We start from the raw sequence: 121896 nt of genomic DNA on the forward strand, positions 1-121896 counted from the left end.
CTGTGGGTATGGAGGGCTATGGTCCAGGAGTGGGGCAATGGGACTAAGACAGTTCAGCACAGACTAGATGGGCCACAGGGCCTGTTTCAGTGCTCTATTATTCTATCTGTGAAGCAGGACACACCTATTCGGAGGAACTGAGGAAAAGTCAAAGCATTAAGATGTACATTTAGAGATACGATGCTTGCAATTTGCCTGTAGAGTACACAACAAGGTTGGGGGGAGGGAGATTCACCACTAGGTCTCAGAGAAAATTGTTAAGATTAAATACAGTGCCAAAAATTGTCTCACTCTCAGGTCAGAGGAGCATATTCATATTCCAACCTGACGGTGTGAAGGTTGATTTCTCTAACTTCCAGTAATTTCTCTCCCTTCCACCCTCTCCCTTCTTCCATTCCCCATTCTGGCTCCCCTGTCATCACCTCCCCTGGTGCCTCTCCTCCTTCCCTTTCTCCCATGGTCCAACTCTTCTCCTATCAGTTTCCTTCTTCTCGAGCCCTTTACCGTCTCAGGCTATCATCTGCTAGATTCTCACTTCATCCCTCCTCTCCCACACACCACCTTCTCCCTTACCTATCACCTGCCAGATTCTCACTTCATCCCTCCTCTCCACACACCACCTTCTCCCTCACCTATCACCTGCCAGCTTGTACAACTTCCCCTCCCCTCCTCTACCCCACCTTCTTATTCTGACTTTTTCCCCCTTCCTTTCCAAAGGACCAACTTTCAAGGACTCTGCAACTCATGTTCTTAATATTTATTGCTTATTTATAAATCTTTCTTTCTTTTTGTATTTACAGTTTGTTTTCTTTGGCACACTGGTTGAAGGTCCCATTTAGTGTGGTCTTTCATTGATTCTATTCTGGTTATTATTTACTGAGTATCCTCATATCATTATGTGCTGTGTTGTATGACGTGGGCAATCATGGTGACCATGATTGTTCTTGGCTAATTTTCCGACAGAAGTGGTTTGTCATTGCCACCTGCTGGGCAGTGTCTTTACAGGACGGGTAACCCCGGCCATTATCAATTCTCTGCATAGGTTGTCTGCCTGGCATCAGCGGTTGCACAAGCAGGACCTCTGATCTGCACCGGCTGCTGGTACGACCATCCACCACCTGCTCCCAGGGCTTCACGTGACCCAGATCGGGGAGAAGCAGCTGAGCAGGTGCCCAAGGGTGATCTGCAGGCTCGCGGAGAAAAGGAGCGCCTTACACCTCCTTTGGTAGAGACGTGTCTCCACCCCACCACCAAATTATTGAGTGTGCCCACAAAAAAATGAATACATATACCGTATGTACTTTGATAATAAATTTACTTTGAACTTTCAACCTTGAACTTTTATAGTCCTGAAGAGGTCTTGGCCTAAAATGTCAACTGTTGGTTCATGTCCATGGGTGCTGCCGCTGAGTTCCTCCAGCATTTTGTGTTTATAATTGGTATATACATTTTGTTTATGTCTTCTCTGTGATATTAATGAACTGTGGTGTCAGATGATTGAATTTACTCTTCTGCTCCAAGCTGATTTCTGGTTTCTACTATGGATGGCGGGGGGAGTAAAAACCCTTGCTCCCTACACCTGTCACATTCTGACCCAGAATTAAAGCTGCTGCCATGAAGAAATCTTGCAACAGCCACAGGACAGGCAGGCTAAGGCACCCTAGCTATATATACTGTCTATGTGCCTAAGACTTTTGCACAGTACTGTCTTTATCAATGTGGAACGGAAAGCGAGCTTGTAAATCTGGCTGGAGAAAAGGATGTTGGGAATGGTGGCGAGGGTGGAGTGTCACAGGGAGGGGTGTGGGACAGGTGGCAGAGGTGGTGTGTCGGGGCAAGAAGATGATGCAGGTGCAGACACACCCAGTCCTGAGACACCAGACAAGGTCATTTGATTCCAAACAATTGGTTTATTGATCATTACAGGAATGTCTCTCTCGTGCTACCCACTCCCTTTCCCTTTTCCCCAACCATGATTCCCCCTTCCCACTCTCAGTCCACAATGGAGACCCACATCAGGACCAAGTTTATCATCACTCACATATGTCAAGATTTTTTTCTCTGCTGCCGCTGCTGCAATACATAAAATTACTACAGTACCTCAGCTATATATATGCACCTAAGACTTCTGCTTAGTGTTGTAACCTCTGGATAATATGTGTGACTTCGCATCTTTGCTTGGAATGGGTCAGAATCGAGAGCCGTAGGGAGCAGGGTATTTTACCCCGCCCTCACCATCTGTGGTAGAAACAAGAAGGGTGGTGAGGGTCCTTACTGCTGGATCTGACCTGCCTTCTTCAGACACTGTCTCCTGAAGGTGTCCTCAATGGCGGGGTGGAGCAGACTGAGTTTACATCGGAGCCACCCTACCAGATGGTGATGCAACCGGTAAGAATGCTCTTCGCGGCGCACGTGAAGAAATTTGCTGGAGTCTTTGGTGATGTATCAAGTCTCCTCAATCTCCTATGAAATACAGCTGCTGGTGTGCCTTCCTCGTGGTTGCATCAGTGTGCTGGGTCCAGGACAGATCCTCTGAGATCAAATCAGCGTTGAAATGTGGGAGGAGAAGATGGCGACGCGCCTGCGCGTGCGCAGCCCTCCGGTGAAAAATGATATTGTATCTGTTAAATAGGGGCCGTGGACAATTCTGATTTGATGGAGAGTGGACGTGAAAGCACAGAGGAAAATCTGGAGAAATTTCTGAAATGCTCGTTCGCTGCTGTCGTTACTGCGTGGTCAGGAATCTTTCAGAGGGTAGGCCTCAAAATCCCTGGCTTTGCCTGCTGTTGGCGACCGAGGTTGAGGTCGAATCGTTCGGACAGAGATGGCGCTCAATACTCGGTGTCGGACAGCTGATCGGAGCTCGAAGTTTTCGGATGACTCAGAGTCGGACTGTGGTCAGCATGGCAGGGAGAGTTTTTCTTCCTTCTCCCGTCTGTGTGAGATGTGGGACATTTGAGAGACTTTGAACTTTTTACTGTGCTCATGGACTGTACTTCATCAGGTTATGGTATTGTTGTACTGTTGTAACCATATGTCATAATTATGTGGTTTCATTAGTTTTTTCAGTCTTGGTCTGTCCTATGTTTTGTGATATCGCACCGGAGGAAATATTGTATCATTTCTTAATGCATGCATTACTAAATGACAATAAAAGAGGACTGCGTGTCTTCATAATCTAAATCTAAAACTGAGGGTTCAAATGCACAGTTCATGGAAAACAGTGTCACAGGTAGATAGGATGCTGAAGAAGGCACCCTATCTATTCATGAGGCACCGCCTTTCAAATGGCCTCTAACAACCAAGCCCAGCTCCTGGCCTTCATTTTACTTTATTGTCGCCAAACAATTGATACTAGAGCGTACAATCATCTCAGCGATATTTGAATCTGCGCTTCGCACTCTCTGGAGTACAAATCGATAGTAAATATTAAAAATTTAAGTTATAAATCATAAATAGAAAATAGAAAAGGGAAAATAAGGTAGTGCAAAAAAAAACCGAGAGGCAGGTCCGGATATTTGGAGGGTACGGCCCAGATCCGGGTCAGGATCCATTCAGCAGTCACATCACAGTTGGAAAGAAGCTGTTCCCAAATCTGGCCGTACGAGTCTTCAAACTCCCGAGCCTTCTCCCAGAGGAAAGAGGGACGAAAAGTGTGTTGGCTGGGTGGGTCACGTCCTTGATTATCCTGGCAGCACTGCTCCGACAGCGTGCGGTGTAAAGTGAGTCCACGGACGGAAGATTGGTTTGTGTGATGTGCTGGGCTGTGTTCACGATCTTCTGCAGCTTCTTCCAGTCTTGGACAGGACAACTTCCATACCAGGTTGTGATGCACCCTAGAAGAATGCTTTCTACAGTGCATCTATAAAAATTAGTGAGGGTTTTAGGGGACAGGATAAATTTCTTAAGAAACTTAGTGTGACTTTAGCTGCTAAGCCCAGCAGGACCATTTCTACTGACAGGAGAGGGGGCAAAGGCAGGTAACTGGCACCTTCAAACCAGTTGCTTCGGGCGGATGGGGCTCATGAGCTGTGGTTGGCAGCTCATCCAGGAGCAGGAAAACTCAAACCTCCGCCGCCTTGCGGCTATACCCACACTTTGTGAAGGCTTCGGGAGTAAACCTGAGGGAAAGATCGGGAGCTGGAATCCCTAAGGCAGTCCTACGTTGAGTTCAACGCTGACCGGCAACTCCTGCGACCCCGCTGCTGTTTATGTCTCTGTCGTTCCTTTGGAATCATCGGATGCATGGAGAGGAGGGAGCTCGCTCCATATTGTACCACCCTGACTTGCATAGCTAGGCAGCTAGGACACAACATCCTTGGTTGACCCCGACCGATAGAGGCCTCAAACCTTACGATGGTGGGAAGGTAGTGCCCATGCTCGAGCTGTAACTCTCTACAGCTTCCTTCAATCCTGTGCATCGGAGCCTCTGTACTACACAGTGATGCAAACAGTCAGAGGGCTCTCCACTGCACCTCCGTAGAAATTTGCCAGAGTCTTTAGTGACAAACCAAATCTCCTCAAACTCCTAATGAAGTTTGAGAGAAGGAGATGGCGGCGCGACGCAGCTCACAGCGACCACTCCGGTGGTGATGTCTGTTATTTGTCAAGTAGGGTGCCGTGCACAATCCTGATTTGATGGAGACGGACGTGGGAGCACGAAGGAACATCTGGTGAAACTTCTGAAATGCCTGCTTCACTGTTGCTGCTACTGTGGTCCAGAATCTCCGAAGGGGAAGGCCCCGAGTCCTCGGCTTTGCTTGTTGCTCGGCGGCCGGGACAGGATCGAAGCGCTCGGCAGAGGACGGTGCTCGGGAGGCTGTGTCGGAGGGGATGGTCGGAGGCTCAAAGTTTTCGGACGGACTCAGAGTCCGCTGCGGTCGGGTGCTTCCAATGGTGCTGCATCGGCGAGTTGGTGGTGCTTGGAGGTTCATGGCGGGGAGAGTTCCTCCCTTCTGCCGCCTGCGTGAGATGATGAGTCTATCAGGGCTTTGAGACTTTTTTTTTTACCGTGCCGATGGTCTGCTCTTTATCAAATTATGGTATTGCTTTGCGCTGTTGTAACAATATGTTATAATTATGTGGTTTTGTCAGTTTTAGTCTTGGTTTGTCCTGTGTTTTCTTGTGATATCATCCTGTAGGAACGTTGTATCAATTTTTAATGCATGCATTTCTAAATGACAATAAACGAGGACTGAACTGAACTGAAGTAGAGCTGCTGGCGTTCCTGCTTCATGATTGCATCAACGTGTTGGGCTCGGGATAGATCTATTGAGATGTTAAGGCCCAGGAACTGGGAACTGAAGGGTAATAATTGTTCCAGAGCCTCAGGTTCCACACCACCACCTTCAGGAACTGTTATTAACCTGCATGAACCAGCGTGGATAACTTCACTCACCTCAACTCTGAACACAATCTGTGGGTTCACTTTCAAGGACTCTACAACTCACGTTCTCAGTATTATTTATTGATTATTATTATTTTGGGGTTTTTTTTGTATTTGCATAGTTGGTTTTCTTTTGCACATTGGTCGTTCCCGTTTCCGTCCGTATGGGAAAACGGGAGCCTCAGAACCTACACCACCAGGTTCAGAACAGTTATTACCCCTCAATCAGAGGGAATAACTTCACTTGTCCCATCACTGAAATGTTCCCACAACCAACAGACTCACTTTCAAGGACTCTTCATCTCATGCTCTTGATATTTATTGCTTATTATTTATTTACTTGTTTGTCAATCATTTATTTATTTTTCTATTTGCCCAGTTCCCTTTCTCCCATGAACCTTTCTTCTCTCCTATCAGATTACTTCTTCTTCAGTCCTTTACCTTTTCCACCTATCACCTCCCAGTTTCTTACCTCACCCCCCCCCCACTCCTCCCCCTCACCTGGTTTCACCTATCACCTTCTAGCTTGTATTCCTTACGCTCCCCAACCTTATTCTGGCTTTTCCCCCTTCTTTCTCATACCGAAATGTCAACTGCTTAATTCCCCTCCATAGATGCTGCCTGACCTGCTGAGTTCCTCTAGTATTTTGTGTGTGGTACTCTTGAAACAGTGGATCCAGAAGATCTGCTGGCCAGAAGTCATCGGCAACACTGATCTATGGCAGAGAACACACCTTCCACCAACGGAAGAAGAACTGAGATGGGGATGGATAGGATACACGCTGTGTTAACCAAGTACCAACATTACCAGGCAAGCGCAGATGTGGAATCCCCAGGGAAAGTGGATGGAAGAGAGGCCAGCCAAAGAACATCTGGTGACGTGACCTTGAAGCTGACACCAACAGCTGGTGGGCTATCATGCTGAAATGCCACCTTCCATTTATGCATCTGTCTCCACTACCAACCCTGACAGGGCATTCCAGGCACCCACCACTCAAAAAAATAATTACCCAGTTCTATCTCAGAGTTGTAAAGTCATCGAGCACTACAGCACAGAAGGGAGCCCTTCGGCCCATCTAGTCTGTGCTGAACGTACAGACTGTGAGAGGAATTGAACCCAGGCCGCTGCCACTGTAATAACGTTATGCTACCGTGCCTCCCTACTGAACCAAGGATCGCATGGTTGAGCAGTGTCTGGTTAACCATAGCCATCCCATATGTGGGGTCAAAGGGCACACAGAGGTTAGTAGTGACCGTCAATATCTGCCAGCTCTGACAGGTTCATTGTACTGCTGCCACAAAACAACAATTTTCACAACATATGCCTGTGATATTAAACCTGATTCTGATCCTGAAACTCTCACGAGGCTCTTCAGCTGAGTGTGAGGGAATTTCCTTCACCAGGTACCCCAGCCTTTCCGGAGCCCAGGGTTGTGAGGAGAAAATGCTCTTCCACCCAGTACAGTGCTACAGTCCTGTGCAAAAGTCTAACTATATACTGTATATGTGCCTAAGACTTTTGCACGGTACTGTATATTTCTTATTGTAAATTACAGTAATTTTTATATATTGCACTGTATTGTTGTCACAAAACAACAGATTTCAGTATGTCGGTGATAATAAACCTGATTCTCATTCTCATTTGTAGAAACTTGAGAGGCTTTGATGACATGTTGAATCTCCTCAAACTTTGAAGAACATAGAGACCTGGTACGCCTTCTTCATTGTTCCAGGATAAACTCTCTGAGGTGTTAACATGCAGGAATGTGAAGCTTCGCACCTAAAAAATAGCTCTCTTCCACTCTGCCACACAGGGTGACGCGGAAAATCCTACAAAAAGTAGTGGATACAGCCAGTCCATCACGGGTGAAGTCATCCCGAAATGCTGTCTAGGCATGAAATGGTAGGCATTCCAAATCATAGTATAGCAGTGGTCGAGTGTGTTGGGGCCCCTGGTGCTGCAGGTTATATGTTGATGATAATTGGGCAGAGATTTCTTCAAACAAGCCAGATTGAAGTTCCCAACTAAGATTCGAAATGTGGCCTCTTTCTTGTAAGATGATGGCAGCACTGAATATTTCAAGTGCCTGATTAATGTCGGCTTTGGGCAGTATTTAAACTGTGGTCAGGACCATGAAGGTGAACTCTTCTGATAAGTAGAATAGTTGGCACTTAATCATTAGATGTTCCAGGCTGCCCAGGTTGGGGTAACAAAAGTGTGACAAGACCACTGCACACAGAGTTTATCATGAAACACAGATGCTCCACCAGTTGTCTTCTCATAATCAGCAACTTAGTCCATCCTGTGTATCAAAAAGCCTTCAGGTCTTACCCATGCATCTGGGATGTTCAGAGTGAGCCATGTCTCCGTGATACACAGAACACAGCAATTTCTCATTTCCCTCCCAGACAGCAAACTTGCTGTTAGGTCCTCAGTCTTTTTCTCCAGCAGATGTACATTTGCTAATGAGATGCTGGGTTGAAGTTCTCCCATCATTCCTCTCTTTCAGCCTTTATCCGCTTAAAGGTGCTGTAACTGCATGCTTGAGGGTTAAGTCCACTGAGTCCTTCAGAAGGGAATAACTAGTTCATTAAGTCGGTTCAAAAGTACATTTTTTTAAAGTGAAATTACAGGCAGAGAGAGTACATCAGAAGAAAATGTTTAGAAGTTTTGTAAGTAACCTAGTAAGCTGTGGAGAGGATGCAGTGGAGATTCACTAGGTAAATCTCTGCTTAGATTAGAGAGTATGTTTTATGAGGAGCTAATACGCTTCTCTTTGGAGCAAAGAGAGTAAGAGATTAATTGATAGAGGTGTATAAGATGATAAGAGCCATAGATCGAGTGGACTGCCAGCACATTTTCCCCAGAGCAGAAATGGCTAATACAAGAGGGCCTAATTTTAAAGTGATTGGTTGGGGTTGGGGGGGAGGGAATATCAGAGGTAGGGTTTTACACAGGCAGTAGTGGGTTTGTGGAATGTACTGCCAGGGTTGTTGGTAGAGGCAAGTTCATTAGGGGTATGTAAGAAACTCTTGAATAGGCATATGGATGAAAGAAAAATTGAGGACTACATGGATTGATCTTGGAGGAGGTTAAAAGGTCAGCACAGCATCATGGGCTGAAAACTGTTTTATGAATGATTTATTATTCTTCTACTTCTCCTTCCTACAGTCCACGATCAGTTCCTTGGTCTTGCTGAAATTGACTGCAATGTTGCTGTTGTGACACCACTCAAACCAGCTGGTCCATCTCACTTCTGTGCATCTCTTTGTCACCATCTGAGGTTCTGCCAACAACATTGGTGTCACCAGATCTTTTGATGAGTGTAGAGAGCGTAGAGCAGTGGCCGAAGCATATGTCTTTCAGAATGGTGTATTTGATCCTTGAGGTACATCCATTAAGCATATACCTTTCTTGAGCACTGTCGCTCCATCTGCACCAGGCAGTATTTCCCGGTGGCCAACCATTTAAATTCCACTCCTAATTCCCATCCCAATTTGTTAGCCCATGTCTTCCGCTACTGCCATGATGAGGTCCTTCTCAAGTTGGAGGAGCCTCCAACCTGGTGGCATGAACATCGATTTCTGCAACTTTCAGTAATTCCCCACCCCCCCCAACTTCTCTCTTTTTCCATTCCCTGTTTTTAGCTCTGCTCTTCTCACCTGCCCATTTCCTCCATTCCGTTCCCCTCCTCCCTTTGTGGTTCTGTGGAATGCTCTGCCTCAGAAGGCAGTGGAGGCCTGTTCTCTGGATTCTTTCAAAAAAAGAGTTAGATAGAGCTCTTAAAGATAGCGGAGTGAAGGGATATGGGGAGAAGGCAGGAAAAGGGTACTGATTGTGGATGATCAGCCATGATCACAGTGAAGGGTGGTGCTGGCTCGAAGGGCTGAATGGCCTACTCCTGCACCTATTGTCTATTGTCTCCCCTTTCCCCCATGGTCCACTCTCCTCTCCAATCAGAGTTCTTCTTCTTCAGCCCTTTACCTTTTCCACCTATCACCTCCCAGCTTTTTACTTCATTTCACTTACCTCCTCCTCAAACGGTTTCACCTATCACCTTGTACCAGCTTGTACTTCTCCCCCTCCCCCCACCTTTTTATTCTGGCTTCTGCGCTCTTCCTTTCCGGTCCCGATAAAGGGTGTTGGCCCGAATCATCGATGTTTATTCCTCTCCATAGCTGCTTCCTGATCGGCTGCATTTTGTGTGTGAGCTGCTTGAGGTATGATTATCAGCGAGGAGGGTATGTTATCATCGATCTGTGCTGACTGTGCCAATAATATTAATATTATTGATATTAATATTGATAATATTAACATTATTATTAATAATAATAATAAATAAATAAGCAATAAATATTGGGAATATGAGATGAAGAGACCTTGACAGTGATCCATAGGTTGTGGGAACATTTCAATGATGGGAAAGAAATCAGGAACTGTCTATGTTTTCCAGGGTCTTGTTGTGGGACATTAGATTAGCTTCATTTGTCACACGTACATCGAAACCTGCAGTGAAATGCGTCAGTTGTGTCAAATCAAACCAACGAGATTTGTCTTGGGAGTGACCCGCAAATGTCGCCACGTTTCGTGCGCTAACAAAGCAAGCCCACAACTCACTAACCCTAATCCATACGCCTTAGACTGTGGGAGGAAACCCTACGTGGTCACGGGGAGAACGTACAAACTCCTTACGGACAGCGGGGGAATTGAACCCTGATCTGTGGGCACTGCCTGGTGCCATAAAGTGACGTGCTAAGCACGACACTACCGTTTAAATTTCAAAGTAAACTTTATTGCTGAAGTACATATATGCCACTATATAAAAGACTGAGATTCATTTTCTTGTGGGCATACTCAATAAATCTATAGAGTAATAACCATAACAGAATCAATCAAAAACTGCACCAACTTGGGCGTTCAACCAGAGGGCAGGAGACCACAAACTGCAAATACAAAAAGAAAGAATAATAATAATAATAATAAATAAGCAATAATATTGAGAATATGAGATGAAGAGACCTTGACAGTGATCCATAGGTTGTAGGAACATTTCAATGACGGGGCAAGTGAAGTTGAGTGAACTTATCCCCTTTGGTTCAAGAGCCTGAAGGTTGAGGGGTAATAATTGTTCGTGAACCTGGTGGTGCGGGCCTTGAGGCTCCTGTTCCTTCTTCCTGATGGCAGCAACGAGAAGGGAGCATGTTACTGGGTGGTGGGAATCCCTGACGATGGTGGGGAGGGATTTACCCATGATGGACTGGGCCATATCCACTACTTTCTGTAGGATTTACCATGCCACCCTACGGGGCAGAGTGGAAGGGAATCTTATTTTTTAGGTATGAAGCTTTACATTCTTGAATGTTTAACATCTCGGAGGATTTATCCTGGGCCATAGATGGAACCATGAAGAAGCTGTACCAGGTCTCTATGTTCTTCAAAATTTGAGGAGATGCAACAGACTGACAAAATTCAACAAATAAGATTCAAAATCTGGTTTATTATCACTGACATACGTTGTGAAATTTGTTGTTCTGTGACAGCAGTACAGTGTAATACATAAAAATTACCATAAATTACAGTAAAAACTGTACAGTTCTGTGCAAAAGTCTTAGGTACGTATATATAGCTAGGGTGCCAAAGACTTTTGCACAATACTGCAGTAATTTTATGTATTGCACTGTACTGCTGACACAAAACAAAACAGATTTCATGACATATTACAAGATTAGATTATGAGGATATACAGTCCTCTTTTATTGTCATTTAGTAATGCATGCATTAAGAAATGATACAATAATCCTCCGGTGTGATATCACAAAACACAGGACAGACCAAGACTGAAAAAACTAACAAAACCACATAATTATAACATATAGTTACAACAATGCAAGCAATACCATAACTTGATGCAGAACAGGCCATGGCACAGTAAAAAAGTTCAGTCTCTCGAATGTCCCACATCTCACGCAGACGGGAGAAGGAAGAAAACTCTCCCTGCCATGCCTGACCACAGTCTGACTCCGAGTCATCCGAAAACTTCGAGCTCCGATCAGCCCTCCGACACCGAGTACCGAGCACCATCTCTATCTGAACGCTTCGACCTCAGCCTCGGTCGCCAGCAGCAGGCAAAGCCGGGGATTTTGGGGCCTTCCCTCCGGAAGATTCTCGATTGCACAGTAACAGCAGCAGCGAACTGGCATTTCAGAGATTTCTCCAGATGTTCCTCTGTGCTTTCACGTCTGTCTCCGTCAAATCAGAATTGTCCACGGCCCCTCTTTAACAGATACGATATCATTTCACCGGAGGGCTGCGCACGCTGCCATCTTCTCCTCCAGCCCAGATGTAAGTGATGATAAAGCTGATTCTGATATGGGTCTCTATTGTCTGAGAGTGGGAAGGGGGCAGGGAGAGGGGAATCGTGGTTGGGAAAAGGGGGAAGGGAGAGGGGAGGGAGTGGGAAGAACCAGAGAGACATTCTACAATTATCAATAAACCAATTGTTTGGAATCAACTGACCCCGGAACTCTTTCTCTGCCACCTGTCCTACACCCCTCACCCATGGCACTCCACCCTCACCATTCCTAACACCTATTGCTTCTGCCAGATTTACAAGTTCAGTCTCTGCTCCATGTTAACAAATGCAGCACTGTGTAAAAGTCTCAGGCGTCCTAGCTATATATATGCACCTAAGAGTTTTGCACAGTATAAAAATGAAATAAGCAGTGGAAAAAGAGAGCCAGCAGAACTCCCTTGCCACCACGGTTCCTTGGCTCGATACTACTTGATGGAAAAGCATTAACTCCTCTCCACCCTGGGCTCCCAGAAGGTCGAGGCAGCATCAGCTGCCCTTGGGTGAACGAAATCTCCTCATACCCAGCTGAAAGGTCTCCTTTGTGAGGTTTTCAGAATCAGAATTTAGTTTAATATCACCGGCATATGTCGTGAAGTTTGTTCCTTGCGGCAGCAATAGAGTGCAATAAAAACTATAAATTACAATAATTATGTGTGTATATTTATAAAAATTGTGCAAAAAGAGAGGAAAACAAAATACTGAGGAATCTTCAAAGATTCATTGTCCGTTCAGAAATCTTATGACAGAGGGGAAGAAGCTGTACCAAAAACTTTGAGTGCGTGTCTTCAGACTCCCGTATCAGATGAGAAAGCATGTCCTGGGTGATGGGGTTCCTTAATGATAGATGTTGCCTTTTTGAAGGTGACCTCGATGCAGGGAATCTTAGTGCCCACGACGGAGCTGGCTGAGCTTACAGCTTTCTGTAGCTTTTGCCTGATCCTGTGCAGTGGCCCCTCAATACCAGACAGTGACGGAACCAGTCCGAATGCTCTCCACTGTACGTTTGTAGAAATTTGCGAAAGTCCTTGGCGACATACCAAACCTCCTCAAACTCCTAAAGAAAGCTTTGTGACTGGTTGCATCCCAGACTGGTATTTGAACTCCAGTGCAAGAGGCCACATAGTGGTGGGACTCAGCCAATTCCATCATGGGTACAGCTCTTCCCTTTATCGAGGACACCTACAAGAGGAAGGTGGTCACACCCCCCCCACCCACCAGTTGGCGGGCCATGCCTTCTTCTCGATGCTCCCATCAGGCAGAATTCAGATTTCAGTTCTGAATTCACAGATGTGTACATTTGAAACATACAGTGAAAAGCGTTGCTTCCGTTAACCCAAAAATGTGCTGGTGGGAGGAGGTCAAAGCCAAATAGTGTCACCACATATTCTGGCATCAACAGAGGAGCCTGAAGACTCACACCTCTAAGTTCAAAAAACAACTTTTTCCCCAACGCCATCAACTGTCCTCAAAAACCCTGACACCACCTTGGATTGTACTTTACAGTCCCTGAACTTTACGCTCAGTGTAAAGTTAGCCATTCACTTTTACATTCCCTGAATTTGTATTACTGACATTCTGCTTATTTTATAGTTATATATAATGGTATTGATGTTAATTTATGTTTACTGCAGGAAGTTAATTTCCATGCTAGTTACACCGTTACGCTATAACCATTTGCCTCAATGGGGCAGCAAATCTCTTATGTAGCAACTTCACCCGGTCCCTCAACACTACCTCTTCAGTCAAATAAGCACAGCCGTGTCTCCGCTTCCTGAGTAGATTGAGATCAGTGAGGCTCCCCCCATTTTAACCAGTTTTTACAGGAGTACCATCGAGAGTGTCTTGACAAGCTACATCACTGTCTGGAATTGCAAGGCATCTGACCACAAGTCCCCACAAAGGAATGCAAGGACTGCTTGCTGGGAAGTCTTTCTTCCACCCATTAGGGCAGGAGTCCCCAACCTTTTTTATGCCATGGACCTCTAGTATTAACCAAGGGGTTTGTGGACCTCAGTTTGGGAATCCCGGCATTTGAGATATTTATTGGGAGCGCTATGCACACAGGGCTCTTTGTATTGTCAGTGATCCCTCCCATCCGTGCACAATTTCTTTGGCCCTGATCTTTAGGCAGAGGGTACCACAGCACCAGGAGAAGCAGGGGAAACAGCTTCTTCCCTCATGCTGTAAGACTACTGACACCACCCTGGTCTCATGAAGTATGAAGCTCCAGTAGCATTATACTGTTTACTTTTTCACTTGTATCGTATATTATTTGTGAATTTATTTGTGGTAACATTACACATTGTGGTAATACGTGTTATGTCTGTAAGTCATACGTACAATGTTGTGCACCTTGGACCGGAGGAACGTTGCCTCATTTGGCGGTAAACCTACGTAAACGGTTTAATGTCAGTAAACTTGAATTTGAACTTGAACTTGGAGCTAATTGGAAAGAGGGAACTGGGAGGAAGTGGGCGTGGCTAACAAAAGGGGCGTGGTTTGCATCAATTAGAGATGTGAGGAAGAGGGCGGGGCTTATTTCAATCTCGGGGTGGTGTGTGCGTGGGGGGAGGGGTCAAAATCAGAGCGAGAAGCGGGACCGCCATTTCTCGCGATAAGTCATGCGGCTTGGGCGGGAGAGCGAAGGAACTCCCCCTCCCACGATCTAAACTCCCCCCCCTCGGAATCACGTGATACCCGGGCCCGCCGGCAGCCGTTGGTGGGGGAGGGAAGATTAAAAATAACTGAGCGGCCCCGCCCCCTCGCGGAGCAAGAGAGGGTGGGGAGGGGGGGAAAGGGGGGGTGAGAGAGGAAAAAAACCTCGCGAGAGTTGGGCGGTTTTGCCGGTGTGACGCGCTCGAAATAATTTGAAAATGGCCGCCGCGCCGAGCGCTGGAGAGAGGCTGTGAGTAATCCGGGGGGTTTGGTGGATGGTCGGTGAGGGAGACGCGGCCCCGAGGGAGGGCAGGGAGGAAGGGGCGTGAGCACCGGGGACGGCGGTCCGAGCTAAGCCGCTGGGGGAGGACGGAGGGAAGGCGGGCTGCAGGCTGAGGTGGGGAAAGGCCCGGCCTCTTTAAGGAGGGCGGAATTTACATCGGAGGGAAATAAAAAAAATAAACAAGCCGGCAAGGTACTTTTTAAAGTAAAAATTCATAAGAAATTTTTTTAGAGTGTGGTGAGGGGAGAATTTCCGCACTTATCGGCAGCCGGCGGTTGGTGTGAGCGGGAGGGGGGCGGGGAGAAGGATAACGGCCTCGCGGCTCCTTAGCAACCGGCCCCGGGCGCTGGGTACCCCGGTAACGTGTGGGGGCCCCTAGCCAATCAGGAGGTCGCGTCGCCCCCTGGGAACGGGGTCCCAGCCAATCAGAAGGTCGCCCTAGGGAATGGGGTTGGGGGGGAGCGGAATGCCCTCGCCAATCAGGACGTCGCATTCCTCTTCCTCTTCCTCTTCCCCTTCCTCCAGATATCTAGATGGAAATAGTTGCTGTCCTTTGGGAAGTAGCAATCTCCCATCTGGACCGTGCCAGTCATGAATGGACGTTGGCCCCCATCCGGCCGGCCCAATGCCAGTCATGGACGTTGGCCCCCATCCGGCCGGCCCAATGCCAGTCATGGACGTTGGCCCCCATCTGTCCGGCCCAATGCCAGTCGTGGACGTTGGCCCCATCCATCTGGCTCATGTGAGTCACGGACGTTGGTCCCCATCCGGCCGGCCCGTAAACGGTCGTGGATGTTGGCCCTTATCCTGCCGGCCCGTAAACGGTCGCGGATGTTGGCCCCCATCCAGCTGGCCCAGTGCCAGTCATGAATGTTGGCCCTCATCCGGCCAGCCCGTAAACGGTCACGGACGTTGGCCCCCATCCAGCTGGCCCAGTGCCAGTCATGAACATTGGCCCCCATCTGGCCGGCCGGTAAACGGTTGCGGATGTTGGCCCCCATCCGGCCGGCCCGTAAATGGTCGCGGATGTTGGCCCCCATCCTGCCGGCCCGTAAACGGTCGCGGATGTTGGCCCCCATCCTGCCGGCCTGTAAACGGTTGTGGATGTTGGCCCCCATCCAGCTGGCCCAGTGCCAGTCATGAATGTTGGCCCCCATCCGGCCGGCTGGTAAATGGTCGCGGATGTTGACCCCCATCCGGCCGGCCTGTAAACAGTCGCAGACGTTGGCCCCATCCGGCCAGCCCAGTGCCAGTCGCGGACGTTGGCCACCCCCCCATCCAGCCGACCCGTAAATGGCCGTGGATGTTGTTCGCATTGCAAAGCCCGTAAATGGCTGCGGACCTTGGCCCCCATCCGGCTGGCCCGTAAAGAGTCGCAGATGTTCTCCCCCCACCCCCATCCAGCCGGCTCATAAATGATCACGGATGTTGGCCCCCTCCCCCCATCCAGCCGGCCTGGTTGCAGATGTTGGCCACTTCCCCCATCCAGTTAGCCTGTAAACAATTGCGGACGTTGCCCCCCCCCGTCGGCCCGTAAACGGTCACAACTGGATGTTGCCTTCTTCCAACTGGCCCCATGCCAATCATGGCCAGATGTTGCCCCATCCTGTTGACCTGTGAAGGTCATGATATTAGCCCTGCCAATTAGGACAATGGTCACTACTATTCACAACCTCTACCCATTGGTCCATGCCAATCGTGATGTATTCTCTACCCAACTAACCCGTGCCAGTGGTCCCATTAATAGACCCCTTGCCTGCTGTGACGTTCCCCCTTCCAACTGGCCCCTGTCAATCGTGACGTTACCCTTCCAACTGATGCACGTCAATCAGGACAAACACTTCACCAGTTTGATGGATTGGCATGGCGACTCTTAGGCTTGTTTCTGTATTTGAGGGTGCTAGTTGGTTCCTTGCAATTGGAGTATACACTACAGCATGCAAAGAGCTTATAATACCCAGTCTTGCAACCAGCTTGTGTGTTAACCTTTGGCAATGCGACGTTCTTGTTTCTTCATTTTAAGTGCAGTAGGTGTTTTGGTGAACTTGTATTTAACATGCACAATAGAAATTTTCCCCATTTCCACTGGTGACCAGATGTTGCGTGTTTAACGTAATTATGAAGGGAACTGTGGGCCGAGGTGGTGGGTGCATTGAGAGACTTTCTTTTATGGCGTTGAGTTGTGATTTAGAACCACAAAATGCTTTCACTAATGACTTTCGAGCAGGAATCGGATAAACGTTTGATGAGAAATGTGTAGGGGAAAATGTACGCCATATCTGTAACTCTTTTGACATCTTCCTTTTGGTGCAGTTCATTTTGACTGTACACTCAGTCACTTTCTTAGGTGCACCTGTACTTCTCGTTAATGCAAATATCTCATCAGCCAATCATGTAGCAGCAACTCAATGTATTAAAGCATGCAGACATGGTCAAGAGGTTCAGCTGTTGTTAAGACCAAACATCAGAAATGTGATCAAAGTAGCTTTGACTGTGGAATGATTGTTGGTGCCAGGCAGGCTGGTTTGAGTATCTCAGAAACTGCTGATCGCCTGTGATTTTTGCACACAACAGTCTCGAGTTTACAGAGAATGACATGGGGGAAAAAATCCAGTGAGTGGCAATTCTGTGGGTGAAAATGTCTTGTTACTTAGAGAGGTCAGAGGAGAATGACAGGAAGGTGACAGTAACTGAAATAACCACACGTTACAACAGTGATGTGCAGAAGAGCATCTCTGAACGCACAACATGTCAAACCTTGAAGTGGATGGGCTACAGCAGCAGAAGAGTAAACTGGGTTCCACTCCTGGACCTAATAAAGTGGCCACTGAGTGTATTTAGAGTCGGGTTGTGACAAACTTTTACTAATAGTGTGATATTTTTGTCTGTCGTGTCAAAAGTTCTACATACACTGCTTCATTTTAGATTCTCTGAGGTTTGGTGGTTTTATTCATATTATTTGCTTACATTCATGTTTTAATATCATTTTGATGAAGAAATCCGAGTTTTTCCCAGTTTTCCCATGCATACTTCCCCCACATTTCTTATACTGGAATTATGATTAGAATGAAGATTTAAAGGTTCACTATATTTGTTACTTTTACATTGAAACACAATTAAATGTGTTGATTGCATTAATGAGCAACAGAGTCCTAGGATGTGCAGGGAGCATCCTGTAAGTATCACCTTGTTTCATAGCATGGCCACGGCTTACTAACCCTAACCCAACCGTCTTTAGATTGGGGGTGGGGGGGCTCCCGCACTGTCACAGTCACGGGGAAAATGTACAAACTCCTTCGAGACGATGGCTGAGTTGAACCCAGGTCACTGACACCGATACTAGCATTGTGCTACAGTGCCACCCATTTTAATAAAAGTTATTTACTGGAAGAAATTTCTCGTTGTTAATTTCTCTACCTTGTGCTGAAAGGTTGTGTTCAGACTGAATCAAAAAATGCTGGGAGCACTCAGCAAGTTACACAACTGCTCTGGGAAGAGAAACAGTTGATATTTCAGCTCAGAGACACTTCGCCTGGAGTTCCCAACCTTTTTTATGCCGTGGACCCCTACCATTAACCAAAGGGTCTATGGATCCCAGGTTAGGAACCCTTGCTTTAGACATAAGACATAGCAGCAGAATTAAGCAGTTCTGCTCTGCCATTCCATTATGTCTGATTTATTATCTCTCAACTCCACTCTCTTGCCTTCTCACTGTAACCTTTGACTCCCTCACTGATCAAGAACCCATCAATGTCTGCTTTAAGCATACCCAGAGACTTGGCCTCCACAGCCATCTGTGGCAATGAATTCCACAAATTCACCACTGTCTTTAGCTAAAGAAATTCCTCCTCATATTGGTTCTAAGGGGATGTCCCTCTATTCTGAAGCTGTGCCCTCGGTCCTAGATACACTCGCTATGTGAAACAGCAACTCCATGTCCACTCTAACTGGATCTTTCAATGCTCAATAGGTTTCAGTGAGATTCCCCTCCCCCCCCCAACACCACAGGTTCTCCTCACAGGTTAACATTTTCATGCCCGGGATCATTCTCATGAACTTCCTCTGGACCTTCTCCAATGCCAGCCCATCGTTTTATAGATAAAGGGACCCAAACCGCGCCCGATACTCCCAAGTGTCATCTACCAATGGCTCATAAAGCCTCAGCATCATGATTATAACTTTGTTTTTATAATGGCAAATAAAACAGTAACAAATAAATGTCACCATTGGGAGATCAGAATCTTTGCCAGATGGACTACTTATACTGCTGGAAATGTAACTTCAATCCCTTCTGAATGTGCTCGGTGTTAAGAATGACGAAGTTCTTTTCTATTCATGTTATGGTGTGTGCGCTGCTGGTGAGGGAGTATTTATTGCCTCTTGAGGAGGCGATGGTGAGCCTCCGCCTCTGCCCTTGTGGTGGAGGTACTTCCACAAGGCTATTGTGGTAGGCAGTTTCAGATTTAAAGTTCGTTGTAAATCTGTTATTGTCACCAGAGATTCATTTACTTTTTGGCCTTCACAGTAGGTACAAAGAAATGCAATAGAATCAACAAAAAACTACAGGGATTGGACTTTGACCCAGTATTAAGGAAGGACTGGTACCAGTGAGTGACTCAGAGGGTGAACTTGGAAGCGGTAGCTCTCCCCTGCTCCCTTGGAGGTTCGTAAAGGACCACAGGAGTACCCTTAGCAAACTAACACGTTAAGTTGCTGAACAGCGCCATAGAAGAAGAAGTGAATATTCAGGGTGAAAGAACATTCCTCCTCATCACTTTAGTGACGCACCCAACGTTACTTGGTCAGCACGAAGCTTTTGAATCGCGTCACTAATAGTATAGAACACGTGGCGAATTCCCTTAAACGGCCAAATTATAATAACTGTGGAGGCAGGTTACTGGTCAAAGCAGACAAGCGAGAGTATGTGAGACCTTGTATTAACCTCTCGTCTGATAGGCGGTGCGTAGTATCTTGTGGCGAAGTTTTTTGCAGTTTTACTTGAGCATATATGTTTGGATCACTGGTAGGAGAACCTACTGATTCGAAGGCAAAAAAAGGTTTAAAAATTATGTTTATTTGTCACGTGTATATCAAAAATAAGATTCAAGATTAAAGTTTATCTGTCACATTGAAACTAATATTGAAATGCGTCATATGCATTCACAACCAACACAGCAGTGTTTTGGGGGCAACCTGTAAGTGTCACCACACATTTTAGCAACAGTGCTGAACAGGACAACACACAACACAGGCACCAAAAGAACAGGGAAAACAAGCCCTGTTCCTCCTTCCCACCCTCATACACACAGCCCCCTAACCCTGGGACAGGGCCTCCAGCCACCAGCAGACATGGCCACACACCTGCAAACACTGGGCTTCAAACTCCATCAAGGTACACAGTGAAATACAACGTTTGCACCCATGACCAACACTGTCTGAGGATGTGCTGGGGGCAGCCCACAAGCGTTACTCTGCTTCCTGTGTCAATATAGCCAGCCCACAACTTGCTAACCCTAAAGTGCACAGCACTGTAGTAATTTTATATATTGCACTGTACTGCTGCTGCCAAAAAAAAAACAAATTTCATGATATATGTGAGTTATAAACATGATTCTGTATAAACATGATTCTGAAATGGGTTTCTTGTGGACTGAGAGTGGGAAGGGGGCAGAGAGAGGGGAATTGTGGTTGGGAAAAGGGGAGGGAGTGGGAAGCACCAGAGAGACATTCCTGTAATGATCAATAAACCAATTGTTTGGAATCAAATGACCTTGTCTGGTGTCTCAGGACTGGGTGTGTCTGCACCTGCATCATCTTCTTGCCCCGACACACCACCTCTGCCACCTGTCCCACACCCCTCCCTGTGACACTCCACCCTCGCCACCATTCCCAACATCCTTTTCTCCAGCCAGATTTACAAGCTCGCTTTCTGCTCCACGTTGAGTTTTTTATGTATGTATATGTGCCTGTGTGTGTGTGTGTGTGTGTATACGTGTACGTATGTGTATATGTATATATAGTGCTATTTTAAAATGCGTTAATAACACAAGCCACAAGCCTTGTGTTATTTTAAAATGTCTCGTTAGTGTGCTAGTACTGTAGCATGGGATGTGCTGTAAGGACATTTATGCTTGCAGTTTGCAATCCCTGTCAGCTCAGTTCTGGTCCCTGGTCCTCTGGTTGAAAGAATGTCTTCAGGAAGAGAGGAAGTTCAAGGACTTCCCTCACCAAGCCCACTTTAATGCTATTTAAGATTCCAGGCAGATTGTTGTCTCATTCTGCATGTTCTGAGTGTGATGGAAAGGCAAACAGATTAATTTCCTTTTTCTGTGCGTTACAAAACATTTCCCCTGACCACTTGTTAGGACCATAAGACATAGGAAGAGAGTTTTGCTCCATCTGCTCCACCATTTCATCATGGCAGATTTATTTTTCCCCTGCATCCCCATTCTCCTGCCTTCTCCCTGTAATATTCGACACCCTGACTAATCAAGAGCCGATCAACTTCTGCTTTAAATATACTCAATGACATGTCCTCCACAGCCACAGGTGGCAATGAATTCCACAGATTCACCACACTCTGGCTGGAGAAATTCCCATTCATCTCTGTTCTAAAGGGAGGTCCTTTCAATCTGATGCTGTACAATTACTAGAAAAATCCTCTCCATGTCCACTCTATCCAGGCCTTGCAATATTCAGTAGCAGTGCGCTTGGATGCAGCGGGTTCTCCGGGGCCAAACAAAGTTGTTTTTGTTTTTTTTTCAGGTCTTTTATTATGATATTAACATACTGTTGGACATTAAGAAATTCAAGTACTGCAGGTCTATCTGATCAGTGAGTTGCTTGATAGCAGAGTAGCTGGACCATGTTGTTGCCAACTATAGAAGCTTCAGAGTCGGTGCAGAAAGGTGGTGTGCAGTTATTGACAACAATGAGTTATTGTCTTGGACATTTTTCCTGTGATCACAAGACCCCGTTGGACACTGGTAACGTAAAATACTGCATCCGGTTCACTGGTTTATTGGGGAGACTGACAGTAGGGGAGCTGTGTGGCCTCGGTTGTAGCGAGGACTAGGCCTTGTGCCTCAGGCTTGCTGTTGCAGCGTTCCAGGGGAAGAGACGCCAGAGGCAGTGTACCATGTCGTCCATGATGGATTGGGGGTTGTTCCTCCAGTGTTCACTGGGTGGCAGACAAGCTGGATTGCGTGCATGTATACATCGGTAGACTACTGAAAACTGCTTGTTCTTGCTGACAACACACAGGCACCTTCAAGTTACAGGATATGTTGCTCAGGGACTTGGGTTATATATATTTTTATGTGACTCTATGTTTACTGCTATCGTATATGTACCTTGTGCTGTGTATGACTGTTGGTGCCATGTTTTGCATCCTGGCTCTGGAGGAACACCGTTTTGTTTGGCTGTATTCATGTATGGTTGAATTATAATTGAACTTCTAAACTCCAGTGAGTACAGACTCAGAGGCATTACCAAGTCCTTATACGTTAACCCTTTAAATCCTGGGATCATTCTCGTAAACCTTCTCTGGACCCTCTCCAATGCCAGCATGTCCTTTCTTGGTCATGGGACCCAAAACTCTCAAAAGCCTTCACATTCAATGCATTAACCTTTAATTAACCTCATTAACCTCAGCTCCAGGTGAATTCACTAATTTTAACTATTTTTAATATTTAATATTTGTAATCCAGGGAGCGGGAAGCGCAGAATCAAATATCGCTGTGATGATTGTACATTCTAGTACCAATTGTTTGGCGACAATAAAGTATAAGTCCTACGAAAGTTTTGACTTGCATTAAAGTAGCCCATCTCGACAATTGGATAGAATTGAGTACCACTGTGTACCCCTTGGTAGTCACATTGGTTACCGATCGAGTTCTTGGTTCAGATGCACTGGTGGCTGGATGAGGTGCAGGATGCCTGTTGATTTCTTGTGTATCTGTACTAAATCAGGAGGTTGCCACCTTGCAAGGGGATATGATTTTCCAAGGGTAATAAGCAAAATGCGATTGATAAATCTGGCTGAAGGGTCTTGGCCTGAAACGTCGAGTGTTTACTCCTTCCCATAGATGTTGCTTGGCCTGCTGAGTTCCTCCAGCATTTTGTGTGTGTTGCTTTGGATTTCCAGCATCTGCAGATTTTCCTTGTTAGCAAAATGCGATTGGTTTATTTGTAATGAATTTTCTGTTGTCAGTATGATTTTGTTTTGTTGGTGCGCTTGAGAAACTGATTTTACTTGGGTTGCTCTAGACAACGTGCAGAATTGATTGAAACATGAGTTCTAATTTGCCCGTTGAACATGAGCATTCAGAATGCAACTCTGCTAAATCTTGTCACAAACTTTTAAAGTGAAAAATATTAAAACTATTTAATAACACTGGAGGCTGAAGAATACAGACTGTCCTGGGGTTGGAGGACTGTGTATATGTGTGGGAGGGAGGAAAGGGGACTGAAACGTCAACTGTTTATTCCTCTTCATAGGCGTTGCCTAACCTGCTGAGTTGCTCCAGTGTTTTGCGTGTTTTAGATTTTCACCATTTCTAGAATGGTAATGCAGTAGTTAGCACAACACTTTACAGTACCAGCAGTCCAGGATCGATTCCTGTTGATGTCTGTAAGGAGTTTGTACGTTCTCCCTGTGACCAGGTGGGTTTCCTCTGGCGCTTCTGTTTCCTCCCACAGTCGAAAGGCGTACCGGTTAGTAGGTCAATTGGTCATTGTAAATTGTCTCATGATTAGGCTAAGATTAAATCAGGGGATTGCTGGGTGGCATGGCTTGAAGGGCCTATTCCACACGGTATCTGAATAACTAACTAATTAAATCAGCAGAATTTCTGGTGTTTTGGAATGGGGTTTGTAGTGCTGTTGTCTTGTTGCTTGACTTGTTCTGTGTGTCATGTTTGAAGTAGACTCAGTGGGCCAAATAGCCTAATTCTGCTCCTAATTTCTCGCATCTTATGGTCTTGTGTTGTGGACGTGTGACGTTGGCACTGCACACCCAGCACACCCCGATTGTGTTGGTTGTTAATGCAAACAGCACATTTCACTGTATGTTCGATGTAGACGTGACAAATAAACTTGAATTGTGAACTCTTCTCACTCTGTACATTCTGATCTGTGTTAGAGCATTAGACATTCGTGAAATACACGTGGCCTTTGGCTTTCTAGATCTCTTTCTTCTCGAAGTGTGTGTTAAAGCTGGTGGTTTCTTACACTGGATCATGTAGTCGTAGAGAAGTAGAGCATGGACCCAGGCCCAATGAGACACAATGCCCACACAGTGAGTCCCAATTTCCTGTGTTCAGCCTATATCCCTCCACACCACACACTCCTCCCCTCCATGTACCTATCCAATTGCTTCTAAAATGATACTACTCCATCTGCCTCAACCACTTCCTCTGGCAGCTCGTCCCACATACTCACCACTTACATGAAAATCTTGCCCCTCAGATCCGTTTAAAATCTTCCCCCTTGCCCTAAACCTTTGTTCCATTTCCTGTTACCATCCACCTAATTTTAAACTCAGAATTATAAACATTTCTATAAGTTCACCCCCTCATTCTCCTATGTGTCAATGAATGAAGAGTTAGGCTGAAATCCAGAACAGAGCTGTAACCATTTTGCAATCTTCTTTCTTTTGCCTCAACCCTCAGCAGCCAATTCCCTGAAGGTTAACTTGCAGGTTGAGTCGGTGGTGAGGAAGGAAAATGTAATGTTAACATTCATTTCAAGAGGACTAGGATATAGATAACAAGGATGTAGTGCTTTATGTTGCATTGGTCAGACCACACTTGGAGTAGTGTGAGTAGTTTTGAACCCTTTATCTAAGAAAGCCTGTGCTGGTATTAGAGAGGATTCAGAGGTGGTTTGTGTGAATGATCCTGGGAATGAAAGGGTTAATGTATGAGAAGTGTTCGATGGCTCTGGACCTGTGCTCACTGGAGTTCAGAAGAACAAGGGGGAGGGAATCTTATTGAGACATATTGAATGCCCTAGGTGGAAAGGATGTTTTCAAAGGTGGGGGAATCTAGGACCAGAAGGTACAGCCTAAGAATAGAAGGACAGCCCTTTAAAACAGAGATAAGGAGGGATTTCTTTAGCCAGAGGATAGTAAATCTGTTGAGTTCCTTGCCACTGATGGGCACAGCATTGATTGGCCTTTTTCTAGCGGAGATGAGACAGCCAGACACAGTGATGCCAAGATAACAACCTCTCCCTCGGTGTCCAATAAACAAAGTAGCTGCTGGTGGATTACAGGAGGAAGGGAGGCAGGCAGGCTTGCCTTGATCAACATCAATGGGACTTCAGTTAGAGCGTGAGTAGTTCCAAGCTCCTTGATATATACATCACTGAAGATCTCACCTGGACTGTATGCACCGGCTGTGTGGCAAAAAAGCACTACAGTGTCCCTTCCATCTCAGGCAACTGAAGAAGTTTGGCATGAGGCCCCAAATCCTTCAAGACTTTCTGCAGGGGCACTATTGAGAGCATACTGGCTGGCTGTATCACTGCCTGGGACGGGAACTGCACCAACCTTGATCACTGGGCATTGCAGAGAGTGGTATGGACAGCTCAGTGCATCTGTGGACGTGAACTTCCCTCCGTTGATGACATTTACAGCAACGGGTGTGTAAAGAGGGCCTGGAAGGTTATCAGGAACATCAGTCACCCCAACTATAAACTGTTTCAGCTGCTTCTGTCTGGCAAACGGTACCGCAGCATTAAAGCCAGGGTCAACAGGCTACGGGTCAGCCTCTTTCTACAAGCCATTAAACTTACAAATTCACACGTCTGTACATTGCGACGGAGTCATAACGCAAAGATTTTTACTCCCTCATGTTGGACGGATGTAAGATTTAAATAAATTCAAATTCATGTGGAAGCCAAGTCATTTGATATATTTAAAGTGAGGTTGATAGGTTCTTGATTAGTCAGGGTGTTAAAGGTTATGGGAACAAGGCAGGAGAATTGGGTTGAGAGGGAAAGTAGATCAGCCGTAATGGAATTTCAGAACAAACTCGACAGACCCAATGGCCTAATTTTGCTCCTGTGTCTTATCAGGTCTAATCCTGGCAACATCCTCGTAAATGTTTCCTGCGCTGTTTCCAGTGTAACCACAGCTTTCCCATAACAAACCTGAACACCCCATGGATCTTAAATCGTATCTTGGTTTTGATCTCTCATGTGGAGGAGAGGCATTGTGGGCTGGTCAGTCACAACAGTACATCTGAGTCAGACCTCCTGCAATGATTGTTTCTGCTACGGCTCTATTGATTGGAGCAGTCCAATGTATTTTGTCCTGTTTTCATCAAAAGTCAGGGCACTGAAGTTAGTGTTCATCAAAGTTCAAAGTGAATTTATTATCAAAGTAAGTATGTATCACATTTGCAGGCATTTACAGGAAAATAAAGGAATACAATCAAATTTATGAAAAACTGTACAGAAAGGCTGACAAACAATGTACAAAAGAAGATAAATTTGCAAATATGAAAATAAATAAATGATATAGAGAATGAGTTGTAGAGTTCTTCAAAGTGAGTCCATGGGTTGTGGAATCAATTCACTGTTGAGTTAGGGTGAAGTTATCCACACTGGTTTAAGGAGCCTGATGGTTGAACTGTTCCTAAACCTGGTAGTGTGGGACCTGAGGCTCCTGCACTTCCTTCCCAATGGTAGTACGTAGTGTGAAGACAACATGGCCTGGATGATACGGACCCTTAATGGTTGCTACTTTCTGGCAGCATACCTTGTAAATGGTCTCAATGATGGGGAGGGCTTTGCCTGTGATAGACTGGGCTGTTACACTACTTGTTGCAGATGTGGATCAAATGGAGTCATGTTCACCAGTGCCAGAGATTGGAAGCTCAGATCAGCGCAGAGAGCAATACAGCTGCACACTCCGCACAGCACAGATTTGTATAGAACCAGGCTCACTTTGGCTGTCCTGGCTGCTAACCTCTATCAGATCCGCACTAATGAACTTGTGCACGACAGATTCATACCATCACACAACAGAGTGTGTAATGATCCTGCAATCTCTGCCCTCCTGCCACCAAGCAGAAGGTACCGCAGCATCAGAACCAGAACTGCCAGGCTGGGTAAAAGCTTCTTCCCCCGGGCTGTTAGACTGGTACCACCCACATCTGCATCCTAACCGAATGGCCTGCTCCACTCTCCAACTGACAGACACTCCCTCATTTTGCATTGGTCACTTCTCATCGTCTACTGCTGCTGTTTCAAAAACGTTTACAACTGCTTGTTTTATTATAATAGTGCCTGTAATTTTATACTGCTTTTAAAATTAGTATGCGCCCTGCATTTTACTTCATCCTGTCAATGTTCAGGCCATACCGGTCTCAGACTTCTGCTAATATTATTTTGTGCTGGACAGTAACTCTGTGTTGTGTGTGACTATACATATGATGGCCCCAGAGGAGCAATATTTTATTTAGTTGTAGACAGTGAACTTGAACTTGGAGAGTAGGCAGCCATTTGATGTATTTGGTCATTGTTTTCTTTGTTGACGGTGGCACCCTGAGCACTTTTTTAAGAAAATCAGTTCTCGACTCTGTAACTTGGCTGGGCATTGCAGTTCTGGAGAACACTGTCTTTCTCCATCAATAGGCTGAATGTGGGAAACCTCCCGTCATCTGGAATTACAAAAAAGGATCTTTAACTGAGCTTGGTGACCTTGTGCCAGAGAAATTGAAGGATCAATCTTGGTTGCTGTCTTCTGGATGGTCGGTGTGAGAGGGGATGGGATGGACCATGTTGAGCCAGGACTTGGAGCTATCGCGTGGCTTGGCTACAGTTTAGTATTCAAACCTTGTCTGCTCTGGATTGGGTTTCCCCACAATTTCCCTGCATTTGAAAGGAGTGATGCAGCGTCCCTAGGGCGAGAGGCAGCAAGAGGGTTAAGTTCTCGGGATGTGTTTGAATTCGTGGAATTTTGCGGGCAACTAAATTGAAACCAGGGTCTGTAAGAATGTAAAGTTGTTTGCAGATCTATTATGTGGTTAAATCTATTATTTTTGCTTTATTTGCAGTGACTTAAAAAAAATTAAGCCTTAAGGTGCAATTGTATATACGGTATGATTATGATTTACAATGGATCTATGTGCCATAATATTCTGAAACAAGTATAACTCTATACTAAGGCTTAATAGGCTTCATGTTGCTGAGTTTCTTCATAACTGAGTTTATTTCCTGAACCATCATCAAAACCACTTAGTTTTCAAAATAGATTGTTGGTTTTTGTAACAGAGGCCCCATTACTGCTTTAAAAAAATTCCAATTGCACTGTACCTTGACACCACCTCCTCGCTGTTTGCCATTTTCTTTCTGAGGGGCAAGATCGCTCGTAAATTGCAATTTTCCAGCTGCCTCTGGAAGCGTCCAGGAGTTGTCTCCCTGCAGTGACAGGATTAAGATTAGAAATACAGAGCGGAGATTGTGGATGCTCATCTGAATCCTGATGTGGCTCGGCAGCCTCTGGCAGCCCGTGGTGTTGCGATGCATCTAATAAACAATGTCCTCTCTTCCAGTTATTTCTGACTCTCTGTGCATTAAGTGCTTTTTACTTGAAGTAATGGTTGATAGGTTTGGGTTGTCATATGCTGTTCTCTGGTTAAAAAGGTATGTTCATTGTAAATTGATGTTTATTGGTGTGTGAGGGTAATTCAGGGTGTCTCTGTAATAAAATCTGGTAGCTTAATTTAGATAGAGAATTTCTTGTTTGGTGTATTAAAGGGAAGGGTATGTGTGACATGCAGAGGTCTCTGTAACCTCATCTTCTAAAGTTACTGACTTCGTATATGAATGGCGGTTGTTTCCTGTCTACCCCTTGTGCACACATGCATGCTCCCTAGTTATCTTATTGTCATTCACCCTTACATGTATACAGCTAAATGAAAAAGCGTTCCTCTGGGACCAAGGTATAGAACACCTTACATAGATCATGTACAGCACATAAATAATATTAACTCAATAATGTTACTGATATTCAAAATATTTTGTGACATGCATTGAGGCCCTTTGTTGGTCAGGGTCGACCATGGCAATTGGCTGCCTACATGATACTTAAGCTGGGGCAGTACGACACGGAGGGCAAGTTGTTGTCCATGCAGCAGACTCCCCCTCTTCACGCAGCTGATGAATCCAAAGGAACGGCAGAGACCAATGCAGTTTGGCACCAATGGCATCACAGGAGTTGCCAGCAAGTGTTGAACTCAATGTCGGACTGCCTTAGGAACTCCAGCTCTGGATTTTTACCCCCAAAGCCTTTCCCATGAGTGGGTATAAGGCAGTGGAGATTTGAGATTAGAGTTTTCCTTCTCCTAGATCAAAGTGTATAGCTTTTTCCCAGGGCTGAAATGGCTAACACGAGAGGGCACGGTTTTAAGGCAGGGGTCCCCAACCTTTTTCGCACCATGGACCGGTTTAATATTGACAATATTCTTGCGGACCGGCTGACGGTGGGGGGAGGGGGGAGGGTTGCCGACTGACAAGAGTAGCAGTCTAATACGGACACTTGTGTTTACCCCGAGAAAGACTACCCATGACCATGAAGCCTTGCGCGGGCACCTGTGTGCGCATGCGTGACGTGCTATGTGTGTACGTGCTGATTTTTTTCTACAAATTGTTTTTGGCGATTCTGTTCAGTGAAACTACACTGTACATACATTATTTCTGCTTTATATAGGCTGTGTACTTATCATTCCTGCTTTTACTATATGTTAGTGTTATTTTAGGTTTTATGTGTTATTTGGTATGATTTGGTAGGTTATTTTTTGGGTCTGGGAATGCTCAAAAATTTTCCCATATAAATTAATGATAATTGCTTCTTCGCTTTACGCCATTTCGGCACGAAATATTTCATAAGAACGCTGTACCTTAGTGGGGGAAATACGGGACAAACCAATTTAGCCCAGTATACGGGATGTCCCGGCTAATATGGGACAGTTGGCAACCCTGAGAGGGGGCTGTTAATCACAACTGGAATATAGGTGATAAGTCAACTCTAAGTCACTTATAAGTGCCTAATACATTCAATTACATTTCTAAAAGGGTTTATTTAACGAATTTAATATTAAACACACAGTGCATATTTTCCTTGCATGAATATAGTGACAAGTCAATTGCATCATAACATTTTAAGTGACGTTTGGATATTAAACACACAGCACATATTTTCCTCGTATGAACGTATAAAATCATTGCAACACACCAATATTGCTGAATCAGTGGGAGCCCTGGGCTTGTTTCCCTGCAACAAGACAGTCCCATCGAGGGGTGATGGGAGACAGCGATACTCGAAGGGGGTTCCTTATGTCCAGTCTATTCCGCAATTTAGTTTTCGTTGCATTCATTGCAGAAAACTCCACTTCGCAGAGATATTTTGGAAATGGAAGAAGTGTTTTCAGTGCTTTCATGGCTATCTCGGGATACTTAGCCTTGACTTTGATCCAGAATCCCGGCAGAGATGTTATGTCAAACATACTTTTCAGCCCACCGTCATTCGCAAGCTCGAGGAGTTGATCTTCTTCTCGTGCTGACATGAATGACGCGTGCGTAATGTCCTCGCGTGCGTTCAAGTTCAACAGTGGGCATGACAGGGAATGAGGAAAGGTGCAGCTGACTCATATCACCAAATCATATCGTTTCCTCGTGGCCCGGTAGCGCATGCTTTGCGGCCTGGTACCGGTCCGCAGCCCGGTGGTTGGGGACCACTGTTTTAAGGTTCTTGGAAGTAGGTACAAAGGAGATGTCAGGGGTAAATTTTTACGCAGAGTGGCGAGTGTGTGGAATGGGCTGCTGGCAACCGTGGTGGAGGCAGATATGATAGGGTCTTTTAAGAGACTCCTGGATAGGTACATGGAGCTTAGAAAAATAGAGCCATGGGTATCCCTAGGTAATTTTTTTTTTGGCGTGTGTCTGTGTGCGTGCATGTGCGATGTTGGTGGAACAATGTCTTTTTCATGCCTTTACAAGGCGCAGAGCGAGAGAGAGAGAGAGACTGCGTGGAGTGCCACTCCTCACACAGAGATTTAGCAGTATTTTTCCCTTTAATTTACGAGGTCGAGTTGCGATCTCGACACTCAACCTGGCACAGATGGAAAGGATACTCGGGAGTGGACCCGATTGGGATTGAACCTGGGAACCTCCATTCCAGAGTCCAGCACTGATGTCATTGCACCACCAGCTGGCCCCCTAGGTAATTTCTATAGTAAGGACATGTTTGGCACAGCTTTGTGGGCCGAAGGGCCTGTATTGTGCTGTAGGCTTTCTATGTTTCTATATGTATTATAATCAAAGTATGTATAAATTATACAACCTTGAAATCCATGTGCTTATTGGCAGCCACAAAGTAGGAAACCCGAAAGAACCCAATTTTTATAAAAACAAAACCACACCTAATGTGCAGAGAAAAAGGGGGAAAAAACAAATCATGCAAACAGTAAAAGCAAGTAACAGCATTCTGAACCAAATTGAGTGCGTAGATCCCGCGGATTTTGAAGTTAGTTAACTCTTCTTCAATTTGTGCTAGCCATTCACTGATTCAATTTTAAATTGTACATCATTATCATTTGACGAAGGAGAGACTTTCTAAAATGGTTTCTAATGTTGATAGTTATTGTGATGTAAAACTGAGATAGCTACACTGACACATATGTTTTGGTCTTGTTCTATATCGGAACAGTTCTGGAAGTCAGTTTTTTCAACAATTTCTAAGCACTTAAAATTAATCTGCAACCTAATAAATTAACTGTGCTTTTTGGAATAATTCCTCAAAATATTCATGGTATTTCTGTGTCTGACCAACATGTTATTGCATTTGTTACATTGATAGCTAGGAGGGCCATTTTGTTGAAGTGGAAGGATACATCAGCTCCCACTTTCTCACAATGGTTCTGTCAAGTGATGCTTTGTCTTAGTTTGGAGAAAATTAAAAGTCGAACCTCTGAACCTTTATTTGGTTTTGAGAAATGATGGGGCTCATTTGCTCGTTATTATCATTTGAGCTAATTGATAGATTTTTTCCACGATCTAATTGTAAATTTTTTTGGTATATTTTCTTGCTGGTGGTTTGATGTTTATTTTTAGAAGCTTTTTGTATGACGCATGGCTCCGGGATTGTACCGCTAATGGGGTTTTTTTCCCCAATTTTTCTGCTCAGTAGGTTTTTTTCGTTATCACAAATTTTTTTTCAATCTTTAAGACAATGTCTTTTTTTGAGACATTGTAAGTATTGTTACTTCAATATACTCATGTTATTTCTTTTGTATAATATAACAATAAAAAGATTTGAAAAGAGTATGTCGATCCATAGCCCTGGAATAGGCCCAAAGTCCTGGTCTGAGTTCATCATATAGCAGGTCAAATCGTTGTGAAGCTGGCAGACATGAAGTGCGTTGTAGCCGGAACAGTCTCACAGCTTCAGTGCCAAGGAGAGCGGAGTAAACCGTCGCAGAGCAGAACCAGCTCCACCCTCACATCTGGTCGCGACACCCTGCTTTTTCATTCCATCTGGCCCAGCGTTTAAATTGTCCAAGCACTGGGTCGTCCCCTGGACTTGGACCGGATCACGCTGCAGTGATACGCTCTCGGCTGCATCCAGCCCATACCCGATCTTTCCAGATCGGCGTGGCACTTGGATGGATCAAACCTCGCTCCTGCTTAGGTAGATGGGCTCCAAAATGACTCCACCCTGCTCGATCCAACTTCTCCTGGAACATGTCCAGACCTCGCTTCAAGTCTGTCTCTCACCCGCATGCATCGACCCTCGGATCAGCCTTGCCTTCTCTTGCCTCTTCATTGTTTGTGGTGATTGTTTACTGCAATTTTCCATATAAAAAGATGAGCTGCCAACCACTGCCGACAAGCCCTATCAGCCCGAAGCAACTGGTGTTAAGGAGCCAATTGCCCCTCTGTCAGTAGAAACAGTTGCGACACGTGAAGGCCAGGAGCTGGACTTGGTTGTCAGAGGCTGCTTGAGGTGCACGTCACTGGGAGAATTATAGGTAGTGGAAGCTTGTCCCCAATACTACCCCCAAGGTTATAACTGAAGAACCTGTAGATGTGCAAGTTGACATAAAGTGCATAAATGACAGTTAAGTATGCTACTGGTGCTGTCTCCAATAATGTGTACTGGGTGTTCACAATTCTCATGGCCTGAGGGGTAAAAGCCTAACCATCCTCATTCTTACACTCTGGTACCTTTTGTGTATTTAACATTTCAGTAATATTGTAAGTATATTGTTTGATTAAGCATTCTTGTTCATTTAATAATTCATTATGGGTTATATGTAAAAATAAGTGAATTGCTAATGTCATGATGCCCCATGAGGTCTGCAAGCTTCGCTTAAAGTAAACACGAAGTTAGACTCTCATTTCAGACTCCCATCTTTTCCTTTCAATTAGTTTAATGTCTTGGAATTACATAATGTAAGTGCCGATGTATTTTAAAAACGAATCTGAGACAACCTGTTGAAGTGCAGTGAGTGGTTCAAGTTTAAAAAGAAATACACAGTAAGAAATGGTTGAGTTTTTTTTAAAGTGCAGCTCATTTTCTTTGCAAAAGGGAAGATGATCGAGTTAAAAAAAAGGCAGAAATGGAAGAATTCATGGGTACATAAATAGTACTGGGTGATAATAAAACACAGAAATGGCTGGCTATGAAAGGAAAGATTAGCACAATTGATTACATAACAGATAACTGGATTTTGTACATTGAGCAGAATTTTAAAGCAAATGAAATAGCTGATGAAAAGTGAGTACCAATTTTGCACAGTGCATTGGGTTTAAAAGCACATAGTTTGCTTAGGAGTTTGACTGCTCCAACCAGGGCAGCCAAAATGAGATTTGCTGATATTGTGGAAGTAATGCAGGAACATTTAAAACCGAAACCATTGTTGATCACAGAACGCTTTAGGTTTCATAAGCAGAATTAAAAGGAAAGGGAATCCATTTTGTCTTGCGTGGCTGAATTGAAGAGATTGTCTACGCATTGTCAGTTCGGTAATGGGCTTAATTGTGCACTGAGAGATTGTTCAGTTCGTGGAATTTTACAAGAAAGCATTCAAACATGGCTCCTAACTGAAACATAACCTACATTTAAAAGAGCTGTATCAATGGGAGCAGCAGACAGAGATGCAATTGAGTTGCATCAGGAATGAAAATGAGTGTGGAGAAAATTGCGGTGTCTAGGCGGAGGCCTGCTTAGCCGAACAAATTGTGTTACCATTTTGGCAGGAGCTCATACACCAATTTGATTCAGATTTAAAGGCAGAACTTTGCAGAAAATACAACAAAGTAGAACACATACAAAGAGCATGTCAGACAGACAAAAATAAATGGACTGCACAAGGAAGTTTTAAGCTGTGAGAGAATTCAGTGAGCTTCAGAAAGGTTGCAAGCATTCAGCTTTCGGAGTATAAAGAATCTACTCTGCGTGCATTAAGGTTATTGCACAAATTGCAATTGGGAGACAAGCTGCTTGTAAAAGAAGAAGCAAAGACCAAAGCCCAGCTGGATGAACAGAAGGCCAAAAAAAGGCGTCAATGGAGATATGAAAACAGGATTCAATCGATGATGTTGTGGATGAGGAAAGATCAGATTGTGGAGAGATCAGATGGTAAAGACCAATAGAGGGATTAATAAGAGAATACTCCAGTGAACTAAATGAAGCTTCCCAAGATCAAGATGTGCATCCTAGACAGAAGAAAAAGGAAAAGAAAGAGGAGGATGATATCAATACTATGGAAATGGAAGAGGGTAAGAAGAAGAAGAAGAAAGCCCTTAACTCCGAGTGGAGTCATTGGGATGCCATCATGACGGCGTTTTTTAGCAGGCTTTCTTAGTATTTTTACGAGGCCGAGTTGTTAGCTCGACACTCAACCCAACATGGATGGAAAGCGTACAAGGGAGCCGGCTGGATTCGAACTCGGGAGCCTTTGCTAGGAAGTCCGGTGCTGGTGCCACTATGCCACCAGCCGGCTAGGAAGAGGGTAAATGAGACCTAATTTCTTGAAATTAGCAAATTCAGAGATGCTCACGAGAAACTAGATGAAAAAGCTGAGAAAAGGAGAAGAAAGGTGTCCAGAACTGTCAGAACCACTTTCTGCACTCTCAGTCAGCTCCTGACAACCGCCATGGAGGATGCCCCAGAACTGGAGATTGTTTCACAGATGCACGTCTCGCAAAGAAGTTATCCCACAAGTGTAAGAAATCCTCTTCAGGCCTGAATGGGACCATTTAAAAAATTTACTATATTGCAGATGTCTATACAGGTTTCCCCTGCTATCTGAAGGTAGAGCATTCCTATGAAACGGTTCATAAGCCGGAATGTCGTAGTGAATAAGCAATTACTATTTATTAATATGGGAAAAAATTTTGAGCATTCCCAGACCCAAAAAATAACCTACAAAATCATGCCAAATAACACACAAAACCTAAAGTAACAGTAACATATAGTAAAAGCAGGAATGATATGATAAATATGCAGCCTATATAAAGTAGAAATACTTTCCTGCAACGCCGTCTAGCACAGCGAAAATCTCGCGGAAGTGCTCTCGGCAGGAACACGGCGCAGGCGCTCTCGGCAGGAACACGGCGCAGGCGCTCTCGGCAGGAACACGGCGCAGGCGCTCTCGGCAGAAACACTCTCTCCAGTAACCTTCAAGCCATGAAGCTGCCAAATCATACCGAATAATACATAAAAGTACACAGCCTATATCAAGTAGAAATAATGTATGTACAGTGTAGTTTCACTTACCGGAATTGAGAAGACTCCAATACATTGCAGTTTCGTCACAGTTAAACACTTATACAAATAACCACCTGACACAATCAGCAATTGCCTCTGATCTGGGCCGACATTTACATGCTGGGCACCTAATTAATTAGCTTGTTTATTTCTGCTTTTTTCTTAAAGATGTGCTGCGTGAGTTCTGACTACCGCTGCACCACTGCATTCTTCGCGGCAATGTGTCGGTCCACAGCCCGGAGGTTGGAGACCACTGCTTAAACTATGAAGCTGCCCTTGCCCCAGAAACCGATCAAACCACCCATTTTAAATTCCACTTTCGCAATGCTTTCATCACCATTGTCCAGTGCTTTCTGTTTCAGCTTATTTAAAAGACTGATTTCTCAAGTATAAGAAAACTTAACGGAACACCGCGCTTTGTACACCCATCAATCCAGTCAAGCAGTAGACTTTCCATTTTATCCATTATTGGATGCCGACTAAGAGAGACCACTTTGCTATGAGCAGAACCAACAGTAACATCGGCAGCTTTCAAAAATTCTTTCTCTCTGCGTATAAATAGTGTGAATGGTGAACGCAGGCAAGTCCAATGCGCGGACAGTGTCCTTACTTTGTTCACCACGATTGAAACGTTTAATTATGTCTAGTTTTACGCTAAGTGTAACACCCTTACGAGCTCTTTTAGGCTTTTCTGATGCCTTAGAACTCATCTTGCTAACGGATGCACAAAATAAATTGAAATAAAGCACGTGTTTAAGCAATGGCGGCTAGAATGCAGTTCCAGGGGAGGAGATTGGCTGTTCGGGCGCGCGCTGCCTTTTTTCGTAACAGTGAAAACACCTTCTTTTAGCGAAAACAAGTAACTAATGTAGGTCTTTCATAACAGCAAGGTGTCCTAAAGCGAACATTCAGAAAATGGGGGCCACCTGTATAGCAGTTGTATTATAAAGTATACTGTTTATAGTGTACGCATGTATGCACGTTGAGATGCATTCTGTATTGAGTTGTAGTTTATGGCTAGGTTGGAAGGAATGTTGTGTATTTAATATTTCTGTAATATTTGAATAATTAGATATGTGTTTGATTAAGCATTATCATTCATTTAAATAATTCATTATGGGTTATATGTAAAGATAAGTGAATTGCATACGTCATGACAGTACCATGTAATACATGTGCGCCTCATTTGAGGTAAGCACAAAATTAGACTCACATTTTGGGCTCTCGTCTTTTCCTTTCAATTAGTTTAATGCTTTAGAGTTACAAAACAGAACAGCTTCTGCCTTGACAGTAGGAGGTCAAAGGGATTGTGGAATAGATCTTGGAGCTTTGGCGGATTCTCCTCCCACTGTCGCTAGCCCTGTGACGCTGCTATTTTTGAGATTTCAGAAGAAACGTCTTAGTACGGATGGGGTGAATTTTATTTTAACCTTGGGAAAATGTTGGCTTGCTAAGATAACTCTGAGGACTCTTGTGACTGAAGTGGTTGTATTAGAATGGGCCTGTATTATATCTGAGGTGAGATTGCAGCTTTTAGAGTTAGTAATGAAATTTGGATTTCTAAATACCCAGTTATTCTTACGGTTTTCTTTACTGATGCCACATTTTAAAATGCACTACACTAAAACCAATCTTGCGATTTGTTAATACTGATTTGACTTGGGCTTTTCCAGATTAGGAATTTGGATGACTATTTTGGTAACTATGTCTATAAACCTGTAGTTTTGAAAGAGAAATGGTTGGCTGTGTTTGTTACACGCATGGGACCACACTGTGAAATGAGTCATTTGTGTCCATGACCAACACGGTTCGAGATGTGCTGGGGGCAGCCCAGATATGTCACAATGCTTCCGGTACACACAACTCACTAATCCTTACTGACGTGTGTGTCTTTGGAATGTGGGAGCATACCCACTTGGTCATGGGAAGAACGTACAAACTCTGTACAGTCAGCAGTGGGAATGGAACATGGGACACTGATGCTGTAAAGCATTATGCTAACCACTGGTTATATATCCTGAATATCTGATCGGCTTAATTCTGCATCATTTGGTGCCTTTATTTTCCTTCCTGACATGGTGGATTAAATTTCTGCTTACCACATTTCCTTCAGCCACTTGGTCTATCCACGGTATCCGTACAGATGATTAATCATTGGGAGGTAATGGGGCAGAGCTCAAACCACTTCAAGACCTCCAGGACATGCTGTCTTTATGCTGCTGCCATCGGGAAGGAGGTACAGGAGCCTCAGGTCCCACACCACCAGGTTCAGGAACGTTATTATGCTTAAACCATCAGACTCCCGAATCAGCGTGGATAAGTTCACTCACCCAAACAACAAACTGATTCCACAACCTACAGACTTTCTTTCAGGGACTCTTCAACTCAAGTTGTTTTTTTATTTTTTATTTTTTGCACAATTTATTGTGATACAGTGCGGATTAGGCCCTTCCGTTCCTTCAGGCTGCGCCACCCAACAACTCCTGATTTAATCCTAACTTAATTACGGGACAATTTACAATGACCATTTAACCAACTGGTATGACTGGACTGTGTGAGGAAACTGGAGCACCCAGTGGAAACCCACGCAGTCGTGGGGAGAACGTACAAACTCCTTACAAGCAACAGTGGGAATTGAACCTGGGTCGCCTGTACTGTAAAGCATTGTGCTAATCACTATACTACCTGCACGTTGGTTTTTAGTCTCTGTTTATATATAGTTTTCATAAATTCTATTGCATTTGTTTTCCTATAAATATCTGCAAGAACATAAATCTCAGGGTTGTATATGCTGACATATACATTCTTTGATAATAAATTTACTTTGAACATTGACCATGTTCACCTAATATCCTGTTACGGGCACTTGTTCACCAGAGCTTAAATCTGAGCTGCTTTTTACTCTTCCTTTTGTTCCAGGGCTAATTGTTGGACCCGTTACCAGCAAGATCTAAGCTGATGCCAAGTGGGTGGATCTAGTGGCATTCCTAGCACGATATTAATAAACCAGTAATCCCCCTGGCCTATTGCCAGGTAACAATAGGAAGAGAACATGCTAGCTCTAAACCCCCGTGCTGGCTTATTTGTTGTAGTGGGGAGGGGAAAGGAGCCTGCAATCTCCTGTCCAGACTATCTGAAAGCTCTCATAATCCACACAGTCACTTCTTGTCATTTGCTCACTTGGTCCATTTGGGGTGACTGAGTGAGAGATTCTCTGATAGCGGGGAAATGTGACGTGCATTGACGTTAGTGCTGGGTGTTCAGGGAAATTATCTGTGACTCAGTACTGCGAAATTGTACGTTTAGTCACCCAGCCCAGCGAGTGAGTTTTTGAACTTGCCCAACAGCACCAAACATACAAGGTTTTCACAATGTGCATCAGATAGACCAGTATCAAGTCTCAGTGTTTATCTTCTCTGCTTGTAGCAATTCCATAATGCCTTACAGCGCCAGCGATTGTGATCAGGGTTCAGTTCCCGCCACTGTCTGTAAGGAGTTTGTATGTTCTCCCCCCTTTGCATCTGCTTGGGTTTTCTCTAGGTGCTTCCACTTTCCAAAGACGTACAGGTTAGGGTTCGTGAGTTGTGAGCACACCATGTTGACACCGGAGACGTAGCTGTTAGGTTTTATAACTTCAAAACAGTAAGCTAATTCCAAGGAAGACGGGAGTTTGAAATACGGGTCTAACTTCGAGTTTACTTTCACGTGGCAGTGTGAATGTAATTCATGTATCTTGACATCTAACCCATAATGGAACAAAATTCTTAATCACTCAAAGTATGTACATGCAAGATTACTGAAATATTAAATACACTACAGTGGCAATGCTTGCAGGCTGCCCCGGCCCATCTTCAGAATGCATTAGTCGTTGATCCAAATGACGTATGTCACTGTACTTTTGACAAATAAAGCTAATCTTTGATCTTAATCCTTTTCGTTATCTTATGACCTTTGCTCAAGGTTGACAGTTCATAAACGAGTTGGCGATTGGTGTTGTCTCTTTTGAAACTTAGAAGCTTGTGACCCAAAGTATGGTTTTTACCACTTGCTGAGCTCTGCACCCATGGGAGAAGGTGTAAAGGGAAGGGAACTCCCTGGTCTAGTGCTCTCTTCTTGTCTTCAATTCTGTGTTAAGTTTTCATTTGCAGTTATTGCAGAGATTTGACTGATTGAGTTTCTCCTCGGGATTAGAGGCCTGTGGAAATTTATGGTAGAGAAAGAGGCCATTGTGTCCATTGCATGTACTAGCAAGTAGACATGGCTTCAGTGATGGGGGGGATCTCATTGAAACCTATTTAATGTTGAATAATCTCAACAGGGTAGATTTGGAGAGGATGATTCCTCTGGTGGGGGAAGTCTAAGACCAGAGGGGACAGCCTCAGAATAGAGGGATGTCCATTTAGATCAGAGATGAAAAATGTAGAGCCCAGTTCAGAAATTGAGGTTGATAGATTCTTGATTAGTCAGGGTGTGAAAAAAAATACAGGAAAAAGACAGGAGATTGAGGCTGAGAGGGAAATAGATTAGCCATGATGAACTGGTGGAGCAGACTTGTTGGGCCAAAATGGCCTAATTCTGCTCTGATATCTTATGGTCTCATAAGCACAGGGGATTTTGTGGACACTGGAATTCTTGGAGCAACACACACACAAAGCTGGAGGAACTCAGCAGGTCAGGCAGCCGTGAACAGTCGATGTTTCGGGTTGGGACCCTTCATTGAGACTGGAAAGGAAGGGGGCAGTAGCAGGTAGTGGTAGGTAGTGGTAATGGTTGAGTCCAGGTGAGGTGGAGGAACAGCACGTCATTACGCCTGGGTGGCCTCCAACCCGACAGCAAGAATGTGGGATTTCTCCAATGTCTGTTAACTTATTCCCCCTACCCCTTCTCTCTTTTTCCAATTTCTGGTTACCATTTCACGTCTTCTCCTCACCTGCTCTTCACTTCCCTCTCTAACCCCTCCTCCTTCCCGTTCTTGCATGATTTAGTTGTGTCCGATCAGGTTCCTTCTTCAGTCCTTTATCTCTTCCTTCTCACCTGGCCCCACCCACCCACCCACCTGCCTGGTTGTACTTCTCTCCCTCACCCCCTTCCTTTCTAGCCTTGATGAAGGGTCTTCAGCCCTAAACGTCGTCTGTTTATTCTTCTCCATAAGATGCTGCCTGACCAGCTGAGTTCCTCTAGCATTTTATCTGTGGTTCCTTAAGATCCCTGCTGTCACAGAGTCACAGAAACAGGCCCTTAGGCCTATCGAGTCCATGCTGAACCATTTGAACTGCCTACTTCCGTCTACCTGCATCAGGATCGTAGCTCCCCATGCCCCAACTATTGGTGTACCTATCCAAACTTGAAAACGTTGCAATTGAGCTCATATGCACTACTTGTGCTGGTGGCTTGTTCCATACTCTTGCGATTCTCTAAATGAAGAAGTTTCCCCACATGTTTCCGCTGAAGTTGATAGCAGTAGACAATTACAATGCTAAAAGAGAAGGGAAAAAGTACTGAGGGAAGTGTTCATGGGTTCATTATCCACTCAGAAATCTGATGGCAGAGGGGAAGAAGCTGTTCCTGAAGCGGTGAGTGTGTGTCTTCTGGTTACTTAATGGTAGCAATGAAAACAAGCATGTCCTGGATGATTTAGGGGAGTGGGGGAGGTCCTCAATGACAGATTCTACATTTTTGAGCCATCATCTTTTTTAGGTGTCCTGGATGCTGGGGAGGTTTGTGCTCTTGATGGAGCTGGCTGAGTTTAAAACTTCCTGTAGCTATCTCCTATTCTGTGCAGTAGCCCCTCCATACCAGACGGTTATACAGCCAGTTAGAATGCTCTCCATGGTACATCTGTAAAAAAAAAAAAAAATTGTAGTGACTTTGGTGACATACCAATTCTCCTCAAACTCCAAATGAAATATAGCTGCTGTCGAGCCTTCTTTGTAATTGCATCAATATTCTGGGCCCAAGATTGATCCATAAAGATGTTGACACCCTGAAACTTGAAATTGCTCACCCTTCTGATCCCTCAGTGAGGACTGACTGGTGTGTGTGCCCTCGACTTGCTCTTTGTGAAGTTCAGTTGGTCTTACGATGTTGAGTGCATGATTGTTGTTGTACCACCATTCAACCAGCTGATCTATTTTGCTCCCGTAGGCCTGTTTGTCACCATTTGAAATTTTGGCAAGATTACTTGCGTCATCAGCAAATTTATAGATGACGTTTGAGTCTAGCCTAGCCACATAGTCGTGGGTGTAGAGAGTAGAGAAGTGGGCTAAGTATGCATCCTTGTAGAATGCCAGTGTTGATCATCAATGAGGTGCAGATACTATTTCTTAGCCACACAGACTACAGTCCAGTCTTCTGATGAGGAAGTCAAGGATCTGTTTGCAGAGGGAAGTACAGAGGCCAGGTTTTGGAGCTTGTTGATTAGAACTGAGGGTATGATCGTGTTGAATGCTGAGCTGTATTCAATAAACAGCAGCCCAGCGTAAGCATTGCTATTCTCCAGGTGATCTAAGGCCAAAGGGAGAACCAGTGAGATCACATCTGCTGTAAACCTATTGTGGCAGTAGGCAAATTATAGTGGGTCCGGGTCCATGCTTAAGCAGGTTGAAAGGGGAAAAGGGGGGACCCAGACAAGTGATTGGCAGCTGAGGAGAAGAGAAGGAGTAAGAGAAGAACTGGAATGGGGAATGGAGAAAGAGAGAAAGGGGACAAATTTCAGAAAGTTAAAGGAATTGATGTTTGATCCATTGGGATTTGAGACTCATCATCATCATCATTATGTGCTGAGTCATGTGACGTAGGAGATCATGGTCGTATGACATGGGCGATCATGATCTCATGACCATGGATTTTGGTAAATTTTTCTAAAGAGTTGGTTTGCCATTGCCTTCTGGGCAGTGTCTTTACAAGATGGACGACCCCAACCATTCTCAATACTCTTCAGAGATTGTCTGCCTGGCGTCAGTGGTCGCATATCCTCCTTTGGTAGAGATGTGTCTCCACACCAACAACCCATGTCTTATGTGTTGATATTTCTGTTTTTTTTTTAAATTATAAAGTTATAGAAATAAGCTCTTTGGCCCATCTAGTCTGTGCCAAACCATTTAAACTGCCTACTCCGATCGATCTGCACCAAGACTGTAGCCCTCCATAGCCTTACCATTCATGTACCTATCCAAATTTCTCTTGAACATTGAAATTGAGCTCACTTTCACCACTTCCGCTGGTAGCTCATTCCACACTTCCAGAACCCTCTGAGTGAAGAAGTTTCCCCTCGTCTACGCCTTAAACATTTCACCTTTTTATCGTGTTCTTTATCTTACTGCGTTTTTTTTTGTTTTTGTGCTGCATAATATGTGGAGTAATAATTATTTCATTCTCTTTTACACTCGTGTACTGGAAATGGTATTAAGCAATCTTGAATCTCGAGATGTGAGGCATACCCTGGTGCTGTGAGACGAGACGTTTGGACACTTTGAATGCAGGCTGGCCATTGAGTTAGGAATTTCCTGCTCTGTATGACTCATTGACGATGCTACAGTGGGAGCCCCTAGCAAATGATTTCTAATGTGAAAATATTTCAGCTTTTCACAGATTAAATCTGTAGCTCCTTTGTTTACTATATTCCTCTCTGGTTGCTTTGGAAATCTGCCGGAGGTGTTCCTCCCCAGAGGCGGCTGCCTTCACAGAAGATATTTGAAGATTTAAAGGAATGCTTTCCAAGAACTGTTCCATAAATGTTGCAGGGAGCTGTGAACAGTGGTGGGAGGGGGAGGAGTGGAGAAGCTTCCTACAGGCACCATGCTGCCCATGTAGCATTAAAAACATAATTTGTACACTTCACCTCTTGCCATTGGGAAGGAGGTACAAAAGCCTTGGGTCCAAGAACACCAGGTTCTGAAACAGTCGTCAGGCTCCAGAAACAATGTGGATGCTGCTTGTAAGGAGTTTGTACATTCTCCCCATGGCCACGTGGGTTTTATCCGGATTCCCCGGTTTCCTCCCACAGTCCCAAGACGTACTGGTTAGTGGGTTAATTGATCATTACGGTATAAATTGTCCAGTGATTAGGCAAAGGGTTAAATTGGGGATTGCTGACTCAAAGGGCCGAAAGGACCTGCCTCTGCACTGTATCTCAATAAATCAGTAAATGAATAAACTTCACTCAAAAACGAACTGATTCCACAACCTACAGACTCACTTTCAATGTCCCTACAGCTCATAATCTCAATATTTAATATTCAAGTTTTTCATTTTGTATTTGCACAATCTGTTGTCTTCTGCATGTTGGTTATTTGTGTGTGTGTGTAGTTTTTATTGATCCTATTGTGCCTCCTTGTACTTACTGTGAATGCCTGCAAGAAAACGAATCTCAGGATAGTACATTTATTAGAGATTCGGCATGAACAGGTCCTTCTGGCCCAACGAGCCGCACCGCCCAGCCACCCACTTATTTAACCCTGTCCCAATCACAGGGCAATTTGCAGTGACCAGTTGACATACTAACTGGGCCTTGGGCCGTGGGAGGAAACCAGAGCACCAGGAAGAAACTCATGGTGACATAGATGTGCTTTGATAATAAACTTACTTTCAACTTTTGAACTGTGAATCGAGCTTCTGTCAGGCTGAAGCTGTTGGAGTCCCACAACATGCTGGATGAACTTAGCCGGTCAGGCAGCATTCATGGAGAGGAATAAAGAGAGTCAGAATCGGGTTTAATATCACAGCATATGTTGTGAAATTTGTTAACTTAGCGGCAGCAGTACAATGCAATACATGATAAACATAGAAATCAATCAATTACAGTAAGTATATGTATATTAAATAGTTAAATTAAAAATGCTGTGAAAACAGTGTGAGGTAGTGTTCATGGATTTAACATCCATTCAGAATTCAGATGGCAGAGGGGAAGAAGCTGCTCCTGAATTCCTGATTGTGTGGCTTCAGGCTTTCTTCCTGACGGGAACAATGACAAGAGGGTATGTCCTGGGTAATGGGGGGGGGAGGGGGTCCTTAATAATGGACGTCGCCTTTCTGAGGCACCGCTCCTTGGAGATGTCTAAAATACTGTGGAGGCTAGTACCCATGATGGAGCTGATAACTTCCTGTAACTTCTTACAATGCAGTGCAGTAGCCCTCCACCCCCTGCCAATACCAGACAGTAGTGCAGTCTGTCAGAGTGCTCTGCATGGTACATCTGTAGAAGTTTTCAAGTGTTTAGGTGACAAACCAAATCTCTTTACACTCTAATGAAATATAGCAGCTGGCTTGCCTTCTTTATAGCTGCATCGATATGTTGGGACCAGGTTCAATCCTCAGAGGTATTGACACCCAGGATCTTGAAATTGCTCACTCTCTCCACTTCTGATCCCTCTATGAGAATTGGTTCGTGTTCCCCCATGTTACCCTTCCTGAAGTCCATGATCAGCTCTTTGGTCTTACTGACATTTAGTGCAAGGTGCTGCAACGCCACTCAACCAGCTGGTATATCTCACTCCCATTCGCCCTCTTGCTTCATTGGAGATTCTGCCAATAATGGTTGTATCATCAGCAAATTTATAGATGCCATTTGAGCTGTGCCTAGCCACACAGTCATGGGTGTAGAGAGAGTAGAACAGTGGGCTAAGCATACATCCCTGTGTTGATCGTCAGTGAGGTGGAGATGTTTTTACCAGTCTGCACAGACTGTGGTCTTCCAATTAGGAAGTTGAGGATCCAATTGCAGAAGGAGGTACAGAGACCCAGATTCTGTAGCTGTAGCCAGAGTTGACATTTCGGGCCGAGGTCCTTCATTTCTTTTTCAGATTAGCTCTGCCTTTTGAGCTGAGGAATTGGAGAATGAGCTGTATAGTTAGTGCTGAGATGGGTATCTGTTCTTCCCCCCTGGAGAGGGGTGTCAATTCCTCTCTCTCTTCCCCCATCCCCTCTCTGGAGAGGGACGTCGGTTCTTTCCCCTTGGATCTGGGTCTGCGTCTGTGTGTCTATGCTCATGACTGTCCTGCAAAAAGGGGGTGGAAAATTCCTTTTAAATTTTCGCCTCCGCCCCCCCCCCAAATCTTTTCTATTCCCCACTGTGGCCTCTCATCTCTTCTCACCTGCCTATCATCTCGCCCTGGGTCCCCCCTCCTTCCCTTTCCCCTATGGTTCATTCTCCTCGCCTATCAGGGCTTCCTCTCCAGCCCTTACCTCTTCCACCCACCTGGCTTCACCTATCACCTTTTAGCTATCCTCTCTCTCCTCCCCCTACCTTTTTATTCTGGCGTCTTTCTCCTTCCTTTCCTGTCCTGAAGAAAGGTCTCGGCCCAAAACGTTTGCTGTTTATTAATTTCCATAGATGCTACCTGACCTGCTGAGTTGCTCCAGGATTTTGTGTGAGTTGCTGAGATGGAAAGGTTGCCTTTACACGCAATAAAAGGGCAATTATCCTGGGATCACTGGCGATGAAACTGTCAGAGTGTCATTAAAAACAGATTATGTTCACCTAATTCAGGGAACAGATGAAGAATCTGCTGTTCTTTCCCAGTCTGGTATGAACACACACCCACCAATAAAGGAGGTGATGTTCATCCTAGTGAGCATTAAAACGACAGTCTGTCATTAAAATAGGTCGTGTTAACCTAATTCAGGGTGCGGATAAAAAAAACTGCCCCAATGACCAGGGGTGGGGGGGAGGGAGGGTGGCGGTGGTGGTGGGAAATCTCATTGAAACCTATCGCATATGGAAAGGCCTAGATAGAGTGCTATGTGGAGATGATGTTTCCTGTGGTGAGGGAGTTTAGGGCACAGTCTTAGAATTGAAGGACGTCCCCTCAGAACAAAAATGATGGAGAATTTCTTTAGCTAGAGGCTGGTGAATCTGTGGAATTCATTGTCTCATCTGTGGGGACCAAATCATTGGGTATATTTAAAGTGGAGTTTGATAGGTTCTTGATTAGTCGGGTGTCAAATGTAACAGAGAAGGCAGGAAATTGGGGTTGAGAGAGACAATAAATCAGCCACGATGGAATGATGGAGCAGACTTGATGGGCTGAATGGCCTAGTTCTACTTGTATGTCTTCTGGTTTTATTCTTTCCCAGTCTCCTGTGACCACACACTCATCAATGAAGGTGTGACGTTTTTCCCAGTGCTCTGTCCATTAGGAGCCACTCGTGTTCACCTAATTCAGGTGGTGAGGGACGAATCTGCCATTCCCAATACTGTCTGATGTGACCACATGACTATGAACGTGCAGCATACTTCGTCAATGGAATGTCTGCTTAGGGTGGCAATTGGGGTGCTGATCAATCAGTCTGCTGTACACTGCATGGTACCAAGTATCTTGAGCATTGTTGGGGTTGCATTCTTCATTGCAGGTGATGTAAGACCCGAGTTTGAAGTGTGTATATGTCAGCATGTACAGACCGCTGGAGAACTTCAGTATTAGGTTTACTATCACTAATATATGTTGTGAAATTTGTTGATTTTCAGCAGTACAATGCAATACGTAAAATGCTATAAATTTTGTGTGTGTGTGTGTATATAGATATACATACGTATGCAGAGAGAGATGTATCTCTATGTATGTTATGTAGTAGCCAGTGGCCTGATAACCCAGGGAGTTAGGGACCTGTCTGTCCGAGCATGTGAAGACAGCTAAAGCTCTAACAGATGTGGATATTAAGAAGTGGAGGAGGTGAGAATAGGAATGAAGGAAAATGGAGAGTTGGGATCTGATGGGGGGGGGGTTAACCAGCATTTGCAGGAGTTTAAAACAATGGGAGGCTATATCTCTGAAACATGGAGCATCTGGCAAGGGATGTTGAGAGTCTGTTCTTTTCAGTTGGAGGATTAGAAATTTGAGTCTCAGTTTCAGGAGAAGGGATTGTCTAAGACTGTTACGGGGAGACTGTCAGACTATGGTCGTACTGGAAAGTGATAGATGTTTGAGCTCCCTCCACTAGCATTCAGGCTATCCTTTCTTCTTGCTGCTGCCATTGGGAAGGATGTACATGAGCCTTGGGTTCCACACCACCAAGTTCAGGAACAATTATTACTCTTCAACCATCAGGCTCCTGAACCAGTGTGGATAACTTCACTCAACTCAACATCAAACTAATTCCACAACCCCATAAACTCTCTTTCAAGGCTCTACAACTCATGTTCACGGTTTGTTTCTTTGTTTTTTTTGTACTTGCAGTTTGTCTTTTGCAAATTGGTTGTTTGTCAGTCTTTGTGTGTAGTTTTTCATTGATTCTATTGTGTGTGTTTCTTCTACTGTGAATACCTGCAAGAAAATGAATCCCAGGGTTGTATATGGTGACATTTTTGTACTTTGATAATAAACTTACTTTGAATTTTAATCTTCAAGAGGCAGTACCTCAAGAAGGTGACATCCATCATTAAGGGCTTTCACTATCCAGAACATGCTTTTCTCTTATTACTACCATTGGGATGGAGGTACAGGTCCTAAAGATGATTGAGACATGACCGTCAGATATCTGAAGTCCTGATGAAGAGTCTCGGCCTGAAATGTCAACTCCATTTTCCTCTGTAGAAGCTGTCTGACCTACGGAGTTCGTGCAGCATTCTGTGTGTTGCTTTAAGTTTCCAGCATCAGCAGTCACTCTTATGTCTCCTGAATCTCATAGTTCCTCTTTTATGGTACTATCTTTTTAATTTAGTAATTTTATATCTTTGCACAGTACTATCACCACACTACAAATTTCACATCATCTGAATCAATGATAACAAGTCTGTTTCTGGCAGGGAAAATTTAAGCTGAGATACAGGCTGAGATCAGCCTTCTCGCTGAAGGCCTGGTGAGGAAGGCAAATTCAATGTCAGTACTTACTTCGAGACGACTAGAATATAAAAGCAAGGAGGTAATGCTGAGGCTTTATGAGGCATTGGGCAGGCTGCACCTGGCTTATTCGTGAGAACCTTTGGGCTTCTTATCTAAGAAAGGATGTTCTGACATTGGAGAGGGCCCAGAAGAGGTTCACAAGAATGATCCCAGGAATTAAAGAGTTAACATCTGAGGAGTATTTGAATGCTCTTGACTTGCTGGAGTTTAGAAGAATGGGGAGGATCTCACTGAAACCTATCAAATATTGAAAGGCTTAGATAGAGTTGATGTGGCGAGGATGTTTCCAGTAGAGAGTCTAGGACCTGAAGGCACAACTTCAGAATACAATGACATCCCTTTAGGACAGAGATGAGAAAGATTTCTTTAGCCAGAGGGTGATGAATCTGTGGAATTTGTTCCCACAGACAGCTGTGGAGGGCAAGTCATTGGTTACATTAAAAGCAGAAGTTGATATGTTCTTGATTAGTCAGGGCGTCATAGGTTATGGGGAGAAAGCAAGAAAGTGGGATTGAGAGGGACAATGATTCATCCACGATGCAATGGCAGAGCAGACTTGATGGATCGAATGCCCTAATTCTGCTCCAGTATTATAGTTGCCCCCTATGGTTCACGCACACAGTGGCCACTTCGCAAGGCAATGCACACACAAGAATTTTGGTCGCTTGTTTCTTTGCTCTCTAGTCTGGCTGAGGTCCAAACTGTTTTATTCCAGACATTCCCTTTCCAACTTGTGGAAACCGGAGCCGAAACCTTGTTAAATTTCTGCGGATAACATTGGAACGGAAAGCTACAGCAAGCCCACAGCATGCATTACCATCGCCAGCTGAGAGGCCAGATGCTTTTCCCTTGAAGGCATGGAGTTGATACTGGCCATAGGCCTCCAGCTTAATTGACTGCCGTATGATGACTCAATTTCAGAGGAAAAGTGTACTTATAATCCTTTGCTATCATCTGAAAAATCCAATAAGGACTTATAACCTTTTCTAACAGACAGAAGGCCGTTAGCATGCGATAGTTCTGCCACATGCGGAGCATTTCAATTTGTCTTTTAAAATTCTGACGTGCAACGGAAGAGTATGGGCTTTGCCCAGTGTACTGTATGTAAATAGGCTTGAAATTAACCCCCCTCCCCCCCCCCCGCCGCCTGCTCGCCTGAAATGCATTTGTAGTTGCTCTGTGAAGCAGAGGGCGAACATGCTTGGTTCATGTGGGATAGGAATTAGAGATGTTGTTGAACTGGCACACAAAATGGAGAGGGCTGGAAAATCCTGGTATGTCAGCATCTGAAAATGGGAGATCAGTGATATTAGGCCAGGGGCTCCCAACCTGGGGTCCACAGACTCCTTGCTTAATGGTATTGGCCTGTGGCATTAGAAAAAAGGGTTAGGAACACCGTCCCATCACACACTCCAGTATCAGTCATTTGTGGCAATGAACTCCACAGATTTACTTCACTTCACTCCACTCACGGTAATGAAATTCTTCCTTATTTCTGTTCTAAAGTGATGTCTTTGTAACTGTAAGACCAGAAGACACAGGAGCAGAATTAGTCCATTCAACCCATCATTTCTGCTCTGTCATTCAATTGTGGCTGATTTATTATTCTTCTCAACCCCATTCCCCTGCCTTCTCCCCGTAACCTTTGAAATGTTTACTAATCAAGAACCTATTAGCCTCTGCTTTAAATATACCCAACGACTTGGCCTCCACAGTCATATGTGGCAATGAATTCCACAGATTCACCACCCTCTGGCTAAAGAAATAACTCCTCATCCATGTTCTAAAGGGACTTCCTTCTATTCTGAGGCTGTGCCCTCTGGTCCTAGGCTGCCCCACTATTGGAAACATCCACTCTGTCTTTCAATATTCAGTAGGTTTCAGTGAAATCCCCCCCTCATTTTTCTAAACTCCGGTGAGTACAGGCTGTGGTCCTGATTTGTTTCCATTGGAGCTCCAGCCAAGAAACCTTTTTTGTTCCCCTTTAAACTGCTGACTGAACTGGCTACTGATTATATAGGTTTTATTATGAATGTCATCTCTTGCTTGGAGTACTGTTTGGACTTCATCTGTCCATCACCAACATGTTCTTTCCTCCAGTTCCCCTCCTTCCCTTTGCGCTGTGTTTTACTGTCCTCTCCTTTCAGATTCCATCTTCTTCTGCTCTTTTCTCATTTGCACCAATTGCCTCCCAGCTCCTTGCATCCTCTCTCTCCCTCCCTCACATGACTGACCTCTCGCCTGGAGGGAGGCAGTGCTTCATTCACTGTGTCAGACAACAGGAGTGTGCGATGGGACGGCGTGGAGGGATCTTTACTTGGTGTCAAACCACAGGAGTGTGTGATGGGATAGTGTGGAGGGAGCTTCAATCTGTGTCTGACCCCAGGTGTGTGTGTGATGGAACAGTACAGAAGAAGCTTCACTCTGTCTGACCCTGGGAGTGTGCTATGGGACAGTGCAAAAGAGCTTCACCCTGTGTTTGACCCTGGGGTGTGTGATGGGACGGTGTGGAGGGAGCTTCACTCTGTTTGACCCTGGGAGTGTGTGATGGGATGGTATGGAGGGAGCCTCATTCTTGTATATGACTATTGGAGTGTGTGATGGCAGGGTGGGGTTGGAATTTCACTCTGTCTGATCCTGGAAGTGACATCCTTCCTGTGGTACAGTAGTACTCCAGGAGTGGTTAACCAGCATTTTGCAAGTTACAACATCATGCCCAACTTTTATGTCCTGTAGTCTGATCAATGAAATCAATCATGCCATATGCCTTTTTCATCACCCTAATCTATGTTCAGACAACAGTGGATTAGAATCCCTGGTCAAAATCAAGTGTATTGTCTTATGCACAAATTGCTGCCAGAGGTGATGGTAGAGGCTGGTACATCTAGGACTTTTGATCGAAAAATTGGAGGATTATGTGGGAGGGAAGCTTTAGATTGATCTTGGCATAGGTTTAAAGGTCGACACAACATCGTGGGTCAAAGGGCCTGTATACAGCTTTGTGTACATGTGCACACAGGTTTAATGAAGAACTTACTTTCAGGAACATATTGGCATGTTGCATCAACTGATTCCACAACCTGTGGACTCACTTTCAAAGTTTCTACAATGGTGTTCTCAGTGTTAGTTATTTTAGTTTTTTAAAAAAAAGTATTTTTCCATAATGTCCTCATTTGAATACTTGTCAGTCTTTATTCTGTATAATTTTTCTTAAACTTTATTGTATTTCGTTACTTTCCTGCGAATGCTTACAGGGAAATGAATCTCAGTAGTATATGGTGACATGTTTGTACTTTGTGATAAATTTACTTTGATCTTTAATAAGTGGTATTCACAAGAAAAACAAATGAAACATAAATTGGACACAACTCTTGCAAGAAAGAACACAAGTAGAACAAAAAAAACACAAGGTCTGTTGGAGTCCAAAGTGAATAAAGTCCTAGTTTTGCTAAACTATATTTATTCTGGTTATGCAGGTCGGTTTGGGAACCGAATGCTTGAAGGGAAGTCACCTTTCTTCAACCTTGTGGTGTGGGATTTTCACGCTTCAGTTCTTCTTTTCCAGTCATAACTGCAAGAAGATGATGTGGCCTGGATGATAGGGATATCATCTTCTTGAGCTGAATCCTCTGTTCATCAATGATCTTTAGCACCAGGGGTTCCCATGGACCCCTACTATTAACCAAGGGGTTGGGAACCTCTGCTCAGCACCCTTCCTTTTATTGTGTGTGTCCTACTCCACTGTCTGATTTCCCAGAATACATTACCAAGATCGAGTTCTATTTGCCAGCAATCTGCCCAACTTTCCACTTGACAGATAATTTGACTTGTTGTCCACTTCCTTCTGTGTTCACATCCCAGTTGTTAATGTTTCTCACTAAGTACAAGGGTCCTAGCATCTGTGTCTTCTCTCCAAGCCGGTTTTGGATCCATTGAGCCAGCTTGCCCTGGATCCCACGTGGACCAGCTTACTCTGCAGGACCTTGTCAAATGTCACACTAAAGTCCATATAGATTCAAGTTTGTTTCAATTTCTGTCCAAAGTGTAAAGGAAAACGAAATAAATTGTTATTCTGGATCCAATACAGCACAAAAAAAGACAATAAGGTAAAGAGCACAATAATAAAAAACCCACAATAAACAAAGACATGGATTATATGGATTGTATACATGGATTATATGTCCTTAAAATGATGCTAGGAGTGTCTGTACATAAGGTGACTGACAGGAAATGATAAAGTGGTGGGGATGGGATGGAGTGGGGTAGCAGGTGGAGGTGTTGATCAGCCTCACCACTTGGGGAAAGTAACTGTCTTTGAGTCTGGTGGTTCTGTTGTCGATACTATGTAGTCTCCTCCCTGATGGGAGTGGGACAGTCTATGAGCAGGCTGGGTGAGATCCTTCACAGTGTTGCTGGCCTTTTTCTGTCTTATTTCTGTACATATGTCCTTGATGGTGGTACTGGCGATGCGTTGGGTAATTTTGACTACCAGTTGTAGAGCCTTCTTGTCTTCCACAGTGCAGTTTCTGTACCATGCAGTGATACAGCATGTTAGGAAGTGCTCTGTTGCACATCTGTAAAAGGTCTTGAGTATGGAGGTGCATCGTCCAGCCTTCTTCAGCCTCCACAGAAACTAGGGGCGTTGGTGAGCTTTCTCGATTGTGTAGAATGTGTTCAAGGACCATGAGAGGTTGTGTGAGATGTGCACTCACAGGAATTTGAAACCGCTCACAGTTTCCATTGCTATTTTGCTGATGTAAAGAGTGGTGTGGGTTCCCCTGAAGTCGATAACCATCTCCTTTGTCTTATCGACAATGAGGAAGAGGTTAGTTGCTTGACACCAGGCCTCAACATCCTCTCTGTAGGCTGGCTTATTGTGATGAGCCCCACCACTGTCACGTCATTGGTGAAGTTGACAGTGTGATTGACTGTACAGTTATGTGTGAGCGGAGTGCAGAGCAGCAGTGGGCTCAGCACACAGCCCTGGGATGCACCCATGTTGGGGATGATGGGAAGGAGGAACGATTGTACATCCTGACTACCTGAGGTTTGGTGGTTAGGAAGACCAACACCCTGTTGCATGGTGTGTTTAGATTGAGGAGTAGGAAGTTGTTCACCAAGGTCTGTGTGATAGTAGTGTTGAATGCCAAACTGAAATCCAGAAACAGCATTTTGACACAAGTGCCCTTAGTTCCTAGATGTGTCAGGGCCAGTGCATGACAGATGCTATGGTATCTCTTGTGGAGTGGTTCTGTTGGTAAGAATATTGGAGAGTGTCCAATTTGCCAGGAATGGAGTTTGTGATGTGCACCATTATCAGCCGTTCAAAGACTTGACGATGATTAGTATCAGTGCCACTGGGCGGTAGTCGTTTGGCTCTGAAGGTGTAGAGTTCTTTGGTACAGGGATAATGCTGGCTGCTTTGAAGCATGGGGGACAGCAGCCTGGATGAGTGAAGTGTTGAAGATGTCATTGAGCTAGTGCACTTATTCCCTGAGTACTCGGCCTGATTATGTTGTCTGTCCTGGTAGCCTTGTAGGGGCAGTGGGGGGGGGGGAATGACATCTCTAAAGGTAGAGGACAACAAAGATGTGGTCATGGGACACCACCTCTACTTTCTTAGAAGTTTGCGTCAGTTTAGCTTGTCATCTTGGAGACCATCTTGCCTAGATACATCACGGCCTTGTATGAAAACACCAATGCCCATGAACAGAAGAGTCTACAAAAATGGTGGATACAGCCCGATCCATCATAGGAAAATCCCTGCCCGTCATTGAGCACAATTGCAAAGAGCACTGCACAAGAAAGCAGCATCCATCATCTAGCCTGTGCTCTCTTATCGCTGCTGCCATCGGGAAGGAAGTACAGGAGCCTCAGTTCCCACACCACCAGGTTCAGGAACAGTTACTACCCCTTAACCATCAGGCTCCTGAACCAGTGTGGATAACTTCACTCACCTCAATGCTGACTGATTCCACAATCTACAGACTTGCTTTCAAAGACTCTCGTGTTCTCAGTATGTATCTGGTTATTTATTTTTGAGCAGTTTGTCTTCTTTTGCACACTACATGTTTGTCAGCCTTTGTTATGTGTAGTTATAGAGAGAGAGAGAGAATGAGAGAGAGAGAATGAATCTTTTATCATGTAATAGTTGCTCACGACTGTCCTCAGCACATCCTGAGGTTGTGTTAGTTGAATCAGATGTCCGAAAGTCGAGTCCCATTTGCCGGAGACCCAGTGTTTGAGTCTGCTGGGGTAGTCAATGTCTGCATGTCCAAGTCTGAATCAGAGGCCAGAGACCGAAGAAGGCGGACTGCCTTGGGGTTAGAAGTCTGTGTATGTGCATGGGTGAAAGAGAGGGACAGGGTTCTTTCTTGTGTTCTGATGTTGTTCTGCCGAGCATTGTGGATTTGCTACTTTGGCGCCGGAATGTGTGGCGACACTTGTGGGCTGCCCCCAGCACATCCTTGGGTTGTGTTAGTTGTTTACACAAACAGCACATTTTCACTGAATGTTTCGACGTGCATGTGATAACTAAATGAATCCAAATTGGAATTCATTTTTGAAGAACAACCACTGAGGCAGAAATCTTGAGCAAATATTCTGATTGGGAGCAGGATTTGGCAATGGATTATTGAGGTCAAAACTGAGCTGAATACTAACTGTGTCTTTTAAAGAGAGATTACAATGCATTATGATTCACTGTGATAGTGTGTGTAAATATTGAAGTGGGATGTGCTAATAAACCGATTAGATTTTGGTTGCTTTCTTGTTGGGATTGTTATCAAGACTGAAGTTGCCACAGTGTTAATTAATATCAGTGACAATGTTTATTAATTCTGGAGTTTCCCGCCGTACTTGTGCTGTTTTAATCTGTCTGAGCGCTTCATTTAACACCTGCGCAGTTCTGCCAATATTTCTGGCACCATGCCTCAGCATAGTCAGTGCTCAGAAAATCAAGTGGCGTCGCTCTTCAGAATGAGTAGGATTAGACAAAGATTAACATTGAACATAGAACATTACAAGCCCTTCGGCCCACGATATTGTGCCAACCATTTAACCTACTCCAGATCAATTTAACCTTTCCCTCCTCCATTTGTCTATCATCCATGTGCTATCTAAGACTCAAATGCCCCTAATGCAGGGGTTCCCAACCTGGGGTCCATGGACGCCTTGCTTAATGGTGTTGGTTCATGACATAAAAAAAGTTGGGAATCCCCTCCTGAATGACTGTGCCTCTACCACCACCCTGGCAGTGAGTTCCACATATCTTCCCCCCGCCCCCACTGTACTTTCTTCCAATCACCTTAAAATTATGCCTCCCTTGCCATTTCCACCCTGGGGAAAAATCTCCGTCTGTCCGCTTGATCTACACCTCATATCATCCTGTACATGTTTATTGAGTCACCTCTCTTCCTCCTTTGCTCCTTTTCAAGAAGAGGCAGATACATTCGGGGCATTTAAGACACTCTTATAGGCACGTAACGATTCTTCGTGCCACTGGATCCTGACTTCTGAGGCCGAGAGAGTGGGATCATCTCTGTGCAAGGCTTTTCCACTTTAATATCTTTCACGCACTGGTTACATTGTGCAACATTCATCTCCCAACTTTCAATTCCTACCAGTCTTCTACAAGTCCAATGGCGATGGGGGAGTGGTGAAGCAACGGATGGAGGCGACCACTGGGAGTTGTAGTCACGAACCCGCATGTAGGCGGCCTTTGGACAAGTGGTCGTTCTTCTCTGTACCCAGGGCAGCAGAGGAGTCCGGCAGCACCACTGGCGACTGAGCAGCCCCTTTCAGGACAGCACTGCTCACCGTTTGATAGGGAGGGGCCTAGAAAAGGTGGCCTAAACATTGCCTGCCCTACAGACAGATAACTGGCCAGCTTACAGTGGCTGGCAGTTCATGCGCCAATGCAGTTACACTCAAAGGAGAAGAAAGAAACTTCTGTTAGGATCATGGAATATCCACACACTCATGGACAGAGAGAACTCAGCGAGACCCCAAAGAAGAACAGCCCTTGTTGCCAAGGAACTTCCACGATACAGCATCAATATCGCAGCCCTAAGTGAAACCAGGCTTGTGGAGGAAGGATCCCTGACTGAAACCACCAGCGGCTACACTTTCTTTTGGAAAGGAAAAGCGCAAGATGAAAAGAGGATTCATGGAGTTGGATTTGCAGTCAAGTCCAGCTTCCTGAAACAACTCTCCGACCTGCTCGTGGGAATCAGCAAAAGGCTTATGTGGCTACGTCTGCCCCTCAGCCACAAAGGTCACGCAACAGTCATCAGCACTTATGCCCCCACCATGACCAGCAAATACGAGACCATTGAACAGTTCTACGCCAACCTTAGCTCTGTTCTGTACTCAATTCCTGCCAACAACAAACTAATCCTGCTCCGTGACTTCAATGCCTGAGTAGGCTGCTATCACAGTCGCAGGGAAGGGGTTCTAGACAAACATGGAATTGGCAATATGAACAGCAACAGCCTCTTGCTCCTTAGCAAATGTGCAGAATATGTCCTCCTCATCACAAACACAGTGTTCAGGCTGGCAAGCAAGTACAAGATAATGTGGATGCACCCAAGATCCAAACAGTGGCACATGATTGACTACGTTATAGTATGTCGCCGAGACATCCGGGATGTTGTCATCACCAGAGCCATGTGAGGAGCGGAGTGCTGGACTGACCACAGGCTTGTCCGCACCACATTGAAGCTATGCATTGCTCTCCACCATCCCAAGCATCCTAAGTTCATCAGAACAGCTTTGAACACTGCCAGAGTCCAAGAGCTGCTGTATCTTCGCACCCTTGATGAGAAGCTGTCTGCCAATGGACCACTAGCTGGTGGGCCAATCCAGAAGTAGAATCAGTTTGGAGAGATGGTGACGGAGACAGCAAAATCAGTCCTCGGTCCCAAGGACCGGAACCACCAAGGTTGGTTCGACGAGAATGACAGTACCATCAAAGATCTCCTGGCCAGGAAGAACAAAGCATTCATGGAGTGGCGAAACGACCCAAGCTCCATTCCCAAAGAAGAGCGGTTTAAGTCCCTTCAGGCCCATGCCCAACGGGGAATTCACAAGATGCACGACCTGTGGTGGGATAGGAAAGCTGAAGAGGTGCAACGCTTCACCAACATCAACAACTCGAAGCTGCTCTTCAACTACATCAAGATGATCTTCGGCTCCTCAAGATTGGTTCATCTCCATTGTTGTCTGCTGATGGAACCCCACTGTAAAGGACAAAGAGAGCATCCAACACAGATGGAAAGAGCATTTCTGCCAGCTCCTGCACCGACCTTCATCGGTTGACCAGTCTGCTCTGGACCAAATCCCCCAGTAGCCTATTCACTAGGAACTAGATGATCCTCCCTCGATAGATGAAGTTAAGAAGGCCATCACGCAGATGAGCAGTGGCAAGACGTCTGGCAAGGATGGAATACATGCTGAACTGTACAATGCACTCAGCAAGGAATTACTTGAGGCTTTCCACAGCGCCCTGACTAGCATTTGGGAAGAAGAAGAGATGCCCCCGACCTCAGAGACGCAATGATAATCGCCTTCTACAAAAATAAAGGCTCAAGGACCGACTGCGGGAACTACAGAGGCATCTCACTACTTTCCATTGCTAGAAAAATCCTCGCCCACATCATCCTATGTTCCAGATGCTGGGAGAGTCCAGTACCAGAGGGCATGGTTTAAGAATAAAGGGTAGGTCATTTAGGACAGAGTTGAGGAGGAACTTCTTCTCCCAGAGAGTTTTGGAGGTGTGGAACGTGCTGCCTCTGAAAGCAGTGGAGGCCAATTCTCTGGAAGCTTTCAAGAAGGAGCTAGATAGGTATCTTATGGATAGGGGAATCAAGGATTATGGGGACAAGGCAGGAACCGGGTATTGATAGTAGATGATCAGCCATGATCTCAGAATGGCAGTGCAGGCTCGAAGGGCCGAATGGTCTACTTCTGCACCTATTGTCTATTGTCTATCCTCAACAGACTGATTCCAACAGTGTCAGAAGAGAACCTGTCCGAGTTGCAATGGGGCTTTTGTCCCAAACGCAGCACTGTCGACATGATCTTCGCAGTGAGACAGATACAGGAGAAGTGCCTGGAACAGAACATGAAGTTATACTCTGTCTTCACTGATCTGGCAAAGACGTTTGACACGGTCAACAGAAACACGCTGTGGTTCATCCTTAGAAAGCTTGGCTGCCGGCAGAAATTCACTACACTCATCCGCCTGCTCCACGATGACATGACAGAAGTGTTCTTACATGGTTCCCTATCTGAGACTGTCAACATCATCTCAGATGGCGTGAAGCAAGGGTGCGTTCTAGCACCAGTGCTCATCAGCCTCCTCTTCACCCAAGTGCTGAAGCTGCTAAGGACCTAGACCTGGGTATTTACATAAGATATCGCCTAGACAGATCGATGTTTGACCTGAGACGCCTTGCTGCAAAGACCAAAAAGTTGAGGAGGCTCATCATTGAAGCCCTGTTTGCTGATGACTGTGCCCTCATGGCCCAGCAGGAGAACCACCTGCAGATGATTGTCAACAAGTTCTCCACAGCCTCAACTGTTTGGCCTGACAATCAGCCTCGGTAAGACAGAAGTTCTCCTACAACCTGCACCAAACAGTCACTCTCCTCAGCCTTGCATCACCATCGATGGCACTGTCCTGAAGAATGTGGAGAGCTTCAAGTATTTAGGAAGCAACATCTCTCGTAATTGATCCCTTGACAAAGCCAGCCAGGCACTCAGGAAACTCCGTGTTAAAGTTCTGGAGCACAAGGACATTCAGCTTTCAAACAGGCTCAAGGTGTACAAGGCTGTGGTCCTCACCTCTCTCCTGTATGGCTGCGAAACCTGGACCCTGTACTGCAGGCACATCAAACAGCTGGAGCAGTTTCACATGCGCTCTCGATGATGAATCATGAGGATTTGATGGCAGGACCAAATCACCAACCAAGAAGACCTTGATAGAGCCAACAGCACAAGCATTGAGGCAAAGGTCCTCCAGGCCTAGCTACACTGGACTGGCCACGTAATCTGTATGGGTGAAACACGAATCCCCAGGCAGCTGCTCTACGGTGAGCTTTGAGCATGGCAGTCACAATTAGGGCCGCCCCAAAAGAAGATTCAAAGACAATCTGAAATTGTACATCAAACGGGCAGACCTCCAGCCTCGACAACTTGAGGTGTCCGCAGCCGATGGTTGCGTGGCGCGCGCTGACCAGAAAAGCTGCATCTGACTGTGAGGATGACCGAAATCAGCGCCTTGCAGCAGCACGAGACCAACGCCACAAAGCTGTGTATGCACCTGTTCTAACAACAGCCATTCCATGTCCAACCTGCAACCGCATGTGTGCTTCGGCCTTCGGCCTCCGAAGCCACATGCGTATCCACAGGTGACTGCACAACATTTAGTCTTCCTCGGACCCCGAGATACAACCACCACCATAGGCACATGGATGATAGAGAAATGGAGGGTGACATAGGAGGGAAGCAACACAACATGCTGGGGGAGTCCAGGCTGCATGTATGGAAGTGAGTAAACAATCGATATTTCTCACAGAGACCCTTCTTCAGGACCAAGAAGGAAGGGGGAAGATGCCAGGATAAAAAGGTAGGTGGTAAGGGAACAAGCCTAGCTAGAAGGTGATAGGTGAAGCCAGGTGGATGGGAAATGTAAAGGGCTGGAGAGGAAGGAATCTGATTGGAGAGGACAGTGGGCCATTGGAGAAACGGAAGGAAGAGGAGACGATAGAGGATAGGGTTGACTGGCCTGGAAGGACTGACTGGAGTCCTGAATAGTGGGGAGGGAGGAGGTGTAGCTTCCAGGGATTTGCCGGGAAGGACGAATGGACAAGAGAGTCACAGAGGGAGTGATCCCTGCGGAAAGTAGAGAGGGGTGGGGTGAGGTGGTAGGATTAGCTTGAGTGTCAGCATAACATTGTGGGCCGAAGGGCCTGTATTGTGCTGTACTGTTCTATGCTCTGTTTGCCCAGTGGAAACATTGCCTGATTGCTGTTCTGTACTGTCATTTAAACAATGGTTATTGAGGCACTGTGCATTTGTGGCAGCGGCTCAGCTGTAGACAAACAGAAAGCCACTGGTTCGATGGAAATGGTCAGAGACCCCCTGTTGTCATTCAGTGGAGCAATTGTATCTCATTTTATTTTGTCGGCAGTTGAAGAGATTCAGTGAAACAGCAGAGCTTGCTGCTTGCGTCAGCTCGGCCCCAGAGGAAACGGGCCAACCTATGTGCACTGCATTCAAAACGCAGCTGCAAATTAATCTGAAAGGGAAGAGAAGACGTTTCTGTTGAAGTGGCGGGGGTCTGATGACCTCAACGTGGGAGGACGAGAGACTGTAAGAAACTAACAGAGCCCAACAGCATTGAAAGAGTTCAATTAAGCTAAGCTGAAGGATTCCCTTCTTTCCCCAGGGGTTCACGACGCTCTCTGGTGCTTTTGCTGCCTCCTCCTCACACCATTGGACTCTTGTCACTTGCCTCGGCCATTTTCCCCTGCTTGCTGGTTTAACCGAGTATTGAGTATGATGATCAATGGGAATGGAGAGGGATGAGAAAATGCTGAAGCCACTGATTCTTTCTTTCTTCCTTCCTATAAAACACACACAGAGGGGAGCCCTGTTAGTGTAGCTGACATATAAACTGATACGGTGGCTTAATTCTGCTCCCAAGGCTCTGTGCATGCATCAGCATACATCTGTGATGTAATCTGATGTCAGGCTTAAATTTTCTGCTTCAGAGATTCTGAAAGCTGATTTTGGTCGCCGTGTGTCTCTGTCCAGATGGATTTGCTAACAGCTATTCTTGGGTGCAACCTTCGCTTATCCTTTTGCCTTTATGCCTGTAGGCCAATGAGGGTGAGGCCAATAGCGTTTGTTTACTTTTTATACTTCGAGCCATGCTGGAGGTTCAGAACAAAAACACAATGTTAAAGCATTCAGCAGGCCAAGCAGCATCCACAGGGAGAGAAACTGTCAGTGGGTTTCCCCACCCAGGGTCCACTGACCCCTCGGTTAATAGTAGGGGTCGTTGGCATAAAAAAGGTTGGGAACCCCTAATTTAGGGTCAAGGAGTTGTCATCAGAATTGTATTTGAAAAACCATAAGACACAGGAGCAAAATTAGGCCATTCAGTCACAGCTGATTTATTATCCCTTTCAACCCTGTTTCCTGCCTGCTCCCTGTAACCTTTGGCGTCCTTACTAATCAAGGATCTATCAAGGTCCTTCATGATAGTCTGGTCTACGTGGTCAGATGGTGGAAGTGTCAGTGGGGAAACACTTGGTGAGCATTCGTTCGTTATGTGTCTTGCATGATGTAAGTGGTCATGATCTTTCCATGACCATGATTGTTCTTGACCAATATTTTCTACAGAAGTGGTTTGCCATTGCCTTCTTCTGGGCAGTCTCTTTACAAGACGGGTGACCCCAGCCATTATCGATGCTCTTCAGAGATTGTCTGCCTTGTGTCAGTGATCACATAACCAGGATTGTGATATGTACTGGCTGCTCATACAACCATCCACTACCTGCTCCCACGGCTTCACGTGACCCTGATTGGTTTGGGGGGGGGGTGGTTAAGCAGGTGCCCAAGGGTGACCTGTTGGCAAGCAGAGGAAAGAGGCACCTTACTCCTCCTTTGATAGAGACATATCTCTACCTCGCCACCCAACTTGGGGAACAGTGACTGTAAAAGTTTATCTTTATTTGTCACATGTACATTGGAACATACAGTGAAATGTGTTGACTGCATCAAATAAAATCCGTGATGATTTGCTGGGCAGCTCACAACTGTTGCCATGCTTCTGATGCCAACATTTCATGCCCACAAACTCAATAACTCTCACCTGAAAGTCTTCAGCATGAGGGGCTAACTAGAGCACCTGCAAGAAAACTGCACGGTCACAGGGAGAATGTACAAACTTCTTATGGACAGCGGCAGGAATCGAACGTGATAGGTGATTGCAGGTATTGCACAAAGTGTTACTCATTGAAATGTGCAGATTTATGGAAGCTTGGGCATCAAGTTAAGGTCCTGGACCAGTGAAAGATATATATATTGAAATATATATAATATATTTCAATAATATATGAGAAAAACTGGCAAAAGATTAACTTTGAGCTGCAGGAGATGATAAACTCAGCCAGTTCCATCATGTACACAACCCTCTCCACATCTTTGGAAGGTGATCTTCTAGCCAATGGTAACTTTCATTGTCTGTTCCATGTCTGAACTGTAAAAGCTTTACAGGCCCCTCTGTTCACTGCACAAGGGCGTTTCTGATCTTCTAGTCAATGGTACATTTGCACCTGTCTGACTGTCTGACTCGTCCTTTTTGGGCCTTGCTCAAACATTGCGGGTGTGTCTCAGCTGCGTGGGCACATTGCTGCCTTTGGGACTTAATACTGAATTCACTGTTTCCAGGTGACCACTCGTGTACTTGCCTCAACACAGCTCTCTTTTTACCTTGTCATTAAAAAAAAAACAATTTGACAATATTGGTCTGCAATTTACTACAGACTTTCCCTCCTATTCTCTCCACATTCCCCCCTTCCCCCCCCCATGGGGTAAAATGTGCTGTTTCTCCCTTTTCCAAGGAAGATTTCCTGGATTCTACTCAACCTAGTGGCTTTTATTTCTCTTGATTTTATTTTCTTGGGTATTGGCTGAACTCTGAACTTTCAGTCTGCAACGACACTCACTGTTTTGTCCCCCCCCCCCACCTAGGCTATTTTGAGGGTGGGCAAGGTAGCACTGCAGTTACTATAATGCTTTTTCAGCGTCAGCGATCTGGTTTCAATTCCTGTCACTCCCTGTAAGGAGCTTGTAGACATGCTACACGAGGAAATCTGCAGATGCTGGAATTTCAAGCAACACACATAAAAGTTGCTGGTGAACGCAGTTAGTCCTGACGAAGGGTCTCGGCCCGAATGTCAACTGTACCTCTTCCTAGGGATGCTGCCTGGCCTGCTGTGTTCACCAGCAACTTTGATGTGTGTTGCTTGTAGACATGCTATGTTGGCGACAGCAGGCTTGTGGACTGCCCAAAGCTGTAAGATCGGGGTTCAATTCCCGCCGCGGTCTTTAAGGAGTTTGTACAATCTCCCCGTGATTGCATGGGTTTCCTCTGGTCACGCTGGAAAGACATATGGGCTAGAGTTTGCGAGTTGAGGGCATGCTATGATGGTGACACTGGCAGGCTGCCCCCAGCATGATTCTTGGATTGTGCTGGTTGTTGACACAAGTGATACATCTTACTGCATGTTTCGATGTTTTGATGTACGTGTGACTCGTAAAGTAATTTTTTCTCGCTCTTCCCCCTGATGTGGCACTGTGCTGGTGTCTGTAGTAGGCCATCCGTTGGTCAGGGTCGACCGTGGATTTTGCATCCCAGCTGTCTACATGATACACAAGCCAGGGCAGTACAATACAGAGAGCAAGTTGTTGCCCATGCAGCTGATGCATCCAAAAGAAGGGTAGAGACTGATGCACTTTGGCAGCAGTGATGTCGCAGGAATTGCTGGTCAACATTGAACTCAATGTAGGACTGCTTTAGAGACTCCAGATCTAGATATTACCTCAGGCTTTACTCCTGAAACCTTCCCCATGACTGGGTATAGCCGTAAGGCAGTGGAGGTTTGAGATCAGAGTTTTCCCTCTAGGTGAGCTGCCAACTGCGGCTGAGTATCCCCATCTGCCCAAAGCAATTCGTTTTAGGATGCCTTTGCCCCTTCCCCTGTCAGTAGAAACTTCCACCGAGCTTAGCAGCTAAGCCACACCTGAAGGCCAGGAGATGGACTTGGTTGTCAGAGACTATTTGAGATGCATTGGGAGCACTAATAAGTAGTGGGAACATATCCTTACTACCTACTCTGGCTGTGATAACCTTTAAGGAACCTGATGTCTGTAAAACTGAGATGAAGTATGCATTTTGTTCAAGACATGTGATTGGACAGTGATAGGCCATGGGGTCAAACACGGTCAATACATTGTGTTCCACTTTGCATTGTGCATCACCCATTCTCAGCGCAGTGTTTGTCAGCCAGAGAAAACCCATGGAGAGGTCAGGGGCAAATGTACAACTCCTTATAGGCAGTGGTGGGAATTGATCCCCTCTCTGAGTTTGCTCATGTTGTAAAGCATTGCACTAACTGGTGTTGTCATTGTTCAAGAACAGAGGAACTTTTTAAAAAATGAATTAAATGCAATAATTGTTGGCTGAAACAAAGGCAGCGATCAATCAGCATGTAGGAGGGAGATTCAAAATTTCGTTGAATGGTGCCATAGCAACAACATCTCACTCAACATCAGCAAAATCAAAGAGACCATAAGGCATTGGAACAGAATTAAGCTATTCAGCCCGTCGAGTCTGCTCCGCTGTTCCATCATCACTGATTTATTAGCTCTCCCGGCCCCATTCTACTGCCTTCTTACCGTGACTTTGACACTTACTAACCAAGAACCTTTGAACCTCTGCTTCAAATATACCCAATGGTTTAGGCTCCATAGCCGTCTGTGCCAATGAATTCCACAGATTCACCACCCTCTGGCTAAAGAAATTCCTCCTCCTCCTCCTCTATTCTAAAGGGATGTCCTTCGATTCTGAGCCGCTGCTCTCTGGTCCCAGATCCCTCACTGTAGGAAACATCACTCTGTCTAGGCCTTTCAATATTCGATAGGGTTCAAAAAGTTCCCCCTCCCCACCCCATTCTTCTAAACTCCAGCTAGTACAGGCTCAGAACCATCAAACTTTGCAATGGTTTCTGTGTTTTTTTTGTTCAGGTAGCAGAACTCCTATGAATATTTATTTTGGATTGGAATAGAGATGAGGAGGAATTTCAAATTTCTTTAGCCAGAGGGTGGTGAATCTGTGGAATTCATTGTTACAGGCGGCTGTGGAGCCCAAATCATAGGGTACATTTAAAACAGAGGTTGATAGGTTCTTGATTAGTCAGGGTGTCAAGGGTAATGGAGAGAGATCAGGAGAATGGGGTTGAGAGGTATAATAAATCAGACATGATGGAATGGCGGTGCAGACTCAGTGGGCTGAATGGACTCATTTCTGTTCCTATGTCTTACAGTATTAAGGATTTGGACATGTGATAGTTTCTGTGCATAGGTACTGATTGTGTTCCGTGTGGTGTGGACCTGACGTGGAAGGAGATGAGTGCTGTGACTTTGTGGTGGATGCGTGTATATTGGACGTGGGGAAGCCGGCATCTGTCAGAACAGTGTAATATACGCTTGATCTCGCAGCCACCCTTGTATTGGTGTAGAGAGCGAGTGGGGGGGTGGGGATTGAGTCTCAGGTTACAACTACGGCCGTTATCAATCGCTACAATTTGCATGGTTATCTTGTGATTTTGTTAGGAGGAGGTTGTGTGTTCAAAGATGATTCTGCAGTCAGTAAATCATTGAAAAGCAGGCATGAAAGTATTTCAAAAGAATGGAGCCCAAGGAGTTTGAGTGTATATGTGTTTTCCAACATAATACACGTTATGGGCGGTGCAGGAGCCACATATCTATTTTCTCTGTATTGTATTTTGTGTTGCGTTTGTTACGGTAATCTGTCACGTAGGTTCGGGCGTGGTAGAATCAAATGAGTATAGTTATGTTACACACTTAGTTCACCTAGTTGAGGGGGAGTGAGTCAGGAGAATTTTTTTGTTGCCCACTAATTGGGACGTTACTGGTATTGCTAATATTGCTACTAGACTGCAAGTTAGACTGTTACTTCGTCAATTTAGTTTCATTAGTTTTTTATCGCAACAAGATAATTTGTTTTTGCTGGTTTTGTAATATAAGATTGAACATACCTTTTGCAATTTGGAAGCTTTTTTTACAATGTCGATTACCTTGGCTTAGTCTCTCAGTGGTTTTGGTTTGTTTTCATGTATCCACTACAGACGGCACAGTAGTATAACAGTTAGCATAACACTTTACAGCACTGGTGATTGGGGTTCAATTCCCGCTGCCTACTGTAAAGAGTTTGTACGTTCTCCCCGTGACCATGTGGGTTTCCTCCAGGTGCTCCAGTTTCCTCCCACAGTCCAAAGATGTACTAGGGTTAGTGAGTTGTGGCCATGCTATGTTGGGGCAGGAAGCGTGGCAGCATCCGTGGGCTGCCCCCAGCACATCCCCGGATTGGTCATTGACGCAAACAACGCATTTCACCATGTGTTTTGATGTTTCGATGTACATGTGACAAATAAAGGTAACGTTAAAATATCTCAACTGCATGCACGACCGTCATTCAGACTCAGTTTCTCAGCCAATAGATAATAACAGCTATCCATGTGATTAAACCACTGTTTGATGATAGATTTTTGTTTAGAAAGATATTCTGTCTCCCTGCCTGCCCTTCCCAGTGACATTTGGGGAGCAGTAGACATAGTTCAAGGCCCAACCAACCTGTTGGTCATAATTTGCTCTGCAGCGAGAATGCTCTGCCTTATTTTTATGCTGTCTTCCTCGCAAGGGCGGGCAGAAGCTGGGAATCGCAGTCTTCGTTTGCACCTCTGTGAGTGTGTGTGTGTGTGTGTGTGTGTGTCTCTCTCTCTCTCTCTCTCTCTCTCTGTGTCACAGTCACACTGTACCAGACTTCCACCTTTTTCTGTTGATTACAGTGTCTGGGTTGTTTTATTTTCAGGGATGCCAGTATAAGGTGACTGGCTGGCCTTGAAGGTGGTAATTTAAGAGGAAGTAACTTTGCAACACTGTTTGCTGTTCAGTATGGGATCCAGGTTCAAACTCACCAAAACACTGAACTGATTCCACAATTGATGGACTCACTGATCAGGACTGTTTCATATTTACTTTCTCACTTAATAGTTCTTTGTATTTCGGCAGTTTTTCATTTGCACATTGGTTGTTTGCCTATCTCTGTGCGTAGTTTTTCATTGATTTTGTAGTATTTCTTCTACTGTGAATGCCCGAATGGAAATTAATCTGAAGGCTCTCGGCAGTTCACACGACACTGTTACAGCTTGGGGCATTCCAAGTTTGGAGTTCAGTTCTGGCACCGCCTGTGCGTCCTGCCCGTGGAATGTGTGGGTCTTCCCCTGGTGCTCCGGTTTCCTCCCCCTGTCCAAAGGCGTTACGGCTAAGTTAATTGGTCACTGTAAATTGTCCTGTGATTTCGGTTAGGATTCATCGGCTTTGTCTGAGGTAGCTGGGCCATGTGACTTGAAGAGCCGAAGGGCCTGCTCTGTGCTGTATTACTAAATTAATATGGTGACATACATACTTTGATAATAAATTTACTTTGAACTTTGAACTTACCCATGCTGATTAAGGTGTCTGTGCAGGCTAGTTTCTTTTGCCTGTGTTTGACCCAGATCCTTCTAAACCCGCATGGCATGTACAGCTAGCGTGCAGCGAGACTCGGTTACACTTGGGCAATCAATGGCATTGATGCTGGTTGGAGGGACTGAGACAGAGTGAGTGGTAATTTGGCAGGGCTGTCAAAGAGGTAAGAGTTGGTGGAAGGATAGAGTAGGGTTGGGAGAGAGTCCAGTTAGACTATTGCATGGGTAGAAAAGGAATCGGAATGCAAGCAAATGGAACAAATATGGGTGGGCTTTGTGGCTGGCTTGGAGGAGCTGGGCCAAAGGGCCTGTTCCTGTGCTGTATGACTCTTACATTGCTTACGTCCCAAATGGACACAGAATTTGTCCTGAAGACTGTCTTTGCCAATTTGGTTTGTCCAATCTGATCGCTATCAGTCAGTAGTTTTCTAACAAGCCCTGTTACTTTATGGCATGCAGTCCTGGGACTGGAGGTCTGTCTGTGTATGTGAAGGGGCAGGAGGGTGGAGAAGGGGCTTGTTTTGCTCTGATGTTGCTGCTGTTGAAAATGGCCGGCACGTAGTGTTACCGCCAGAAGTGTGGTGACACTTCAAAGTTCAAAGTCCATTTATTATCATAGTATGTATACATTATACAACCTTGAGATTTGACTCCTTACAGACAACCACAAAACAAAGAAAGACAAAAGAACCCACTTTAAAAGAAAAAGGGCATCAAACACCCAATGTGCAGAAAAAAAAGAAACAAATCGTGCAAACAATAAAAGTAGGCAAATAGCATTCAGAGCAAAAGCGAGTCCACAGACACAAAGCCCAGAACAGGCCACAGCCTCAACTTCAGTTCAGCACAGAGCTGACTCTTGCAGGCTGCTCCTGGCACATCAATAGGTGTGTCGGTTCTTAATGCAACGAAGCGTTTCGCTGTGTGTTTCGAGATACACGTGACGACTAATCTAATATTCATAATAGAGCTGAACAGCATCTGTCTGAGCTGTGACCATTTTGCAACCCTGCATTCATAGCTTGAATGCTGCCCAACCCTTAGCAACCAATTCCCTGAAGGTTAACTTGCCGGTTGAATCAGTGATAGGGGAGGTGAATGAAATGTTAGCATTCATTTTGAGAGAACCAGAACATAAAAGCAAGGATGTAAAGCTGAGGCTTTATAAGGCATTGGTCAGATTGAACTCGGAGTATTGTGAGCAGTTTTGGACCCCTTATCTAAGAAAGGATGTGCTGGCATTGGAGAGAGTCCAGAGAAGGTTCATAACAATTATCCCAGAAATGAAAGAGTTAACATAAGAGGAGTATTTGATGGCTGTGGATCTGTACTCACTGGAGTCTAAAAGAAGTGGGCGGGGGGGAGAATCTCATTGAAATCTATCAAATATTGAAAGACTTGGATAGATTGGACCAATAGTGGGGGAGTCTAGGACCCAGAGGGTGATGGATCTGTGGAATTCATTGTCATAGAGGGCTGTGGAGGTCAAGTCATTGGATATATCTAAAGCAGAGGTTGCTAGGTTCTTGATTAGTAAGGGTGTCAGAGGTTACGGGTTGAAGGCAAGAGAATAGGGTTGAGAGGGATAATAAATCAGCCATGATGGGATGGGATATCAGATACAATGGACAAATGGCCTAATTCTGCTCCTATGTCTTAAGATCTTGTGTTCTTATGGCATTAGAAAATGAAGATTTAACGATTTAAAATTTCTTTTAAAATGTCTTCAATCTGTGTACACAATGATTTGGCAGTTTCAAGCTAAATTTCATGCAGGAATGATGGATGTAAAAGCGGGAATTTGTTGTATGCTTTGGATCTGCTGATTTCCATTCTTCATGTCCTTTCTGCGCGAGGGAGTTTCTCGTGCATTTCTGAGGTAACTCTCACAGGTAGAGGGATATAAATTTTTATCTCATTAGCGCCTTCACTAAATTCAGGTTAACATTCTGAAAACTGTGCCTCGAGCCTTCCTGCTAATCATGTGAGTAATCTGTCAGATTACACTGTAAATCTTCTGTTCCTCACAAATTCAAGTAATTATTAATACGACTTTGAAATCTCTTGAGTCAGTTAGGCAGGTTCTGTTTGAGAGAGGGGATTGCCACTTTTTCACTGCCTAGATTCAGATTCATTTATTTATCACATGTACATTGATGCACGCAGTGAAATGTGTCATTTGAATCAGCGACTATCACAGTCTGAGGGTGTGCTGGGGCAGTCCGGAAGTGCCAACATGGAGTGCCCACAATGCTCGGCAGAGCAACACACAAAATGGAGGAACCCAGGAGGGCAGATGGCATCTCTGGAGAGGAATACAGAGTTGGCACTTCGGATTGAGTCTCTTCCTCTGGACTGTTTTGGTCTTGGCCCGAAATGTTGGCTCTTTACTCCCCTCCATAGATGCTGCCTGACCTCCAGCATTTTGTAACAGACATAAAAGTTGCTGGTGAATGCAGCAGGCCAGGCAGCATCTCTAGGAAGAGGTGCAGTCGACGTTTCAGGCCGAGACCCTTCGTCAGGACTAACTGAAGGAAGAGTGAGTAAGTGATTTGAAAGTTGGAGGGGAAGGGGGAGATCCAAAATGATAGGAGAAGACAGGAGGGGGAGGGATGGAGCCAAGAGCTGGACAGGTGACAGGCAAAAGGGATACGAGAGGATCATGGGACAGGAGGTCCGGGAAGAAAGACGGGGGGGGCCCAGAGGATGGGCAAGGGGTATATTCAGAGGGACAGAGGGAGAAAAAGGAGAGTGAGAGAAAGAATGTGTGTATAAAAATAAGTAACAGATGGGGTACGAGGGGGAGGTGGGGCATTAGCGGAAGTTAGCGAAGTCGATGTTCATGCCATCAGGTTGGAGGCTACCCAGACGGAATATAAGGTGTTGTTCCTCCAGCCTGAGTGTGGCTTCATCTTTACAGTAGAGGAGGTCGTGGATAGACATGTCAGAATGGGAATGGGATGTGGAATTAAAATGTGTGGCCACTGGCAGATCCTGCTTTCTCTGGCGGATAGAGCGTAGATGTTCAGCAAAGCAGTCTCCCAGTCTGCGTCGGGTCTCGCCAATATATAAAAGGCCACATCGGGAGCACTGGACGCAGTATATCACCCCAGCCGACTCACAGGTGAAGTGTTGCCTCACCTGGAAGGACTGTTTGGGGCCCTGAATGGTGGTAAGGGAGGAAGTGTAAGGGCATCTGTAGCACTTGTTCCGCTTACACGGATAAGTGCCAGGAGGGAGATCAGTGCGGAGGGATGGGGGGGACGAATGGACAAGGGAGTTGCATAGGGAGCGATCCCTGCGGAATGCGGGGGAGGGGGGAGGGAAAGATGTGCTTAGTGGTGGGATCCCGTTGGAGGTGGCGGAAGTTACGGAGAATAATATGTTGGACCTGGAGGCTGGTGGGGTGGTAGGTGAGGACCAGGGGAACCCTATTCCTAGTGGGGTGGCGGGAGGATGGAGTGAGAGCAGATGTACGTGAAATGGGGGAGATGCGTTTAAGAGCAGAGTTGATAGTGGAGGAAGGGAAGCCCCTTTCTTTAAAAAAGGAAGACATCTCCCTCGTGCTAGAATGAAAAGCCTCATCCTGAGAGCAGATGCGGCGGAGACGGAGGAATTGCGAGAAGGGAATGACGTTTTTGCAAGAGATAGGGTGAGAAGAGGAATGGTCCAGATAGCTGTGAGAGTCAGTAGGCTTATAGTAGACATCAGTGGATAAGCTGTCTCCAGAGACAGAGACAGAAAGATCTAGAAAGGGGAGGGAGGTGTTGGAAATGGACCAGGTAAACTTGAGGGCAGGGCGAAAGTTGGAGGCAAAGTTAATAAAGTCAACGAGCTCTGCATGCGTGCAGGAAGCAGCGCCAATGCAGTCGTCGATGTAGCAAAGGAAAAGTGGGGGGCAGATACCAGAATAGGCACAGAACATAGATTGTTCCACAAAGCCAACAAAAAGGCAGGCATACATAGCTAGGACCCATACGGGTGCCCATAGCTACACCTTTAGTTTGGAGGAAGTGGGAGGAGCCAAAGGAGAACCAGAATAGGCACAGAACATAGATTGTTCCACAAAGCCAACAAAAAACCAGAATAGGCACGGAATTCCTGTTGTCCAGCATTTTGTGTGTGTTTGTTATTTGGGCTTCCAGCATCTGCAAATTCTCATGTTTAAAACAGAACACAATAAGCAAACAACAACATCAAGACGAGCCCCGTTCCTCCCTCCCAACCACTCACTCACACAGACAGGTCACCCGTCTCCTTTGGGTCCCCTTACATTTTCTCTGTAACTGCAGGAATGATGGAGATAAAAGCAGGAATTTGTTTTATGCTTGGGATATGCTGATTTCCACTTTTCATGTCCCGTCTATGCTAGAGAGTTCACTTTAGCATTTTTCACTCCGTTGTTGGTATTTCATTTGTATAGCTTGGTGGGTGATGTGGTAGAGTAGGTAGAGTAGTGGTTAGCATAGTCGCTCTACAGCACCAGCGATCACCAATTGGGGTTTGATTCTTGTCGCTGTCTGTCAGAAGTTTGTCTGTTCTCCGCATAACCATGTCCTCCGATCCCAGGACAAGCCTCCAGGCCTCGGCTTCCAGACTTACAATCAACTTTCTTGTTTTGATCTTTGTTATTGAGCTCCGAACTAGCCAATGACTTTGACCTCAAACTCTGCGCTCACTGACTCACTGGCTTGCATGAACACGCAGTGCCGGGACCCACTAACCTGTCTGACCTCAGACAGAGCTGAAATTAAAACAGTTGTCATTTTATTCATATTTTCCGGGGCGGGGGTGGGGGTGGAATCGTTATCGTTCTGTGCCGTGCTGGGAAAGAAGTATATTTAGAAATGGCAAAGGCAGCAGATGGGGCTTCTTTCCTCTGTTTGATTTTTGCATCCAGTGTGTCTAGACGTGCTTTAAGCACAACAGATGGTTTTGAAATAATTGTCAGGGTCGCAGAGAATGGGATTGACAGTATTGCTCCAAAGAACCTTTGTGTAGGTCATGGAGGCTCAACAGGTCAACCAGAGACCAAGGGACCGAGGGTTACAGAGAAATTTCATGAGAGAGGGTGCAGAGGAGATTTACCAGAATGCTACCTCGATTAGAGGGCGTGTCTTATGTAGAAAGGTTGAGCAAGCTGGGGATTTTCTTTTTAGAGCGAAGGAGGATGAGTGGTGTCTTGATAGTGGAGTACATGTTGATAAAAGGCAGAGAACAGCCAGAGACTTTTGTCCCTCAGATCAGAAATAATTAATACAAGAGAGCATTACTTTAAGCTGTTTGGAGGGAAGTATTGGGGGGTGTATGTCAAAGGTAAGCTGTTACAGAGTGATGGCTGTGTGAAACATGCTGCCAGAGGTTGGTGATACAGGCAGTTACATTAAGAAACTCTTAAATGGACACATGGATGACAAAAAAATGGAGGGCTCTGTGGGAAGAAAAGGCTGGATTGACCTTGGAGCAGATTAAAATTTGGCATTCAAGATTTAGGTAGTAAATTGGATTCGACATTGCCTCTCCGACTGGAGGCAAGGAATGGTGTGCCGCAGGGAATGGTGCTGGGTCTGTTGTTGTTTGTCATCCGTATTAATAATTTAGACGATAATATTGCAAACTGGATCAGCAAATTTGTGGATGACACCAAGATTGGGGGTGTAATGGACAGCAGGAAGGCTATCAAAGCTTGCAAAGTGATCTGGAAGAGCTGGGAAAATGGCAGATGGAATTTAATGCAGACAAGGGTGACGTGTTGCACTTTGGGAGGACCAACCAGGATAGGTCTTACATGGTGAGTGGTAGGGCACTCAGGAGTGCAGTAGGACAGAGGCATCCAGGAATACAGACCCTTGAAAGTGGTATCACAAATAGATAGGGTCATAAAGCATTTGGCACATTGGCCTTCATAAAGCAATGTATTGAGTACAGGAGATGGGATGATATGTTGAAGTTGTACAAGACGATGGTGAGGCCTAATTTTGAGTATTGTGTGCAGTTTAGGTCACCCACCTACAGGAAAGATGTAAATGAGATTGAGAAAGTGCAGAGGATGTTTTTTGGGTCTTGAGGAACTGAGTTATCAGGAAAGGTTCAATACGTTAGGACTTAATTCCCTAGAGCATAGGAGACTGAGGGGGAGATTTGCTGGAGGTATACAAAATTGTGAAGGGTATAGATAGGATAAATTCAAGCGGGCTTTTTTCAGTGAAGTTGAGTGAGACTGGAATAGAGATCATAGTTTAAGGAGAACATGAGGGGAAACTTCTTCATTCAGAGAGTGGTGAGAGTGTGGAATGAGCTGCCAGCACAAGTGGTGGATGCAGAGTGGATTTCAATACTTAAGAGAAAGTTGGATAGGTTTGGAGAGGTCTGGAGGGCGGTGGTCCAGGTGTGGGTCAGTGGACTAGACAGAATAATAGTTTGTCACGGACTAGATGGGCCTGTGCTATAGTGATCTAAAATGTCTTCAAGAGCACACAGGGTGAATGTGGAAAGTGCGTTTTTATACCTTTTGGGTCTATGCCAGCGCCCTCTCCATTTAAACATATCAAGGGTGGTTCTCCTGGTGTGTGGGAGAGGTGGGGACAGACTCCACCTCACTGCTTTTCACTTCAAAATTAATATTTGCATGTAGTCATTTAAATTACTTTGATGCTTTATAAAGAGATTTCGCGATGAGGAGCCATGTGATATGAATCGTTTTCCATTAGTGGCAGGCTCATTGCTTTTGTGTTAATGGGTCAGCCCACTGGAGCAGTGTTAATTATATGTCGCCAGTCGCTTTGATGTTTCATCTGAGTGCAGTTGTATTATTCCCTACCTTAATGACCGCGGTTTCTAATGTTAATTCATGTCCCTTCTCGGCACATTGCTTACTCTTTCCTCATTGCTTACACTTCGGGCTTGTTCATTTTGCTGCGTGCCATCCACACTTTGTCTGCCACACGCCTTCCCATATCCAGCCGGATCTTCATCTCATAGAGTCTCACAGCACTGACACGGGCCCAACCTAGTTTAAAAGAATGAGAGGGAACCTCATTGAAACCTAACAAATATTGAAAGGCCTAGAATCTAGGGGTCCACGGATCCCTTACTTAATGGTATTGGACCATGGCATAAAAAAACATGGGAACCCCTGCCTTAGATGTATTCCAGTTCTTGATTCCCCAACCCTGGGAAAAGACTATTCATCCTACTCTGTCCTACATGATGTTACATGATCTTACTCTCTGTAAGATCTCCCCTCTGTCTCCTACGCTCCAAGTAAAAAAGGTCCTAGTCTGCCCAGCAACCCCTATAACCTATTTCCTCGACTCCTAGCAACACACTTGTACATCTTTGATGAAAACTGAGCACAGTATTCCAAATGCAGCTGCACCAACATCTTGTCCGTCTGCAACATCCCAGCCTTGTGCTCCGTGGTCTGATGAAGGTCAGGTGTCTTCTCCCCCCATCTCCAAGTGACTCCACCCTCAGGAAGCTGTGCGTTTGAAATCAATTGCCCTGTGCATTGTGTCGCAGATTTCTACACCTGCATATTATTATCAGCACACAGCGACTTCTAGGCTGGGTAAGAACATCCATGCAAAGTCTTTCAGTCTCTGCAGTGACTTGTTCATTCACTTTCCATTGTGAAGCCTTCTGGGAACAGGAAGGAATGACCAGGATTCTACTCCTACCACTGCCTGCAAGGAGTTTGTGCGTTTTCACCATGGGTTTCCTCCGGGTGCTCCGTTTCCTCACACAGTCCAAAGACTTAGAGTTAGTGAGTTATGGGCATGCTATATTGGTGTCAGAAGCGTGGTGACACTTATGGGCTGCCCACTGCACAATCCTCAGACTATTGGTTATTGATGCAAAACGATGCACTTCATGGTATGTTTTGATATACCTGTGATAAATAAAGCTAATCTTAACCTGGCAAAAATAAAGAAAAGTTTGGCTTTTTAACCTACGCATTTGTTGAATAAATAGATACTTAGGATTCCTCACTATCCTTGGTTTGGCTCAAGATAGCATAGTGCTTGGATCTTGGATCTAAGCCCCTTCTTGGTGCAGGCTCTTTTCCTTTTCCCTGCCCTAGGAGGGTGCCTAAGCATAGGAAGAGTTAGGTCAGAAGTAGAAAGCCACCATTTTGGACTCTCCAAGTCCTTGGTAGTTGGTCGCACTGTTCAAAGTGTATTTACTATCAAAGTATGCAAGCAGAGATTTGTCCTGCAGGCAGCCACGAAACAAAGAAACACCATGGAACACATTCCAGAATACATCAAACACCCAATGCAAAGAAAAAGAAAAAATAATGCAAACAGCAAAAAGCAAGCGACAACACACAGAATATCAAACTTCAAACCAGGAGTCTAATAGTATTCCGTTTAGTTCAGTTCAGCATCACGCCACTAGTCCACTGCAGGCTACAGGGCAAAGCATTTTTCACTGAAGCGCCCCAGATGGCATTGATTACCCTGACCAAACCACCCAAAAACAGCACAAAAAAAGTGTAACCGGAATCCAGCAACACATGCAACATGAGCCCCAAAGTCTCTCAAAACGAGTCCACAGTCAATCCTTGCAATGTAGATCCCAAGACTGCTGCACTTTTCTCTGATAGAAGCTGGCAAGAGGGAGAGAAAGACCAGTGAAGTGCAGGCGGACAGCACCGAACATCCGCCCATCCTCCACTCTCGTCCTCATCGACTTCAATCTTGCTTGACGCCTCAGTCAAAGAGATAATGGAGTTAATCATGGTCTCGCGCCTGTGATGCTCAGTTGGAGAGAAGCAATGGTATTGACCATGGGCTCCAGGCTTCCAGGCCCCAGGCCACACACTCCACTTCAAACCTTGCCAAACTCCCTCGGAGACGGCAAAGTGCTAAATCTCTCAATCAGCCCCAAAACGCACCATCAAAATGGAAATTACAGGTTCCAATCACACACAGCTTAGTAGTAGAACCATATTTGAAAGAAGAAGTAAAAGCAGTTGTTTCATGAACTGTCTGCAGGACGTCGCTATTGGTCGCGTTGTTCACTGGCGCCATCTTGAAGAAGTTTGCGGCAGTTCTGAGGTGTGCCAGGCAGGCAAAAGTAGATGGAAAGATCTGGGAACCTGAAGCTGAGGTTGGGGGTTCAAGTGTTCCTGAGCATTCTTGGAAAAGAAAACATTACCCTTGTTCCAGCTATCTATCGAGATGGAAGTGGCTTTTCTATGAATGTTAGATAAGAAAAATTTGGAGTTTATCCCACCTCTTTCACTCTCCCCCTCCCCACCCACCTTCTCCCTGTGAGTGTGTGGATTTCCTCTGGTTTCCTCCCACATCTCAAAGATGGGGTTTGTAAGTTGTGGGAATGCTACGTTGGTGCTGGACTGTCGTCACAAACAGCACACTTCACTGTATGTTTTGTTGTACGTGTGACAAACAGAGGGTTGGGGCAGTTAGGAGTGGCAGGGAGCAACTGTGCTTGTCTCTTCTGTATTTCTGAGGGAGTGTGAGTAAACAGTTTTTGTGGTCAGTTTTGCCCTTTGTACTCTGAATTGGATGCTGTCTCTGATTTATACAGGGATATTACGTTTACGAGCTTGAAACCCATGTAATTAATTAATTTCCCTGTCATCTCAATCAGAGGGAGAAGATAGGCTATCAAAATTCTGACTGAGCTTTCAAAGTCCTGCAGTGAACACTTACAGTCTGTCCAATCTGTACCCAAATCTCATTTCAGATTCTGCTGTCTGAACACAAGCTGATTCAGATTCTAATTAATTTACCACACGTATGCCAATGCATACAGTGAAATGCGTCACTTGTGTTGACAACCAACACCCTAAAGATGTGCTGAGGAGCAGCCCACAGGAGTTCCCACGCATTCCGGCGCCAACATTTGGGCCACACTATGGTTAGTGTGACACTATTACAGCTCGGTACATCAGAGTTTGAGATCAGTTTCGATGTCATCCATGTGCCCACCCCGTGGAATGCATGGGCTTTCTCCAGATACTCCAGTTTCCTCCTACAGTCCAAAGATGTACCAGTTAGTAGGTTAGTTGGTCATTGTAAATTGCCCTGTGATTGGGATAGGGTTAAATCAGGGGTTGCAAGGCGGTGCAGTTTGAAGGGCCGGAAGGGCCTGTCCGGTGACGTATCTTAATAAAAATAGCACACCCAGAACACTCAGTAGAATAATTCAAACAGCAAGAACAACAACAAAACATGCTTTGCATACACACACACAGGCACACACAGACGTGCACAGGAAATCTGTCTCTGTCTCTCTCTCTCGCTCTCTTACTCTCCCACTCTCCCAATCTCCAACCACCAGTCCTGGGCCCGAACGTGCAGATGTCGGGCAACCGACCTCTGGACAGGTCAACCCAGAGGCTTCGCCCTTCAGGCCTCTACCTCAGACTTTCACAGAGTTCCCTCCACCTCTGTGCTTCTTGGGTTACATACACTCAGTGACCACTTCATAAGCTACCTCCTGTACCTAATAAAGTGTCCACTGACTGTGTGTTGTGGTCTTTTGCTGCTGTAGCCCATCCACTTCAAGGTTCGACATGTTATGTGTTCAGAGATGCTCTTCTGTGCACCTTGTTGTAACGTGTGGTTATTTGAATTACTGTCGCCTTCCTGTCAGCTTGAGCCAGTCTGGCCATTCTCCTCTGACCTCTCTCGTTAACAAGGAGCTTTCACAGAACTGCCCACTGGATATTTTCCTTTTGTTTTTCACTATAACCTGTAGAGTTGTGCATGAAAATCCCAGGGGATCAGCAGTTTCTGAGATACTCAAACCACCCCATCTAGCATCAAGAATCATTCCTGGTCAAAATCACTTAGATCACATTTCTTCCCTGTTCTGCTGTTTGATGTGAACAACAACTGAACCTCTTAACCATGTCTGCATGCTTTTATGCAGGAGTTTCCCTAGGGGTCCATGGCATAAAAAAAGTTGTGAACCCCTGTTTTAGTGCTCTGAGTGCTGCCACATGATTGGCTGATGAGATATGTGCATTAAGGAGCAGCTGTAAAGGTGTACCTAATAAAGTGGCCACCTAGTGTATATTTGCAATGCTCCTGATACCACTATCTCAAAACCACTGTATCAGTGAATGTTGTTTGACACTTAAGACATTGGGGTTAGAGAAGAGCCTATAATTCACTCCCAGCTGTCTGAATTTCCATCCAAAAACCCCGAGATCTTGTCACACGAGCTATCTGAAACCTTCAATTAGCTCGCTGCTTCGGGAATGCATCGAGGTGTCCGCAGTCAGGCAGTTGCTTAAATTGTTGTCTTGTTAACGTCTCAAGCTGTCTGCAGCTCTCCGCCGAGTAACTGTCATCATCGATGTATCGCTGTAAAGCACTGCAGCAGTGTCCCTGTGAGGCGTGTGACAAAAACATCACATTGGGATTCTCTGCTCCTCTCTTCTCCAAACTAAAAATAGCTCCCTCTCCCAGCTGCCTTCGCACATTTGTTTTGTCGTCACCAATTAACTGGATCTGAAAACTCGCACTCATTCCTCAATCATACTGTATTTTACTTGCTGCGCATAGGGGGAACAGCATGGCCCCTGTCCCCCACACTGTTCTGAGTCCGAACGGAGAAATGCCATTTTTATACAGAATTGACTTGCAGTTATGCTCACTTCATGAGTGGCGATTTCAAGTTCCTGGGGGCCAGTGTCTCTGAGGATCTATCCTGGGTCCGACATACCAATACAGTTGCAAAGAAGGCACGACAGCGGCTGTACTTCATTAGGAGTTTGAGGAGATTTGGTATGTCACAGTGGTATGGTGGAGAGCTTTCTGACTGGCTGCATCACCGTACGGTATGGAGGGGTGGTGGAGGGGGGGCACTTCACAGGATCGAAATAAGCTGCAGAAAGTTGTGAACTAATTTAGCTCCATCGTGGGTGTTAATATCCAGGACATCTTCAAGGAGCGATGCCTCAAAAAGGTGGCTCCATTACCCAGGACGTGCCCTCTTCTTCTTGCTACCCTCAGGGAGTAGGTACAGGAGCCTGAAGGCACACACCCAACAATTCAGGATCAGCTTCTTCCCCTCTGCCATCCGATTTCTGAATGAACACTGAACCCATGAACATTACCTCATAGCTTTATTTTTATTTTTGCAATACTTTTTTAACTATTTAAATATCTATTTACTACAATTACAGTCTTTCTCTACTATTACGTATTGCAATGTACTGCTGCCGCAAAGACTACAAATTTCACAGCGTATGCTGGTGGTATTAAACCAGTTTCTGATTTTGATATTGACCATTTGGTAAACTTTTTGAGGCCTCAGTTGGTCGGGGTCAGCTGTGGGTGCTGTGTCCTAGCTGTCTGGATGTGCAGCCAGGGCAGTAACATATTGAGAGCAAGCTCCTCCCCCACGCATCTGTGAACCCAAAGGAACAGCAGAGACTAATACAGTTTGGCACCAGTGGCATCACAGGAGTTGCCGTCCAGCATTGAACTCAATGTAGGACTGCCTTAGAGACTCAAGCTCTGGATTTTTCCCTGGCGGTTTACTCCTGAAGCCTTCCCCATGAGCAAGGCAGCGGATGGACAAGATCAGAGTTTTCCTCCTCGATGAGCTGCCAACCATGACTGTTCAGCCCCATCTCTGAAGTGACCCCAACTTTAAGGTTTTAAGGTGCCAGTACCGTACCTTTGCCCCTCCTCCTGTCAATAGAAATGGTTCCTCCAGGCTTAATAGCTAAGCCACTTGTGAAGGCCAGGAGCTGGACTTGGTTGTCAAAGGCTATGTGAGACACACACCATTGGGAGCATTTAATAGGTAGTGGGAGCTTATCCCCATTACCACACCCGTCTATAACAACCTTAAGGTACCAATTTGGTAACTGTGTATGTTCAAATTCCTTGCAAGATCAATCGCCATTCACAACAAAAGTTTTAAAAGTCAGAAAAAACTACAAGCTAACAACTGAGGATATGTTGAATTTAGTTAAGTACACTCACTGGCCACTGAGTGTATGTTTCTGGTCTTCTCCTGCTGTGGCACATCCTTTTCAAGGTTCCACGTGTTGTGCGTTCAGAGATGCTCTTCTGCACACCACTGTTGTAATGCATGGTTATTCGAGCTACTGTCACCTTGCTGTCAGCTAGAACCAGCCTGGTCATTTTCTTCTGACGTCTTTATTAACAAGGCATTTTTGCCCACTGAACTGCCACTCACTGGATGTTTTAAAAAAAATTTTTGCACCATTCTCTGTAAACTCTAGAGTCTCTTGAAGTTCAAAGTAAATTTTATTATCAAGGTACACGTATGTCACCATATACAACCATGAGGTTCATTTTCTTGTGGGAAACTCAGGAAATCTATAGAATAGTAACTATAACAGGATCAATGAGAGATCAGCCAGAATGCAGAAGACAACAAACTGCAAATGCAAATACTGTACAAATAGCAAAAATAATGAGATAGAGTCCTTAAAGTGAGATGGTTGGTTGTAGGAACCCTTCAATGATGGGGAAAGTGAGTGTAATTATCCCCTTTTATTCAAGAGCCTAATGTTTGAGGAGTAGTAACTGTTCTTGAACCTGGTGCATGAAAACTTCAGGAGATCAGCAGTTTGAGATGCAGAAACCACTGCGTCTGACACCAATAATCACGTCATTGCATTCTTGTCTCCGTAACGGAAAATACTCTGGTCTCCTGCTGTGCAAAGGCAAGCTCTGGCTCTTTCTTCCCTGGGCAGTCTGCACTCGAGCTGCAATCTATCATGGCCTGGACAATATGTTAACCTTTGTCTTGCCACAGCTTCCACAGTTTTGCTGCCTTCTGGTCGCCCTCTAGACAAGAACATAAGGTAAATCATTGCTCCCTGAAGTTAAGGGTCTCGAGAAAGTACAGGGTAGTTTACAGGGGATTGAACAGAACATAAGCAATATAATGAAGGATCCCACCCACCCCGCTCCTGGACTGTTTGTCCCTCTCCCATCAGGGAGGAGGCTACTTGGCATCCACACCAGGACCACCAGACTCAAAAACAGTTACTTCCCCAAAGAAGTAAGGCTGATCGACACCTCCACCCATTAACCAACCCCTACCTCTACATCCACTCCTCTCCACAGTCTGTCAGTAGCCTTCATTTCCCCCTCCCTCCCATGCTCTGCTACTTTACACCTCATACCTTCACTGCCACAGTCACTGTCCGCTGTGGTTTCATATGCCCTGCTGCTACCTAAAGAATTCCACTTGCCAAGAGTCACTTTGTCATTTTATCAGTTCCTGTCCGAGTCACCTTATGTTCAGATATTCCTGCACCTATTGTCACTATATGTACATACAGTCAGTCTTTGTATATATGGCTACACCCTAACCATTACTTTTTTATTTCGAGATATAGCACAGTAACAGACCTTCCCAACCCAATAAACCAATTAAACCCATCTGAGCAATTAACCTACTAACCTGTTCATCTTTGTAACGTGGGAGCACCTGGAGGAAACCCACATGGTCACGGAAAGATTCTAAGTACATTTATATTCAAAGTTTTGTCAGCAGTATCCAACCCCGCGATTTGTCTTCCCCACAAACAGCCACGAAACAAAGAAAAAAACGTGGAACCCATTCAAAGGAAAATATCAACCCCATCCCCAACAAGCAAATCATGCAAACGGCAAAAGAAAACCGAGCGAAACAGTTCGGGCATACTCAGTTCAGCTCAAAACATTCAAACTTCTTACGGGCAACAGGCAGCGGCGGGGGCTGAACCTGGGTTGCTGTGTTGTATTAGAGTTATGCTACTGTGCCGCGCCTTGTACTTCGTGTTTTATAGGATTGCTGTTATATTTACTGTGACTTTCAATGCTGCACCAGATCCAGAGTAACAATCATTCTCTTCTCCTTTATACTCCTGACAATGCAGAATCTTGAATCTTGAGCCCAAGGGAACTATACTTTCTTGGCTGATTGCAGCCATAGGTATGGGGTTTCCTGCAAAGTCTGGAGAAGGTACAAAGCTGACTGCTGTTTTCCCTCTTTGGCTTTCCAGTACAATACACAGAGTGAAGCAATTCCCTGTAAACAAATGCTTCAATGTTTTGGATCACAGATTGAGGTTTATTTATCGCATGTGGAAGTGGAAAAATTTCAAGTTCCTGGGTGTCAACGTCTCCGAACATCTATCTTGGGCTCAACATATTGATGCAGTTACAAAGAAGGCATGACAGTGGCTGTATTTCATTCGGAGTTTGAGGAGATCTGGTAAAGACACCAAAGACACTTGCAAATCTCTACAGATGTACCGTTCGAACTGGCTCCATCACTGTCTGGTACGGAGGCTGGGAGCTCTGCAGAGAGTTGCAAGCTTAAGTCAGCTCCATCATAGGTACCGGCCTCTGTAGTATCCAGGACATCTTCAAGGAGCAATGCCTCGATAAGGTGTCATCCATTATCAAGGACTCCCATCAGCCAGGTCATGCCCTCTTCTCATTGTTACCATCAGGAGGGAGATACAGGAGCCTGAAGGCACACACTCAATGATTCAGGAGCAGCTTCTTCCCCTCTGCCAGCAGATTTCTGAATGGATGTTGAACCCATGAATACTACCTCACTATTTTTTCTTTTTCTATTTTGCACTACTTAATTTAACTATTTCATATAGATATACTTACTGTAATTCACATTTTTTTCTTATTATATACTGCAATGTACTACTGCTACAAAGATGACAAATTTTGCGACATATGCCGGTGATATTAAACCTGATTCTGATTCTGCATCAAAACCTGCAGCAAAGAGCATAATTTGTGTTAGCAATCAATATACCCAAGGATGTGCTGGAGGCAGCCTGCAAGTTTGCCAACATAGCATGCCCACCATTTTCAGCACAACACAGAAGAACACAAGCAGCAACAGTTAAACAAACCAAGACAATAGCCAACAGCAAACAGCTCTTTTCCCACCCTCCCAACCCCTCACACTTACAGGCCTCCAGTCCCTGGCCCCCAACTGTCAGCCTTGCAGACATCAGACATCTTACCTGCTGTCTCTGGCCTGCACTCACAGACGTGCAGACAAGTGAACAGTGTGAAGCTGATTTTTTTTAATGCAGGCATGGGTGACAATCTGGAACTCATTGTTTTGAACTCAGAGTCAGAATCACTGACAAATGTTAAGTGCCTTGTCTTGTGGCAGCAGTATAGTGTAAGACATAAAAAGCGGGAGAAGTCACAATAATAAATAGTGCAAAAGAGGAATAGTGCGGTAGAGTTCATGATCTTTTCAGAAGTATGATGGCAGAGGGGGAAATGTTGTTGGTGAATCGTTGACTGTGTGTCTTTGGGCTCCTGTACTTACTGCCTGTTACGCTGCTGGTGTTTATGGTAGCAGTGAAGGTCCTTCATCTCTTTGTCCTTGGCCATCTTCTTTATTGTGGTCCAGATGCGGTTCAGGGGTCCTCATTTCTGCCTCCGCAGGATGATGCCAAGTTGTCTTTGGTCTCTCGCATTTCCTCCACCCTCTGGGGGTCGAATGAAGTGCTGTCTCGATGATGGATTTGGCCTCTCTTCTCATCACGTGCCCAATCCGTCCCCAAAGTTTCCTCATGATGATTGTGGCCATGTCCTCCTGATGACTCTGAAGGAATATGGTGTGGTTGGAGATCTTTCTTGGCCAGAAAATAAGTAGAATCTTTCGGGGGCTTATGGTGCGGAATGACAGCAGCTAGCAAGGTTACTCTCTGACGTGTGCCAGCATTCTGACCCATGCAAGAGTGTGGACAGAACACAGCTTCACTTTGGGATGGAAGCTGTACTTCACTCTGCCCATATGTTGTAATTAATCTGAAGACATTTCTAGCTGTGCTGAGTCTGCACTGTATGTCATCCTTGGTCCCAGCATCCTGCCGAATGACGCTGCCCAGGTAGGTGATTCTGTCGGTGCTGGGTATGTGATGCCATACACGTTGACGGGAGGAGGAGACTCTGCATTAGGGTCATGGTCTCAGTCTTTCTCTGGCTGACCCTGAGTCCAACCTGACCAACAAAGGACAGGAGCTGAGTTTTCTCTTGCACGTGCTGTGATAGTAATGCGAGGTCATTTGCAAAGTCAAGGTCTTCTAAAGTAGAGAAAAGAGTCTCAGGCTCTTGTATCTCCTCCTTAATGGTAGTAATGGGCATGTCCCAGATGGTGAGAGCCCATGGTGATGGGTGCCACGTTTTTGAGGCACCACCTTGGAGGTGACCTCGATGGTGGAGAGAGTTGTGCCCGTGATGAAGCTGACCCCTCTGCAGCTTTTCTCTGTTTCTGTGTATTGGTGCCTCCATACCAGGGTGGCAATGCCACCATGGTACATCCGCAGCCTCTTTCCTCTGATTCTCTGCATTGGAGCCCCCGTACCAGAAGGTGAGGCCACCAGGGCTTCAGGAAGAGAGTATGAACAGCATGAAAAGAAATAGTTTTCAGGGCAGTACGAAAAATGGATTGATTGCTCTGATGTCCTTGTCCTTGCCATGTTGCCAATCATTTTATGGTGGTAAAGTTTCCCATTTTTGCACTTCTGAAGACTGCCCTGGTGTGTGGAACAGACACATCTATAGAAGAAGGTGGTGCCAGTGAACAACATGACCAAGGGCAACATTCTTCAGATGGTTCATGAAATTATTTCTCTCACGTCATTTACTTCATCCTTTTCTTTCAAGTGTGGTTCTGCTACTGTAGGAGCCTGTGATCTACATTTTGGTGGTGTGTTTTCAGGCCAGTTGAGCGACCTGGGGCTTTGGGAGTTCAGCGAGGTTTCAAGCGAAGAGTGGGTCCTGAAGTCCAAGAAGCCTGGAGACAGGGTGCGAGCCTATGATCTCGCTGATCTTGCCAAATAAAGTGTCGAGGAAGGTTGCAGTCAATGAGGACGAGAGTGGAAGGCGGACAAGTGTTCAGCACTGTCTACCTGCATGTGAATGGCCTCTCTTTCTCCCTCTCACTCAATGCTGTTGAAGGATGGTGCTAGAGTCCGTGGGTCTTGGGCAAGGTTTAATTGACGCATTTTGTGGATTGGACTCCATAGTTCACATTAGGATATGTTTCTGGTTGCTGTTTTTTTCTTGTTGCTGTTCTGTGCAATTTTGATTGGGGCGGACTGGCAGTGCAGCCTGCAGATAGTGAGGGACTCTGTGCTGGATTGAACTGAAAATATGTGGGCTTTTTTGATATCTTTGTGATAGATGCTTTGTATTTTTTGGGTTTTTTTTGTCGTTCGTGCAATTTGTTTTTCCTTTTGTGCATTGGAGGTTTGATGTTTTTCTTTGAACGGGTTCCATGATTTTTGTTTCATGGTTGTCTTTGTGGAAGGCGAATCTCAGGGCTACATACTGCACACATCCTTTAATAACAAATGTACTTTGAATCTTTATAAAGTTGGTAAACAAGCACAGAGCTCGGTGAAGATAACAAGTACGATGGGAGGGCGCCAAACCTGAACTTACTGTCACATGCACGGGTGCAGTGAAAAACCTACTTACAGCAGCATTCAGAAGAAGAATAATTTAAACATAAATCATATGTTATTTATGTATTGAGGTATGGCATGGAACTTAACAACTTACTCACCCTAACCAGTACAACTTTGGAATATGGGAGGAACTGGAGCACCTAGAGGAATCCCACATAATCACGGGGAGAACGTACAAACTCCTTTTAGGCAGCGGCTAAAATTGAACCCCAGTGGGTGACCGCAAGGGCTGTGGAGTGTTGCTATTAACTGCTATGCTACAGTGCCTCCCTTGAATCTTCCTTGAAATGTACAGCATTATGGAAAGTGATAAGGTTGGACTTTGGGTCAAGGCCAGAGGGTAAGACCAATTTCAATAGTGTAAGGGAGAGGAACTGGCGAATGATTGGGAGCAGGTGCTTGTAAGGCAACATAGACGAGCAGGAGTCTTGAGAAAGAGAGCTCATTTGGCAATGGGCCGTGGTCTTTGTTGGGCCAGTCCTCTAGGAACATACCCCTGTAACCATGTTCCAGTGATGGGAGCTGTCAGGCCTCTGCTCTGGAGTGTGGATTTTAAGAGTGAGCTGTAAGGCTGGAATCCTGGTCCAACATACAAATTGGGCAAGAATGGCCAAGGTTGAAATTTTTTGAAAACCCTTTTTGAAGAATATTATTTTTAAGCCACTAGCTATGACCAAGCACCACCCTTAATTTACTACAAAGTTTTGCCCTTGAGGGAATGTGAAAGAGTTTTATGCTCTCTGGGTTTAATCATTGTGCTGCAGTTTCGTGTACAAATATTCATAAGCATGGTAATAAAAGAAAGCAAGATCTTTTCTTTAACACAATACCTTCTGCAGGTTTCGGGAATCTTGAGCAACATGCACAGAATCCTGGAGGAACTCAGTATCTGTGGAGGGGAATAAAGAGCCAACTTTCCAGTCAAGACCCTCCAACCGGGAGAGTCCAGGACCAGAGGGAATAGAAAGATGTCCCTTTTGGAGCAGAGATGAGGAGGAATTTCTTTAGCCATATGGGTGGTGAATCTGTGGAATTCATTAGCACAGGCAATTTTAGGCCAAGTAGTTTAAAGCAGAGGTTGATAGGTTCTTACAGGGCATCAAAGTTATGGGGAGAAGGCAGGAGAATGGGTTTGAGAGGAGTAATAAATTAGCCATGATAGAGTAACAGCAGACTTGATGGGCTTGAATGGCTTAGATCTGCTCCTACGTCCAATGGTATTGAACCTGCTTTGGCCACCTTTCCTTTGGCTATGTTACAGGAGAAAGCAACCTATTTTAGATAAATGGGCAAACACGAGGAATTCTGCAGATGCTGGAAATTCAAGCAACACACATCAAAGTTGCTGGTGAACGCAGCAGGCCAGGCAGCATCTCTAGGAAGAGGTACAGTCAACGTTTCAGGCCGAGACCCTTCGTCAGGACTGCGTTCACCCAGCAACTTTGATGTGTGTTGCTTAGATAAATGGGGCTAGAGCCGCCAGAAGGAATTCTGTATTGCTATGATGTGCCTGTGCTCATCTTACAGATTCCCGTCATGATTAAACTAATCTCTCTGCACACTTTTTCATCTTTGGAATATTAACGAGTGCCCAGTGTGAAATTATGTGGCGACCTTGTGTCTTCACCCATTCTTATCAGGCTAGCTAAACAGTAAATGCTTGGTGGCAGCAATCTTTGTACTCAAGGGGGTTTTATTACACTGCCTGTGCTTCCTGACAGCCCTTTCAGCCCATATTACGTTTATCTCTCCCTAACATTGACTGGCAGCATCTCTCATCAAGGGCCCCACCATCCAGGCATTGCGCCCATTGGGGGGTAGGTACAGGAACCTTGGGTCTCACACAACCAGGTACAGGAATAGTCATTACCTTTCAATCACACACCTCAGCCCTGAACTGATTCCACAACCTGTGGACTCACTTTTAATGACTTTACGACACATATTCTCAGGGTTATTTAGTTACTTTATCTTTTTGCACGATTTCTTTTGCATGCATGTAATTTGTCAGTCTTTGTCATGTATAGTTTTTCATCATTTCTGTTGTATTTCTTTATTTTCCTATAAATGTCTGCAAGAAAATGAAATGAAAATGATATGGTGACACGTGTACTTTGATGTATTGACTTTGAGCTTTGAACTTCTGCTCATTTTGTTCACCAATTAGTCTAATGACACCTTTTATCTTCATGGTTCTCAAGGAGAGCTTTGTACTTTATGTCAACCCGTCAGTGTTCAGCCCATGCCACTCAGGGACTTGAGCTGATAGTCTTTTGTGACTGTGCTAGATTGTAACTATCTCTGCTGTGTTTCACACCTTGGTCCCAGAGGAACGATGTTTCATTTAGCTGTATGCACATGTATGGTTAAATGATAATAACCCTGAACTTCAGTTTGGTGGATGACTTCGTCTCCATCGCATCTGTTCTCAGGATGTGGCTTTCCTTACTCATACATCAGAGATGTCCCTCTTCAAGGAACAGGGTTTTGCTTCCTCTGCCATTGATGCTACCCTCATCCTCATCTCCTTCATTTCCAGAACATCCATGCTCACCCCATCTTCCCTAACAGTGATAGAGTTCCTCTTTGCTTTACCTATCACCCCACTGGCCTCCACATTGGAGCGGCCCAGTGGTGTAGCAGTTTGCACAGCACTGTACAGTATCAAATCCCACCACCAGTTTCCTCCCACAGTCCAAAGACGTACCGGTTGGTAGGTGAATTGATCATTGTAAATTGTCCTGTGATTGGGCTTGAGTTAAATAGGTGGGTTGCTGGATTGTAGCTCGAAAGGTCTGTTCTCAATAAATAAAACACAAATGTATATTTAAAAGCTTCTGCCATCTCCATAGGGATCCTACTACCAAACATATCATTACCTACCCTCCCCCCAGCTGCTTTCTTCAGGCATCAGTCCCTCCGTGATTCCCTTGTCCATTCGTCCTTCCCGGCACTTAACCCTGCAAGCAGCTGAAGTACTACACCTGCCCATTCACCTCCATCCAGGGGTCCAAACAGTCCTGTGAGGTAAGGCAATGCTTCATCTACAACCTGCTGGGGTTGTCAGTTGTGTTCGGTGCTCCCAATGCAGCCTCCTCTACATTGATGAGACTCAACGTAGATTGGGGGCTCTGTTTCGTTGAGCACTTCCACTCCATCTGCTACAAAATGGAACTTCCTGGTGGCCAAACATTTTAATTATGTTCCTGTTCTGACATGTCAGTTTGTGGCCTCTTGTGGCACGATGAGGCCACCCTCAGGGTGGAGGAGCAACACCTTATATTCTGTCTGGGTAGCCTCCAACCTGATGACATGAATATCAATTTCTCCTGGTAAAAAAAAAATTCTCTCCCACTCCCCCTCCCCTCATCTACTCCTCCCTTTTCTCACCTGCCTATCATCTGCTCCTGGATCCCTCCTCCTTCCTTTTCTCCTAATGTCCACTCTCCTCTCCTATCAGATTCCTTGCTCTCCAGCCTCTTACCTTTCCCACCCCCTGGCTTTGCCTGTTACCTTTTAGCTATCCTGTTCCCCTCCCTCCACCCCACATTTTTATTCTGGCGTCTTCCTCCTTTCCAATCCTGGAGGAGATCTCCACCCAAAATGCCAACTGTTTACTCATTTCCATAGATGCTGCCTGACCTGCTGAGTTCCTCCAGTAGTTTGTGTGTGTCAATTTGGTGATTGTTCCTGCACTTTTCCACTGGGGGAACTAAGGGAAAAAAATGTTTTCCCCTCAGTCTCCACACCCTCATCATAAAATAATTTTCAAGCACCATCAATACCGTGTTCTTTTGATAGTTAGGTGCATGAGCCATCTTACATCAGCATAGCTTATTTTTCTCTGTTGATTTTGATGTTCTGGCAACAGCAGAGATGCTTTTGACTTTTCTCTGACACTGCTGAATTAAAGCCATTACTATATCGTGTGCCCAGGTTCCCAGGGAACTGCACTGAAATTTTGGCTCATTAACAGGATTTCTAAGGCTGAGAATCCCACCAGCCTGATGTGGATTCCCATCCTGAGGTTAAAGAGCACTGTGGGGTAGCGACATGGCTCCTTATTGCTTCCTATTTATGAAATTTTTTAAAAAATATACTGAAAACCTAAAAAAAAATTCCTGTCTGCATTCCTCAAGTTCCTGTAAGTACGTCATGGAAAATGGTTAAATTTGAAGCAGAATGGGACCGGACGAGGTGTACCCCAGGCTATTGTGGGAAGCGAGGGAGGAGATTGCTGAGCCTCTGGCAATGATCTTTACATCATCAATGGTGACAGGAGAGGTTCCGGAGGATTGGAGGGTTGTGGATGTTGTTCCATTTTTCAGGGAAGGGTGTAGAGATAGCCCAGGAAATTATAGACCAGTGGTTCTTCAGTGGTTGGTAAGTTGATGGAGAAGATCCTGAGAGGCAGGATTTATGAATATTTGGAGAGGTATAATATGTTTAGGAATAGTCAGCACGGCTTTGTGAAAGACAGGTCATGCCTTACGAGCCTGATTGAATTTTTTTGAGGATGTGACTAAATACATTGATGAAGGTAGAGCAGTAGATGTAATGTATATGGATTTCAGCAAGGCATTTGACGAGATTTGACCCCATGCAAGGCTTATTGAGAAAGTAAGGAGGCATGGGATCCAAATGAATATTGCTTTGTGGATCCAGAACTGGCTTGCCCACAGAAGGCAAGGGGTGGTTGTAGACGGGTCAAATTCTGCATGCAGGTCAGTGACTAGTGGTGTGCCTCAGGGATCCGTTTTGGGACCTCTACTCTTTGTGATTTTTATAAATGACCTGGATAAAGAAGTGGAGGGATGGGTGAGTAAATTTGCTGATGACACAAAGGTTGGAGGTGTTGTGGATAGTGTAGAGGGCTGTCAGAGGTTACAGCAGGACATTGATAGGATGCAAAAATGGGCTGAGAAGTGGCAGGTGGAGTTCAACCCAGATATGTGTGAGGTGGTTCATTTTGGTAGGTCAAATATGACAGAATATAGTATTAATGGTAAGACTGTTGGCCGTGTGGAGGATCAGAGGGATCTTGGGGTCCGAGTCCATAGGACACTCAAGGCTGCGCAGGTTGACTCTGTGATTAAGAAAGCATATGGTGCATTGGCCTTCATCAATCATGGGATTGAGTTTAGGAGCCGAGAGGTAATGTTGCAGCTATATAGGACTCTGGTCAAACCCCACTTGGAGTGCTATGCTCAGTTCTGGTCGCCTCACTACAGGAGGAATGTAGAAACGATAGAAAAGGTGCAGAGGAGATTTACAAGGATGTTGCCTGGATTGGGGAGCATGCCTTATGAGAATAGGTTGAGTGAACTCGGCCTTTTTTCCTTGGAGTGACAGCGGATGAGAGGAGACCTGATAGAGGTGTATAAGATGATGAGAGGCATTGATCATGTGGATAGTCAGAAGCTTTTTCCCAGGGCTGAAACGGCTAGCACGAGAGGGCACAGTTTTAAGGTACGTGGAAGTAGGTACAGAGGAGATGTCAGGGGTGCGTTTTTTACGCAGAGAGTGGTGAGTGCGTGGAATGGGCTGCCGGCGACGGTGGTGGAGGCGGATGTGATAGAGTCTTTTAAGAGACACCTGGACAGGTATATGGAGCTCAGAAAAATAGAGGGCTATGGGTAACCCTAGGTAATTTCTCAGGTAAGGACACATTCGGCACAGCTTTTGTGCTGTAGGGTTTCTGTGTTTAGTGACCTTAAATGTCATCTTTGGACCATATACATGGTTGGTCAACTAATCTCCCTCTTCCCACTGCCTCGTCTCAGTAATCAAAGTTCAAAGTAAATTTAATTTCAGAGTACCTTATACTTTTTTGCAGGCATTTACTGGGGAAAAATACAATAGAATTTTACAAAAAATGCTAGACTTAAAGACTGACAAAAAGCCAATGTGTAAAAGTTGATAGAGTTGGCAAATCAAAACTAATACTGAAAGCATGAGTTGGAAAGAGTCCTTGAAAGTGAATCTGCAAGTCGTAGAATGAATTAAGAGCAGTGGGGATTGAAGTTATCCACATTGGTTCAGGGGTCTGACAGTTGAACACAAGAAATAAGAGTGAGTCATCCGGCCCATCGAGCCCGCTCCATCGTTCAATAAAATCATGGCTGATCTGACCATGGACTCATCTCCACCTACCTGACTTTTTCTCATAACTTGTAATTTCCCTACTATACAAAACTCTGTCCAACCTTGTCTTAAATATATTTACTGAGCTAGCCTCCACTGCTTCATTGGGCAGAGAATTCCACTGATTCATCACTCTCTGTGAAAAGCCGTTTCTCCTCATCTCCGCCCTAAATCTACTTCCCTGAATCCTGAGGCTATGTCCCCTAGTTCTAGTCTCACCTACCAGTGGAAATAACTTTCCTGCCTCTGTCTTATCAATCCCTATCATAATTTTATATGTTTCTATAAGATTCTCCTCTCATGCTTCTGAATTCCAGTGAGTACAGTCCCAGACAATGCGATCTCTCCTCATAGTCTAACCCCCTCATCTCTGGAATCAACCTGGTAAACCACCTATGCACCATCTCCAAAGCCAGTATACCCTTCCTCAAGAAGGGAGACCAGAACTGCACGCAGTACTCCAGATGCGGGCTCACCAGTACCCTGTACAGTTGCAGCATAACCTCCCTGCTCTTAAATTTAATCCCTCCAGCAATGAGGGCCAACATTCCATTTGCCTTCTTGATAGTCTGCTATACCTGCAAACCAGCCTTTGTGATTCATGCACAAGCACTCCCAAGTCCCTCTGCACAGCAGCATGCTGCAATCCTTTACTATTTAAATAATAATCTGATCTTCCACTTTTCCTTACAAATTGGATGACCTCTTATTGTACTCCATCTACCAGACTCTTACCCACTCACTTAACCTATCTATATCTCTCTGCAGACTCTCCATATCCTCTGCACAATTTGCTTTTCCACACAATTTAGTGTCATCAGCAAACCTAGATACACTACTCTCGAGCCCAGCACCAACCCCTGTGGCACACCGCTCACCACTGATTGCCAACCAGAGAAACACCCATATATCCCAATTCCCTGCACTCTATTGGTTAACTAATCCTCTGTCCACGCTAATACATCACCCCATAGTCTTTTATGTGGCACCTTATTGAACACCTTCTGGAAATCCAAATAAATAATGTCCATCTGTTTCCCTCTGTCCACTGTGCTCCAAGAACTCCAGTAAGTTTGTCAAACAGGACCTGCCTTTGCTGAATCCATGTTGGGTCTACCTGATGGATCCATTTCTTTCCAGATGCCTCTCTATTTCTTCTATAATGATAGCTTCAAGCATTTTCCCAACTACAGATGTTAAACTAACTGGCCTATAATTACGTAAACACAAAGAATTCTGCAGATGCTGGAAATTCAAACAACACACATCAAAGTTGCTGGTGAACGCAGCAGGCCAGGCAGCATCTCTAGGAAGAGGTACAGTCGATGTCTCAGCCCGAAACGTCAACTGTACCTCTTCCTAGAGATGCTGCCTGGCCTGCTGCGTTCACAAGCAACTTTGATGTGTGTTGCTGGCCTATAATTACCTAGCTTTTGCCTACATTCTTTTTTTGAACTGTGTCGTGACATTCGCCATCTTCCAGTCTGCCAAGACCTGTCCAGAGTCCAGAGAATTTTGATAAGGCCTCTACTATAACCTCTGCTATTTCGTTCAGTACCCTGGGATGCATTCCATCAGGACCAGGGGACTTGTCTATCTTTAGGCCCACAAGTTTGCTCAGCATTACCTCTTTAGTGATAGTTATTGTATCGCAGTCCTCACCTCCCATCACATCCATATCTTATTTCCTCGGCATGTTAGACGTATCCTCCACTGTGTAGACCGACACAAAATAGTATTTCAAAATCTCAGCCATTTCCTTATTACCCAATATCAATTCCTTCTCGCCCTCCAAGGGACCTATGTTCACTTTCGCCACCCTTTTCTGCTTTATATAATTATAAAAACTTTTACTATCCGTTTTTATATTTTGTACTAGTTTACTTTCATAACATATCTTCGCTTTATTGCTCGCTTAGTGGTTCTATTTTGCTTTTTAACGTTTTCCCAATTTTCCAGTTTCCCACTCCTCTTGGTGACTTTGTACACACAAGCTTTTAGTGTGATGCCTTCCTTTATTTCCTTAGTTATCCATGGCTGGTTCTCCCCACCCTTACTGTCCTTGCTTTTGACAGTTCATCAACTGTCCCACCATAAAGCCTGTGTTCCCAGCCTACCCTATCCAACTCCTCCTTATCCCGTTGTAGTCTTCCTGGTTTAGGCATAATGGACAGTTTTTAGATTGAACTTTTGTACCCTGTTTCGAAAGCGTTGAGAGTGTGTCCTGGATGGCGGGTGTCCTTAATGATAGATGCCGCCTTTTTGAGGATGTCCTCGATGGAACTGACTGACTGTACAATCTCTGCAGCCTTTTCTGACCCTGTGCTATGGCCACTTCCATACTCAACAGTGACGCAACCAGTCAGAATGAGAATGCTCTCCACAGTACGTCTGCAGAAATTTGCTAGAGTGTTTGCTATCAATCCGTTTGCTTTAGGAATGTGTGAGGAAACTGGAGCACCCAGAGGAAATCCATGCGGTCATGAGGAGAACATGCCTACTCCTTACAGGCGCTGTTGAGAATTGAATCCCATTTGTAATGGCGTTTCTGTAACCACTAGAAGGTTTGGGAATGATCGTTGGGAACACATTCCCCTCTTTGGAAGACTGAGGGTTTTTTAATGTCTGCCTTAACCCTAGACCAGTTTAGCAGAACCTACATTGCATCCCTTTGTACACAAGGATGGCATCCTATGATGCACTGACACTTGCTCAGTACAGTGCTGGCATATCAGCTGTCTAGTTACCATTTGTCACAAACCTGGGCTAGATTTAGGAAGTGATTTGCAAGCGGCAGGGAAGAAGAAACCATTGAGCAACACACACACAGAGCTGGAGGAAATGAGCAAGTGAGGCAGCGTCTTATTCTGGATTCCGTCCACTTTCTAACCGGAAGACCACAATTTGTGTGGATTGGTGATAACATATCCTCTTCGCTGACAATCAACACTGGCGCACCTCAGGGGCGTGTGCTCAGCCCACTGCTCTACTCTCTATATACACATGACTGTGTGGCTAGGCACAGCTCAAATACCATTCTATACATTTGCCGACGATACACCCATTGTTGGTAGAATCTCAGGTGGTAATGAGAGGACGTACGAGAGTGAGATATGCCAGCTAGTGGAGTGTATAATATATAGTGGAGTATACAGCAACGACCTGGCACTCAACGTCAGTGAGACGAAAGAGCTGATTGTGGATTTCAGAAACATGCGGTGAAATGTCTTGTTTGCGTCAGTGAATGTGTTGGGGGCAGCCCGCAAGTGTCACGATGCTTCTGGTGCCGCACAACGCACCAGCCCTAACCTGTACATCTTTGGAATGTGGGAGGAAACCAGAGCACCCGGAGGAAACCCACACGTCACAGGAAGAATGCATAAACTCCTCACAGCCAGCGGCAGGATTTGAACCCGGGCTGCTGGCGCTACCTCAGCAATCAGGACATGGTCTGTGTAGTTTTATGTTTCCCTGGTCTTAATAATTTCATTTTAAAAATAGTATGTCACAAAATTGTGAGGGTCATGGTAATTTGGAAGGTCTCCCTGAAATCTGTGAGTGAGTGTGTTACATTGGTTTGCATGAAAGGTGATGCTGGAGTCTTTCAAAGTTAAGTTTATTGTCAAATGCACAAGTCCATGTAGGCACAGGTGCAGTGAAATCTGAGATAGTTTCACGATGTCGCTGAGCTGCGACCTCTGTTGATTTTCAGTGGCTTTCTAGGTTTGTGGGTTTGGTTTTGGAGACAGAAAGGGGGAGTTAGGTGTCATGTTAGGGTTTAGAGACAGGGATGTTGAGGAATTCGAGGGCAGGCCAGAGTCTTAAGTGCCTGCGGGACGTCCAACAGACAAGGCTGAAATGTTTGGCTGGATGTCAGAGTGACTGACCAAAAGGCTGCTGGCCACACTTCACCTCTCCCTGCCCCCCGAGTCAGTGAGTTGTCTGTGGGTTATGGAATTGGAGTTCTGTGCAGGCAGGATGAACAAAGTCCAATGACTGGATTCCAAGGCCTGGTGTTCAGGGTCCATCATCAGTGAGTCTGGAGTTTCGAGGCCTGCTCGTTGGTGTCCGGCGGGTCTTGTGTCCGATGCTAAGGATCGATGTCCAGAAGCTGAGGCCCATTGACCAGCGAACCTTTGGAAGTCCGCTGGGGTAGTCAGAACACCTACTGTCCGAATCAAAATCCAGGTCCACTGGAGGCCGACGATGGTCTGTCTTGGGGTTTATACGTGCAACATTCCCTCTAGTTTCTTTTTACACAGCTATGCAGACCAACCGTCGCTCTGAGAAGGGATTTTTCATGGCCTGAAAACTGTGGCACTTTAAATGTTTTTTTTGTACATGCATACTATGAATATTGAGAACGAAAATTCAAAAGTCACGTACTTTTAATTTTATTTATTACTTGAAGGGTATACAGTACAAAGAAAATCTTTCACATTTCATAAACTTGTATGTCTTTATTACAAATCCATTGTCTATAAACGCTGTCCAGATTAATTTCACATCCAGATGAAGAATAAGTCATAATCCTCATTAGATCTCCCAAATGTTCCACTTCTGGTCTGTTTCTGGATTTACATTTGATTGAAGTCATAAGGCAGAATCAACATTCGCAGTCAGCACTAGAGCCTGAAATGTTCCAATCATGCCAACAAGAATTGACAGTTCTTCAAAGACTTTGTTTCTAGATGCGTAGTTCAACATATCAGTGAGTGTCTTAATTGAATCAATCCTAACTTTCTCATAAACGATAAATTTGAATTCACAATGTTGCTGCAATATTTTTGAAGCAAGGCTTTTGTAGTTCATAACTGTAATTTTTGACACATACAGCATTCTCTTTTACAAATTCAAAATTGGTTGCATTTGTAACTGCAATATAGTCAAAAGCTTGCTATCCTCATAACTCATTGTCAGGAAATCTGTTATCCAAGTGATTCCAAGTAATGGACGCATTATCAATGTTAGAACTTACAGAAGCAAGCAGACTGTTCACTTTGTCAACTCCAGCTGCGCGTCAACAAAGGCTATGTGTGCGGGAGCATTTCAGTTACTGCGTGGCCACGCACCCACACAGTTTAGGGGGAACTGTTTGTGGGTGGGAAGGGAAAATGGGGCTTGTCGTACTGTTGTCAAGTTCTGCATTGCTTTGCCGAACATCGTAGGCATACCATGTTGGCGCTGGGGCACGTGACCCAAGTGGACAGCTCCAAGCACGTCCTCGGGTGTGTTGGTTGTTGACGCTGTACGTTTTGATGTACACATGATAAGTAATCTTGAATCTTAATTGCTGCAGCATCACAGGTACACAGCATTATGTAAGCAAATTTGCGAGATAAACATTCGCAAATAATGCAATTTTTACACAAAATACAAGTGGAAAAAGACCAAGGTCCTCTACAGTGCAAAGTGATCCAAGTGTTGCTATACTGTCGTCATTAGGGTTTTACAGGTCGCTGAATGAGAATATGTTCTCATGTTCCCATATTTTATATCTTTGTTTGCACAATTTGTCTTCTTTTACACGTTGGTTATTTGCCCATCTTTGTTATGTATAGCTTTTAATTAGGTCTATTATACTACTTTGTTTTTCGTAAATGCCTTCAATAAAATGAATCTCGGGTAATTTGCCTTTTTTCACATATAGTTCCTATTATTATAATCTGTCTTATGTATTGCACCATACTGCTGCCGCAAAACCTTAAGTGTTACAACATAGGTTAGTGATTATAATCCTGATTCGGATTCTGACTTTGATAATAGAACTGAATGGCTGAAAGGGAGAAACTCCTCCGGAACCACGTGGTGGGGGGCTTTGGGCTTCTGTACCTCCTGTTTCAGTGGTAGTTGTGAAAAGATGGTGCGGATCTCTGATGGTAGACCTTGCCTCCTTGAGGCAATGTCTCCCATCAAGGGAAGGATTGCAGTGAGTGAGAGGTTTGTTTTTGAAATTTCAAAGCAGCCAATGGCTGCAACATAAAGTGATCCACGTGACCGACTACGTCGAGCCAACCCGTGCGTGTTGTACTTCCATCAGAGAGCTGTTTGCCTTGCTCGTTGCTGCCCCCCGATGGCCAAAGCCGGATCAACTTCCAGTTTACTTTGGGGAGAACTTGAATGTTGCGTTGCATCACTTATTTTTGCTGTGCATTTAAATTAAAGAGCCTGCCAGAGCTTTGTGGAGTACAGGGGATTTCTTTGTGGTGTTACATGGGCTTCCTTAGTTACAAGGCAAATTATTTACGTCGTTTTCATCTGTTGTTCCAGTTTTACTGTTGTGGCATTCTGCTGGGAGTCAGGTTTACTGAAGGCCTCCAACTTGCCTCCAGCCTGGATATAATCAGAATCACTGACATACGTTGTGAAATTAAAAACGCAAACACGAGGAATTCTGCAGATGCTGGAAATTCAAGCAACACACATCAAAGTTGCTGGTGAACGCAGCAGGCCAGGCAGCATCTCTAGGAAGAGGTACAGTCGACGTTTCAGGCCGAGACCCTTCGTCAGGAGGGTTTTGGCCTGAAACGTTGGCTGTACCTCTTCCTAGAGGTGCTGCCTGGTCTGCTGCGTTCACCACAACTTTGATGTGTGTTGGTACGTCATGAAATTTGTTGTTTTGCGGCAACAGTGCAGTGCGATACATTTTTTAAAAATACTGTAAGTTAAAATAATATACATAAGTAGTGTAAAAAGAGAGCAAAATCTGTCGTCATGGCTATCCCTTGAGGTCGAGGATGACGGTCTTCGTTCTGAAGAAGTGGCCCAGAGTGAAGATGCCTGTGTGTATATTTGTTTAACGTGTACTTGATGTTGCACTCCAAGAAGCACACGGTACTTCACAAATCAACCAACTGATTCCAATGGCATGGAAACCACGACGATTGGAGCTGATGGATTTGTTGCAGCCTTCATCCGCCTTCACAGCCGTTGAGTTCGAAGTAACTTCGTCCGCCTGTTCCACCGTTGAGGTCTTGGTTGGATTGTTCTTTGTCAGGGACCTCACCCTCGACCTTACCGCCATGGGTGACCCTACCAGGAGCATAGCTCCAGACGGCATTGCTCTCAGGATCACAGGACCACACAAGCTTCTCCACTGCGACAAGGTGACAATCCACAGAGAAGTGAGAGCAAAATAGTGAAGTAGTGTTCGTGGATTTACTGTCTGTTCAGAAACCTCACTGCAGAAGGGAAGAAGCTGTACCTAAAATGTTGAGTGTGTATCTTCAGGCTCCCGTACCCCCTCCAGTGGGAAGAGGGCAGGTCCTGGCTGGTGAAGTCCTTTCATGATGGATGCCAACTTCTTGAGGCATCGCCTTTTGACGGTGTCCTGGAAGGTGAGTAGGTTAGTGCCCATTATGGGGTTGGCTGAGTTTACAACCCATTACAGCTTTTTTCCAATCCTGTACGGTGAGCTCCATACCAGATGGCAATGCAGCTGTCAGAACGTTCTCCATGGGACACCTGTAGACATTTCAAAGATAAAGATTAGCTTTATTTGTCACGTGAAATGCCTTGTTTGTGTCAACGACCAACACAGCCCGAGGATTGTGCCTGGGAGCAGCCCACAAGTGTCACCATGCTTCTGGTGCCAAAGCAGCAGTCCAACAACTTACTAACCCTAACCCGTATGTCTTTGGAATGTGGGAGGAAACTGGAGCACCCGGAGGAAACCCACACAGTCACAGGGAAGAACATTCCAGATGCATTTCACTGTATGTTTCGATATACATGTGATAAAGAAACTTGAGTTTGAAATCTTGAACAATATAGTAGAAAGTGACACCGTGACTAGAAGCTGCTTTAGATGTTTTCTGCCCTCATTCCTTTGTGAGGGATTGCAGACGTTGGTGCAGTGGTTTCAAGAACGATTGTGTGGCTGGAAAGCGTGGGAATCCTCGCCGCATCCGACCAAGTTGTGACACGGCACAAAGACGCTGGTGGGTGTCGGAGTGTGCGCAGAGTTGAGTCGTTGAGACAGCAGGCCCTTAGACCTGGCTCATCAAAGTTGCTTACCTGAGCCAGTCCTTAAGACCATTCAGCCCATCAAGTCTGTGTAGCCATTGTGTCATGACTGATTGATCTTCCTCTCAACCCCATTCTCCTGCCTTCTCCCAGTAACCTTTGATACTCTTAAAATGAAGAACCTGTCAGCCTCTGCTTTAAATATACCCAATGACTTGACCTTCTGTGACAATGAATTCCACAGATTCACCACTCTGGTTAAAGAAATTCCTCCTCGTCTCTGTTCTAAAGGGATGCCTCTGTAATCTGAGGCTGTGCACTCTGGTCCTCAACTCCCTCACTATAGGAAGCATCCTCTCGACATCCATTCTATTTAGGCCATAACACATTGGAGCAGAATTAGACCATTCGACCCATTGTGCCTGCCCTGCAATTCCATCTCAGCCTCATTTTCTGCCTTCTCCCCGTAACATTCGGTGTCCTTACTAATCGAGAACCTATCTACCTCCACTTTAAATATATCCAATAATTTGGTTTCCACAGCCATCTGTGGCAACGAAATCTGAAGATTCCCCACCTGGCTGCAGAAATTCCTCCTCATCTCTGTTCTAAAGGATGTCCAGGTTTAAAATGGCGGTGGTGAGGTACAGCGATAACTTGCTGGCAGCAAACAAAACTACTGACTGTTAATCACAGTTTCTCGAAAATAATCACATCAATCAGTATAGCTTTTGAACTCTCTGTACTACCTGGTATGTTTGCGGTGTGAACTGAAGCCTTGAAAGGTGCAAGACGGTTACAGTGTGCCAGGTGTGGGCCGAATTGCGGTGGAGGGGCGTGCAGAACGACTTGCTGTTTGGCCGATTTAGACGCCAGGCCAGAGGGGAGGAACGGGCACGTGTTCAGCTCGCTGCTCAGTGAGATTTACTCATCTCCGTGCTGAACTGAGGCTGTGGCCTGCAACTGACGGCTTCCTGCATTGGCTGTGACTGGCTTCAGTTCTGGATGTTATTTGCTTACTTTTTGTTGTTTGCACCATTAGTTTTTTTTCTCCTGCACATTGTGTGTTTAATGGTCTTCTATCTTTAATGGGTTCTATTGGGTTTCTTTGTTTTGTGGCTGCCTGTAAGGGGAAGAATCTCAAGGTTGTATAATGTATGATGGTTCTCCGCCGTATCTGACGATGACAGGAAACGTTTGCAGGTGCAGTTTTAAAGTTTCACTGGGGCAGTTCCACTCTCTCGACCTCAGAAGTCTGAGTCCAGTGGGATGAGCAAGTGTCTTCCTTGGTTGTAGTGGACGTCCTCTATGCCTTGTCATGCCCTTCACCCTCCATGTGTCGTAAACTTCTTTCAATCTACCCGATGCAAAGACACCATGTACTACGGTGAATGTAACTTTAACTCTTTATTAGCAAGTTACCAGAGAGAACCCTCCTTAAGCACTCTCTTGGGCTGCTCCAGGGGTCTCTGCCTTCTGAAGCTAATACAGTGCTTTTTATACATGTGCAGTCACGTACATAGATACAGGTGGGTTCACCCCCTTAGTTTCTGTACAGATGAGTATTGTTTAACTTATCAGCCATAAATGGTTCGTGTAACAGCTTAACTACCCTTACGTCTGGGAACAGCCAGGCATAGGCTTACCCCTCGGTGCTTCCCACCCTTGAAACAGGCATTCCTTACAATGCTTATCTAGCAAGCGCTATGTTTCTTACAGCAGTTAATCAAACAGTGGTACAAGTTGTTCTTAAGCAAGGACTGAAGTTACGCGGGTCGCATACCAAGAATAATATCACCCCCTCAGCTTATCTTGTGAGAAACACCTGTGCTTCCCTGCTTTTTGTCAAAGTCTTAGCCGCTATGACCCTTACAAAATAGCCGGGGTCACAAGAGGCCTGCGAGATGCTAACTTCTTAACATTATATTACACATGGAGCATTGCAGAACCGCCTTCCTAGGTAGATCTCATCCCCTCTCCTCCCTCCACCAGTCCTTTGGAGCTGACTTCATGTGCTAGGACAGGTATGTCCCTATCTCAGCAGGGTATGAGGCCACTGGCTACCCTCACCTGATTTAGCCCTCCTTTCGAAGCGGTGTACCGGGGTGTGGCTGATGTCACATGCAAACAGCTGCTTGGAGCACTGGTGGGGACCAAAGGTGAGCGGCTGCCCCAGAATGGACACAACAAGCCCCTTTTCCAGAGGCGCCACCCTTCCCTGGACACTCCACACCTACTGCGATAATAAATGTACTTTGAACTTTGAGGCTGGTCGATGGGGCTGGGCAATAATGGTGCGGCGTGGGCCAGACGTTTGTGTGCTGTAGTGGTCTGTGAATGAAAGACAAGTGAGAAACGAGGCTGTGCTCTGTTACCGTTACAGTGACGAGAAACCTGAAGAGCACGAGCAGGCCGGGCAGCGGGAGAAGGTGGTGAAGGTGAAGAAGCACAAGGTGAAGAAGGATGAGCGGGACGAGGAGAGGCGCGGGGAAGCCCAGACGACGGAAGCGCCAGTCCCCGAGCCGGCAGACGGCGCCAAAGTCGAGACGGCGGAGCAAGAGGGGGCTGTGGCGGCCACCCCTTCCACCCCGAAGCCCCGGCGTTCCCTGATTCGAGACCGGGGGCCCCTATATGACGACCCCACGCTTCCCGAGGGCTGGACGCGCAAACTGAAGCAGCGGAAGTCGGGTCGGTCGGCAGGGAAGTACGACGTCTACATTATAAAGTAAGTGACCGCTGGGGTTGGAGAGATGTTTCTGTGGGAGTTGTGGAATGGGGAAGGGCAAAGGCCACTGGTACTCAGTACACTCCCACAAGAATGGAGAGAGATCCTCTGCTCCTCGACTGTGAGTTGCTCAAAGCTCACGTCCCCCGACTGAGATGACCAAATTGGGAACCACCAACCTCTGACTGGGGCCCAAAGAGCCCGCACCGCCCAATTGTGACCAATTATCCAACTACCCCGTCCGTCTTTCGACTGTGGGAGGAAACCCTCGCAGTCCCAGGGAGAACGGACAAACTCCTTACAGGCGATGGTGGGAATTGAACCATGTCACGGGCACTGCAATAGCATTATGCTACCCTGCTGCCTGTGTATCATGCTTTCTCACTCACTGTAGCTTGCCCACGGACTGTGACAGTTGCCTTCATTTCTCTGGACACACCCCGCCCCCGAGAGTGTTTGTCCTCTGTTCAGGGATCTAGGAGAAACTCAGCAGGTTAAGCAGCATCTATGGAAGGGAATAATTTTATTTATGTTCATCCATTGAGATACAGCGTGGAATAGGCCCTGCGAGCCGCACCATCCAGCAATCCCCTGATCTAAATGTGGGACAGTTTACAATGACCAATTAACCTACTACCCAGACTATGGGAGGAAAACTGGAGCAGAGTCATGGGGAGAACGGACAAACTCCTCACACACAGCAGTGGGAATGATAATGTGGGGAGGTAAGGGGCAGAGTACAAGCTGGCAGGTGATAGGTGAGATTAGGTGATGTAGAAGTGGGCGATCATTAATATATACAATTAATTAATTCTATTGATTTTCTTTGTTCTGTGAATGCGTGCAGGAAAATGAATCTCGGGGTTCTATAATGTGACATATATGTACTTCGATAATAAATTTACTTTGAACTTTGATGTGAGATAGGCGGATGGCTTGTGTCCCCTACTCAGCCCGAAATGTTCAACTGTTTATTCTCCTCAATAGACGCCTCCTGGCCTGCCGAGTTCCTCCAGCACTTTGTGTGTTTTCTTTGCTTTAACACTGCGTAAATCGCTCTTGATTCTATACATCCCAGTTAGGTTAGCTGGGAGCTGGGGCTTCGATAGTTGTAGCATTCCCCCCACACCCTTACTTTATTCTCTCTGCTCCCTCCTGTCTTATTGCCTTCTCTTTCTTCCACTCTCCTCCCCCTCACTCTGCCTATTTGGTACCTACCTCTCTCCTCCACCCTCCATTCTCACTGTTGTCCCACACTCGTCCGACACTCCTTCCAGATCACTGTCGCTCTCCGTATGTACCCTCCCCCTCTCCGCCGCCCCCCCCTCAGCTTTCAATCCCCTCCTGAACCAAGCCTGGGAGTGAACTACAGCTTAACGGAGGATGTCCGCGTTGCCTCCCACGTTTTGACACCCTGGTCTTTTTCCTCTTTTTGCCTCCTCAGCCCGCAAGGCAAAGCCTTCCGTTCCAAAGTGGAGCTCCTGGCGCACTTCGAAAAGGTCGGCGACACCACCCTTGACCCTAGCGACTTTGACTTCACGGTCACGGGCCGAGGAAGCCCCTCGAGGAGAGAGAAGAAGCCACCCAAAAAGCCAAAGACCCCCAAGTCACCTGGCACTGGCAGGGGACGGGGCCGGCCCAAAGGTAGTGGCAAGGATAAGATGGTGCGGAAGAGCGGCCCGTCAAAGAGGCTGTCAGAAAAGAGCGCGGCCAAGCTCCTGGTTAAGATGCCCTTCGCAGCCCCCCTGCTGCAGAAAGCTGAGGGAGGCACGTCTTCCATGGAGCAGCATCCGAAAGTGCGCAAGGGGGTACCCGGTAGGAAGAGGAAGTCTGACAGCGACCCCCAGGTGGTTCCCAAGAAGAGGGGCCGGAAGCCGGGAGGAGGGGGCGGCGGGGGGGCGGCTGTGGCAAAGAAGAAGGCAGTCAAGGAGGTGTCTGCTAAGCCCGAGGAGGTGGCCGTCCTGCCCATCAAGAAGCGAAACCTAGGGGAGGAGAGCTCTCCCCTGAAGAAGCGGAAGAGCACGCGCATCTTCGAGGAGGACACCGGCACACCAGTGGTGGGGAGCTCGCTGGCGAGGGAGGGCAGCGAGGCGGAAGAGCTGGCTGGTGCTGGGAAGGGACAGAAAGGCGCCAAGAGCGCGGCGCCTAAGGCACGAGAAGGCAGCCCCAAAGCCCGGAGCCTCAAGAAGGAGTGTCCGCCACTGACCGAGGCCCCAAAGGAATTGGCGTCCCCGGAGGCAGAGAGCTCCAAGGACGGCAGCAGCCCCTCGGAACGCAAAGACTTGAGCGGCCGGGCGTGCGGCGAGGAGAAGCCGCTGCGCGCCCGACCCGAGGCCGACCTGCTGCCGAAGGAGCCCCCAAAGACTGAGCTCGCGGAGAAGAGCAAACTGAGAGGCGAGGGTGAGCAGCGGGGAGTCATCTCGGCCGTCCCCAGGCCGGCCAGGGAGGAGGCGGCCGACGCCCGGGCGACTGTTTCCGAGAGAGTGAGCTGACTTTCGCAGGAAGAAGGAAACAATGACGACAACAACAAAAAAAGAAATGGACGAGGCAGCTGTTGTGTCTTTTTCTCATTGTGAGTAGGGCTCTGAACGAAGGCTTTCCAGACCAGTTGATGCTGAACCTCGAAGCTTATATGGGGCAAGATTTAATTTCTAATTTCCTCTTTGAAGTGTTTGCATCTGTTAGGTGGTCAAGTGTTCAGTCTGTCTTTTGTGTTTTGTTCAGACCTTGGTTTAAAAAAAGATAAGCGAGAGGTCGACCTGCGCCCCCAGCCTCCCTCCCTCTTCTTTTCCCTCCCTCCTCCATGTCCTTCCCCTCTCTCCTTCCTCCTCCCCTCCTACCTCACCCTTCTTCCTGCCTGCAGAGAGTGGGATGGGGGGATGGAGGGAAGAAGGAAGAAGAAGGAGGTTTATATAAAAAAAAAAGTTACCGTGCCTTCTGTGTGTGGCTCGCGAGCTTGTCTCGTGTTGGGGTGCCCCTTGGGCTTAAAGTCGGTGGGTCTTGAAGCTTCTCGGCCTCACTTCTGTCTTGACGCTGGACTTGTTTTGGGAGTGGGGAGGGGTGGGGTCGCGATGAGTGGACGTGAGTACCGGAGGCAGGGTGGTGTGGGCTCCACCGGTGCCTCAACCCTCACGTTACACTGACCTCTTCCTCCCAGTCAGCAGCCCGTTGGGTCCTCAACCCTCCTCTCCCGGTCAGTCCCTCATTGGGTTGTGTTGCAGAATTTGCAGGGCTGGGGCTGGTGTGGTGGCAGGAGAGGGGAGATTGTCCCCCACCATCCCCTCCAACCCCTGGTACCAGCGGAGTTGGGGGGAGTCCGCGGTGGGGCAGGCGTCAGCAAGGCGGAGCTCTGCACCTCACCCCACCCAGTGGTGCAGGAGGGGTGAGCGCAAGTGTGCTGCCCGCGTCCAGGTGGACCAACATGGCCTCGCCAGCCACCGGCGGGGTAGGAAGTGTGACCGGGACACAGTTCAAGGAGGCTTCTGAGTGGGCACCTTCTGAATGGTGCGGGTGGGGAGGGGGGAGTGAGTGGATGCTTTTGGGGTAGGGGGGAAAGGTACGATCTTCTGAAAGAAATCCCTCTTTTGCGTGCAGTGAGTTCGGGGTAGACAGTTGTGCAGCAAGCTTACGGCACACCATGGCCCCACCCCTCTCCCCACCTCCAGGTACTCCTGAGCACCCCCCCCCCAAAAAAACTGGGAGCTGCAGAGCGAGTGACCCCTGCGGATTTCCGTGTGCACGTGTATAATCTTCTAAACCATATGCACGAGAGAACACACCCTCACTCCGGAGGCACGACTTGGGAGCCCTGAGACTGGAGGCTTTACCCTAGTCAGTCGAAAGGGACCGAGACCTTCCCCCACCCCTTCCGCACCTGCAACCACGCACAGAGCACTCCACAGGCAGACGCCCCTGCCCACTCTTCTCCGTTGCCTTGCTGCACCTCTGTCTGCTCCAGAAGTCGTCTTCGCTTTGCCTCTTTTTTTGGGTGGGTGGGGGGGGAGGTGGGAGATGAATCGAGGGAGGGAGGTTTTATACAAAATAAAGTCGTCATCTCCGAAAAGAAATACTGACCAACTTTATCTTTAGATAGGACTAAATAGTTCAATGGATTGGTAGTTGTTTTGGTATTGTGCGTCGTGAGAGAGAAAGGAACACGTACTCCCACTGCGCTACGTTGAAGGGTTGCCAACACTTTGAGATGGTGGTTGTATCTCAGTAGCAGTCCTGCCAGCCTGCTCTTCACATCCCATAGAGTGGTCATGTCTGCTGGACCGGAAATCTTCCTGCCTGCACTGTTGACTAGAGCTTCTCACTGTACTGTAGGATGTTCTTCATATAGTGATATTATTTATATATTGGAGAGTTTTGATTGGCTCTGTCTTTTCCTTTCAAGCACCAATCAAGCTACCTAAAATATACTGACATCCCCCCCCCCCCACCCCTGCTCCCCTTTAGAACAGATGCTTTTGAACTCTGCAGTACTGCCCAGTCTTGCGATCTGGCCTTTCGGTGACCTGCAGGGTGGCTGCTGAGGGCACACTCTCCATCTGTGTCCGTTGGTTTCAGCTGCAGCCAGCTTTGTGTCTTGCGTGACGGATACTACTTCCTGTAACGTACTGATGCCCCTCTTTCCCGCACCTCGCCTCCTTAGCAGAAGAGACAGCTCGAGGTCAGACTGGTGTTTGTACAAACCCCTGTGCCAAAACATGGTCCTGTTGGCACAGGCACTGTGAAAGTATGGTCCCTTTAGTGGCCTACGCACTGATAATAGAAAGCTCTTAGTGATGTATCTCAGCCAGTGCTCTCCTTCACTGATTGGAACATTTGCAGCCAGAAATCCAATACGGTGTCCACCCTACAGATGTGCCTGCCATAGACACTGGCGCGTGTTTCAATATCTCTGTGTGTCCGCATTCCTCTTCACCCTCCTCCACCCTGGGCCAAGTGCATTCAGAGTGGAATTACCCCAGGATGAGCCGGCATCCAAAGTCCCTGACTAAATCCCTTGCGGCTGCACCAGTCACAATAATGGGTCATTGTAGATCAACCCAGTGGGCAGCCTGCCCAGATGATGGAGAGCTCACCTCCCCACATGCTGGATCCATGTGCGCAGAGATCATTTAGTACTGTGTTGTGTGTCAGATTACAGTGGGGTCGCGATGTTGCCTCTTATTAAGTCTCCCTCAGGTTAGTCGGCCAGTCTTGAATTCCAAATTTGCTATTGTCCATAAAAATAAATGCTGGTATGAGGTAACTAGCTGACAAGTTGGGGTTTGAACTGACTCTGTTCCCCTAAGGGTAAGTAATTCAGGGAGGAATTAGATGGGAGGGATGGTGGCCACACACACACACACACACACACACACACACACACACACGTGAATGTGGCTCTTTTTCCAATTAACGCCCCAAAAAGATTTCATCAAACCATCTTTCTCGCCCTCGGAAGCTGCCTCCATTCATTGTGCAGGCGCAGATTCTGCGGCTGAGGTATCCCACACTGCGGATCACCATCACTGTTCTTCCACTTTGGTGCCCCATGAAACACAATGTCCCAAGCGTCCTAGCATTCCCCCCCCCCCCCAACCAGCTACAGATGGTCAGTCCTTTTGTTCAGTTCTTTCATTCCTTAATAAGCACCAAATGGCACCCATAGGTGCTTTGCATCGGACTGGTCAGCCCCTCCCTGAGTTTCAAACCTCTCGGAAATGCAATAACTGACCAGTCACTAGACTTTGGCCTCCCACTGGTGTCTGTCTTGCCACACGCTGGCTGCAAGTGTCTCTTTGAAGGGGGAATGTCCCCAAGGGGAGTGCTGCCAAACCACGCCCCCTCCCAAATGTCTGGGTTTGATTTTCTGTGCAGCAGTCTCTCTGGGAAGCTCCATGTAATGTTTGCCCTGCGTAGTCCTAGTCCTTGTGAAGATTTTGGCGTTTTGCTTGCTCGGGGAGGAGAAGTAATGCTCCCTCATCCTGCCCTCCCTCTCCTCCAGCTCCTTGTAGGCTCCCGCATTACACAAACGGTGAGGATTAGGAGGCGGGTGGGGGGGTGGTGAAATGAGCAGAGTGCCGGAGGGGTAGGTGTTTGCAAATCAATTGCTGAAGTTTAAAGTGACAGTATTGTATTGTCCTGTGCGTGGATGTACTGAAATGTGTTGTTGGATTGACGTAATTTGAATTTAATCTCGGACAAGCCACGGGGTGCCCGAGTGAATTTGGGTGGCGCTTTTTGTCTCCAGTCGAGGTATTGAAGGTTTTTGCCCGCAGTGTTAACTTGAATGTTATCATTAATGATTTATGATGATTTTTAACCATTCCCTGCATAAGCGTTCTTCAGAATCCATGTCACACAGTCCTCTGGCATACGCCCTTTTTGTTTGTTTTTCCCAGAGTTAGAGACCCGTATCAACAGCTTTTGTGTCAGTAGGTTATTCATTGTTGTCGTGGGGAAGAATTGCACTTGCACTGATGTTCAGCTTGGGCAGTTCCCAGAAACCGCATGGACCTGTGTACCGACCACTGCTCCCTGCTCCCCAAACCCGTGTCCACGTTGCACGAAGAAGAACGTGAGAGACGCGGGCTGCTGCAGATACCAGTTGTTGATTTGTACCGAGGTCCTGTGGGCAGGGGTGGTGGTGGGGAAACTCCAGAAATGTGGCCAGCTGACTTCATAGGCGTTCCCCCAAGCCCAAGTCAGTAACTCTGGTGCTCCTGGCCGCCCACCCTCCTCACAGAATCTGGAGGTGGCAGTCTTTACCCTTCGTAAATTCTGCCACCAATTCAGGTTGTTTTCACCTCTTCCTTGGTGTGAGTCTGGGGCGCTCACTGTGAAAGGCAGAGGACAATGCTAGACACAAAGTCCATCTGGAATAATCGTTCTGGGTTTGCGAAGGCATAAGGCCAGGAAATTCATTGAGATCGGACTCAGTGCACATGAGAATGCGAGTGTGGTGTAGTGGGAGCACATTGGGGCTACAGCAGCCCTTGGTTTGATTCCTTTGTTACCATTCTGCGGTGGTTTCGGGTAGGCTCGTCCCCACAGCTGTTCAGTCTGTGTGGGTGAGTGATTCCTCAGTACGATCAGTGTAACTACCCGGCACTGGTCCTCTGCTGACCTGGTCACACAGTTCTGCCTTCGACTCGCTGCGCTCAGGGCTCCTGCTCGGGACTTAACCTACAGAATCACACAGAAGACAGCCACGGCCTGCTTCTGCTTTGCAGAGGGTGGGAAGATCCCCTTTGTAAAGAGGGCTCGGTGCCTCTTTCTTGGCATGCCCTCTGCTCACCCTCTCTGTCCAACTTTCTTGTGCCTAGCTGGTCCCTGCCAGCCTAGCCTCCCAGTGAACGGGATCTTGCCTTGGGAACCTAGCTCCATTTGGGGAGTGAACCAGGTTGTGATTTGGTGTCATGGAGCATCAAGCAAGTTCCTCGATGTCTGGAAGCAATCCAGAAGTTGGAGGAAAGGCGACTGTCTGTTTGTGGTGGAGGGGAGGTGCCCAGTACACTCCAAGTTTTCTGAGATAACTTTAACCTCCCAGGTTCCCTCTCCCTTCAGTGACCAGTACACTGGCGGTCTGTAGACTGATAGTCCGCCAGGCTTTAAGTTCAGCAACTTCTCTCCTCCGGTTCTTAAGTCTTTTCCTCAAAAAAGAGTGCAGACCCACTCAGTGTTTCCACACTTCCCCTGGAAGGATGTCTTGCTTTACTTGCCATGGTTTGACAGCTCCTCCTGGCAGCCAAACATAGGGGCGCCAGACAGGGGCTGAGGTCCCACCAAAATCCCGTTGTAGTCGGCACACTCCCTCCACGACGTCTTTCTTGTGTGTGTGTGCGTGTGTGTGTGTGTGTGCGCGCGCGCGGGTGCGTGTTTCGTCAGTGCCGAGAATTTTCTTGTTAGAACCAATAGCCAATACCGCCTAGGTTTAACCTGTGACTTTTATTCTTTAGGATAATGCTTTTTTTTTTGTTTTGTTTTTGCACGGAAATAGAGAAACAAGTTTATATTTTTTTTAAAAAAAGAGAAAAAAAATCATAATTGTAAAACTGTTCTGCTTGTGAATTCACCAAAACCTCTTTCAGTAAAGAAAATAATATATGCATACATATATATAAAAATATATATATCTATAAATAAAATCGTGGCTTTTACAGTGTTCACATTTACCATCACATAGGTAACTCGGTTGGTGTGCTTATGTTTTTATTTTTTAATGACTCCGATTTAAAGAGAAAAGAAATAAATTAACTAGCTTCCCTCTGCCTCTTTTGGCCTATGTCTGACCAGAAGCACATTGAGATACGTGAACTTTAATCCAGCTGTGTTCTCGGCCACAGACCTGTGTTTTGTAATTTAAAAAGAGAAAAAATGCCTATCTTTAACAAAAAAAAAGAAACAGCGTGTGACCATAGCGGGACATCAGGGAGGAGGAATCGCGATTGGGGAGGGCTGGCATGTTGTTACCTGGGCGCAAAATAGAAGAGGCGAGTAAGCGCTTCCGTATTTCAATACCTGTGGCTGGTTTCCAGCTCAGTGCGTGTGATTGAACTTTTTTTTAAAAATAGATAATCCATTTGTCCGGTGAAGATTGACCGGATGGGGGACCACTTGGTTTATATTTTTTATCTTTTAGTAATATATAGAGCTTCCTATAGAATATAAACATATAGTTTCCTATAGAATATATCTGTATAGTTACATAATAGATTCTAGCTCAGTGCTTCCTTTCGTCTATATATTATAATTACCGTGACTATGAATCCTATCCTGTAGCTTGTGACTGGTTGGAGCAGTACTAGGCTGTCTTCTTTGTAACTGCACATACAGTGCTGAAGTGTTTGTTCTAACTGTACGGAGCCCCATTTCTCAGGCAGGGCACACAGCGCTCAGAGTTATTACTGGGCTCCCTGTTTGCCGGACAGGGCACACAGCGCTCAGAGTAATTACTGGGCTCCCTGTTTGTCCGCCAGGGCGTGCGCCAGAGTGGTTATGGAACCCTCTGTTTGCCCGACAGGAGATGCACTTCTCAGAGTAATTACAAAGCTCTCGTTAGTCTGGCAGTGCACACACCGCTCAGAGTAATTACAGAGTCCCCTGTTTGTTCAGTGAGGTGAACTCTCTGTGCCAAATTCTTCCTTGGGGTTGTGGGGGTTAAGGATCATGTGTTTTGATGTTGTCTTTGCTCACCGGTGGGTGGCAAGGGAGAAGGGTGAAGTTAATCTGTGGTGAGATGGCGTGGAGCTCACGGCTCCTCCAGCAAGACGTAAGGATTGCTCGCTGTCATAAAAGTTATTGGGGGTGGGTGGGGGTGTTTCAGGGTGAGGGGATGGTAAATGAATATCACTGTGTGTCAGATTTTGTACTCCTCGTCAGGCTGACTGGGTGACCTAGCCAGCCTCTTGTTTAACCTACCAAGTGACTCTTTCAGTATGGCTTCCATGACTCATAGCACGTACGATGAACTAATGTGGTCTCCCATCACTGTCAAAAAAACAAAATCGCAAATAAAAACTTCCAAGTCCTTTGATTTTAACCACTTGTGAGAGTTTTACTTGGGCAGTGACGTCTTCTCACAGTCCGTCAAGCTTCCAAGCTCCGCCTGGTGAGAGATTACCCCCTCACCCACCCTCTCCATGGGTTGGTCTCCACCCTTTGGGGGCAGGGACGCAGGGTAGAACAAAACACGGGTTTTGGTGGAGGGGAGGGAGTGCGATGAAGCTTGCAACAGGAGTGGGAGAGGTGGCGAGTGAGAGCCTGGCTGGGGCCTCCGTGTCTCCCTGAGTCCTTGCTCCTGCCTCACAGGCAAGTGGCTCGCTCCATCTCTCTGGGAACCAGACTGGAGGGTTGGGGTGGTGGGAGTTGGGAATGACCCGCAGGGACCTTCCATTGCTTAGCAAATGGCTTCAAAACCCCCACCCACCACTCCCATTCCCCTCCCTCCCCACGCTGTCACCCATACATACCCAGGGCTTGATGTTCCTTCCCCTCCTGCCCCATCACTACAAGATGACATGCACAGCTCATGCAACTCAGGCTGGTGAGGTGATGGTTTGCGAATGCTCGCTGTTGTATTCTCTCTCTGTGTGTGTATGCCTGTATTTTCTTTTTTTGTAGTCAGATTTATAGATTTATATTTATATTTTTAAAGTTATTAGCACCATACATAGTGTAGTGGGGGGTGGGGGTTGTTTAATGTTGCTTGTGACTAGGCAGGAGGATAGGTGACTGAAACTAATCCCAATGATTCCTACTGTCAAAGAACATGCTCTGTTGAAACCCGCTGTTGACCTGTTCACTTTACCCTGCTCTGTCTTCCCGCTGTGCCACTGCCCCTCCACCCCACGAAGACCCCGTTGTTGCCCAGCCCCCAGGCTCGTAGAAGTGCCACTAACAGGAAAAGGCAGATGGCAAGATCGCGAAACCATCTCCTAGAATCCCAGCCCCTTTGGAAGCTGGAGGTCTTGACTGGTTGCTCCATCCCCTGCCCCCACCCCCCGGCCATCATGCTGCTTTTCCCCTGCTCCTTCACCCTCACCCCAGCCCTTCCCCGTCACACTCCTAAAGCCCCCTGACGAGGCCATGTCTTCAGTACAGTAAGTTAAGGATGATAGATAAAGTTAGTCTATCAGGGAGTGGGAACAGTAGTAAAGACGAGAGAGGAGTGACAGGCCCAGAGTGGGAGGACAGGACTTGCTCTCGGGTGAAGCCACCAGCTCACTCACTGCATCTGAACTCCATAGAAGGGCATCCAAACCAGCTGAGCCTTTGGCACTCCGGGGCGGGCATTTGACAATCGCAATGTTCAGAACACCATAAACCCCGCAGAGAAGCAGCCACGTCGGCAGATGCCCATCATTTGTTGAGAAGGTGTCAGATGTACAGCAGGAATGCAGTGTATGTGTGTGTGGGAGAGAGACAGACACACAGTGTTCCGCTGTATGTGTGAGAGAGTGTTCCGCTGTGTGTGTGAGAGTTCTGCTATGTGAGACACAGATGGAGTTCCACTGTCTGTGTGAGAGACAGTGTTCTGCTGTGTGTATGTGTGTGAGAGAGCTATGGTGTTCCACTGTGGGAGAGAGAGACTGTTCCGCTGTGTGTGTGAAAAAGAAAGAGACTGTTCCACTGTGTGGGAGAGAGAGATAGTGTTCCATTCTGTGTGTGTGTGGCGGGGAGGGGGCGGGGGACAGTGTTCCACTGTGTGAGGCGAAGAGAGACAAAGAATGTTCCGCTTTGTGTGAGAGAAAGAGAGACAGAGACAGTGTTCCACTGTGTGTGAGAGAGATTGTGTTCCACTCTGTGTGTGTGTATGTGTGAGAGAGAGACTGTTCCACTGTGTGATAGAGTGACTGTGTGTGTCAGAGAGAGACTGTGATGCACTGTGTGTGTGTGTGTGTGAGAGAGGGAGAGAGTGTTCTGCTCTGTGTGTGTGTGTGAGAGAGAGACTGTTCCACTGTATATGTGTCTCAGAGAGAGACTGTGTTCCACTGTGTGTGACTGTCTTCCAAAGTGTGTGAGAAAGAGACTGTTCCACTGTGCATGTGTGTGTGTGAGAGAGAGAGAGAGACTGTTCCACTGTGTGCCTGTGAGAGTGACTGTGTTCTAATGTGTGTGAGGAAGCGATTGTCTTCCACTGTGTGTGAGAGAGAGACTGTGTTCCACTATGTGTGAGAGACTGTATTCCACTGTGTGTGTGTGTGTGTGTGAGAGAGAGAGACTGTTCCAGTGTGTGAGTGTGAGAGAGAGTTCTGCTCTGTGTGTGTGTGAGAGAGAGAATGTTCCATTCTGTGTGTGTGTGTGTGAGAGAGAGAGAGATTGTTCCGCTCTGTGTGTGTGTGTGAGAGAGAGAGAGAGAGAGAGAGATTGTTCCGCTCTATGTGTGTGAGAGAGTGTTCCACTCTGTGTGGGTGAGAGAGTGTTCCACTGTGTGAGTGTGAGAGAGAGTGTTCTGCTCTGTGTGCGTGTCTGAGTTTGTGTGAGAGATGCTGTTCCTCTGTGTGTGTGTGTGTGTGTGTCTGTCTGTCACTGTGTACAGGTGTCTGTGTGTGAGGGTGATGCTGTTCTGTGCATGTCTGGTTTAACCCTTGGTTATGTTGGAAGCTAAGTTCAGCCTTGTTTGATTCGGGGCAGACAGGCAGAGATGCTGGTAGGGTGAGTGGTGTTGGCAAGTGTCATGCAGTGGGCATTTGCCCTAGCTTGGCATGATCACTTGTTACCTGATAGAACTCAGGCAGAGGAAGCTAGTTTGGGAATCCTACATTTGGAAGACATGGTTCCTACCCAGGACACTCCAATCCTGCACTTGCCAAACCTTGCCCCCACCCCCACCCTGCTGTATCACCTCCACCCCTTCCAGGGCCCCAAAAGTGGCCACGTTTGAAAGGCGGGAATGAGCCAGTACACTCAGTACAGTGCCCGTCCCACTGACCAGTTGCTTCACCTCGCATCCCCCAACTCCAGCCTGGGCATTCCCTGCTCTTCTCTCGAGGAAGCTGTTGGCAGTGGTGGTTATGCTGGAGGAAGTATGCCCTCCTGCTCCGCTGCTCTGCAAAGCAGGAAGCTAGATACTCCTCTCAGAGAGGGAGGAAATGCAGGGATAACGGGGGACCACGAGAGTGGGACTGGGGAGTTGGAGGAAATTAAGTGGGGATAGATCAGAGAAAGACTGGATGTCTATTCCAAAATGCTGGGGGAACTCAGCAGGTCAGGCATCATCTGTGGAGAGGAATAAACAGTCAACGTTTCAAGCCAAGACCCTTCATCAGGATTGGTGATGACAGGACATCAGTCTCAATGAAAGATCTTGGCCTGAAACATCAACTGTATATTCCCCGCCATAGGTGCTGCCTGGCCTGCTGAATTCCTCCAGCATTTTGTGTGTGTTGCTCTGGATTTCCAGCGTCTGCAGAACCTCTTGTGTTTACGAGACTGCCAATCCTGCCTACCTTGCTGTCCTTTGTCACATCCAGTATCCTTCCCCGACCCTCCCTGTCACCCACCCCTCCTCCCAAGGAGAACACTGGGACCCTCTTAAACATGAGGTTCTGCAGCCCAGATGTGCTGAGTTCCTGCAGCATCCTGTGCGTGTTGCTCTGGGAACCGACCGCCCCTTTTCATTAAGGCCTGTCTCCCTCCTCGAACCAGGAACTACACCAAGGAACAGAAGTTCAGACTGGGTTGGTGGAGGGCAGAAAAGAAAACACTCCCATCCATCTGACATGTAACAGATTCCAGGCTGACACTGCCCAGTAACTTCCTTTGCTCTTGAAGCAGATGGCAGGGGCTGTGTGTAACCAGTCGTGCTTTGAATGTCTGTCACTTGCAATGTCTTCAACTTCCTCCCCCACCCAATCCTCAGACTCCTGGGAAAAATCCAAATAAATCCTAAAATACATGCCCCCACCTTCCCACTCCACAATGCCATTAACCACCCATCTGACACCAAATGAGCTGCCAGGGGTGTAGCGGGGTGGTGACCCACAAGCATTTCCCTGTGCTCTTCCTCCAAGACCTGAGATAAATTTCTGATGGCTTGATTGCTTTAACCAACTTGCTTTTAGAGAAGGTTTAGCAAAATCTGTTTTATTAGAAAGGAAATGTGAGAAAACTCCAGACCAAATGCACAAGGACTGTTATTTAAAATATACGCAGTCATGTCAGTGTTTGAGAAACATGTATCTCTCTCTTTCTCTCTTGCTCTCTCTTTCTCTCGTTTGTCATTAATACTACACTGTTAAGCCTAGTCCCTTGACTGTGGTCTTCCCAAACACCTTTAGCACATTAATCCCTTTCTCCTCTCCCCCACCCCCCTTGTTTCGTGTTAGAATTTTGGTTTTGAGCGGATTAATGTATCTTCCCCCCCCCCCACTTTATTTCTAGACTGATCAGGAAAATAAAAGTTCTTTAACCTGTCTTTTATTTGTTTGGTGTCGGAAGGGGTTGATGCGGGAGAAACTTTGGTTTATTTAACATGAGATCGATAAATTAAGGAGAGAGGGGATTAAAAAAAACAAAGGTTCTATTTTCTAAATGAAGTAGTGGGTTCTTTGTATTAAGAACAACCGAAACATACTGAGTTCACGGGAAAACCACGTGGTTTGTTAAGGAAAAAAAAAGAGGAGATTTGTATCATTTCAGTTACTGACTTGTCTGAATGTGTATCCGTATAAGTGACATGGATCCCCTACAACATATTTATTAAAAAAATCCAAACAAAGCAAAAAAACTGAAACGCTGCTTGCCTTGTTGCTGCTCTGGTGCCTTTGTCTTTGCCTCTTGTGTCTTCCTTCAGGCTCTCACCTTGCCCGGGGCGAGGAGAGGGACCTCGTGTTCTCCCACAGGCTCCTCCGCAGAGGAGCAGTCGCAACCGGAGGTGGGTAGGAGGGGAGTGCCGGTAATCTGTAGGTCCTCTCCTCGTTGAACCTCAGTTCATCTGCAGCAGCAAGACCTGTTGTAAAGCCCGACTAAAGTTTATAGTCATTCATGTCCACTGCCAAAGAGAACAACGTACCTCTGGGCCATGGTGCATAGATCACACACACAGTAATATTAGCACAAATAATAAGGTGCAGTTTTACCACAGAAATTTAAAAGTAAACAGTATAACACTACTCATAAACACAAGAAAGTCTGCAGATGCTGGAAATCCAAAGTGACACACACAAAATGCTGGAGGAACTCACAGCAGGCCAGGCAGCATCTATGGAAATGAATAAGCAGTCGACATTTCGAGCGAGACCCATCTTCAGATCCTCGTTTCTTCACTTCCATAGATGCTGCCTGACCTGCTGTGACTTCAGTATAACGCTACATACATGATGAGACCTAGGTGGTGGCAGGGAGTTCAGTAGTCTCCTGGCCTGGGGAAAGAAGCTGTTCCCATCCAAACAGTCCTTGTTCTAATGCTAAGGTACTTCTTGCCAGATGGCGTGGGAGTCAGTGATTCTAGAAACCTGTCCAGCACCTCGGCTCAACATTCAGCTGGTCCTGCCTGTCCACATTAGGCTTGTATTCCTATCCATGTGCCTTCTAAACAATGTGATTGGATCTTCCCCTAACACTTTGCTTGGCAGCTGTTTCCATATCCCACTCAACCTCTGCATAGGGAAAAAGTTCAAATTAAATTTATTATCCAAGTATGTAATGGCCAGTTTATTAGTTACCTCCTGTACCTAATAAAGTTCCCACCTAATGTTTGTGGTCTTCTGCTGCTGTAGCCCATCCACTTTAAGGTTCACGTTGTACGTTCAGAGATGCTGTTCTACCCAGCAATGCTGTAACATGGTTAGTTGAGTAACTGTCAGCTTGAACCAGCCTGGCCATTCTCCTCTGACTTCTCTCATTAATAAGCTGTTTTTTTGCCCACAAAGCCACTGCTCACTTGATGTGTGAAAAACAAAAAAAAACACAATTCTCTATATTCTAGAGACTGTTGTGCATGTAAATCCCAGGAGATCAGTTTCTGAGGTACTCAAACCACGCCATCTGGCACCAACAATCATTCCACAATCAAAGTCACTTGGATCACATTTCTTCCCCATTCTGATGTACGGCTGGACAACTGAACCTCTTGACCATGTCTGCATGCTTTGATGTATTGAGTTGCTGCCACATGATTGGCTGATTAGATGTTTGCATTAATGAGTAGGTGTGCCTAATAAAATGGCCACTGAGTGTTTGTCACCAGATTCTACCTTGATATTCATTAACTTGCTCCTCAGGAGCAATTTGCTTGTAATTCGAGCCCTCCAGTCCAGGTAACATCCTTGTAAATCTTTTCCAGCTCAAACACATGCTCCCTATGGCTCTGTGACCAGATCTGCACCAATATCTTGTGCCCTTTGCCCGCATTAGGCCCATATCCCTCTTTTTATGCTGTGGGCCAATACCATTAAGCAAAGGGTCCGTGGATCCCAGGTTGGGAACCCCTGCTCCAAACCTTTGCTGTCCATGTAACCTGTCCAAATGACATTTAAACATAAATGTCTCTAAATCTACAGCTTCCTCTGACACTGAAGATCCATATCCCCACTGCTCTCTTTCCCTTCACCTTAAAGCTGTGCCCTCTCCTTTAACACCCCACCACCCTGGGAGAAAAGATAGGAGAAGGTTCACGAGAATGATCCTGGGAACAAAAAAAGTTATGTCGAAGTTAAATAGCTCTGAACTTGCACTCGTTCAAGTTTAGAAGAGTAAGGGGAATCTCATTGAAACCTACTGAATATTGAAAGGCCTAGATGAAATAGATGTGGTAAGGATGTTTCCTATAGTCGGGAGTCTAGGACCAGAGCGCACAGCCTCAGAACAGAGGGGTGTCTCTTTTGAACAGAGAGGAGAAATTTCTTTAGCCAGTGGGTGGTGAATCTGTGAAATTCGTTGCCGTAGGCAGCTCTGGAGGCCAAGTCATCAGATATATTTAAAGCAGAGATTGATAGTCTTGATTGGTAAGGGCGAAAGAGGTTACGGAGAGAAGGCAGGAGAATAGGGTTAAGAGGGAAACTAAATTGGCCGTGATTGAATGGCAGAGCAGATTTGTTGGGCTGAATGGCCCGATTCTGCTCCTACCTCTACCCCTCATGATTTTACAAACATTTATAAGGTCACTCCTCAGCTAATGAAGGGAAAAACAACCCCAGCCTATCCATTCTCGTAGCTCAATCCCTTCAGTCCTCAAATCTTCTCTGTGGCCTCTCGAGTTAATAGCAACCCTTGCTTTAGCTGGGCAATCAGGGCTCTGCAGTGCTTCGATACAGTCTGCCCAAGATCTTGTACTGGTGTAACACAGAACGTAGAAACACCACAGTACAAGCCCTTTGGCACACGAGGTTGTACCAACCCTTTAACCCTGAGATCTATCTAACCTCTTCTATATAGCCTTCCATTTTTTTCTAACATCTTTGTGCCTATCTATACGTTTCTTAAATGTCCCTAATGTATCTGCCCCTACCATCACTCCTAGCAGGGTGTTTCATGTACCTACCACTCTCTGTGTAGAAGAAACTTATCTTTAAAACCCCTCTGCACTTTCCTCCAATCACCTTAAAATTATGCCCCCTTGTATTAGCCAATCCAGCCCTGGGAAAAAGTCTCTGGCTGTCCACTCGATCTATGTTTCTCATTGTCTTGTACATCTCTACCAAGTCACCTCTCATCCTCCATTGCTCCAAAGGCCTGAAAGCTTGACTTTTCATTTCCATAGATGCTTCCTGACCTCCTGATTTCCTCTGGTATCTTGTGTGTGTTGCTCTGGCTTTCCAGCATCTGCAGAATTTCATGAGTCTCTGACTGACTATCTACTCAATCTATGCCACTTATCTTGTACACTGCTAACAAATTACCTCTCGTCCTCTGTCGCTCCAAAGAGAAGAGCCCGAGCTTGCTCAAGCTATCGTCGTAGGACATGTTCTCTAATCCAGGCAGCATCCTGGTAAATCTCTTCACCCTCTCTAAAGCTTCCAAATCCTTCCTATAATGAGGCGACCAGAACTGAACAGTATTGTACTACGGTGAGCTAAATAGACAGACACATCAAATCTGACTGTTTGAAAAGTATCACGAGTACAATCCAGCACGGAGATGACCACTGATAACAGGATACAGTGTAATGGCGATGAGTATCCACAGAACGATCAAGCCCACTTTGAAGAACTCAAAGCAGAAGGCCCACTGGGTCAATGTACAGTAGTTTCAGCTTTCAAGAGGAGTAAAAACTTGAGGGATGTACTAGTCAGTATCAGATTTACATGCAGCCCCAAACTGTGGGGTTGGAAACTGCAGGGCATGCAAATACTTACTAATCTCTGAGTGCATCCACGACAGAGCTTCTGGAAAGTGGGCCCAGATAGAGCAGAGAATAACTTGTGAACAGCAATAATTTGGTATATGCAATACAGTGTAAACAATGTCATATTATATACATGGGGAGATGGGTAACACTAAGAACCAGTCTGACAGGGCACCTCAGTAATATTACAAGAGAAAACCATAACAGACATGTAATCTACTCCTTGGAAATCCTGGACCTGGAAGCTAACATGAATTGGTCAAACCTCCTCAGAAAAGGAGCAGCGAGGAGATGGATTGAAAGACTACAAACATATTCCTCAAACGGTCTAAACAAAGCCTAAAAAATTAGGCCAGAAGGTAAAACAGGGATTAAATTATTAAAATCACAGCTGGGGAAGAGTATGATTTACTTTCATCTAGTCAGGGGAACCCCCACACACCCACCCAGAATCAAAATTAAGGCAGGTGACAAATAAGGAAAGTACATCTTACTTTGGAAATGAAATCTAACAACTGGGCTTCAGAATATAATCACATTCGCCAAATGGTCAAACCTAAACAAAATAACAAGGTCTAAGAGTATGAATTATAACTTTATAATGACCAGGGAGAATAGATTCCTCTACCTATTAATTTGATCCAGATGGGGAACCAGAACAGTTCTTGACACAGAAGAGATCACCGAAAACTTTGCAAAGTAGGGAAACTGGATCTTGCTGAAACTCAGGCACGTCTCGCCTCCCCACTCTGTCAGGACACACCCTGCCTGCCAAAACTGAAATTTCACAGCCCTCACCCCAACCTCCGAACACTAAGCTCCACAACCCTCTCTGCTAAAATCTCTTAACCCTAATCCTAACGTCCAAAGGCCCACGGACCCCAACTAACCCGGACTGCAACTCCCCCCCCCCAAATAAGCTTACTTAACACCAGGTCCTATCATTCCCCCACCCGCATCTGCATCTCCCAACCCTACCCCTAAACCTAACACCCACACCCTCATAAACCCAAGCTCTTTCCCCACCAGGGGGCCAAGTTCACCCCACATCACCACCAGTTCTGTTCCCCTTCCCTCTTCCCACCCCACTTCCAGGTTCTGGACCACCACCCCACCTCTCTATTGCCCAAACCTACCCCCATTCCTGGCCCTTCACATCCCAACAAGTTAGCA

The 121896-nt window shown here is 45.9% G+C and overlaps 1 protein-coding gene across 1 annotated transcript; it reads left to right on the plus strand.

Annotated features, from left to right (window-relative positions):
- The first annotated feature begins 14531 nt into the window (after positions 1–14531).
- mecp2 (methyl CpG binding protein 2) lies at positions 14532–117561 on the plus strand. The gene is made up of 3 exons (XM_063035323.1): positions 14532–14644; positions 102603–102944; positions 104389–117561. Exons 1-3 carry the CDS (start codon positions 14613–14615, stop codon positions 105434–105436), a joined length of 1422 nt encoding a protein of 473 aa, XP_062891393.1. The 5' UTR covers positions 14532–14612; the 3' UTR covers positions 105437–117561.
- Positions 117562–121896: the final 4335 nt, after the last annotated feature.

Source organism: Mobula hypostoma, chromosome 28 (genome assembly GCF_963921235.1).
Source record: "Mobula hypostoma chromosome 28, sMobHyp1.1, whole genome shotgun sequence".
In the NCBI taxonomy this organism is placed as follows: Eukaryota; Metazoa; Chordata; class Chondrichthyes; order Myliobatiformes; family Myliobatidae; genus Mobula; species Mobula hypostoma.

What these genes read in the sequence shown, in the direction of transcription:
- mecp2 (XM_063035323.1), top strand. Translation starts at nt 14,613, where the DNA reads ATGGCCGCCGCGCCGAGCGCTGGAGAGAGGCT. An exon ending in CCGAGCGCTGGAGAGAGGCT is followed by an intron (nt 14,645 to 102,602) that starts GTGAGTAATCCG and finishes TTACCGTTACAG; the next exon opens with TGACGAGAAACCTGAAGAGC. An exon ending in TACGACGTCTACATTATAAA is followed by an intron (nt 102,945 to 104,388) that starts GTAAGTGACCGC and finishes TTGCCTCCTCAG; the next exon opens with CCCGCAAGGCAAAGCCTTCC.